A 144,179-nucleotide genomic window follows, 5' to 3' on the forward strand; every position below is an offset into this window, starting at 1 on the left:
GTAATGACCTGCTGCATGAATGGACAGACACCTCCAGGAATGGCTGAGGGGCCCAAATAGGCACCCACAGAAGGGTCTGCCCAATCTCCTTTGAGTTTGTGAGTATAGCAAACGTCCTGTGCTACTGTTACTGTTGAGTGTCTTTACATTGGCCTCAGAATGATTTCAACATAAAGTTTACGAAGCACTTGCACTTGCCTTTTCCCCAGAACAGTGTGCAGCGGGCGGCTCAGGCAGGGGACCCAGCCACGCAGGTCAGGAGTGAGGGCTCCTCCTCTTTTGGATCGCCCAGCCCTCACTCGGACGTTACTTGCCCTCTGCCGCTGACCCTCTCCTCCCCTTGCTTGGCATCTAGAGACAGGAACCGTCTGCTGACTTGAGACGCAGAGCATGGTATCCTCGGAAGTCTCACCACCTTTCTCTTCCCCACAGTGGACTGGTTTCCTGTCTTCCGAGACCTGGTCAACATTGGCCTGAAGGCTTTTGCCTTCTGCGTGGCCACCTCATTGACCCTGCTGACCGTGGCTGCTGGCTGGCTCTTCTACCGGCCCCTGTGGGCCCTCTTCATTGGCTGCCTGGCCTTCGTGCCCATTATTATTGCTCGGACGCGGGTGTCAGCCAAAAAGCTGGAGTGAAACAGGCCCTGGCCCCCACCCGACCTCTGTGTGAGCTTCAGGATCCAGGTCACCTCCCCCCACTCCTCTGACCCTGCTCCACATCAGAGCACAGTTCACATTGGTTTGGATTCTGTGCCTGCTCCACTCTTCAGTGAGCCAGACTTGGCAGTGTGCACTTCGTCAGGTTTGGTGTTGTCTGCTATTGTTCCTCCACCCCTTTTGCCAGTGAGCAGCTTTGATGGGCAGAAGGCAGCTCCTGTCTGGCAGCATGACAAATGTCCTCCTGCTTGTTTCCCCTCTTCTCTTGGGACTGTGGGTGTGGCTGGTACACATGCTTCATTTAGCTGATGTCTGCATATTGCAAGGAGGTGACACTCGGAGACCTGCTGCCTTATCCCTTACTGCCTCTCGTCCTTGGAGTTGAGTGCCAGGGCTTCGCCACAACCACTAGCTGCACCCTTGGTACTAAAGGGCCACCTTTATCAGCTGTCTCTGATAAGTATTGGATTGCCAACAGACTAAGGCCATACCCTGCAAAGCAGGGGCACCATAAACTATTTGTGGACAGACCTGATTTGGTACTTCAAAAAGAGAAACTCCGCCTGACCTTTGGTGGCACAGGGGATAAAGCGTTGATCTGGAACACTGAGGTCACTGGTTGGAAACCCCGGGCTTGCCTGGTCAAGGCACATATGGGAGTTGATGCTTCCTGCTCCCCCCCCTTCTCTCTCTCTCCTCTTCCTCTCTAAAATGAATTTTAAAAAATCTAAAAAAATAATTTAAAAAATAAAGCATACCTTTAAAAAAAAAAATCCTCTGGAGATGTCATGAGGGAATTCAGACATTTGTTGGGCTTTTATACCCTCTATGGGTTGGCAGAATCTTTCAGTGTATAGGCTCTCCAGAGGCCCTGCATTTCCTTTTTTTTTTCTTTCTTTTTTTTTTTTTTTTATATTTTTCTGAAGCTGGAAACGGGGAGAGAGAGTCAGACAGACTCCCGCATGCGCCCGACCGGGATCCACCCGGAACGCCCACCAGGGGCGACGCTTTGCCCACCAGGGGGCGATGCTCTGCAGCGACCAGAGCCACTCCAGCGCCCGGGGCAGAGGCCAAGGAGCCATCCCCAGCGCCCGGGCCATCTTTGCTCCAATGGAGCCTTGGCTGCGGGAGGGGAAGAGAGAGACAGAGAGGAAGGAGGGGGTAGGGGTGGAGAAGCAAATGGGCGCTTCTATGTGCCCTGGCCGGGAATCGAACCCGGGTCCCCCGCACGCCAGGCCGAGGCTCTACCGCTGAGCCAGCTGGCCAGGGCCCCCTGCATTTTCTTTGCTTCACTTCATGTATGCTCTTCTACAGTAAGAGGGTGTTGTTTGAAATAAGATTTAAAAAGCAAAACAGAAAACCTGAATGATTAACATTTCAGACTTACAGAAAAAGAGAGCCTTTAACCTGTCAGTAGAAGTTAATTCCAGGGCACAGGAAGGTGTTAAATGGGGCTGCCTTTCTTGGTTAAAAAATATTAAAAGTTACCGCTGTCAGTATTCTGGGTCACTTGGAAGCTTTAAGATGCTTCTGAAACAAGTGTTAGCACAAGGATTTGTTTTCCCTCTGGGAGGAGTTGGGGAATCTCTACAGAGTAAAGCATTTCCTTTTATCCTCTGGCATCAGGCACTACCTATGTACTTGAAGATAGTTTTGCGTTTTTAGTCAGTTAGTAAAGGAGAAGCTTTTAAGCTTGATTCTGCGCTCCTTCATAGTGATTTCCAGTCAAAAATCAAGATTTAGAGGCCTCAGGCCTGCCGTAGATCTGAGCGCTCTTGTCTGGTCTCATTCCTTTCATCACGGGAGTACTTCTGACATCAGCAGCGGGGCCTCCAGTGGCTGCTTCTGTGATTTGTTTTCTCTGCTAAGTGCCCGCCACTTTGCTCCTTCAAAATAAAATCTATCCATATTTAATTCACATATTTTCTAAGTTTCCCAACTATTCCCACACCCTTTGAAAGAGAAAGTATGTTGTAACCTTGATGTCCTAAAAGATTCTTTGTTTATCTTTTATCTTTTCACTACATGTACTTGGAAACTGTTCTGCCTTGTCGGGAGTGGTTGCTTTAGCGAGTATTTGGTAGCTGAGTAAGGGGTCAAAACTTCTGAAACTAGTGACCTAATATCTCTCCCATTGTCCTGGTGTATCTGCTACAAATGGAGATTCGTCGTGGCCTCACACGATTTATCTGGAGTTAAAGACTGAAATAGTATTCACTGCTGTTCACCATGAGCAATTTGACTCTAAATCCTCAAAGAACACTTTTGGAAAATACAGTGTAGCTAGATGGCAGCTACATACCAAAGCCTTGGGATTCCGTCTGTGTAGTTTTTCCTAGTACATATTTTAAATTACTGACAATTTCGTGTTAAGAGCAAAATGTTAAATATTTGACAACTTTGAAAAATCACCATGAAATTTGTACTATCTTTGTATTTTTGATAGAAAGTCAAAATAAAAATTTAAATATCTTTTATAGGACCTTGCCATTATCCCTCTTGTTTTTATTGTATTCTTTCTGAAATGCCTATCTTAAAGAATTCAGCCATAAAATTTAGTAAAAACCATATGAATTTAAGACTCAGTTCTAAGTTGTTAGTGGTTACTACAGAGTTTAATTTTTTTAAAAAGGGCAACACAATATTTCTAGCACTTAGAAGGCTTAAATAGCAAAGGCTACTTTGTTTTGGACAGCCTTAAAGTGAATGACTCACATTCCACCCATCTTTAGAATGTGCCAGAAGAAAGACGAGGGATGGAGCCAGTCTAATACAGTACAAAAGGCACCATTGGCTTTGAGTTGGCACAGACCTGAATAAGTCCCAGGTCTGCCAATGATTGGCTGTGTGATGTTGAGAAAATCAATGCTCTCTGAGCCTCAGTTTCCTCATCTGTAAAATGGGGACAGTGCCATTCTACCACGTTTGCTTGAGGACTAACTGGGAAAAAGCCCATGAAATGCCAAACACAGATGACACATTAACTTTTCATTCTTTTTGCCTCCTGTTCTGAAGAAATGGAAATGGACTGCTGCTCATTGTCCACTCTGGAGTTAGCAATTTGAATAGTTCTTTTTATTTGTTACAAGATTTGAAGCCAGCCTGACCAGGCGGTGATGCAGTGGATAGAGCATTGGACTGGGATGAAGAGGACCCAGGCTCGAGACCCTGAGGTCGCCAGATTGAGCATGGGCTCATCTGGTTTGAGCAAAAAGCTCACCAGCTTGAACCCAAGGTTGCTGGCTCCAGCAAGGGGGTTACTTGGTCTGCTGAAGGCCCACAGTCAAGGCACATATGAGAAAGCAATCAATGAACAACTAAGGTGTCGCAACGCGCAATGAAAAACTAATGATTGATGCTTCTCATCTCTCTCCGTTCCTGTCTGTCCCTGTCTATCCCTCTCTCTCTCTGAAAAAGAAAAAAAAAAAAAGATTTGAAGCCAGTGAATGATTAACTTTACAAAACCTATTCTTATATTTCTCAAAACCAAGATTTTATTTGACTTCCATAATACCGCTTAGGAGCCTGACCTGTGGTGGCGCAGTGGATAAAGCGTTGACCTGGAAATGCTGAGGTCGCCGGTTCGAAACCCTGGGCTTGCCTGGTCAAGGCACATATGGGAGTTGATGCTTCCTGCTCCTCCCCCCTTCTCTCTCTCTCTCTTTCTCTCTCTCTCCTCTCTCTCTCTCCCTCTCTCTCTCCTTTCTAAAATGAATAAAACACACACACACACACACACACACACACACACACACACACACACACACACACACACAAATACCTCTTAGGCCTGACCTGTGGTGGCGCAGTGGATGAAGCGTCAACCTGGAATGCTGAGGTTGCCGGTTCAAAACCCTGGGCTTGCCTGGTCAAGGCACGTATGGGAGTTGATGCTTCCTGCTCCTCCCTCCCCTTCTCTCTCCTCTCTAAAAATTAATAAAAGTTAAAAAAATTAAAAACAAAACAAAACAAAATACCTCTTAGGAGCTGACACCTGCCTGAAAAACATGTTATTTCTGCAGAGACAGGGTGATGCTCGATTGAATTCCCAGAAAACAAGTTACTTACATGTCAGAGAAAGGGCTCTGGTGCAGGAAGTGTGAGGCTCTGCAGTTTCCATGGCAACCCCAGTTTGTTTTTCAACAGAGCCTTCCACCCAGGCTTTTCTGTATGAGTCACACTTCAAATGTTTTGTTTCCCTTGGATAAAGCTGATTCAAATTTTTTTTGTGTGTGTGACAGAGACAGAGACAGAGGAACAAATAGGGACAGAGAGGAAGGGAGAGAGATGAGAAGCATCAATTCTTCATTGCGACACCTCTGTTGTTCATTGATTGCTTTCTCATATGTGCCTTGACTGGGGGGCTACAGCAGCCTGAGTGACTCCTTGCTCAAGCCAGCGATCTTGGGCTCAAGCTGGTGAGCCTTCCTCAAACCAGATGAGCCTGTGCTCAAGCCAGTGACCTTGGGGTTTCAAACCTGGGCCCTCCACGTCCCAGTCCAATGCTCTATCCACTGCACCACCGCCTGATCAGGTACTGATTTGAATTTGTAATGGCTCCTTTCAAAAATTAAATATCTCCACTGACCTGTGGTGGTGAAGTAGATAAAGCATCGACCTGGAATGCTGAGGTGGTGAGTTCGAAACCCCAGGCTTGCCAGGTTGTTGGGCAAACAAGTGCATTAGGCTTACTCACTTGTACTTTGCCTGATTGGTGCTTGAGCACGGGGCAGCACCATGTGTGTCTAGTCTATGTAAGGCTGCAGGTGCTTGCCCTCAAGGCAGCAGATTGTAGATTGCAGATTGCCTGCTGCCATTGGGAGGGACCATTTTGCTATTGTTTGCCGGAGAAAGCTCCCCCCCATCTGATTTGCTAGGCAGTCTTGAGAGAAAGAGGGAAACCCTTTTCCCTGCTTGCTTTCTTGTCTGCCATTGCAAGGCTTGAATAAACAGAATAGCTCACCAACCTCCAGCTCCACAGTTCCTTTACTGTCTGCTCAAATCCAATGGGAATTTGCATGGCCATGGCACCCGGCCTCACATCTGGCGCAGCGAGCAGGGTTCAAATTAGATTGGTATGGAGCTGCCAACACCCTGGAAAGGGTGAGGAAGAGAAGCGGTTGTTGCTCTCCAGTGTATGGTTCCCCATGGCTGTCCTTTTAGGGGTCATGGGCCGGGTGTTTTTTACAGCACTGCAAGGGGAAACTAAGAGCTCTGTGTGAGAGGCTGCCTGCCCAAGGTTGAGAGCTCCAGGATGAGCACACTGAGCAGCAGCAATGGCATGAGCTGAAACGATCATTGGAGAAAGATCTGCAGGTCTAAGAACAGGTCAGGTTACAGGCCAAGAACCAGTGAAGGCTTGAACTGGAGCAAGCGCTGGAGAAGGAGGCTGACTGGGTTTGAGAGCTGCTGTGTGAGATGCAGGCTAAGAACCAACAGCACCTGGAACTGGAATGGTCTCTGGAGAATTACAGGTTTGCAAGTTGCAATTTGCCCTAGAAGCTGAATGTTGGCAGCAACAGCTGTTGGAGAAACAACTGCGGGTTCAAGAGCTTGAGTCTCAGCTTCAGGCTGAAAGCTGGCAGCCACTGGAGCCGAAATGGTCATCGAAGAAGGAGCATTCATGCCAGCAGAGTGGCTCTGAGCCAGCAGAGCAGACATTTCCGACTCTTCTGAGAAGACTCAGGCTGAAGCTGCTGTCTGCACACTCAGAGCCTGGCCAGTGGTTGCTCAGAAGGTAAAAACCCAGCAGCCAAGAATCCCTCAGGGGCAGCCACAGCCCCCTCCACAGGTAGTCGAGTGCTCTGTTGTCCAGCCCTACACCCAGGCAGAGCTGATGGAGTTGGGGGCACAATTCAGGCAGAAACCCACTGAGCCCCTAGCAACCTGGTTGCTGTGGTTGAGGGAAATAGGAGTGGATGACTGACATCATGCTCCCCAGGAACAGAGAAGGAGAAAGTGGCCGCCACTACCACGCACTCCTCCTTAGGGTAGCATCTTCAGAACTGCCACGGCAACCCAGGAAACCATACCCTATTAGAATGGGTGATGGCTGCCATTTATACAGTCTAGCAGAATGCTGGAAACTTGCCAGGAGCAGTGAGTCGGTGGCAATGCTATAGTGACCTAGTAAAGGTCCTTTGGGAACTATGTATGAAGAATGCTGCTTTCAACCCAAGATCCTGTGAGCCAGATGAGGAAGTGTTTGTGGCAGGGATGAGGGATCTTATTTTCTGCAATGCCCCATCAGCCCTTTTGGGGTCACTAGTGGCTAGTTTGAGCCCCTATGTGGGCAATCATCAATACAGTTACACAGATGGTAGTGTAGTCAAGTACCAAAAAGCTGCAAAATTAATATTGATATTTTAGGAGGAAAGGTCATGCTTTCTGGTCCCGTCCTTCCTTTGGGGAGGGGAGGGAGAATGTACAAGTTTCTGTCTTGCAAGGCCAATGGGTCATTTAGTTTTAACTATAGAGTAAAGGTTATCTAAGGAACTTCTTTTCTTTTACAATAAGAGACAGAATTTACATACCACCCTACATTGATTTTGGTTCTTTCTTCATTCCTGGAATCCTGAGAATAACATATCTCTAGGCAAAGGAGAGGAGATAGACACTGAAAGATTTGTAAATATCTTCGTGTTACCTTGAAAGTTTTAACGTTTCTATGGATTCCCTAAACAAATGTTATAAGCTTGTGCCATGACATGCTCCTCCCACTCTGTATGTGATCAAGGGTATATAACCAGCCTCTGAGATGTATTTGGCGTGCATGATTTGGGTCTGCAATGCCCTATGTTAGTCATATGCAGCCGGCATATTAAATAAATCTCCTCCTTTAATAAAACCCTTCAAAATTCATCTAGACTTGGTGTCTCTACGTAAACCCATGGAATTGAGGTACAGGTACTTTACAACAGTAGCAGATTTGGGGGATCTGGGGCCAGCATGGGATTGTAAGGCTGTGTGGGCTGCTGCCTGTGCTGCCCCCCACCCCCCAACTAACAAGAGAAACAAGCCTGTAAATCGGGTTGTCAACCTTTTTATACCTACCGCCCACTTTTGTATCTCTGTTAGTAGTAAAATTTTCTAACTGCCCACCGGTTCCACAGTAATGGTGATTTATAAAGTAGGGAAGTAACTTTACTTTATAAAATATATAAAGCAGAGTTACAGCAAGTTAAAGCATATAATAATAATTACTTACCAAGTACTTTATGTCAGATTTTCACTAAGTTTGGCAGAATAAATCTTTATAAAACAACTTACTATAGTTAAATCTATCTTTTTATTTATACTTTGGTTGCTCCACTATCGCCCACCATGAAAGCTGGAACACCCACTAGTGGGTGGTAGGGACCAGGTTGACTATCACTGCTGTAAAGGCTACCTGAGATGTGGGTAGATTCGATTGAGGTTGGGGCAGATAGGGAGAAACTGGATGGCAAGTCTAATAAAGTTCTTTTGGAGCTTTGGCAGCAGCTTAAACAAGAACAGAGGTTCCAGCCGCCGAGACAAAAGGCCCCAGCAGCTACCAGTAAAGTTGTTGGTGCACAGGCATAGGTGTGTTGTTGTTTTTTTGTTTTTGTTTTTTGCAGCAACAGATAAGAAAACTATCAAGGGGGCACAGGCCTTGAATGTATTTGACCCCGCCAGGCCCTGTAAGCGTGCTGAGGAGTTTGGATGGGGCTTGTGGCAACAGAGCGCTATGGCAAGACACTGAGGTCCATTAATAGAGCTGAATGTCTAGTCTCCTGTAATGAACCTTTACCTTGGTGATTTGCACAGACAGTTGGGCTGTCTATCATGGACTCATCACTGAGCAGTGAAATGGATTCTTGGACTGCAACCAGAGGGGGGCACTCACTCTCTTGTTGGGTGGACATGCCGCTTTGGACAGTATGAGACCCCGATTGGGGGGGAGAGGCAGCTCCGGTGGAGGCGCTTCTGCACTGGGAAGCTGCTCTCATCCAGTTGCGGAGACACAGCAAGGACACATTATGGTTTCCATGGACACAGCCAAGGACTATACAGACCCTCCCACCTACCATGGGGTAAGGGACTAGATGGGCCTCCAGTTAGTGCCTTGGGTAGAGTGCTCAGGGAGACATTATGAAGGGCACCTTTGTAATTATTGTCTAACTTGTGCTGTTGCTGTAGTCTGTTTATGTAATGTACCTCACTCCTTGCACAAGGACCATTGCGGAAGATACCTGTCGTGTAGACTGTGAAGTTGGGCAAACAAGTATGTTAGGCGTGCTCGCTTGTACTTTGTCTGATTGGTGCATGAGCACGGGGCAGCACCATGTGTGTATAGTGTATGTAAGGTGCTTGCCCTCAAGGCGGCAGACTAGATTGTGGATTGCCTGCCACCATTGGGAGGGCCATTTTTGCTATAGTTTGCAGACGGAGTTTTTTTCCCCCAGTCTGTTTTGCTAGGCAGTCCTGAGACAAGGAAGCGGTTTTGCCTGCCTGCTTGCTTGTCCGCTGTTGCAGGACTGATAAACAGAATGGCTCACCATCCTCCAGCTCCACTGTTCCTTTACTGTCTGCCTGAATCCAATGGGAACCTGCTTGGCCATGACCATGGCCACTGGGCCTTACATGGGTCAAGGAACATATGAGAAGCAACTACTGTATATACTTATGAGCTGATGCTTCCCACTTTTCCTCCCTGCCTTTCTCTCTAAAATCAATAAAAATCTTTCAAAATTGATTTTTAGAGAGAGTAGAGAGAAAAAGGGGGGCAGAGAAGCAGGAAGCATCAACTCATAGTTGCTTCTCGCATATGTTTTGACTGGGCAAGCTCGGAGTTTCGAACCAAAGACGTCAGCACTCAGCACTCTAGGTTGACGCTTTATCCACTGTTGTCACCACAGGTCAGGCAATAAATAAAATCTTTAAAAAATATATCTCCTTGCTTAAACATAAAGAGAAAAAACAATTCCACATGTGTAGTAAATTCCGAGCCTATATGAAAACAAAATCTTATCTTTAGTCTCTATGTGCACAAATGTCATTGTAAAATCTTAAAGAAATGCAGAGCTGAGTCTTTTTACATAAATGCTTTATTTTTTTCTCAAAATGTTATGTAATTTCTCTTGAATATCTACAGTGCAAAGAACTTTATAAAATTTATCCTATAATGAATAAATTCAAATTTAACACTGATCTACTTTTACTAGTATTTCTTTAATTCTGAGTTCGTGTTTTCCCTTTTTGTTCTTCCTGATTTTGGCCCTTTATTCTAGTCTTCTGCCATGATGAAATGTAACTTTGAAAAGTAGATCCCAACAATACCATGATCTGAGATGACCTGTACTCCCCACACTAGAAAGAAGCAGCTGACAGTATTAGTAAACCTGACGGAGGGAAAATACGGGGCCTGCAAAGCAGGCCCAAAGTCCGTAAGAGAGGCGAAAACAAGTGTCTGCCAGAAGAAGAAAGGACTGGTGTATTCCTAATACACCATCATCTGAAAACTTCCCAGTGGTTAGGTGCACGAGGGTCTCCAGGGAAGTGTTCTGTGGCTCAAGGCATAGGGTGTGGGAGCAAAAAGCTCTGAAGGCCCTATGCTGAGTGACTGACAACGACTAGGGCCAGATCGGACCTGCAGCACCACCACCTCAATCTGACCCTCTGTCCCCTGGCTCCTTGTCTGCAACAAATGCTGGTTGTATGCCTTCTCAGGGCACCACCTCAGGGCCTGGGCTACCCTGCAGCAAGCAGGTACAGGCCCTCAGGGCAGAGCCTATCATGAAGTGGCCACTCACATCACAGCCTCTCAAATGGGAACAGGTGGGAAGCCGCCGCCTTCTCCCTCCTGGTTTTCTTAGGGCCCTTCGGCTTCTGCTTTTCTTCAGCCTCTCGGTTTTGAGGCCAGGAAGCAGCAAGGATCCTGGCCGCTTCCGCTTGAGAGCTGGTTCCTTCCTCTTCATCAGAAGAGAGTCCACCTCCTGCTGCGAGGGGAGCTACTACCTCACTCTGGAGAGGTGGGGACAGTGGAGGGGAAACATAGGCCACACGTCAGTGACCAGCTAGATATGCGGAAGCATCATCTCAAGGCAGTAAAGCTCTCAACAGCCTGCCTGGAGCTGGGAGGCTCTGGGAGGACAAGGGCACTGCGTGAAGCCCAGGGAAAAGTAAGGCCCATCTTCCTGTGTCTTTCTCAGACTAGGGACCCATCCAAGCAAGTACACTGTACTGGTAAGTTATGAACTAAGAGAATGCCAAGGTGTGTAGGCAGAAAACTCTCAAGGAGTAGAAAATCAAATCTATGAGATCACTGTGACCAGTGCTTTGCATGGATTACTTCATCTCTGAACAGAAGTGCCCTGTGCTCTGAGGAGGCATGCCCCAAGCCTGGGCCGGCTGGGGCAGGGCACTAGGTGCAGGGGGCGAGAGCACAGTGGTGGGAAGGAACTGGTCAGACATGAAGCCAGATGAAGGGGCCACTGAAGGGATTTAAGGGAGGAGCATGACAAGAATATTTTTTAAAGGCAAATAGGCCGCATATGGGACTGGAGAGGCGTGGTCACAGCTACTCCCAGAGCATGTTTTCGCTGTCTCTGGGGCCTGCATGTCAAATTCCTACCTGTATTCATAGACTGGCCTGCCATGTGGCAGGTGCAGTGAGGGTATTCTTGGTCTGAGGGATGACTGCAGGCACTGGGAGCCCACAGAGCTAAGAGTGGTGGGTCAAACACAGACAGGACCATGTCTTTTCCTGTGTGGGTTTAGCATTAGAGCAGGCACCTATCACTTGGGCAGACAGGAGCAGAAAAGGGGATGTTGGAGCAAGGCCAGGCCAGAAGAGGCAGCTGAGGCTGACTCCAGGGACACCTTCCCCAACTAGGTGAGGACACAGGGTCTGGGAGACACATATCTGTGGCACTCATAACATAAAACTGACCAATCTATGATTTCATGTCTGAGCAGAATGTGGGCCAGTGAGTTCTCAGCACTTCGCAGGCTGCCTTCTTTACAAAGGACCCATACTGACCTTGGTCCCATAGCGACGCTTCAGCCTCTCCCTGATGAGCAGCCCTTTAACCAGCAGCTTCCAGTTCCCTAGAGCCCGCTTCTCTCTTTTCTGCAGCAAAATAAAACAGGTAGCCATAAGATGTTAAGTACTGTACTTTTCAGGAAAAATAACAGGATGGTAACTGTGAACATTACATGTGTATTTCCTTAGGGCACCTGCCTGCCCTGTGTGCTTGCTTCCCCTGCCATTCTGCCTCCCACCTCAAGCCCCACCCAGGCCAGCCCGGGGCAGGCTGCTCACTCACCTCCTGCTCCTTCTTTTCAATAAGTGCCTGCTCATTTTCCCAGGCGGCCAGAAGCACGTCTTTGTATTCCTCGCAGACTATGTACCCATCAGTTCTGTGGGATGCAACATGGGTGGTCTTCCTTGAGCCTGATTGCTACTCTGGCCTCTCCTCCCGTTGGGAAGGACAGCAGGCCACTGCTAAGCACTGAGGGATTTCCTGGATCAGCTGGTCTGCAATTCTGGCCAAAGCTGCTAACAGACACCACTCGTGCAGAAGAAAAGCCTGTGGACTCTGACACTGCTTCTTCCCCAGGCCCAGCCTAAGAGCGGGGATGAGAGCCCCCACTGCATACAGGACAGAGGTCACCAACCAGGAAGGATGCTGATCCCACTAGGTCACCTGTGACCAACCCCAGAAAACAGTGTTTTAATCTTACATTATTAGGATGCTGGTTTCACTGCCTCTGGATAGAAGCCAGAGTAAAAGTGTCAAAGTGGAAAAGTAAAATATAAAGGGTTAAGGCTAATTTTGCAAATTCAGTTAAACTTGGAAAATAAGAGCTGCTGGGCTTCAACCCCCACAAACCCCGTATTAATTTCCCACCCCCTTCACTGGGACCTCCCCACTCCTCCTTCCAGCATCCATGGAAGGCCCCTGACGCACACTGGATGGGAGTAGCCTTTATGGAAATCGAAGCCGGTGATGGCCTGGACACAGTCGATGCCCAGCTTACGAGCCACGCGGTGCAGGTTGGGCAGATTCAGTTGGACACAGCCTACAGGCATCATGCTGGGCAAGAAGAGGTACACGTTCCCAAATTCATTCCGGGGGACCTGCAGAGGGTGGCATGCCAAGTCTGACCAGGTGCAGAATGAAGCGGCCTGGTCCTGACCCCACCGAGTGCTGCCCTTACCTTGCCGTCCACAGCTACAGGTGGCTGGTACTCCTCTGTCTGCCACTTGCCAAATAGGCCCAGGTCATTTTGGTCCTGCAGCTGGGGCTCAGCAAGGCGGGCTCTCCGGACCCGGTTGGAATAGCCTTTCACCATCTACACCAGAGGGAACAGCCAGTTTACAACAAAGGCTACCACTTCCTCAGTGCTTACTGTATAGTAGGCACTGTGCTCAGAGCTTTGCACCTGTTACAAAACAAACAACAAACAAACCTGAGATGGGTGTGCTATTACCCAGTACTATTACCGCTAGTACCACCAGCTAACATCTTAGAGTGCTCACTGTCTAGGCACTGTTCTCAATGTCCTATATGTATCAATATTTACTATTTTCAGACCGCAATTGATCATGGCTAACTGAAACAGCAGAAAGCAAAGCCACCGATAAGAGGGGGTTTACTATATTTTGTCCTATACTTTCATCACTGACAGGGAAATTGGAACTCAGAAATGATGTCACTTAAGATCCCATGGCCGGGTAAGTGACTGAGCTAGGATTTAGCCCCAGAAAACTAACGGTGCCATGTACCCTGGTAGGCACTGGCAGTTTGGAATGACAAGCACGCTCCCCTACAGATGTCTAGTGGCCAACACCAAAATTTTCACTGGAAAGTGAAAGGGTGAAAGGAGTGGAGACCTGACCAGAAGGGAAGGTTGTGTAACTTCTCTAAGGAGTGAGCTAAGGGTTGGCTCCTGAGCCTGGCTCACCTCTAGGGCAGGGTTGGCAAACCTTTTCTGTTTATATACGGCTTCTGTTGCATAGTCTTTATTCCTGTCTTTTTACAATTGATAAAAAAAACATAAAAGCCATCCCGAGAGTAATGGCTCCACCAAAACAGGACCCAGGCTGGATGTGATCTGTGAGCTATAGACATTAATGATTGCTATTCTAGTGGTTGTTTCTGCCATGGTCTCTGGACACACCACCTGTCACCCTGTGGAGACAGTCCCTTTCTTTTTTCCCCCTTCTTTTCCAAGCAAGAGGAGGGTAGACAGACTCCTTACATGCACCCCGACAGAGATCCACCCAGCAATCCCCATCTGGGCCAATGCCCTGCCCATCTGGGCCATACTTGCAACTGAGCTACTGTTTTAGCACCTGAGGTAGAAGCTCCATGGAGCCATCCTTGGTGTCCAGGGCTGATGTGCTTGAACCAATAGAGCCATGACTGTGGGAGTAGAAGAGAGGGAGAGGGAGGGGGAAGGGGTGGAGAAGCAAACGGTCACTTATCCTGTGTGCCCTGACTGGGAATCGAACCTGGGACATCCACATGCCGGGCTGACACTCTCCCACTGAGCCAACCGGCCAGGGCCAACAATCCCTTTCTGAGGAAGCCATTCATCAGTGCTACTGAGATGCAATGAGCATCTGTTACAGACCACACCATGACACCAGTCATTAGGGGCAGAGAAGGAGCAGTCCCTGTTCTTAAGCAGCACAGGATCCTGTGGGGAGAAGACTACAATTCACTGTGAAGAGTACAGGGTGGATGGAGCCCAGAGGCAGGATCCCTTGCCCATCCCTGAGGGAGATGTTAAGACAGGCAGAATGGACCCCATTTCTGCTAAGTCTGAAAGGACAAAAAAGGGATTGGTCAGGTGAAAGGGCTGGAGAGAATGGGACCACGAGTATCTGGAGACTGTGGAAGCCACCTGGCACGCAGGAGATGTGGCCGGAGAGGACACGGGCACCAGAGTACCACAGGTTGTGTGCCATATGAAAGATGCAGAACTCTAGGTGGGGAGAAGGTGGGCTACCCAGGAGGTGTCACATGTGACTCTGTATTTCAGAAAGACCCCTGTGATAGTGGTACTGAAAATGAACTGAAGCGTAAAGGTGACTGTGATTCAAACAAGATAAAGCAGAAGTTGGAACTGGAATAGTAGGTGGATCTGAGATTTGGGATAATGCTAGAGCTGTGCTAATATGATAGCCACCAGACATCTGAAAAATGCCTAGTTGCAGCTGAGACATATTGGAAGTAAAATACTGGATTTTGAAGCCTTAATAAGAAAACAAAAAAAGTAAAATAATATCTCATTAACATTCCAAAATATTACATACTGAAATGACAGTATTTCAAATATATTTGAAAGTATTTAAGGCCCTGGCCAGTTGGCTCAGTGGTAGAGCATCGGCCTGGCGTGTAGATGTCCCAGGTTTGATTCTCGGTCGGTCAGGGCACACAGAAGAAGCAACCATCTGCTCTTCCGCCCCTCTCTTCTTCTCCTCTCTATCTCCTGCAGCCATGGCTTGATTGGTTCTTGGTTCAAGCACATCTGCCTAGCTGCTGAGGATGGCTCTGTGAGCTCTGCCTCAGGTGCTAAAAATAGTTCAGTTGCCTAGCAACAGAGCAATGCCCTAGATGGGCAGAGCATTGTCCCACTGGAGGCATGCTGGGTGGATCCTGGTCAGGGCGCATATGGGAGTCTGTCTCTCTGCCTCCCCTGCTCTCACTTAATTAAAAAGAAAAAATTTAAGTATGTTAAAATTCTACCTGTTTCGCCTGACCAGGCAGTGGCTCAGTGGGTAGTGTCAGACTGGGATGTGGAGGACCCAGGTTCAAGACCTCGAGGTCGCCAGCTTGAGCGCAGGCTCATCTGGTTTGAGCAAAGCTCACCAGCTTGGACCCAAGGTTGCAGGCTCGAGCAAGGGTTACTCGGTCTGCTGTAGCCCCATAATCAAGGCACATCTGAGAGCGCAATCAATGAACAACTAAGGTGCTGCAATAAAAAACTAATGATTGATTTTTTTTTTTTTTGACAGAGAGAGAGAGAGTCAAAGAGAGGGATAGACAGGGACAGACAGACAGGAACGGAGAGATGAGAAGCATCAATCATTAGTTTTTCGTTGCGCGTTGCAACACCTTAGTTGTTCATTGTATATCGAGGTAGTGCCCACATGTGGTATTTTGTGGAAGAGCCATACTCAAGGGGCCAAAGAGCTGCATGTGGCGCGTGAGCCGCAGTTTGCTGACCAGGGTCCTAGTTGAACAGGGCCATGTGTCCTGTGACAAGCCTTTGTGGTACGGTGCTGAATTCATATTTCTTGTGGCAGCACAGTGGGAGGTAATTAACACTGAGGTAGAGGCAGGGCCTGGGATTGCTGTCTTGGGTGCTGCCATTTTCTGAGCTGTAAGGCCTTGGACAAGTAATTTCTTCTTTCTGAGCTCCCATTTTCTCATACATAAAATGGGCACCATAATGCTAACTCCTACATCTGCTGAGACTCAGTAGAGAATGTATACATGCAAAATGCGTGGTAAGTCACCCAGTGGAAGGACACTGAGGACCGGTGAATGTCTATAGAAAGCAGGGCTTTGCCCTGTTCAAACAACTCTGTAACACAGTTCTGATCTACACAGCCTTTGAGCACACATCAAGAGTCTGAGACCTTTTTAAAAATTTTATTAGATTTCTTGCATGCTCTGGAGGAGCCATCTCTTACCATTTCCAAAAGTTAGACATCATTTAAATGCTTTTCTCCTCTAATCCTTCTCAAGCCAGAAAAGTCAAACCTGGGTTCCTATCCTGGACATATATTCAGCATCCCTTAGTGGCCCCACTCTTCCGTCCTCGGTCCTGAGCCACCCCACTGCCCTCAGGGCATGCCCAGCTCAGGTTACCTTGTAAGGCACTTCGCCAAGCCTCACCACTCTTCCTTGTTTCAGCCACGTGTCCCTGGAGTGCAGGACATGCACGCAATCTCTACCGAAACCAACAGAGGGAGACAAAGGACAAATTCAGTTCACACTCTGCCAGATGGAACACAGAATGGAGCAGAACCCTGAAGACCCAGGTGCTCATATGACCTCCCAGAAGGGAGAATGCAGCCATGATACTCTTCTCAGGCTCTGCCTCATGCCTTGGAGCAGGCTCTGCTCCTGCGGAACTTGGGCTTCCTGTCTTTGTGGCTGTTTGAGTCACTCCCAAACCCTAACCTAAATGGAGTTATTGTGTCTGTCTTAGGCTCCATGCCATACTCTCACCTCTCCTCCCACAGTGAGCCCCTTTGCTGCCATTGGGGGAGAGGTAGAAGTCACAGCAGTGCAGGCACATTTCTTCACTACCAAGCAAGTGCCCGCCGGGGTGTGGTCTGCTGCTAAATACCATGGGGTGAGGGCAGAATATCGAGAGAAGGGGTGGTGAACCCAAAAGAAGACCACATGGAAATAATAATTACGTTAGTAAATTACCATGAAATTAAGACTCATGCACACGGAATGGTCAAATAATTCCTGGCAGCCTGTGATTATGGGGAGAAATCTCCTGGTGTCACTCTCCTTCTAGAGCTAAGAGCTATACTCCAGCCCTACAATTCTACTTTCCAGCAAGTTTCAACTGCTTTCCTCGCTGAGCCTTACAGGGCATGCCCACCTTTTTGTTAGTTTGTAGCCCTAAACCCTGCCCAGAGGGCAGGGCTCCACTGAGCATGGACACTAAACTTCCTTCTAGTACAGAAGTTGGGCTCTTCACCTACCTGCCAGCCTGAGGTTGGTGTCCAGTGCAGTACAATGGCCATGAGGGAACCCACCTCTGTGCCACCTCCTAGTGCAGTGACCATGTACAAGTCACCTTTCCTTCCTAAGCCGCAGAGCCCTCCTCTACAATCAGGGATAATGCGCTCTCTCCTTTCTGCCTCACACGGTTGCTGGGAGGCCCAGACTCTTCCTAGGTGCTGGAGCAGTACTTCTCTGTCCACAGCCCCCGACAGCTGAGAGCTCCGGCCACACTCCCACTGAAGACTGCACATTTGATTGCCCAAGAGTATTATGTCATGGCCATGGCCTTCAGGTAGGACTGGAGATCCTCAAAGAAAGCAGCAGAGAAGTGGGTACACACACTTCTTAGAGTAAATCTCAACTGCTAATCACTTCACACCAATTAGGATGGCTATTATCAGAAAAGCCGAGAACAAGTGTTGGTTAAGAATGTAGAGAAATCAAAACCCTTGTGCTCTGCTCGTAGAAAGGTAAAATGGTGCAGCTGCTGTCGACAATAGTACATCAGCTCTACAAAAAGTTCAATGTCGAATTACCATGTGATCCAGAAGTTCCACTTCTGGGGCATATACCCCCAAGAACTGGAAGCAGGGTCCAAAGAGATTTATACTCCCATGTTCACAGCCACATTATTCACAACAGCCAAAAGGAAAAGCAGTACAAGTGCCCATCCATGGATGCCAATCACAAAAGGACAAATACTGTATGAGTCCACTTAGATGAGGTCTCTATGAGAGTCAAATTCACACGAAGTAGATGGTGTTTGCCCAGGGATGGGGAGAGGGTTTTGGAGAATCAGTGTTTAACAGACAGAGTTTCAGTTGGGGAAGATGAAAAAGTTCTGGAGATGATAGGGGTTGATAGTAGCTCAACAATGTCAATGTACTTAATGATACTCAACTGTATACTTAGAAATCATTAAATAATAAATTTTGTTATGTATATTCTACATTAAAAAGCAATGTTCAGCCCTGGCCGGTTGGCTCAGCGGTAGAGCGTAGGCCTAGCGTGCGGAGGACCCGGGTTCGATTCCCGGCCAGGGCACACAGGAGAAGCGCCCATTTGCTTCTCCACCCCTCCGCCGCGCTTTACTCTCTGTCTCTCTCTTCCCCTCCTGCAGCCAAGGCTCCATTGGAGCAAAGATGGCCCGGGCGCTGGGGATGGCTCTGTGGCCTCTGCCTCAGGCGCTAGAGTGGCTCTGGTCGCAACATGGCGACGCCCAGGATGGGCAGATTATCGCCCCCTGGTGGGCAGAGCGTCGCCCCATAGTGGGCGTGCCAGGTGGATCCCGTCGCCCCATGGTGGGTGTGCCAGGTGGATCCCGGTCGGGCGCATGCGGGAGTCTGTCTGACTGTCTCTCCTCGTTTCCAGCTTCAGAAAAATGAAAAAAAAAAAAAAAAAAAAGCAATGTTCACTTCTAATGCTTTCTATGACTGACATGATCCCTGTGAGCCATACTGAAACTCTTCCCACCAGACTCTGTTTCCCAACCACTTGACGAAGCCTGTGCCACCTTCTCTACCAAGGCGGTGTGGGCTCTAGAAGCTAAGATTGTAGGTAGCTGAGGCACCCGACCAGGCATGACACTTCCTGACATAAACCAGGAAGCTCCAACATGGACCCTTCCTACAGGATGCTCTGCCAGTCTGGTCTATTGCTCTGTTGCTTGGTAACTGAGCTATTTCAGTGCCTGAGGCGAGGCCATGGAACCATCCTCAGTACCAGGGGCCAACTTAGCTCGAACTATTTGAGCTATGGCTGTAGGAGGGGCAGGGAGGAAGAGAGGAAGAGAGGGGGGCAGAGAGAGAGAGGGGGAGAGAGGGAGAGGGAGAGAGAGAGAGAAAGAGAGAGAGAAGAAGGAAGGGTGGAGAAGCAGATGGGCACTTCTCCTGTGTGCTCTGAATGGGAATTGAACCCAGGACTTCCACACGCTGGGCCGATGCTCTACCACTGAGCCAATCAGCCAGGGCTCTACCCATTTCTTGGTAACATACTCTATTTTTTGGTCTTGTATTTCAATGTATCACCACAATCCATTTCCAAAACTTTTTATCTTCCCAAACAGAAGCTCTGTATACATTAAAACATCCACTTTAATTTTTATTAACAAATCCTTTAAAAAAAAACACTTTTATTTAAGATATTGCCATATTGCTTCTTTTTTAAAGATTTTATTAATTCATTTTAGAGAGAAGGGGGGAGAGCAGAAAGCATCAATTCCCATGTGCCTTGACCAGGCAAGACCTGGGTTTTGAACTGGCAACCTCAGCGTACCAGGTCAAGGCTTTATCCACTGTACCACCACAGGTCAGGCTCTTTAAAAAAAAAAAAAATGTTTTTAAGCCCTGGCTGGTTGGCTCAGCGGTAGAGCACTGGCCTGGTGTGTGGAAGTCCCAGGTTCAATTACTGGCCAGGGCACATAGGAGAAGCGCCCATCTGCTTCTCCACCTTTCCTCCTCTCCTTTCTCTCTCTCTCTCTCTCTTCCCCTCCTGCAGCCAAAGCTCCATTGGAGCAAAGTTGGCTTGGGTGCTGAGGATGGCTACAGAGCCTCCGCCTCAGGCACTAGAATTGCTCCAATTGCCTCCTAATGAGCATGCCGGGTGGATCCTGGTCGGAGGCATGTGGGAGTCTGCCTGTCTGCCTCCCTGCTTCTCACTTCAGAAAAATACAAAAAAAAAAAATTTAAAAATTTTAAAAATTATATTTGGAAAGTGTGTTTATATGGCTCTATATAAACATTACTTGTCCTACTTTACATTTTTCCCCTTTAACTTCCCTCCCCCACTTATCATTCAGTCCTTGCTGTTTTATTTTCCAAGCTTTAATCTTTTCTACATATCCCCCCCACAATACTACACACAAACACTATAAAGCACATCCCATTGGACAAATGAGATGAATGACATCACCAGCCCCTTGCCCTAGAAGAAGGGTGATAATCGCATGGCCATCAGGAAGCTCACCAGGCCCCAGGCCGCCTCCTATACCTGGAGTAGACAGCTTCTCCACGACAGTACCCAATGATCGCAGCTGTCTCAGGATAGATGGCCTCGTATTTCAGGAGATGCCTCTTCAGGGCATACAGAGGGTGGTTCTTATATGTGCCAATGACAGTGGGCAAAGGCTGGTCCAGGTGCTTTGCCTGAAACTGCAAAGGCCAGAGAAACAATGTTGAGCATGTAGTTTAGAAGTGGGGTTTGAGGTGGGTAATCCTCAGATTAACTTGATCTGATAACACTGTGGAGCAGAGGTTTCAGGAGCACCCATGACAGTAACATTGTCTTTATAGCTTTGGTGTTAAGTAGATTTCAGATAAATCAAAAGCTGTGAAAAATCAAGTAATTCTGTGGCTTGTGGCAACACTGCAGTTATCTAACCTATTCCTTAGCTAGCCCTAGCAGATGAATGTCCACTCTTTTAAGGAGCTTCAAGGAAGAAAGCAGTTTTCTTCAGGAAAGAGGTCTTATCTCAAAGGGACATCACTATTCTGCAATGTGAGTTTCCTTGACTGCTCTTCCAGGAAACCAAAAGGAGCTGTTCATACCTTATGACTTTTTCTCATTCCACTATAAATATATATATATATATATATATATATATATATATATATTTTTTTTTTTTTTTTTTAGAGAGAGAGGGACAGTCAGAGGCAGACAGACAGGAAGGGAGAGAGATGAGAAGCCTCAATTTTTTGTTGCGGCATCTTAACTGTTTCATTGATTGCTTTCTCAAATGGGCCTTGACCGGGGGCTGCAGCTGAGCCAGTGACTTTGGGCTTCAAGCCAGCAACCCTGTACTCAAGCCAGTGACTTTGGGGTTTTGAACCTGGGTCCTCTGTGTCCCAGGGCAACACTCTATCCACTGCACCACTGCCTGGTCAGGCTCAGTCCACTATAATTAACATATGTTCCCTTAGCATGTCTTTAAGAAATCTGATTTTACCGTGGACAAGTCCACTGGTGTAATTCATATCCTAAGCTGTCTCTTAGAAGCTCTTGAAAAACTCCCACTATGTTATGTTAGTAAGGACTGGCAATGTGGTATAGCCAGAAGTGGGGTAGACTCTCCATATGGTTAGCTGCCAATACAAAGACTTTAGTTAGGTTAGTCACAATACCATCTGCACAAGTCCCATTTACTCTGCCATTTTTCAGTAAAATGAACCAGGAATACCCTCAAAGGAAACTCTCAATGCAGGATAAACTGCACTTTTACAGAGAATGCTATATATAAACCTGTGCTTCACCCATCCTGGTGAACTGGAAATAATTCTTTGGCAAATCTGGTTCCTGGGTGCAAATGCAGAGCTCCGCCCAACACAACTGCTATGCACAAACAGCTCAGGCCCTCCTCCTAAAACCAAGTGACACGCTATGTTGTTTTAGTTTCAAAGTCAGCTTCCCAGTATGCCTTATGCCTTCTCAGCAGACTGTAGGTAGGTAGGTCCTCATCCTGAGTCCCTTCCTTTCCAGATGAGTGGATGGTTGGTTATGTATGTTTGTGTGTGTACAATCAGAAAGAGGGGGGGCGAAAATCATTAATGAGATTTTACTCAGTATGACTTAAATGACTTCCATAAATTATTGTAAAGCTCCAAATTTATAACTGGGCAATAGCTAAAAGTATACAGCCTTCAGAGCTAGACAGACCAGGGATTCAATTCCAAGTCACTTAATCTCTTGGACCCTACATTCTTAATTGATAAAATTAGAGAAATAATAATCCCAGCTTTATAGTATTATATAGATAAAGAGATAAATACTAAAAATACCCAACACAGGGCTGGACATACACCAAGTATGCAAATATGAGAATAATTTTAAGAACTTGACTAAGTCTTGGAGCCCATGCAGCTAAGGTCTTACCTCCAAGTCTTCTTTCTTTTCCCTATCCACAAATGGGCTCTGGTAGGGTCTCAAGGTTTCAGCCCACCATTTGGCATCAATTCGGCACTTGCGGGTGGCTGTCATCCAGGCTGGGTCATACCTCTGGGTGACATCCCGGACCCAGCCATGATTGTCAATGCCCACAATGTAGGTCATGGGCTTGGTGGCAAATATGTAACATGTCATAGCCTGGTCCACCACACCATGCACGCAGTCCACACACACCCACTTTTCCTCCCTCTCACAGAACACCTCTAGCCACTGGTCTGTACCAGCTGCTTTCCTTCTTTCTGGCCCCTCACCATCACTGGACATCTTCTTGCCTTTCTTACTCTTACTGCTAGAAGAGCTTGTGGATGCTGCTGGAAAGCCAGGATGTTTAGGATGGCTTCCATGTTGGGTCCTGGAGTCACTTTTGGACGCTGCTTTTGTCCTCTGAGGAGCTAAGGCCTTCCTCTGCCTTGAAGGGCCAGGCTCCGAATCCTCATCAGATGGATGATGGGCTTCCCCACTGGAGAGCTCAAAGTCAGAGCCACTGCTGTCCTTGGCGCTCCCACTCTCCTCTTTATAAGACACTCTGGAGGTCACCCGTCGCTCCCGGCCACGCACATGTTTCTGGGTTTCCCCCTCCTGCTCTTCCACCTCACTCTCTTCTTCTCCACTGGAGGGCTCTTTCCACTTCTTCCTGAAGGCAGCTGCCTTGCTCCTTTTCCCTTTGGCACTTGGACTCCTAGTGCCCTTAGAAGAGGTGCCCTCTTTTCTGGTTCCTCTGTTGGCCTTTGGTTTGGTTTGCTTTTCTGAAACTTGGCTGGAAGTTTCTGAGGAGCCTCCAGGACCCTCTGTGGATCTCTCTTTAGGCTTCTTTCCCTTAAACAGAATAGAAATTTTGTTTTTTCTTTTTCTCTAATGATAGGATAGAGATCCTGTAATCTAACAGGGCTAAGTCATTGGCCAGAGACTATCATACAGAAGATGTCCCCAGCTCAGACAGTGAGCAACTAGCTACCTACCCTTTTGGGTTGTAGGAAAATACATGCTAAAATCTATAGCATCTTAGATAAGGTCACAATATAATTCTCTTTACTCTGAAGTCTGGCAGAGGGAAAGTACACAGGATGTAGAGAGAGCACAGACAAACCTAGACAAAATAGTTTCCTATGTTATGTGAATTAGGTAAATTGCATAATCTCTAAGCCTTGGTTTCCTCAGCAATGATAATACCACCTTGCACATAATGCACTTTGCAAACAAATACTGGTGGACTTACTGAAGTTATAGTATTAAGAATACCTTGCACATAATGCATTTGCAAACAAATACTGGTGGACTTACTAAAGTTATAGTATTAAGAATATAGATATTGTTAAAATTTCTGGATCATCAAGTTTCAGATAATGTCAATATCCTGGTGAATACATCCTTCAGCCTCCTTCTTAGATGACTGCAGAACCGAGAGCCCTTCACCCATCATCACTTCACATTGCTGATGAGGAAAACAGCTACCACTCTACTGTTGTTGTTTTTTTTGTATTTTTTTTCTGAAGTTGGAAATGGGGAGGCAGTCAGACTCCCGCATGTGCCCGACCAGGATGCCCACCAGGGGGCGATGCTCTGCCCATCTGGGGCGTTGCTCTGTTGCGACCAGAGCCATTCTAGTGCCTGAGGCAAAGGCCATGGGGCCATCCTTAGCGCCTGGGCCAACTTTGCTCCCATGGAGCCTTGGCTGCGGGAGGGGAAGAGAGAGACAGAGAGGAAGGAGAGGGGGAGGGGTGGAGAAGCAGATGGGCACTTCTCCTGTGTGCCCTGGCCTGGAATCGAACCCGGGACTCCTGCACGCCAGGCCGACGCTCTACCACTGAGCCAACTGGACAGGGCCCATCTACTGTTTTACAGAAACTAAAGCACTGAGGAGCCAAGATCTCTCATAGGCCCTTTTGCACATTCAAAGATCATGTTGTAGATAACCCACTCGTGTATCCAATCTTGCCAACACAGGGTTATGTGTAAGGCAGGCTTAAGGGAACCCATGCTCCATGAATATCACCCCTTAAAAATAGTCTAATGACCAGTTTCTTAAGTTTCATAATTTTTCACTTCTCCCTGACCAATTTCCCTTTTCTCTGAAAGCCCCAAGAACCTCACCTTGGCTGCTGCTAACTTCAGAGGAATTGGCTGTAGAGACAAGACCAGTCGGGTTGAGAGATGCAGGGCCCGGAGAATCAGTAAAAATATCTATAATGAAAAAGGTAACATTTATCCTCAGAAAAGAAAAGAAGACTTAAGGACTTAATTAATTAAATGTTGTTGTGGTGCTTGTTTAGAACAGAGAAAAATTAGAAACAATCCAACTGTCTAACAATAGGAATCTGGAACCCTTGACACAATTGAAAAATATGCAGCAGTGACCCGGGCCAGGTGGGTCACTGAATAAAGCGTTGATCCAGCATGCCAGAGGTCATGGGTTAAAATCCTGGTCAGGGCAAGTATGAGAAACAATTAATGAGTGAACAACTAAATGAAACAAGTAAGTGAAACAATAAATTGTTGCTTCTCTCTCTCTCTCTTTTGCCCTGTGACCCCCCTTCCTTCCCCCCTCAAATCAATGGGGAAAAAAAAAGATGCAGCAGAGATCTTTGTAGAAAAATAGGAAAATGTTCACCTTACTACACATTAAAAAAAAGAGAAGTTTATTTCTAAATGTGTCATATTCATTTTTTTAAGAAAAAATTATAAATATGTATGTGTATTTGGAAAAGAACAGATATATTGGTTATGGCTGTTTACATGTGGGTTTTTTTTCAGCTTATTTTTCTGTACTCAACACAGGTTATGTTTGTGATTAAAATAAAATAACAAAATATCACTTTGAGAAAAAAAATACAGAAAACACCATTATCATCAGATAACCAAAGTCTATTATTCCCTGTACTCCACTTTCTTTACAATGAAACTTTCCTTCCTTCCCTTCCCTCCTTCCTTCCCTGCCTCCCTTTTGTGAAAGAGAGAGACAGAGAAAGGAAGGAGTGACAGACAGGAAGGGAGAGAGATGAGAAGTATCGACTAGTAGTTGTGTCACCTTAGTTGTTCATTGATTGCTTTCTCATATGTGTCTTGACTGGGGTGGGGTGGGGCTCCACCTGAGCCAGTGACCTCTTGCTCAAGCCAGCTACCATGGGGTCATGTCTATAATCCCACGTTCAAGCCGGCAAACCCAGGCTCAAGCCAGATGAGCTCATGCTCAAACCATTGACCTTGGGGTTTCGAACCTGGGTCCTCAGTGTCCCAGGTTGATACTGTCTACTGCGTCACTACCTGGTCAGGCACAATGAAACTTTCAACTGGCTGCAGTTCTAAACATTCTGTTAACTTGTAAGGATTGGAGCCTCCTCCAGGGAATTAACCTTCAAAACAGCACCAGTGATAAAGCATCTGAGCAGGATCTTCCTACACAGATCTTGGTCCCAATGTTTCTCATGACTTACTGTAAAATATCCCACTGAGAAAGCCAGGTTTTCTGTGAAAAGCCACATTATGTTGAAAAATAAAGTTAATTCTCCCTTGTTTCTTCTGGAGTTAAAAAAGGGAGAAATATCACAGAAACCCAAATTGAGGGACATACTACAACACTCCCAAGCAGTACTACTGAAAGTAATAAAAGACAAGGGAAGTCTGAGAAACTGTGACAGATTGGAAGAGACTAAGGCAGTGGTTCTCAACCTGTGGGTCGTGACCCTGGTGGGGGTCGAACGACCAAAACACATCGGAAAATACATATTTCCGATGGCTTTAGCCGCTGAGAAGCCAGGCTACCAGCTGCAGCAGCGCTATTCAGCTTGAACGCAGGCCGTTATGGACGTGCGTTCCAAACTGAATGCCTGTGGTCATGCGCAGACGTGATTGCATCATCAGTCCGGGGCCTAAGGGGCGGGTGAAGCTGGCGAGGGGGGGGGGGGGGGGGAGAATGCTCCACAGTCCATAGCAGCACATTATGTGTGTCCCGCGCTTGCTGACGTCATTAGTGGGCGGGTGCAGCAAGCGCCGGAGGACAGAAGCCTAGGAGGCGGAGAGCCAAGAGAGCCTGCGAGACAGCCTGCTGGTGTATTGAAATCAAAAGGAGGCTGCGGGGGATTGTGTGGTAACCCGAGATTCTCGGGAGCTCTCTTCCACAAAATCCGCCGCACTCCCAATAAAATCAATAGGAGGAGGATTCAATGCCTGAAACCGCTGATTTCAGCAGTTTCCTCATTCAGAATATGGGGAGATATGGGAGATAATTATACATTGGGGAACAGTGTGAACTACATCTTATAGTGGTCTCTTATAGTATAAGACCGATGTAGTTCACACTGTGTAAATGTATGGTGCTTTGTGTAAGTGTAAGCTGCTTTGTGTACTGTGTAATGTGTAACCGCCACCCCCAATAGACTGAAAGAGGCCTCACACTGAGGAATCTGCTGTGCGGATTCTGCAGTGTAAAAGATCTGCCTCCTATAGAAGTCTATTGGGGGTGGCGGATTCCACCTTTGGAATTTTTCTGCTCTAGGAAAAGTTCTAGTGTGGAAGAAACTAAGCAACATGCTCTATATTTGAGCGGAATCTGCTGCGGCCTCCCACTGACTTGAATAGGAGAGGAAGAAATGTGTCAGAACTGCATTTCTGCCGTACAGGGGATCTCTCTCTTCTGCGGAATCCACGGGTCTCCCATTGAAGTAAATGAGATGTGGATTTCACCGCAGAAACCGCTGCTTTATAGTGTGAAAGAGCCCTGAAAGATACCATACTGTGCAGAAACTGCAGTGTATCCTATGACGTAGTTCACACTGTTCTATATAGAAAACTTGCCACTAATCTGGAAAAAAACAGATCCATTAGTTAAGCAGCTATTTACGGAATGGTAGCCCCAGTACACTAGGTAAGGAGGTCCATTAGTAATAAATATTTCTCAATATATAATTAAATATTGTTTTTGTGATTAATCACTGTTTAAATTATGTTTGATTTGTAGCAATGAGAATACATAATGCATATCAGGTATTTATATTCCAAATCATAACTGTAGCAAAATTACAGTTATGAAGTAGCCACCAAAATTATTTTTTTGGTTTGGGGTCACTGCAACATGAGGAACTGTAATTGCGGGGTCACGGCATTAGAAAGGTTGAGAACCACTGGACTAAGGAGACATGACAACTAAATGCAACATAGTATCTTAGGTTGGATCCTGGAACAGAAAAAGGGCATTAGTGGAAAACCTTGAAAATCCAAATAATATCTCATAGTTTATTTATTTATTTATTTTTTAAAAATGTTTTATCTTTTTCTTTTTTTTTTTTAATTTTTTTATTTATTCACATTAGAAGAGAGAGAGAGAGAAGGGGGAGGAGCAGGAAGCATCAACTCCCATATGTGCCTTGACCAGGCAAGCCTAGGGTTTTGAACCGGCGACCTCAGTATTCCAGGTCGACGCTTAATCCACTGTGCCACCACAGGTCAAGCCAATATCTCATAGTTTAGTTGACAGCATCATTCATTCATTGGTATATTTATTATTGTACCAATACTAATTTCTTAGTTTCTTATGGTACAGCATGGCATAGGAGCACCACTGTAAAAATCTAGATAACTGAGTACCCACCTAGTATTTAACTGAGTATTTACTGAAGTATTCAGCTAGCTGAGTGACTTCTCTAAACCAGATTTCTTCATATATAATAATCCCTGCCTCACCTTCCTCACAGGATCATAAATAAGATCATGTATGTGAAGGTACTCTGCCAGGAATCCAGTACTATGCAAACATACAGGTCATCACCTTTGACAAGTAGTAAGTATGTCAATGACTGTTGCCAAGGAAAAAAAATTAAATTATAAAGCCATATAATTCCTATACTAAAAATTAAATAACCAGATGAAAAAGACAAATCCTAAAAATATAGAAACTGTCAAAACTGACTCAAGAAGAAAACAGAAAATCTGAATAAACATTTAACAAAAAATTGAAACAGAAATAAAAAACCTCCTCACAAAAAATGTCTAGGACCAGGTGAATTGTACCAAATATTGTTTTTTTTTGTTTGTTTTTTTTCATTTTTCTGAAGCTGGAAACAGGGAGAGACAGTCAGACAGACTCCCGCATGTGCCCGACCGGGGTCCACCCAGCACGCCCACTATGGGGCGATGCTCTGCCCACCAGGGGGCGATGCTCTGCCCATCCTGGGCGTCGCCATGTTGTGACCAGAGCCACTCTAGCGCCTGAGGCAGAGGCCACAGAGCCATCCCCAGCGCCTGGGCCATCTTTGCTCCAATGGAGCCTTGGCTGCGGGAGGGGAAGAGAGAGACAGAGAGGAAAGCGCGGCGGAGGGGTGGAGAAGCAAATGGGCGCTTCTCCTGTGTGCCCTGGCCGGGAATCGAACCCGGGTCCTCCGCACGCTAGGCCGACGCTCTACCGCTGAGCCAACCGGCCAGGGCTGTACCAAATATTTAAAGAAGAATTAACAACAAGCCATCTCAAACCTCTAAAAAATAGAAGAGCAAAAACTTCCTAACTTATTCTAGGAGGCCTACATTACCCTGATATGGAAGCCAGACTAATAACACAAGAAAACTACAGACCAACATCCCTTATGAATATAGATGCTGAAGTCCTCAACAAAATACTAGCAAACCAAATCTAACAGCACATTAAAAATTATACACCATAACCAAGTGGGATTTATTCTCAGGAATGCAAAGGTTTTTCATAATAAGAAAATCAATTAATGCAATGCATTATATTAATAGAATGAAGAAAGAAAAACCATACAAACAACTCAATTGACACAGAAAAAGCATGTGATAGCATCCAACACACTTGCATGATAATAATACCCAGAAACCTAGAACTAGAAAGAAACTTCAACATGATAAAGAAAATTTATAAAAACCCACAGATAGCAAGATATTCAGTGGTGACTGACTGAAAGCCTTCCCTACCCCCAAGACTGAGAATAAGACAAGGATGCTTGCTTTTACTAATGCTATTCGGAATTGTACTGGAAGTTGTAACCAGAGCAATTGGGCAAGGAAAAGAAACAAAAGGCATCCAAGCTGGAAAAGAAGTAAAATTCTCTATTTATAGATGGCAAGACCTTACACATAGAAAATCTCAAAAAATGCACAAGGAAGCTATGTAGCTAATACATGAATTGAGCAAGTTTTAGGGTAAAAGATCAACACAAAAACCTGACCAGTGGTGGCACAGTGGATAGAACATTGATCTGGGATGCAGAGGAACCAGGTTCAAAACCTCAGGTTCGCTGGCTTGAGCACAGGCTCATCTAGCTTTGAGTGTGGGATTGCTGGCTTCAGCCCAAAGGTCACTTGCTTCAGCAAGGGGTCACTAGCTGGCTGGAACCCCACCACTCCTGTCAAGGCATGTATGAGAAGCAAACAATGAACAACTGAAGTGCTGCAATGACGAGCTGATGCTTCTCATCTTTCTCCCTAGCTTAAAGAAAAAAAAAGAAAAAGGAAAAAAAAAAGATCAACAGAAAAAAATCAGCTGCATTCCTATTCACCGGCAATGACAATCTAAAAAGGAAATTGAGACAACAATACCATTTATAATACCATAAAAAATTACCCAGGAAGCCTGACCAGGCAGTGGTGCAGTAGATAGAGTGTCGGCCTGGGACACAGAAGACTGAGGTTCGAAACCCCAAGGTCACTGGCTTCAGGGTGGAATCACAGATATGACCACAGGGTCACTGGCTTGAACAAAAGGTCACTGGCTCGACGGGAGCTCCTTGGTCAAGGCACACATGAAAAAGTAATCAATGAACAACTAAGATGCCACAACAAAGAAATGATGCTTCTCATCTCTCCCTACTGTTTGTTCCTATCTGTCCTTCTCACTATCTCTGTCTCTCTAAATACAAACAATAAAAACCTAGGAAAAATTTAACCAAGGAGGTGATAGACATGTACACTGAAAACTACAAAACAGCCTGGCCAGGCAGCTCAGTTTAGAACATTGTCCCAATATGCCAAGGTTGCAGGTTTGATCCGTGATCAGGGCACATACAAGAATCAATCAATGAATGCACAAGTAAGTGGAACAACAAACTGATGTTTCTCTTTCTCTCTAAAAATCAATCAATAAAGTAATTTAAAAATACATATATTAAAAAAAAAACCTGGCCCTGGCTGGTTGGCTCAGTGGTAGAGCATCAGCCTGCTGTGTGGAAATAAGTCTTATGTTTGATTCCTGGTCAGGGCTCACAGGAGAAGCGCCCATCTGCTTCTCCACCCCTCCCCCTCTCCTTCTCTCTATCTCTCTCTTCCCCTCCCGCAGCCAAGGCTCCATTGGAGCAGGGTTGGCCCGGGTGCTGAGGATGACTCCATGGCCTCCACCTCAGGCACTAGAGTGGCTCTGGTCGCAACAGAGCAAAGCCCCAGATGGGCAGAGCATTGCCCCCTGGTGGGCATGCCAGGTGGATCCTGGTTGGGCGCATGTGGGAGTCTGACTGCCTCCCCGCTTCTAACTTTGGGGGGGGGGGGGCAAACTGTACAAAATATAGCTTGAAGAAATTAGAAACATAAACAAAAGGAAAGAGCCTGACCTGTGGTGGCGCAGTGGGATAAAGCGTCGACCTGGAACACTGAGGTCGCCTGTTCGAAACCCTGGGCTTGCCTGGTCAAGGCACATATGGGAGTTGATGCTTCCTGCTCCTCCCCCTTCTCTCTCTCTCTCTCTCTCTCTCTCAAAAAATCAATAAATAAAAAGACAAAACAAAACAAAAAAAAAACAAAAGGAAAGATATCTATGTTAATGGACTGTCTTTGTGGACATGCTACCCAAATCAATCTACACATTGAACCCTATCAAAATTTCAATGGCCTTTTTTATAGAAATGAAAAAGCAGATCATCAAATTCATGTGAAATTGCAAGGGGCCCTGAATAGTCAAAATAATACTGTAAAGAAACAACAAAGCTTCACTCACAGTTCCTGATTTCAGAACTTACTACAAAGCTATAGTAATCAAAACTGTGTGATACTGGCATAAGGATAGACATGTAGACCAATAAAATAAAATTGATAGGCCAGAAGTTAAACCATACATCTATGGCCAATGGATTTTTTAGAAAAAAATGTTATTTATTCATTTTAAAGAGAGGAGAGAGGGAGAAGGAGAGAAAGGGGCAGGGCGGGGAGGAATAGGAAGCATCAACTGGTAGTTGCTTCCCGTATGTGCTTTGACAGGGCAAGACCAAGGTTTCGAACCAGTGACCTCAGCATTCTAGGTCAATGCTCTATCCACTGTGCCAACATATATCAGGCAGCCAGTGGATTATTTTTAATAGCTATATATTTTATTTATTTAGAGAGAAGAAAAAGAGAGAAAGAGGGAGAGGAGCAGGAAGCATCAACTTGTAGTAGTTCCTTCCTGTATGTGCCTTGACTGGGCAAGCTTGGGGTTTCGAATAGGCAACCTCAGCATTCCATGTCAATGCTCCATCCACTGTGTTACCACAGGTCAGGTGTCAACAGATTTCTAACAAGGGTGCCAAGACACTTCAATTTCCATTGAAAAACTTGTCTCTTCAACTAGTAGTGAAAATAATACAACAAAAGTTGAAAGAACAGTCCTTCAACAAATTGTACTGGGACAACTGAATACTCACATGCAAAAAGAATAAAGTTGAACATCTATCTCACATAACTGACAAACATTAACCTAAAATGAATGAAAGATCTAAATGTAAGTTAAAACTGTAAAACTCTTAGGATATAGGAGGGAATCTTAATTTTTATTTATTTATTTATTTTTACAGGGACAGAGAGAGAGTCAGAGAGAGGGATAGATAGGGACAGACAGGAACGAAGAGAGATGAGAAGCATCAATCATCAGTTTTTCGTTGGGACTCCTTAGTTGTTCATTGATTGCTTTCTCATACGTGCCTTGACCGTGGGCCTTCGGCAGACCTAGTAACCCCTTGCTCGAGCCAGCGACCTTGGGTCCAAGCTGGTGAGCTTTTTTTGGCTCAAGTCAGATGAGCCCGCGCTCAAGCTGGCAACCTCAGGGTCTCGAACCTGGGTCCTTCCACATCCCAGTCTGACGCTCTATTCACTGCGCCACCACCTGGTCAGGCGGAGGGAATCTTTATGACTTTGGATTTGGCAATGGAGTTTTAGATATGACACCAAAAAGAAAAAGAACGAAAAAAATAGAAAAATTAGACTTTGTCAAAATTAAAACTTTTCTACATCAAAGGACTTTATTAAGAAAGTGAAAAGGCAACCTACAGAATGGGAGAAAATATTTGCAAAGCCTGTACCTGACTGGTGTTTAGTACCCAAAATATAGAAAAAACTTTTATAATTCAAAAACAAAAAGACAAAGAACTCAATTAAAATATGGGTAAAAGACTTGGATATTTCTCCAAAGAATATATACAAGTGGCCAATACACACATGAAAATATGCTAACCATCATTAGTTGTCAGAGAAATGAAAGTCAGAACCCAATGAGATACTACTTCATACGGATTAGGATGACTTAAAAAAACAGAAAATAATTATTGGTGAGGATTTGGAGAAGCTGGAATCCTTGGACATTGCTGGTAGGATGTAAAATGGTGCAGCTCCTAATGAAAATATTTGGCAATTCCTCAAAAAGTTTAACATCCTATCACCACATGATCCAGCAACTCTACTCCTAGGTATATACCCAAAAGAACTAAAAACAACTACTCAAATAAATATATGTACATATGTATATAACAGTACTCTTTACAATAGCCAAAAGGTGGAAACAACTGAAATGCCCATCAACTAATGAATGGATAAACAAAATCTGGTCTTTCCATACAAAAGAATGTTATTCAGCCATATAAAAGAATAAAGTACTGATACAATCTCCGAACATAGATGAACCTTAAAAACATGCTTAAGTTAAAGAAACCAGACACAAAAACATCACGTTGTATGATTTTTTCTTACATAAAATATCCAGAATATGTAAATCATTAGACAGAATGCAAAATGATGGTTGCCAGGTACATGAGGGGATGGGAGGAGGTAGAATAAGGAGTAATTGTTTTATAGGTATAGGATTTCCTTTTGGGATAGCAAAAATGTCTTAGAAAAAGAGGTGATTATTTCACAAAACTCTAAATGCATTAAAGAGCAACTGAACTGTTCATTTAAAAAAACCCCAAACTATATATTTTTGCCCTGGCTGGATAGCTCGATTGGCTAGAGCATTGTCCAAAAGTGCAGAGGTTGCCAGTTCAATTCCATCACGACACATACAGGAACAGATTGATGTTCCTGTCTCTCTTCCTCTTTCCCTTCCTCTCTCTCTAAAACCAATATAATAAACATTTAAAATAAAATGTAATAAAATAAACTATATCTTTTTTGCTTTAAAAAACTCAACAAGGCCCTGGCCAGCTGGCTCAGTGGCATTAGCCTGGCATGTGGAAGTCCCAGGTTTGATTCCCAGTCAGGGCACACAGAATCGCCTATTTGCTTCTCTATCCCTCCACTTTTCCCTTCTTTCTCTCTGTGTCTATCTCTTACCCTCTTGTAGCCATAGTTCGATTGCAGCCAGCTGGCCTCGGATGCTGAGGATGGCTACATGGCCTCTGCCTCATGTGCTAAGAAGAGCTTGGTTGCTGAGTAACAGAACAACACTCCAGATGGGCAGAGCATCACCCCCTAGCGGGCTTGCCAGGTGGATCCCAGTTGGGGTGCATGTGGGAGTCTGTCTCTGCCTCCCCTCCTCGGAGTTAAAAAAAAAAACAACACACAAAAAAACCTCAACAACAAAAAAAAGAAATATGTACATAAAACAAAAAACAAAAAAGATATATGTACACAAAACACAGGAACAAAGTATGGGATGACAGTCCAAATATTAATGTTTTCTTCTGGATGGTGGTACTACATTATAATTACTGGCCATGTCAGGTATCTTAGACTCTTGTTAAGCCAAATCAGAAGAAGAGGTAAAGACATCAGTCATTTAGCTTCTAAAGATACAAAAAGTCTGACCTCTTTCCCAAAACAAAACAGGGAATCTGAGACTCAGGCACAGGTGTATGTATTCATAGGAATCTTCTGGGGATAAAACTATGTATCTCTTTATCTTTGTTTTATTCAGACAGAACCTTACCTAAGGGTATTTTCAGCGTTTGATAAAGCCTGTCTACACCAGGCCTCCTTCTGGTAGATACAACTCTCCTCACTGCATGGCTGCCTGTTGATGCCATCACCCAAACTGGAAGGTATGAAAACACTTTCTCAAGGATTTCAGCAGCCAATGTGAAATAACATTTTCTTGGAACTTCTAAATACATTTTCTGAATAGTTAGTTAAAATGATTTTGGTCAAAGCAGCTAGCCAAAAATTCAGTCCTTTAACATACCAGGATACCAAGTAATAGAAAGAAGATGCAGGTCTTCAACTCATACAGTGGTCCCACCCATGATTCCAATGCCTGCCAACTGAATGACCCTAAGAAAGGGACTTAGCCTCTTTTAGCTTCAATTACTATTTTTTTTTTTTTTTTTACAGAGGCAGAGATAGACAGGGACAGACAGACAGGAATGGAGAGAGATGAGAAGCATCAATCATTAGTTCCTCGTTGTGCGCTGCGACTTCTCAGTTGTTCATTGATTGCTTTCCCATATGTGCCCTGACCGCGGGCCCTCAGCAGACCGAGTAACCCCCTACTGGAGCCAGTGACCTTGGGTCCAAGCTGGTGAGCTTTTTGCTCAAGCCAGATGAGCCCGCACTCAAGCTGGCGACCTTGGGTCTCGAACCTGGGTCCCTCCGCATCCCAGTCCGACGCTCCATCCACTGCGCCACCACCTGGTCAGGCTCAATTACTATTTTTTAATTTAATTTTATTTCTTTAGTGAGAGTGAGCAGGGGGGAGGGAGATGAGAATCATCAACTCGTAGTTGCATCACTTAAGTTGTTCATTGATTGCTTCTCATAAGTGCTTGAACTAGAAGGCTCAAGCCAAGCCAGTGACCTTGGGTTCAAGCCAGCGACCTTGGGCTTCAAGTCAGTAACCTTTGGGCTCAAGCTGCTGACCTCAGGGTTTTGAACCAGCGACATTAGCGTCCCAGGTCGATGCTTGGTCCACTGTGTCACCACTGGTCAGGTGACTATTTTTTATTTTGAGGACTAAGGAAATACATGTAAAACACCTGGAATAATATCTGACACATGACTGCCACCATCATTTGCTAACAGCTGTAATAGAGCTGCCAGAAAGAATCACTCACGTGGACCAATTCTTCATCATCTCGTGCAGAGTAAATAGCAAATCTCCTTTCCAATGTAGTCCGCAGGCTGTCTTGCTCACTGATGGAGAGGTCAGAGTTAACTGTAAATGTTCTGATGAACCTAGAGAGAAGCCAGGCATTCCCTTGCGTGAGAGGTCAGGGCAAAGAGGAACTCTGTTCCTCACAGCCAAGAAAATCAGAGGGGAGTCTAGGAAGGGAATGTGAGCCTCACCTACCTTTGTTCTACTCTTCCCATTCTGTGTGGCCAATTCCTGCTCAACACTATAGATTCAGACTTTACCTCCCTCAAGAGCCTCCCCAGGCCCCTGGGCTGAGATAAGTGCTCTTTGTGTCTGCAGTCCCCAGAACACTTCCTCCAGAGCAATGGTCACCCTATTCTAATTACTCGGGGTAATTAGATATGTCACCCCGACCAACCTGGGAGCTCTTCCAGGACAGAGATCACGCCTAACATTTCCCTATCTTCAATGCCATGCCCACTGCCTGGCATAAAGATCACTTTAAGGGATATCTGTGGAAGCGACCTGTACCCAATCTCTGAGAGATACACAAATCCTTCACTAAGGCTGTGAAGCACAGGCCACCAGCTACAGGGCCATACCATTTCACCAGGTTTGACAGGTAGTACGTATCGATGTCTTGAGGAGGCACTTTGGTAAAGTGAGTTGGGATGATGGAGAGGCTAATAGCAAGCAGATCGGGCTGGTTGCAGATGCTATTTCGATAGAAACCATTTGCTAGCAGGCACAGAAGGTGAACCTGAGAAGAAAGGAAAAAAGAAAGACATGGAAGGAAGGCTGAAACCTAAAGGGATTTTTGCTGCCAAATCAAAAGACATTCTGTGGGCAGGAAATATTTGTTGCCATTTCTACACACAAAAAAGTAAAAATACTAACATTAGCCATTTCCCAAGATTTTGTCTTTCACCCCCTATTCTTCTTCTTCTTTTTTGTTTTTGAGAGACAGAGAGTCAGAGAGAGGGACAGACAGACAGGAAGGGAGAGAGATGAGAAGCATCAATACTTCGTTGCAGCTCCTTAGCTGTTCTGTGATTGCTTTCTCCTGTGTGCCTGGGGGGGGGGGGTGTCGCTACAACAGAGCGAGTGATCCCTTGCTCAAGCCAGCAACCATGGGGTCATGTCTATGATCCCATGCTCAAGCCAGCAACATCTCATTCAAGCTGGTGATCCCGTGCTCAAGCTGGCAATCTCAGGGTTTTGAATCTGGATCCCCTGCGTCTTAATCTGACGCTCTATCTACTGAGCCACCGCCTGGCCAGGCTTACCCCCTCTTCTATCTATCTACTACTCATTCCCTCAAACAATCTGTAATCTCAAAGTGTCAAAATACAAACTTTTCTTCTAAGAGACCTTGTCTTTTGGAGATATATACTGAAGGAACTATGGATGAAATACTACAATGAACCTGACCTGTGGTGGTGCAGTAAAGTGTTGACCTGGAACACTGAGGTCACTGGTTCAAAATCCTGGGCTTGCCTGGTCAAGGCACATATGGGAGTTGATGCTTCTTGCTTCTCCCCCTTTTCTTTCCCCTCATCTAAAATGAATAAAATCTTAAAAAGAAAGAAAGAAAGAAAGAAAAGAAAAGAAAAGAAAAGAAAAGAAAAGAAAAGAAAGGAAAGGAAAAGAAAGGAAAAGAAAAATGCTACAATGTCTGGGAAATGCTACTCAGGAGGGGCAAGAGAAACAGTGAGTGGGGAGAAAGAATAGCAAGACTGTTCACAGGCTAGTAACTCTCAAAGCTGGGAGATAGCATGGGGCTACTGCATGGCTTTCTGCACTAACCTGAGTTCTTGAACCCAAATTACTCAGTGTCAGACCCCATATCTGTCACACATCTGACCTCCAACCCTACCCTTCCTTAACCTATTGAAATGATCATGTGATTGTCTTCCCCTTCTCTCTCACACAGCTTTGCATTATTTTCACTTCAAAATTAGCTTGCCTTCCTTCCTTCCTTCCCACTTACTGCCTCCCTATTTTAATCAACAACACTGCCTTTCTCCCCTCACTTAAGCTTACAATCTTGGTCTCTTCCTTTCATCTCCAACACCAAGAAGTAGAAGAAACAGAGCTATCTCATTTACACCTCAAGGCTGCTAAGGTGGGCATCACTCCAGTTCTTGTCTCATCTCCTCCTGTCTTTGCTACGTACACATTTCACCTCTAGATTTCTGTGGCTGCTGCAGAGTCTCTCTTCCATCCATCCCATCATACCTTCTCTGGCTCTCTGCTGCTGATCAGAGAAAAAATCAAAATCCTCCTTCCTTCACTTTCATCTCGTCTCCAACACACACATCCCCCAAGATGCAGGCAATTCAGTTGTCTCACCACCCTTTCTGTAATTCAGCCAGAGCAACATTCCTAGACTCTGTCTTCTCCATCTCAACATGCTGTCCTTTCTCCCAAACCCAAGTCCAGTTCTTTCTCCTAAATAAAGCCTTCCTCAGCTACTCAAACCTACCCTGATCTCTTCCTTTCTTTAAGTCTTGAGTTTCTCTGTTTTGAGGTCTTTCTTGTTCCATTTGTGAGATCAGTAACCCCTTATTGGTAGGAAATAAACTTTATTAAAGTCTCTCTCCCCACAATGCCAAGAACCTTGCTAGGTACATAATATGCTTTCAATAACTACCAGCTGAAGTAAAAAGCCAGCAACTTTAGCTGAGGTCGGAGTTAATGTTACTGAATAGTTGAAAGAAGGAATGGAGTGTCTGTTCTTTTTCTGAAGCTGGAAACAGGGAGAGACAGTCAGACAGGTTCCCGCATGCGCCCGACGGGGATCCACCCGGCACGCCCACCAGGGGGCGATGCTCTGCCCATCCTGGGCGTCGCCATGTTGTGACCAGAGCCACTCTAGCGCCTGAGGCAGAAACACAGAGCCATCCCCAGCGCCCAGGCCATCCTTGCTCCAATGGAGCCTTGGCTGCAGGAGGGGAAGAGAGAGACAGAGAGGAAGGCGCGACAGAGGGGTGGAGAAACAAATGGGCGCCTCTCCTGTGTGCCCTGGCCAGGAATCGAACCCGGGTCCTCCGCAAGCTAGGCCGACGCTCTACCGCTGAGCCAACCGGCCAGGGCCTTGGAGCGTCTGTTCTTTAGCTGCTGCTCCATGCCAGGCATTGTGCTATGTACTTTACATGTGATAGATATTTGCTTAATCCTCACAACCACCCTCTGAGGAAGACATTATTATTAACTTCCCTTTCAAAAACGAAGAAACTAAGCTTTAGAGAGAATAAGAGACTTGCCAAGGTCACAAAGTGAGCAGGAGAGCCAGAAATAAGACCTAGGTTTCATTGACTGAGAACCTTAATTCTTTCCACCATAGCACGCGCCTCAGTGAAGAAGACTGCTGTCCTTTCCCTTCATTCCCTGCTCTTACCTTGTGTGTGTCCTCCTGAACTTCTTTACTGAAACGCTTCATCAGCCTCCGAAGATTTATCTCAAACTCCATTTGTATTTTTTCACTGCAATGCATATTGAAAAATTAAAAAATGAACTGGGAAACTGAAACCTGGCTCCATTCCCCCAGTCAATTCCTTTTACTTGAAATGGCACATGAATTGATCTCCTTGTTTTCCTGCACAAGGCTGTGCTACACAAGTAAAGTTTTTAGATGCTCCCTACTTTTTGCATACTTTTCTGCTCCTTCTCACCTACAAATCTTAGCTCAGGACATTCTCTACCCAGACTACCCTCCTCTCAACCTGCACCAAATTATGCCTCAGGAACATGAGTTAAAGCTCACCTCATCCAGGAAGTCTTCTCTGACTGCCTGACCTTCCAAGTACCAATTCCCTTCTTAGCAAACACCTCTTTTATGTTCAGTTAATGCATTTTCATTTGTGTAACACTGTTCTGGTGTGAAATCTCTTCCATGTCTGTGTCCTGTGCATCTTTAAGAAAACTTGATGCTTCTTGAATGACTTTTATGATCTTTCTTCTGCATGGCTAATAATGTGTCCATCACAGTCAAGCACATTACTCAATAAACGACCAGGTGCTGTGCTCCATATTCCCAAGCCAGAAGCTACAGAGGTACTGGGGATATTGGGACGAAGTGGGGGCTCCCTACCACAGCGGGACACTGCTTCAAGTCCTGCAGAGTGATGTGTGGAAAAGCATGACTTGCCAAGTTAGCCTGACAGGGATTTAGATCTTGGCTTATTTATTGACTGGCTGAGTGGCTCCTGAAATTATATTTAACATCTTCTCATTCACATACTATTCTAAAGATTAAGTAAGATGATGGACTACCTTGGCACACAGAAGTTGTTCAATACATGAGTTTTCTCCCCACATCTCTTGCCTCAGGCAGGACATGAAGGTTTTCTCATTCAAGTCCTAAAGGCAAATCCAGGGTTTTCTCACCCAAGGCTACTGACCGCTTTGATACTCAACCCTGGTCTTCAATTTGTTTCTCAAAAGTTTTCATTAAGTAGCAGCTATTCCAAAGACATGTGACAGGGACCTAGAAGCAAGTGTCTGTCTAATCTTACCTTCTTTCTCTCGCTTTCACCTGCTCCGGGGTTTCAATCTCTATCTCCACCGGTTTCATAGGCAGAACGGATTGAAAGAAGGCTGCGTTTTCTTCCACATCGCCTGGCACAGGCTCACTAAGCTCTATCAACAGTAATTTTTAAAAATCAAAAATAATAATTACAATAATAGCTATTGCACATTCGAGGTTCTGGTGGGAAGGAGGAAGAGAGGAACAAATACAAGGTGGATAACTAATAGAGACAGCTACTCCTTCCATGCTTTGAATACCAAAAAAAAAAAAAAAAAAAAAAAAAAAAAAGCTAGGCACTGTGCGATTTTACATTTATTTGTCTCCTTTAACCCACACAAAACCCCAGAGAAGTAGTCCTGGTAATAGAAGAGGAGGAAATTAAGGTATAACAATATTGAGTTGAATTACATAAAATGCTCTGCTATTAAGAAGCTGATGCTTGCCTGACCAGGCGGTGAGGCAGTGGATAGAGCATCGGACTGGGATGCAGAGGACCCAGGTTGGAGACCCCGAGGTCACCAGCTCGAGCGCGAGCGAGCTCATCTGGTTTGAGTAAAAGCTCACCAGCTTGAACTCAAGGTCACTAGCTTGAGCAAGGGGTAACTCGGTCTGCTGTAGCCCCATGGTCAAGGCACATATGAGAAAGCAGTCAATGAACAACTAAAGTGTCACAAAGAAAAACTAATGATTGATGCTTCTCATTTCTCTGTTCCTGTCTGTCTGTCCCTATCTATCCTTCTCTCTGACTCTCTTTGTCTCTGTAAAAAAAAAAAAAAAAAAAAAGCTAAGAAGCTGATGCTTGTTCGTGTTTTAGTACTTATTTTTTTTAAAGCCAAATAGAACAATTTCTATCTTTTTTTTGTTTTTTGTTTTTGTATTTTTCCTAAGTGAGAAGAGAGAAGAGAGGGGGAGGCAGAGTGACTCTCACAAGCACCCAACCAGGATTCACCTGGCATGCCAGGGGCAATGCTTGGCCCCTCTGGGGCGTTGCTCTGCTGCAACTGGAGCGGTTCTAGTGCCTAAGGCGGAGGCCATGGAGCCATCCTCAACGTCCAGGCCAACTTTGCTCCAATGGAGCCCTGGCTGTTGGAGGGGAAGAGAGAGAGGGAGAGAGGGAGGGAGAGAGAGAGAGAGAGAGAGAGAGAGAGAGAGAGAGAGAGAGAGAGAAAGGAGAGGGGGAGGGGTGGAGAAGCAGATGGGTGCATTTCCTGTGTGCCCTGGCTGGGAATTGAACCCAGGACTTCCACACGCCGGGCCAATGCTCTACTGCTGAGCCAATCAGACAGGGCCCAATTTCTATCTTTTATTAGTACAAAACACTTAGTACATAAGCACAATTTGCTTTTATGGTCGATGCGCCACCACAGGTCAGGCCATGAAATAAACTGAATTTGTTGAACTGTATCTGTGAACTTAATTAGCAAAGAGTTCTTTTTAGAAAGCTTTGGGCCTAGACGCAATAATGCCCGTTTAACAATAAACACACCTAATGCGAAAATTTTGGTTTCTATAAACCATTTCCCACTAAAATGAACTAGGGCTTCTTGGAAAAAAAGGGTTGATTTCAGGTCAGTAGTGAGGAAAGTATCAAGTGAGGCCAGAACACCTTGTGCCAGAAAACATAAATGTTCTCAAGAACTAATGAGACAATGTCAAAAAGACATGGTAGGGTAACTAGGTTAACAGGGCTTCTACTAGTCAAATATGGGACAATATTTTTTTTTTATTCATTTTAAAGAGGAGAGAGAGGGAGGAGAGAGAGACAGAGAGAAGGGGGGGAGGAGCTGGAAGCATCAACTCCCATATGTGCCTTGACCAGGCAAGCCCAGGGTTTCGAACCGGCGACCTCAGCATTTCCAGGTCGACGCTTTATCCACTGCGCCACCACAGGTCAGGCTATGGGACAATATTAAGGTCAAAAAGTATAATAACTGGTAATTATGTAATTTCTAAAAATATTTCTAAATCCATAGTGATACTCAGATTAAATGACTAAATATAATTCATGAAAGGGAGGTAAGATTAGATACTTGCTAAATAAATACAATTCCTTTGCAGATTACTCAGCTAATAAATGTAGATAAAATAAAAGAATCAGATTATTACCATTTTGCTATCCTTAGTATAACAATTTTTGATCCAGTCAAAATCACTATGCATGCTAAAAACCATTAGGTAAAAAATTATTAGGGGACAAGATATTCACCCAGAATCAGAGTGCTGCTCCAGAGACAGCTAATTACAAAGGGAGAATATACCTGTACATTGGCACAACTGGGCAGTACCACCGTACATGATCAAACTTAGCATCACCAGTAAGACAACCTGACATTAGGTGTCTCTTAATGGATGTGATAACAAGTAAAAAACATCACCTATGAAGTAGTCTTGCAAAAAAAAAAAAAAAAGTTTAACCTAAATTCAATCAAATCTTTGGATTTAATTTACAATTTATAAGAAACACATGGAATACTGAAACAAGTGTAACACCCCCATGAGATGTCAGACGGAACCAGAACCTGAGACACTGTATAAAACAAGAGACCAGTGCTAAAAACAAAACAAAACAGAACAAAAAAATGGTGGTTGGGGGGTACTATTCTAGAATAAGACTAAAGAGCCAACCAATACAAGGTTTACACACTGAATAGCTCCTGGCCTAGAAAAAAAAACTATAAAAATATTTTTATAATAATTAGGAATTTATTGTTCATTTTCTTAGGCGTAATAATGGTATTTTATAATGTAGGAAATGCATGGTGCAATATTTAGAAGTGTCAGAAAGTCTGTGACTTACTTTTAAATGTTTCCACAAAGCATATTTACTGAAAGATACATTTAATATGGTAAATGTTAAAGTTAGTGAATCTAGATGAAGAATATATGTACTACATTCTCATTTTCTTGTAGGTTTGAACACACTCAAAATAGACAGCTGGGAAAAAGTCATGCTAAGCAGCAGGTTCAGAGATGATAACATTAGCTGCTACTGATTCTAAGTATGATGCAAGAGGCCCATTATTTTGGTGACACACCTACGCCCCCCAACAATCCCAGAGCCTAAACTGTGCATTCCTTATAGTAAGCATTCAGTGTTTACTGAATGTTAAAAATGAAACAAACAAACAAACAAAAAACTGGCTTAGATAGCAGGAGTTACTTGCTTACGCAGCTATATAAGTGGCAAAGCTAGGCTCTAATCCCAGGTCTGTCTATTTGTTTATCATTCCTTCGCTCATTCATTCATATTAAGTGAGAGGTGGGGAGGCAGAGACAGACTCCTGCATGCACTCCGACTGGGATTCACCCAGCAAGCCCCCTACTGGGTAATGCTCTGCCTATCAGGGACCACTGCTACGTTGCTCTGCAATCAAGTTATTTTATGCCTTAGGCAAGGCCACAGAGCCAATCTTCAGCGCCAGCGGTCAACTTGCTTTAACCAATCAAGCCTTGACTGTGGAAGGGGAAGAGAAAGAGAGAAAGAGAGAGAGAAGGAGGAGTGGAGAAGAAGATGGTTGCTTCTCCTGTGTGCCCTGACTGGGAATTGAACCTGGGACTTCCACACGCTGGGCTGATGCTCTAAGTCTCTCGTAAAGCCTCTGCTCTTTCTGGAGTGATATTGCCTCTCTATTCCACTGACAACCATGACAACCAGCAAAGGAAGAGAATATACAATCTGCTCTATTAACCTGGTGTTGAATTTTTCCTTATATCAAAAGCAAGTCCCTACTGCAACCTTATCTTTGGTCTTATTAGTTTCAAAAGAAGACAACAGGACTACAATCAGTGACATGACTTCAAACAGAATCAAACAGAAAAAATAAGATCAGATAGTTCTAAAAACAAAGAAAGATGCTTTACCTTCTACCTCTTCCCAATCGTCTTCACTTTCCTCCTCCTCGTCTCCTTCATGGCTGTCTTTGTCCATGGCAGCCTCTCTCTTTGGATGGTGTGCCTTCTTGCAGGCCTTCGTAAAGTCCCTGTGTAAAGACCAATGGAAGGAACGCACAGAAGATGCAAACATCCTAGTTCTTCATTTAAACTAAGTGGAATTTTAAGGACTCTTTTCTATTTACTGAAATTCTGTTGCAATTACTTAATGATTGTTTGTGAGCTGTGAGCCTCATTTCCTCCATCAGCGTAAGTCTCAAGTTCTCATTGAGAAGTGCTGTGATCATTAGTGTAATACCAGATGTGCCGTCAAAACAGAACAAACACTATAAACCTATAGCCTAGAGCTATGTGAAGGAAAATATAGCTATGTTTGGAAATGGGACAGAAAAAGCTAGAAGGAACCACAATAATAAAGTGAGTTCCAGAAGTAAAAGCTGTGACATCTGTCTAGATACACGATTGGACACCAGAAAGAGAAGGAAATTTGCACTTGCTAATCCTACCATGGGTCCCCTCAGAAGGTTTCCCATCTGACCGGACGGTGGCGCGGAGGTCGAGCATCAGACTGGGACGCGGAGGACCCAGGTTCGAAACCCCGAGGTTGCCAGCTTGAGTCACTAGCTTGAGCCAAAGGTTGCTGTCTTGAGCAAGGGGTCACTCGCACTGCTGTAGCACCCCCCCACCTCATCAAGGCACATATGAGAAAGCAATCAGTGAGCAACTAAGATGCCATAACGAAGAACTGATACTTCTCATTTCTCTCCCTTCTGTCTGTCTGTCCCTATCTGACTCTCTTTCTGTAAAAAATTAAAAAAAGGCGGTTTCCTCTACTCTTTCCTCTCTTAGGAAATAAGACATGGAGACTGAAGATAAAGTCTAAACTCAAGATAAGTGGGAATGTGACTATATAGTTATGTCATAAATAACAATATAAACCTTGACACCTGGCTAGTTAAGTAGATAACTACAAAGTAGCTAGCTACGTATCAGCTCAAGACTAAATGTCTGCTATTGTGTAATGCAGATCTTCCTTGACTTATGATGGGTTACTTCCCAAGAAACCCATCCTAAATTGAAGATATCTTAAGTCTGCAAATGACTTCTGATCTGCATCTTCAAGGTGGAAGAAAGCATTTCAGGTGGAAGGAGACTATGAGCATAACTCAGAGGTTGCAAAGTATGAGGATATGTCGAGTGAAGGACGAGAAGTCCAGCTGGGCAGGAGCAGAGTGTGCTTGAGGAGAGTAGTAGGAGAAAAAACTAGGATGGCAGGTGAGTATTTTTTATATGTAATATCTTCCATTTTTAAATTTTTTGTGGGGTTATATTTTATTGAACTTATTGGAGTGATATCAGTTAATAAATTTACAGGTTTCAGGTGTACAATTGTATAATATGTCATCTATATATTGTATTTAGTGTTCTCCATCCCCTACATGTAATACCTTTGTGTAGTAGAAAGAATACAGAACCAGGAGTCAAAAGACCTAGGTCTCATACTGTTTTTTTTTTTCACTATATAGTTGTGTAGCATGAATAAATCATTTTCTGGCCCTGGCCGGTTAGCTCAGTGGCAGAGCATCGGCCTGGCGTGCAGGAGTCCCGGGTTTGATTCCTGGCCAGGGCACACAGGAGAAGCGCCCATCTGCTTCTCCACCCCTCCCCCTCTCCTTCCTCTCTGTCTCTCTCTCTCCCTCCCACAGCCAAGGCTCCATTGGAGCAAAAGTTTGCCCGGGCACTGAGGATGGCTCTGTGGCCTCTGCCTCAGACGCTAGAATGGCTCTGATTGTGGCAGAGCAACGCCCCGGATGGGCAGAGCATCGCCCCCTGGTACAGGCGTGCCCGGTGGATCTCGGTCAGGCGCACGCGGGAGTCTGTCTGACTGCCTCCCCGTTTCCAACTTCAGAAAAATGAAAAAAAATAATAATAATTTTCTGTAAGCTGTCACTGTCCTTATCTGAAAAGTTTGGGAAGTAAAGTATATAATGCTAAGATTCTTTCTAGCTCTTACTAGTAGTCTGAGCTCTATCTAGAAGAGTTTAAAGATCCAATCTTTTCCATGGATTCTAGTGACAAGCAAAAAAGCAGGTTTATTTACTCACACTTCCTTGATAGAAACAATTAAGACCTCTTACCTGAAATCTTCCCCATCAATGAAGGCTTCATCCTTGATAACCTTGAGGTTCTTAGATTTAACAGTCACCTTAGCCACTTTCTTTTTTGCAGGACCATCTGCTTGTCCTACAGGATCATTGCTGCCCCTCTTCCTCTGTCCTTGTGAGTCTTTTGAGAGCAGACTCTTCTTTGGGGGCTTCTCATCTTCAAAGTCATCTAGATGACCACATGGAACAGGTAAGGAACAATAGGAAAGATAGATGCAGCACGATCATGAAAATTCCTCTTATGAAACCTCCCTCCAAACCACTTCTCCATCACCAGCTCTCCATGCTATGTTTGGTCAACAATTAGCTTTCCGCCTCTTCTCACTCTCACCTTCAGTCCAGTCTGTATTTTGTGCTCACAGTAAAAACCACCTTTTTTTCTTCTTCTTAATTTTATAGAGAGTCAGAGAGAGGGACAGATAGGGATAGACAGAAAGGAAGGGAGAGAGATGAGAAGCATCAAAAAAAATTTTTTTGCCTGACCTGTGGTGGCGCAGTGGGATAAAGCGTCGACCTGGAACACTGAGGTCGCCGGTTCGAAACCTTGGGTTTGCCTGGTCAAGGCACATATGGGAGTTGATGCTTCCTGCTCCTCCCCCTTCTCTCTCTCTCTGTCTCTCTCTCTCTTCTCTCTCTAAAAAATCAATAAATAAAATATTAAAAAAAAAATTTTTTTTTTCATCGCGGCATTTAGTTGCTCAATGACTGCCTTCTCATACGTGCCTTGACAGCAGACTTGTATGTACTACAGCAGACTGAGTAACCCCTTGCTCAAGCCAGCGACCTTGGGTCCAAGCTGGTGAGCTTTTTGCTCAAACCAGATGAGCCCGCGCTCAAGCTGGCAACATCGGGGTCTTGAACCTGGGTCCTCCGTGTCCCAGTCTGACACTGTATCCATTGCGCCTCCATCTGGTCAAGCAAATAAACTATCTTTTTTCATAGGCATTTTATTCTATTTCTCCTATGACTACAGAGAGGCCATCATATGACTGAAAACAAAATCTAACTTCCAATTCTTAAATTTCTGATAATATCTAGCAAGAAAAACACATCAATCCATTGATTAACCCCTTGCTTATTTACTATTTGCCAAGACTATTTTAGGGTTAATCCACTCCTATTAAGTGAAATATTTTGAGTTCATAAACACAACTGAGTTTTACCAGAATCTTATTTCCATTAATTTGTATTTCTGCCATCTTTAAAAATCAAACACTGCTCAAAACACATTTTATGAAACTTTCCCAATCTAACCCAAATGGCACTTAGTATACCATCCATCTCAGCAAGCTTAAGGTTTTAAAAGATAGTAGTAATTATCTGTACTTTCTTAAATTAATTTTTATTAAAGTATAAAAACTGCACAAGTTGTTGGTTTTAAATAAATTATGGCATCTGAAACTATGGCCTGTCTATTAACAAATATATTAACATGTTAATTTTTTTTTGTAGGTCAATGCAGATTTATTTTCACAAAGAGGTAAGACAAAAATAAATCATAAACATGTTAATTTTTAATGAGTAAATTTATAAATAACTTGGCAGGAGAATTTTATCTATTTTGCAAATCTATTCATGAAAATAATCTTGATTCTGAAATAAACCATTTTCTTTGTCTTTGCATGACTCTGCTTCAATTAATTTTGGAAAACAAAAACACTCTAGCCAGTATTCAGGTTCCAAAGGAGCTGCAGTAGTAACCTAAACCAGTGGTTTTCAAACTTTTTGAAGTTGGGGCACATTTAAAATCCTACAAATAATTCTAGGCGCACTATATACAAATTTCTGAGAAATATGTTATAATAATTAAGTCAAATATTAAAGAAAAAAATATAAAGTACAAGCATGCTTTTATGGTAATTAAACAAAATAAATACGACAAAATTAAATTTATTCTGACACTGAAAAACATTTTTATGTTATATTTTTGTTATGCTTTTTAGAATTTGTAAAAGGGGTTAAAAATAAAAAAACAACAAAATATACACACATACATACATTCTTAGTAAGATTTAGTAAATTCGACATGACCTGGCGCAAATGTGTTAAGTTTTTTCATTCTTGTGTTTATGAGAAACATGAGCCTGATGTGTCCTAGTGATTTCTTCCATGTTTGGGCATATATTTGAAAGGCAAATTCTCATTTCCTCGTCAATACATTGAAGAATTCCTCTCTTTTTACTCTTAATGGTGTTGAGGGTAGAAAATCCTAATTCACATAAATAGGATGTTGAAAATTGTAGTAAAATGTTCAAAGCTTTTTTAGATATTGCCACATATTCTTCTTTTATAGAAACGCAAAAGGCTTCAAGAGACAATTCCTTATGTTTAATCATCAATCCAAAACCCCCACCATACATATCATCTTAACTTTACACCAAACAAAGGATAGAAGAAATTTGCCTTCAGTCTTTCTGGGGAACATGGGGGGTAGTATAAACAATCCAGCACCACAGTTTAACAGCCTTTTGCAACCTAATCAGGCAAGTGACGTGGGCGGGGGGTTGGGCAGACTGTCAGTTTACAGCCAATTCCCCACGCCTCTGTTCCCAAAAATCTAAACTCCAAAACCCCTGTTGGTCTTTTGGTCCCCAACAGGCACATATTTCTCTGGAATTCCATAGGGCGCACCTGGAAATCTTCCAAGGCGCACCAGTACGATCTGGTGCACACTTTGAGAACCACTGACCTAAACTAGCAAATAAATTTATTCCTCTCAGTTATGGTTTGTCCTGCCGACTCTCTTGGGGTATTTATTTTCCCCCAAGAATATACTTTTGCATGGGAAAAAGACTTTCCTCTATAATCTAAATAAACTCATAATGTAATTTTAATAAATTTCACATTATAGGGGCATTTATTTTAATACTAGATAAAGTCTCTGATTCAGTTTTGTTTCTTTTAAATCAGGGGTAGTCGCCCTAGCCGGTTGGCTCAGTGGTAGAGCGTCGGCCTGGCGTGCAGGAGTCCCGGGTTCGATTCCCGGCCAGGGCACACAGGAGAAGCACCCATCTGCTTCTCCACCCCTCCCCCTCTCCTTCCTCTCTGTCTCTCTCTTCCCTTCCCGCAGCCAAGGCTCCATTGGAGCAAAGTTGGACCAGGTGCTGAGGATGGCTCTATGGCTTCTGCCTCAGGCACTAGAATGGCTCTGGTTGCAACAGAGCAACGCCCCAGATGGGCAGAGCATCGCCCCCGGTGGGCATGCCGGGTAGATCCTGGTTGGGCCATGTGGGAGTCTGTCTGACTGCCTCCCCGTTTCCAATTTCAGAAAAATACAAAAAAATACACACACACAAAAAAATTAAATCAAGGGTAGTCAACCTTTTTATACCTACCACCCACTTTTGTATCTCTGTTAGTAGTAAAATTTTCTAACCACCCACTGGTTCCCAGTAATGGTGATTTATAAAGTAGGGAAGTAACTTTACTTTATAAAATTTATAAAGCAGAGTTACAGCAAGTTAAAGCATATAATAATAATTAGTTACCAAGTACTTTATGTCAGATTTTCGCTAAGTTTGGCAGAATAAATCTTTATAAAACAACTTACTATAGTTAAATCTCTTTTTATTTATAATTTGGTTGCTCCGCTATCGCCCGCCATGAAAGCTAGAACGCCCACTAGTGGGCGGTAGGGATCAGTTTTAATGTTTTATAGAAGTAATTTATGCATTCCCATGGTTTAAATGGAAACACAAAATATTTCAAAATTAGTTATTTAGAATCTAGAAAGATTTCTTATTCCAAGTCCAGAAGTTGATTAAAGGTTTATGACTTGACACTTTGACTAGAGTGCCCTTAAAACCGGACTTCTGTATCTCACAATGGTCTTTAGCCCTCTATTAATAAGCAAAGGAGCAAAAGACTTCACTTTCGCTGATCTAAAAATGTAGGTGGAAGGATACTTCAGAGGCACCATTTCTTTCTCACCAAACTTATTTGGTTGGTTAAAAGGCACAGCTGTTTATTTTTGGGCTTTGAAGAGCTAGGTAGAAGAGTTAATGCGGATCCTGGCTGGAAAGCTCAGTTGGTTAGTGTTGTCCCAATATGCAAAGGCTGGGCTCAATTGCTGGTCAGGTCACATACAGGAAGCGACCAATGAATACATAAATACAGTACGTGGAACAAATTGATGTTCCCCTCCCTCTACAAAATTAATAAATGAAAAATCCAAATGTCCAACCATGAACTAATCATTAATTCCATTACAGTCATACAACGTAATATAATTAGTCATCTTTTAAGACAAAGCAAAATGATCTAAGATAAAATGTTAAGCACCCAAAGTTGTTTTTATAGTTGGCTTCTACTATAAAAAACAACACAGACTAGAAGGAAATCTACCATTATCTAGTGGTGGTTATTTCTGCCTGGAATAAATATAGATTTTTTTCTTTGCAGTTTTTTTTGGGGGGGAGTCTACAGGCTATTTACAGACTCTCCATGATCTTGCAGGCGTCCCCAAACTACGGCCCGTGGGCCGCAATGCGGCCCCCTGAGGCCATTTATCCAGCCCCCACTGCACTTCTGGAAGGGGCACCTCTTTCATTGGTGGTCAGTGAGAGGACCACTGTATTTGGTAGCCCTCCAATGGTCTGAGGGACAGTGAACTGGCCCCCTGTGTAAAACGTTTGGAGACCCCTGAAGGGCAATCATATGGATAACCAACCTCCTTCAATGTGGTTATTTCAACAGGGCAGAAATTACCTCTGTGGTTTGTGCTTGACCATCTATTGAGATTTAGTAACACCTGCTTAAACCTGCCAGTGGCATCTCATAGCACTTCAAATAAAATACAAACTCCTTAGCTTGGTCTCCAAACTAAGGGTTGTGCTCACTTCTCTCACCTCAATTCCTGCCACTCACCCTGGCACTCACTGTTCCAGCCAACTGGCAAGCTCATTCCCTCCTAAAGTCTTTAAATGCTCCCTCTGCCTGGATCTCTTTCCCCCCAGAACTTCCTATGAGTGGCTCCTTCATGACATTCAGTAACTGGCTCAAAATATCACACCCTCAGAGGCCTTCCCTGACCATTGATTCTGACTTAGCTGCTTCTTCCCTAGACTCACGTCAGTTTTATGAGAGTAACCTGCTTTACTTTCTTCATAGCTCTTATCACCATATGAATTTATTTTTAACTTTTTATTGTCTGTTTACCTATCCCTCCCTAAAGATCATACGAATTAAGAGCAAGAACCTTGCCTGTTTTGTTTATTACTATAATTTCATTGCATGCCCTGAGGTACTGTTAAAACATACACTATTGTGCCTGACCAGTGGTGGAGCAGTGGATAGAGCATTGACCTGAGATGCTGAGCTCCCAGGCTTGAAACTCCGGAGGTCCCAGCTTGAGCAAGGAGTCACTGGCTTGGCTGGAACCCTTCACCCTCATCAAGGCATGTATGAGAAGCAATTAATGAACAACTAAAGTGCTAAAACTATGAGTTGATGAGTCTCATCTCTCTCCCTTCCTGTCTCTCTATCTTGCTTTAAAACAAAAACAAAAAACCCTACACTACTGCGCTGTTAAAAACATTCACCAAATTAGTGTCACCTGCAACTCAAACCACAAATGTTCCTCCTCCAACTACAGGAAAGACTCTAGCTCTTGGGATCCTGAAAGCTGTTTTGGGAACTTATTGCTAGCTCCCCTGCTAGCAGAGTTTGAGTTAAGCATGGGTGCACCCTTACTCACATTCAGACTAAATTGATATGAGGTAGCTCAACTGACTACCTAACATGGAGCATGCCGGGAACTTTATATGTCACCTCAAAAAAAAAATAACAAACACCCTGCAAAGGTAATATTACATTTCAAAGACCAGGTTCAGAAAGGCTAAATTATTACCAAAGTAACTTACCCAAGTGCATACAGTGACTAAGTGTTAGAGCTATACCAGGCTGGTACCCAGGTAGTGTTTAGCTGGAAGGAAATGCTACCCAAGCAGGTGGCAACTCCATCAGATTAATTTTTTTTTCCTTTTTCCTTTTTTTAAGTGAGAGGAGGGGAGATAGTGAGACAGACTCCTGCATGCGCTCCTACTGAGATCCACCTGACATGCTCCAATCAACCAAGCCATCTTTAGTGCATCAGCTATTTCTAGTGCCTGAGGCTGACGGACCAATCGAGCCATCCTCAACACTGGGGCGATTCTTGAACCAATCAAGCCACTGGCTGCGGGAGAGGAAGAGAAGAGAGGGGGAGAGAGGGGGAGAGAGGGGGAGAAGGAGGGGAAGAGAAGCAGATAGTCATCTCTCTCGTGTGCCCTGACCAGGAACTGAACCTGGGATATATCATACATATACCAGGCTGACGCTCTATCCACTGAACCAACCGGCCAGGGCAGATTAAAACTTTTAATTGTTGAATCGCCACATATTCAGAATCCATTCTCTCTGATTAGAATACCAACACCTTTTCACAGTCTCTTGCTGAAATATTACCAATTTTTTAAAAATTTATTTATTTATTCATTTTAGAGAAAGAGAGAGAGAGAAGGGGGGCAGGAGCAGAAGGCATCAACTCCCATATGTGCCCTGAGAGAGAGATAGAGAAGGGGGAGGAGCAGGAAGCATCAACTCCCATATGTGCCCTGACGGGGCAAGCCCAGGGTTTTGAACCAGCGACCTCAGTGTTCCATGTCGATGCTTGATCCACTGCGCCACCACAGGTTAGGCAAATATTACCCATTTTTAAAGATTTTATTTATTCATTATATAGAGAGAGAGAGAGTGAGAGAAGTGGGGAGGAGCAGGAAGCATCAACTCCCATATGTGCCTTGACTGGGCAAGCCCAGGGTTTTGAACTGGCAACCTCAGCGTTTCCAGGTTGATGCTTTATCCACTGCGCCACCACAGGTCAGGCTATTACCCATTTTTAAAGTTACATATCAAACAACTCCTTCAGAGAACATTTTCCAGTATCTTCAGACAATCTTGACTATTCCGTCAGAAACCACAAAGCCCTGTACTTTCTGCAATGATATTGTACTCTGTTTTGGATATATATATATATATATATATATATATATTTTTTTTTTTACAGAGACAGAGAGAGAGTCAGAGAGAGGGATAGATAGGGACAAACAGACAGGAACAAAGAGAGATGAGAAGCATCAATCATTAGTTTTTCACTGCAACACCTTATTTGTTCATTGATTGCTTTCTCATATGTGCCTTGACCTTGGGGCTACAGCAGACCGAGTAACCCCTTGTTTGAGCCAACGACCTTGGGTCCAAGCTGGTGAGCTTTGCTCAAACCAGATGAGCCCGTGCTCAAGCTGGTAACCTTGGGGGTCTCAAACTTGGGTCCTCTGCATCCCAGTCCGACACTCTATCCACTGCGCCACCGCCTGGTCAGGCTGTTTTGGACATATTTTGTAAATGTCAACACTACTATACTGTCAGCTCCTCCAAGAAATCTCAATCTTCCTTGTCACCTAGTTCTTGTATACCACACAGTTGGTACTTAGAAAATAATCAAATATTACTTAAATGAGTAAATGAATTAAATGAAACTCATAGTATTAAGTGTGAAGTAAATCACCTTTTAAGTTTAGAAATTGTTAGCATTTGATTATTTCCTAGTAGATGAAGAACTTTATACAGAATCAGAAAAGTGTTGAATCTAGTGTCAAAGGAGCTTCTGCTGGTTACCCAGTCTAACCTATTACCCAGTTATTTCAGGAATCCCTCTACAGCAGTGATTTTCAACCTTTTTCATCTTATGGCATACATAAACCAATTGCTAAAATTCTGTGGCACACCAAAAAAAATATTTTTTACCAATCTGACAAAAAAAAAAAGTATACATAATTTTTTTTTGTGTTTTTTTTTTTCTTTTTAGAGACAGAGAGTCAGAGAGAGGGACAGACAGACAGGAACAGAGAGATGAGAAGCATCAATCATCAGTTTTTCATTGCGCATTGCGACACCCCAGTTGTTCATTAATTGCCCTCTCATATGTGCCTTGACCGCGGGCCCTCAGCAGACCAAGTAACCCCTTGCTCGAGCCAGCGACCCTGGGTCTAAGCTGTTGAGCCTTTGCTCAAACCAGATGAGCCTGCGCTCATGCTGGCGACCCTGGGGTCTCGAACCTGGGTCCTCGGCATCCCAGTCTGACGCTCTATCCACTGCGCCACAACCCGGCCAGGCCGTATACATAATTTTGATTCATTCACACTGGATGGCTATTGTTTGGCTGTTGTCATTTTTTTTTTTTTTTTTTGACAATCTAAGGCCCTGGCCAGCAAACTGCGGCTTGCGAGCCACATGCAATTCTTTGGGCCCTTGAGTGTGGCTCTTCTACTAAATATCACGTGTGGGTGTTACCTCAATAAGGAATGTACCTACCTATATAGTTTAAGTTTAAAAAATTTGGCTCTCAAAAGAAGTTTCAATCGTTGTACTGTTGCTATTTGGCTCTGTTGACTAATGAGTTTGCCGACCACTGATCTAAGGGAAGAGTTCAGTGCCCCTGACTAAACAGCCAGGTATTACATGTTTTAAAAATTCTTGCAGCACACTAGATGAAAATCGCTGCTCTACAGCATGCATTTTGCAATTATTAAAAATATTTTATTGGCCTGACCAGGCTGTGGCACAGAGGAAAGAGCATTGGCCTGGGATGCTGAGGACCCAGGTTCAAAACCCCGAGGTTGCTGGCTTGAGTGTGGATCACCAGCTTGAGCCCAAAGGTCAATGGCTTGATCAAGGGGTTTTTGGCTCAGCTGGAGCCCACTGGTTAAAGTACATATGAGAAAGCAATCAATGAACAACTAAGGTGCTACAACAAAGAATTGATGCTTCTCATCTCTCTCCCTTTCTGTCTGTCTGTCCCTTTCTCTTTCTCACTAAAGAAAAAAAGAAATATACGTGTGTGTGTATGTATATATATGTATGACATATATATATATAATTATATATATAAAGATATATAATTGAGCACTTGGTATATGTGGAGGAGACAAGAGAGGATACAGCAAAAAACAAGATGCTTTCACCTGACCAGGCGGTGGCGTAGTGGCTAGAGAGTCAGACTGGGACGCAGAGGACCCAGGTTCGAGAACCCGAGGTGGCCAACTTGAGCGCGGGCTCATCTGCTTTGAGCAAGGCTCACCAGCTTGAACCCAAGGTCGCTGGCTCGAGCAAGGGGTCACTCGGTCTGCTGTAGCCCCCGGGTCAAGGCACATATGAGAAATCAACCAATGAACAACTAAGGAACCGCAATGAAGAATTGATGTTTCTCATCTCTCTCCCTTCCTGTCTGTCTGTCCCTATCTGTCCCTCTCTGATTCTCTCTGTCTCTGACACACAAAAAAACAAAAACAAAACAAGATGCTTTCATGAAACTTAAATTCTAGTAAGATGTGCAATCAAAAAAGAAGCATATAAACTAACAAGATTATTACAGATTGTGACAGAGATTGTGAGGGCCTCCATGATAGGGAATAACCAGTGAAGGCTGCTTTAGGGCACTCAGGAAGTGTTTGAGTTGAGACCTGAAGGAATAGAAGAATCAGCCATGGCAAAAGCCATGGATGAACATTACAAGCAGGAGAAATATCCAAGACAAAGGTTCAAGATAAAAATAACATGGTATGTTTGAAACAGAAAGGAGGCCAGTACATATCTGTCAAAGAAAACAATGTTCTGTTGAAGACAACAGGAGAGACAGCAACTGCCAAATCACATAGGATCTTGTAGGCCATAATGCAGAATTTAGATTTTATGCTAACAGCTATGGGAAGCCACAGAGAATTTGAAATAGGAGCACGGTGTGATGTGATTTTTTTTAAAAATTATTTTTATTTATTCATTTTAGAGAAGAGAGACACAGAGAAAGAGAAGGGAGGGAGGAACAGGAAACATCAACTCCCATATGTGCCTTGACCAGGCAAGCCCAGGGTTTTGAACTGGCGACCTCAGCATTCCAGGTCAATGCTTGATCCACTACGCCACCACAGGTCAGGCGAGTGTGATGTGATTTTTTTAAAGATCACTTAGGCTGCTGGTTGAACTATTTCAGGAGGTCGAGAGGAAGTAGGGAGACCAGTCAAGGGGAAACTGCAGTTGTTCAAATGAAAAGTGATGGCTTGAGAAGGGTCTGTGGCCATGTAAATAAATAGAAGTGGAGAAATTTGAGATATAGTTCTGAGGTTGAACTGACAAGACTTGCTGATGGATTGAATGTTTGCATTTAAGAAACAGGAGGTAGCCCTGGCCGGATGGCTCAGTGGTAGAGCGTCAGCCTGGCGTGCAGGAGTCCTGGGTTCGATTCCCAGCCAGGGCACACAGGAGAAGCGCCCATCTGCTTCTCCACCCCTCCCCCTCTCCTTCCTCTCTGTCTCTCTCTTTCCCTCCCGCAGCCAAGGCTCTATCAAAGCAAAGTTGGCCCCGGCATTGAGGATGGCTCCATGGCCTCTGCCTCAGGCGCTAGAGTGGCTCTGGTTGCAACAGAGCGACGCCCCAGATGGGCAGAGCATCGCCCCCTGGTGGGCGTGCCGGATGGATCCCGGTCAGCGCATGCGGGAGTCTGTCTGCCTCCCCGTTTCCAACTTCAGAAAAATACCAAAAAAGAAAAATAAAAAAAGAAAAAGAAAAAGGAGGTGTTTCTTTTAACTAGTGGGTGAAGGGATCATTTTCTGCGATGGGAAAAAGTGGGGAAGAGACAAATTGAAAGGGGAAAACCAAGAGTTTTGCTTTGCACATGACACCATAAGAAGCCTCTCTGACATCCAGGTGAATTTAGGCTGGATCCAAATCTGGAGCTCTGGGGTGAAATTTGTTTGTTATTATTTTCGGAGTTAGCACACTACAGTACTCTATATCTTGGTCCACCGTCGTCTGCGGACACAAAATAGCTGTAATGCCTTACTCCTATTCAGCTCTTAACATCTACCAGGAGGTTGGGTTTGATCCCGTGGACAACACCAAGCAAGAAAGCGGCTATGCAGGGGAGCTCGTGGTTAAGATTCAGGGGAACCACTCAGGGTGCAACACTCCTCAAGTGACAACAAAGGCAAAGCGACGTCAGAGAGGACGGGGCAGCCGCACAACTGCCCACCTTCGGCAACGTTGTCTCCTCAGCGAAGATGGGCGCGGAGCAGTCTCCACTCCCACCTTCAGAAGGCCGGCCCCACATCCCGCACCTGGTCCTGCTTCTGTATCTCTTTCAGCATCTCTCCCTAGCCCAGCTTGGCCTCGCTCTCACCTGCCTCCTTCGCACTCCGGGCCGTGCTCTCGCCCTTGGCCTTCTGGCTGCGTGGTTCGCGTCCCCGAGGGTTTCTGCCGGCCGCCCGCTTCCGAGCCATCTTGCCCGGGCAAGAACCGCTCGCTTCGTGAGTGACGCACCTACCCGAGGGAGGCTGCCCAAGCTGGTGCTGCTCTCCAAGGCGGGAGGAGGCATAACCACGCCCCTGCTCCGTCTATAGACCAAGCCCACGCTGTAAGAGGAACCTCCGCCCCAAAATAACCAATGCAAACTGCAGGAGGCAATAATGGGCAAAACAGATCTCTTTTTACTTCCGGGGCATTGCGTTCGTACGGTTCCGGAGCCTGGACAGGCTGGCGTGATATCGCGAGAGGCGGGAAAGGGCGCAGAGTTTGAAAGATGGCGGACGACGTGGACCAGGTAAGTGTCTTCTGAGGAGTTGGCTCCAGAGCGGCTTTCCTCCTCCCAGCCCTGGCCCTTTTGGGCTTTTCGTACCAGGGCTGCTTTCTTCAAACTCATAGGAAGGTAGCCTATCATGCCGCCTTTTTCCGGGTCCTCACGGCCTGGAATGTTTGCCTCAGGCCCTGAAGTCTTTTCTTGTTAGAAGTCCGCCGGAAAACTAGTTATGCCGGCCGCTGGTCATTTCCTTCCTCGGAGTCTCATCTTTATCCAAAGGATGGGAGTAATTATTCTTACCTGGTTCACGGAGCTGTTTAAATTCTGTTAGCGTGGTAATAATGTGAGCGCAACAATTATTACTCATTTAACAAATACTTAACATCAGATTTGTATGGTTAGACACCATGCTAAAGCACCAGGGACACGGCATTGACGTAGATAATCGTGGTCCCACTTGGAGCTTGTACTGTGGAGGACGACAGATACAAAGTAAACAAATATGCCCTGGTCGGGTGGCTCCGTGGATAAAGCGCCCACCCGGTGGGCCAGAGGCCCTGGGTTCTACCCCGTGTCAGGACACGTACCAGAAGCAGTCAACACGTACACAACTAAATGGAACAACTAAGTGAAACAAGGAGTTGACGTTTCTTTCTGTCTTTCCCTCCCCCTCTCTTTGTCTCCCTCAATGGGAAAATTAAAAAGTAAACAAATGTTTTCGCTATATAGGAACTGTGATGTGGTATGAAGGCAACAAGCAAGGAACTGTGGTGAATAGTAGAACTGCTAGCCCTAGGCTTTCTCGCCTACTCTTCCTTCTTTCCCAAGTATGCTTCGGGTATCCTGGGTATCAGGCCACAACTTCTACTGAAATCTCACCTCATCAAAGGGGATATTTTTGGCTTCCTACATAAAATAGTACTCTCTCCAGTCTATTTTTTACTTCATAGCATGTTATTTGTTCATGTTAAGTACAAGCTTTGATTAATGTCTTATCTCCTGCCCCTACCTCCACCCCCCCATGTGAATTTTCTAAGAGCAGGAGTTTTATTTACTGCTCTGTCCTCTGGGTTTAGAACATTGCTGGAAAACTCATTTATTGAGTGAATGGATTGGATAATCAGGGAGACCTCTTTGAAATGGAAATATTTAAAACTATGGGATGAAAAGGGTGGACAGTGGGCATTCCATCCTGAGACTAAAGGAGCAGTAGGCCTCTGTCATGTGTATATTCTTACAGTGTTGTAATTATTACATGCCTCTCTTGACTAGAATGAGCTTTTTGATGGCAGGGACTGACGTCTGTATCATTGTAATCTACTTGGTTAGTTGGTCCTTAAAAAATACCCATTGAACTAGGGATGGGGACCAGTTGAGCTCAGAATTTTTTTCTCCCTGTTACTAGTCTTGTGTACTCACTGAAAAAGCTCTCCTTGAATAATTTGATCAACTCTACTGGCTTCAGCCATCCCTTACACATGGATGACCCCAAGTCATGTGGGCTCTGATCTCTCCCTGAGACGTGTTTCCAATGGTTCTTTAATAGAAACAGTGACAACCATTTATAAATACTTTCTGTTTGCCAGATACTATTTAAAAAGAGTAGCTAATTTAATCCTTATAAGAATCATGAAGGGAAATTGTGGCTTCCTCATTTTATAGACAAACTGAGATGGCATAATTTTTCATCTGTGTCAGAGTGGAGTTGAACTCACTGCTTTACACTGGAGCCAGTGCTATCAGTCAGTATTCTGTACTGCCTGCTAAATGTTTTTTTTGTTTGTTTGTTTGTTTTTTACAGAGACAGAGTCAGAGAGAGGGATAGATAGGGACAGACAGACAGGAACGGAGAGAGATGAGAAGCATCAATCATCAGTTTTTCGTTGTGACACCTTAGTTGTTCATTAATTGCTTTCTCATATGTGCGTTGACTGTGGGCCTTCAGCAGACCAAGTAATCCCTGGCTTAAGCCAACAACCTTGGGTCCAAGCTGGTGAGTTTTGCTCAAACCAGATGAGCCCGTGCTCAAGCTGGCAACCTTGGGGTCTCGAACCTGGGTCCTCCGCCTCCCAGTTCGACGCTCTATCCACTGCGCCACCACCTGGTCAGGCTAAATGTATTTTTTTTATTGGCCATGTGGCACCCTAAAGTTAGCCTGCCCTGTACTGAACAGTCTTCCATAAAAACTCACCTCTACTTAGCATTCTGATTAATGTGTAGTAGTCATTAAGTGAATGTTTTTCAAATTACTAAATGATATTTGAAATAAAGCTAACATTCCTGAAAGTGACTGCTTATATCCTGACATTGGGTCAGGCAGTTTGGATTTTGAGAGAACAAAGTACAGTAATGATTATGTTGCTGTATAACTCCTTCCTGTGTATGTGTATTTCAGCTTTCATTTGTATAGCACTTTATGCTAGGTACTGTTCTAAGCCTTCATATATATCATTTAAGTCTCACAGCAACAGTATTAGGTAGACACTATTCTAATCCACATTTTACAAATTATGAGACTAAGATAAAGAGGAGTTGTGTTATTTGCCCACAGTCACACAGCAAGTATTGATTTGAGCACTACATTCTCTTTAGTAACTATATTACTAAGCTTGTTTCTTTCATCAGCAACAAACTACCAACACCGTAGAAGAGCCCTTGGATCTTATCAGGCTCAGCCTGGATGAGCGAATTTATGTGAAAATGAGAAATGACAGAGAGCTTCGAGGTAGATTACATGTAAGTAAATTTATGAAATTACCTTGAAATCAGATGATTTCCTTGTCATTCCTCCCTATTGTCACCCCCTTGAAATGTAAAAACTGTCCACTGTGGAAGAGCATTTTGAATGTAGGGGAGAACGAGGTAGAAGGTCACTCATCTTTCTAAAAGTCAAATATAATTGTATTTTATTCATATTAGTAACTAACTTTTTTCTCTTAACAGAAATGATTGTTTCATTTCATTCATTTTTACCTTCTGCTTATTTGCAAATAACATTTCTCCATTCTTAAAAGTTCTTTAAATTATTGTCATATACATGAATTTGTGTTTTCTTGTGAAAAAATTAAACAGCACAGAAATACATAGTGTAAAAGGTGAAATCCCATTTCTTCTATTGGTAATCACTGTTAAAAATTGGGTCTATAGTCTTTCAGATTTTTTTTGTATATTTACCTGTATATATTTATATATATGTCCATATGCATATATTTGTACTATATAAACCGTCTCTAAAAAAATAAATGAGATCTTGCTATAAATATTTTTGAGCACCTATTTTGCTTGATCTTTCTTGAAAATCATTGATCATGAGTGCATATAAATTCTTTATTTTTTTTGGCCTGACCTGTGGTGGTGCAGTGGGATAAAGCGTCAACCTGGAACACTGAGGTCGCCGGTTCCAAACCTTGGGCTTGCCTGGTCAAGGCACATATGGGAGTTGATGCTTCCTGCTCCTCCCCCTTCTCTCTCTCTCTGTCTCTCTCTCTCACTCCTCTCTCTCTAAAAAAATCAATAAATAAAATATTAAAATAAATAAATAAATTCTTTATTTTTTTTAGTGTTTTAACATTTTTAAAATTAGTTTTAATGGGATGACATTGATAAATCAGGGTACGTATGTTCAGAGAAAACATCTCCAGATTATTTTGACATTTGATTATGTTGCATACCCCTCACCCAAAGTCAAATTGTCTTCTGTCACCTTCTATCTGGTTTTCTTTGTGCCCCCTCCCCGTAACCATCACACTCTAAATCCTTTATTGTTTTTAATGACTAGATGGAACTTTAAAAAATTTTTCAATTACAGTTGTCATACTAATATTATAAACTAATATTAATAAGTTAATGTTATATTAGTTTCAGGTGTACACCCCAGTTATTAGACATTATATAACTTACTAAGTGGTCATCCTGATAAATCTAGTAACCAACTGGCACCAAAAATAGTTATTAGAATATTATTGACTGTATTCCTCATGTTATACTTTACATCCCCATGACTATTCTGTAACTACCAATTTGTACTTCTTGATCTCCTCACCTTGTTCCTCCATCCCCCAACCCCCACTCCTATCTGGCAACTGCGGAAATGTTCTCTATATCTATGAGTCTGTTTCTGTTCTGCTTCTTTGTTTCAGTTTTTTAGATTCATTTGTTGATAGATATGTATTTATTGCCATTTCATTGTTGATATTTATCTTTTAAAAACAAATTTTTTATACCTTATACTTTATTTTATATTAATGAAATGATCATCACAATTGCAAGTAAATGACAATTCAGTACATTTGGTTGGATAATATAAAATATTTACATATTCACAAGCACACAGATTCTTTACCAGTATCAAGCAGTTTAGTCTGTGTAGTCAGTGTCTTCTGGAATTCCAAAATTTTTATCAATTTTATTTTCATTGAACCCAAATTTTTTTTTGGCCCAGGATTTTATTGCATATATGTTATCAGTTCGTCTGTTAGCAGCTTCTTTGGCTACTTTATATGCTTGGCATCACATTCTTTGTATTTTTCTACTTCGGCCTTTGACTGTTCCGTTTAGTCTTAAAGTGAAGAAAGCTCTTTTGCTAGCCTGGTTTGATCTTCCTTTTCTTTTTTAAAATTCATTTTAGAGAGAGGGGACAGAGAGAGCAAGAGAGAGAGAAGGCGGGGGAAGAGCAGGTCAGGCCAAATCTTTTTTTTTTAATTTTAGAGAAGAGCAAGCGAAAGCAGAGGGATGGAGCAGGAAGCATCAGCTCCTCATCGCTCTTCTGTTTTATGTCAGCCAAATTTAGCTTTCTTGATACTTTTCTACAGGTTTGCTTGCTTTTGGTATCCCTCAGATAACGGAAACTCTAGAACCTCCAACTTATGTTTCCTTGCATGAAGAGCTTTACTTGGAAAAGCCTAATAATAATTAGATGTTCCAGTCCTCTCACAGTCAACCATTCCATCATCAACTAAACTTTAAAGGATTTTTACTGATGCAGCAGTAATTTCTTTCTCTTTGGGAGCAATCTTCTCCATGTCTTAATTGAAATATTTATACATCTTTCGTCTCAAAAAACTTTTTCATTATGCACTCATTCCTTTTTTTCTTTGACATGGTGCGAGCAGCATGTCTTCCCTCTTTTTCTTTTTCTTAAAGAACACCCTTTAACATTTCATAATACCTAAAGGTAAAGAATCTGCTATTCTTGGAAAGGCGGTAGGAACCTAGGGAGATTGTGGTCTTAATATATAGCGAGCCTTGAGAGAAGAGAAACCCCAAGAAGTGAGGAATAGTGGTAACTTTGCCAAGAAAACAGAATTGAGCTTAATCATGTGGACAGTCGGTGGCACATGGAGAGAAACCCTGGGACAGACTTATGCCCTAACTCTTGGAAGCTTCTTCAGTTCCCTATATAGATTCGATTGACTGCACTGAACGGCCCCCATCCTTTTGTTTGTTTTCTGACCCTGATCTATAGATTTTTGCTCTTGTTAATGTGCTGTGCCTTGCCAGTTCCCCATGTGGCTGATTGGCTACTTTTATTTTGATGTGAGCTGGTAAGTCATTTAACACTTTGTTAAAAGTAAGCTTAAGTGGGTTCTGAATAAGGCCCCTGGAGGTTCACCAGGTTCACCTTTTAGTAGAATGCATGAAGTTTGGAGCTTGGATTGAGGACATCTCTGAATATCTGAGTTTCAGTATTTATTGATTGAGCCCATGGGTGCCAAACATAGTTCTTGCTAGGTTATAAATGTGCAGGGTGTTGCTTTATTACATTACCTTATGGTGTTTAGGACAGGGAGGATTGAATGATAGTGTCTTGTATCTTTAGAAGACAGTAATGCCATCATCTTAGCAATTAAATTTTTTTCTTTACTGTATCTTTCTTGTCACACTGTTATAGATGGAATTGAAGAAAGTCTACTGAAAAGTGATGGATTTGCAATTGTTCATGATTCATTATTTATTATTATAATTGATGTAAGTGCCTTAAATAATAAGTAGGGTGAATACTTTAAAATAATTTCAGTTATTTTGAGTAAATTCATTTTTGGCCATTTAAACAGATCTGTATTTTTATCAGGTCATCTCAGTTATTGTTGGAAATGATGTTCAAAAAAATGGTGTATTTACACAGGAAGGTTATTTTTTATTTGTGTATAATAGTTTTTGGTACAGGCAGTTATGAATGAGATAGGTTCTGTAGGTTTGAAAATGTTTAGGTATTTATATGTACATAAAGGTAATAATAAATACTGTATTAAGACAAACATTTGTCTAAGTTGCATTTAATAGGTAAATGTACCTGTTTCAAATTGCGTACAAATTCAACTAAAGAACAAACCTACAGAACCTATAACTCAGGGACTGCCAGTATAAGTATTGTGTGTTAATTGTATTTGAGCAATTTGCATATTGTAAGCCCTGTTAATTATTTCTTAACTTATTGAATTTCTTGGTCCCCTACCCTCCCACTTCAGGCTTATGATCAACACTTAAATATGATATTGGGAGATGTGGAAGAAACTGTGACTACTATAGAAATTGATGAAGAAACATATGAAGAAATATATAAAGTAAGTCATACAATTCTATTCATTGATTTAAAATGCCAATTGTTCTTAATATCCAACAGCTTAAAACATATTTATGGAAAGCCTGTTATTTATTTATTTATTTTTTTACAGAGACAGAAAGAGTCAGAGAGAGGGACAGACAGGGATGGAGAGAGATGAGAAGCATCAATCATTAGTTTTTCGTTGCGACACCTTAGTTGTTCATTGATTGCTTTCTCATATGTGCCTTGACCATGGGCCTTCAGCAGACTGAGTAACCCCTTGCTCGAGCCAGCAACCTTGGGTCCAGGCTGGTGAGCTTTGCTCAAACCAGATGAGTCCGCACTCTAGCTGGGGGTCTCGGGGTCTTGAACCTGGATCCTCCGCATCCCAGTCCGATGCTCTATCCACTGCGCCACCGCCTGGTCAGGCGGAAAGCCTGTTATGTTTTGACATCTACTCAAGGATTCAGTAGAGTGTTATAACAATTAAAAGCAAAGTCTTTGGGGTCAGACAGACCTGGTTTCCAGTACTGGCTTGGCCACATCCTACCTGGGGTATATTGGGCAAGTGAATGGACTTTGCAGACTTAATTTCCTCATTGGTCAGTAGGAATACTACCACTTCCCTCATATAGTTACCAGGATTCAATGAGCTATGACAGTGTAAGATACCTATGTATGATGATATAACAGTAATACTGGGTAATGTTCTTTGTTTAATGTGGATTTGATCTGTCAATACTTAATAGAAACTAAAATGGAGAAATTAGGGCCTGACCTGTGGTGGCGCAGTGAATAAAGCGTCGACCTGGAAATGCTGAAGTCGCCGCTTCGAAACCCTGGGCTAGCCTGGTCAAGGCACATATGGGAGTTGATGCTTCCAGTTCCTCCCCCCTTCTCTCTCTGTCTCTCTCCTCTCTCTCTCTCTCTCTCTTTCTCCCTCTCCTCTCTAAAATGAATAAATTAAAAAAAATAAAATAAAATGGAGAAATTAAAAAATTTATTAACTCATTAAAAATAATGATTTATGTTAACATAAATAACATTTTTATGAACAATAACTATTTTCTAAAACAAAATGTTTAGTGACAAATGTCTTTGTGTCATATTTTTTTTACCTCTGTTGTGTGGCTGAATTAATGACATCTAGCTTATCACATCTTTTTTTTCCTTCATTTAATGTGTTGTAAAATGTTATAATTGAAAAAATCTGACCTCACACAGATAGATAGTTGGAAAAGGGTTGTATATATTTTTTGGATACTCTACTTACTCACCTTTGATGCTACAGCCAAACTCAAGAGTGATGGTTTTGCCTGATCAGGTGGTGGCGCAGTGGATAGAGCGTCGGACTGGGATGTGGAGGACCCAGGTTCGAAACCCCGAGGTCGCCAGCTTGAGCGTGGGCTCATCTGGTTTGAGCAAAACTCACCAGCTTGAACCCAAGGTCGCTGGCTTAAGTAAGGGGTTACTTGGTCTGCTGTAGCCCCCCAGTCAAGGCACATATGAGAAAGCAATCAATGAACAACTAAGGTGCTACAACAAAGAATTGATGCTTCTTATCTCCCTCCGTTCCTGTCTCTCTGTCCCTATCTGTCCCTCTCTCTGTCTCTGTCTCTGTCACAAAAAAAAGAGTGGTGGTTTTTTAAAGATTGATTGCAGTGTAGAATCTGAAACCCTGTCAATGAGCTTTTCATTCTCTTGTTAATGCAAATTCATTGGTCTACCTTGCACTTGGAATGGATCTTTTACATATGCATGATTTTATAACATCAAGCACCTGGTTATTTGGAAAATTTTAGTTCACTGAGTTACATACATCTTCCAAATGTTGACACATTTCATTCTTCAAATATAAAAAGGAAAGTCTCATTTGTTGTTAAATCTTTTAAGTATTGGGAAGCCGATCTCTGGCCCTCTCAGAGCATAGTGGTTTAAACCTGGGTTCAAATCTTGACTCCTTTGCTTACAGCTTTAGAGTTGTACCAAAATACCTACCTGTCTGTTTCCTTGTCTGTAAAGGTGGGGGTGGTAGGCCTGACCTGTGGTGGTGCAGTAGATAGAGCATTGACCTAGAATGCTGAGGTCACCGGTTCAAAACCCTGGGCTTGTCTGGTCAAGATACATATGGGAGTTGATGCTTCCTGCTCCTCCCCCCTTCTCTCCCTCTCTCTCTCTCTCTCTCACTCTTTCTTTCTCTCTCTCTCTTTCTTCTCCTCCTCCTTCTTCTCTTTCTACTCCTTCTCCTTCTCCTCCTCCTTCTCCTCCTCCTCCTCCTTCTCCTTCTTCTTCTCCTTCTCCTCCTTCTCCTTCTCCTTCTCCTTCTCCTTCTCCTTCTCCTTCTCCTTCTCCTTCTCCTTCTCCTTCTCCTTCTCCTTCTCCTTCTCCTTCTCCTTCTCCTTCTCCTTCTCCTTCTCCTTCTCCTTCTCCTTCTCCTTCTCCTTCTCCTTCTCCTTCTCCTTCTCCTTCTCCTCCTCCTCCTCCTCCTCCTCCTCCTCCTCCTCCTCCTCCTCCTCCTCCTCCTCCTCCTCCTCCTCCTCCTTCTCCTTCTCCTTCTCCTTCTCCTTCTCCTTCTCCTCCTCCCCCTCCTGCTGCTTCTTCATTTCTCTCTTTCTATCCTCTAAAATGAATAAATAAAGTCTTTTTTTAAAAAGGGAAAGAAAGAAAAATATCCAAAATTAAAGTGGGGATGGTAATAGGACCCACTTAATACATTTATTGAGGATTCACTGAGAGATTACTTGAAGAGCCTTCAGTTTAGCAACAGGTACATAGTCAGTGTTTAAATGTTAGGCTTTGCTGTTTTTGTAGTTCTACTTTATGGCTTCATCCTCTCTTCAAGCACTCCTGACTCATTTGATAATTTTCTTTTTCTCTCTGAACATGGGCTTTTTTTTTTTTTTTTTTTATCTGTATTTTTTTCCCCCTCAGAGATGTTATTTAGTAATTATTGTTATAAGCTGTGAGTCTATTCCAGTGATCAGTACAGCATAAAAGTTTGGGCTCTTAATAGATCTGGGTGGTAATCCTGGCTACTAGTAATGAGTTATGTGACCCTGGGCAAATTATAGAAACTTTCTAAGCCTCAGAGACCTCATATGTAAATGCCAATACCTGTGCTTGTAATAGGATGTACTGAATTTGGTGCATAGAAAGCTGGTGGCATGTTGTGATAGGTGGCCATGATTATGGATAAATCTGTCTTCAGTTTCGTTTCTTTTCTGAGCTCACACTCATTTCCAACATTTTTATTGCAAAATTTTTCACTTTGAATGGTATCTCAAACCTAGTACATCTAAAACTAATCTCTTGGTTTCCTTCACTTTCAGAAATTCCCTATTTCTGTTTATGATTTTCTCACTTAGACCAGCGATTTTCAACCAGTATGCTGCAAGAATTTTTAGAGCATGCAATGCTTGACTGTTTAGTCAGGGACACTGACCTTTTTTCCCTTAGATTGTCAAATAAAAAAATGATAACAACCAACACAATAGCCATCTGTTGTGAATGAATCAAAATTATACCTTTTTTATTTTTTTGTCAGATTGGCAAAAAATATATTTTTTGGTGTGCCACAGAGTTTAATTTATGCGTGCCATGACATGAAAAGATTGAAAATTGCTGATTTAGACTATAAATCCCAGAATTTCCCTTTCACTCCCACTGATCAGTAATTAATTCAGTTGATTCTTCCCTCATATTACTTTGTCATTGCTATAACCCTAGCTCAGGCACTTTTCTTCACGTCCATCTCCATTCCAGCCCTGCATGACTGACTGCCAAAGTAATTGTCTTCGAACATGGCATTCATTTGTCATAGTCATGCTTAGAGACTTTAAAGGCTTTCTATAGCCTAGAGAGCAAAGCACAAGTACAAGCTAGGTTAAGATTCTTGATAATGTGGTGGTTAATTCTGCAGTCTCCATTCTGATGACTCTAGCCAAGTTGGTCTTCTCACTGACTTCAGAGTATGCCCTCTATAGTTCTGCTTCTGTCTTTTCCCAGAATGTTTTACGTGGCTGGAGTGTCTTGTCTCTTTCGTAATAAAGCCTGTTTCAAGAACCAGCTCATCTCTACCTCTTTTGTGACCTTTTCTCTGACCATTTTGACCTTTTTACCTCCTTGGATCATTTCTTCATTTGGATGAATCTAACACTTGGCACTTAGAACTGATCATACTCACTTTTTCATTTGTGTGTTTCTTTTCGTCTTGTGAACTACTTGACAGCAGAAAAGAGGACATTTATTCTGTTCCTCATAGTGCCTTGTTATCTATCTATAGGCGATAAGTATTATATATGGTCAGGTTGTTTGAGGAGTATGGAATAGGGGAAGGAGTAGAGATAATAAAGTGTAGTCTTGTTAGAGAGGCAAGGTGCATACTACTGTATTGTTTTAAAATTAACTGGGAAGTAGAAATAGCATGAATAGATGAAAAGAATTACAACATTCTAAGAATTCATTTTAATTCAGTTTCAATTTCTGGTATATAACTTGCTAACCAGTTTTATTAGGCTGTTAACATTTTGTCTTTGTATTAATTTTATTTGAGGGTGTTAGTATGGCTTTTTGCCAAGATTTGACAGCATTATGGTTTGTAACAGTAAGTCTGTTAGCCTCTCTTGAATCTGCTTCCTCAACTGAAAATTGAGAGGATTGACAATGAGTTCTTTGATTCCAATCATATGTAAAAATCTCTAGTTCTGAGTTCTGTGCTAAATGTTAGGGGAAAACATATGCACAAATTGAATTTTGAGGGAATACTTTGTAACAGAACAAAAAAGAAATTAAGGTAGAGAGAAAACATTGACTTTTTTAGGAGGAGAATAGAGGGGGGTGGGGAAAGGAAATGAGTATGTCTTGAATAACTGCTGTGTGCCAAAGCCTTGTGTGTTTCATCACATGTAGTCTCTCAGTAACACTGAGGTCAGTGGTACTCCCATTTTCTAGCTGAGGAAACCAAGTTCAGCTAGGAAAAACTGTGGTAGGGACTTCAAACCTGGGCCTAAATGGCTTTCAAAGCCTGTAAGGGCCTGGAACTCAGAGAAATTGGTGAAGGAATTGGTGGACAGTGAAATCTTGAAGTTGGTAGGATAGCACTAAGTTCTTCTGGATAGCCCAGCACTACCTGAGCTAATGTGGATAGACTGAACACAGAGATTATCACATAAATCTCTAGGATCTGGTAGGCCATGCTTGGTTCTTGTCACTGTGGGCTTTAAAGAATATTCACTAGATATGAGAGAAAGTGTTCTTTCATAACGTGAACTTGGTGGGAGAAGATGGAGAACTAACCTTTGATGAATGCCTGCTGTGTGTCAGGTACTGTGTTATCCATTTTATATATGTCATATTCTAACAACCCAGTGAAATAGGCCTGGGTTAAAGCTAATATGCATTGCTGTCTCTATGACAGTGTATAGTATTTTCCAAATTTATATAACTTTAGTACTTTTTGCCTTAATATGTGTTGCTATGTAACAAATTACCTCAAGTTTATTGTCTTAAAAGCACACATAGCCCTGGCCAGTTGGCTTAGTGGTAGAGTGTCGGCCTGGCGTGCAGGAGTCCTGGGTTCGGTTCCCGGCCAGGGCACACAGGAAAAGCACTCATCTGCTTCTCCACCCCTCCTCCTCTCCTTCCTCTCTGTCTCTCTCTTCCCCTCCCACAGCCAAGGCTCCATTGGAGCAGAGTTGGCCCGGGCGCTGAGGATGGCTCTGTGGCCTCTGCCTCAGGCACTAGAATGGCTCTGGTTGCAATAGAGCGACGCCCCAGATGGGCAGAGCATCACCCCCTGGTGGGCATGCTGGGTGGATCCCGGTCGGTTGTATGGCGGGAGTCTGTCTGACTGCCTCCCTGTTTCCAACTTCAGAAAAATACCAAAAAAAACCCCACACACATAATCATTCATTAGCTTACAGTTTCTGTGGGTCAGGTGTCTAGGCACAGCTTAACTAGGTCCTCTGCTGCAGGGTCTCTCACAAGCTGCCCGAAGGTTGGGGTCTCACTTGAAGTCTCAACTTGGGAGGATCTGCTTCTAAGCTCCCTTTTATGGTTGTTGGCAGGATTCAGTTCCATGAAGGTGGTTGGACAAAGAGCCTCAGTTCTTTGTCATATGGTCCTCTATCACCTGGCAGCTTGCTTTATTGAACCCAGCAAGAGAGTTGACTAGTAAAATGGAAGTTACTATCTATCATGATAGTGACATCTGATAGCCTTTGCAGCATTCAGTTAGTTAGAAGCAAGGCACAAGTTTCACCCTCACTCAGAGGGAGGGGATTTCACAAGGGCATAAACACCAGGGGGCAACCATGGAAGCTGCTTACCTTGGAAAATGCTGCCATGTTCATTTTTGTTCACTGGAATTGTCATAGTTTAGAAGCATGTTTTCTTTTTTAGTTGAACTGATGTTTACAAATGATATCTTAAATCTGATGAAAATATTCAATAGAATATACAGTTTTATACTCTGCTTTTTTCATGTAACATTAACCTAAACATTTCACCATGGAAATAGACTCTTCATAAATGTTTTCATGCTCTTCTCTTGAATTCTGCTTGTGAGAGAAATTAATCCTCAGCTGCGTTGTCTATTCTTCTTCTTTTTTTTTTTTTGAAGCTGGAAACGGGGAGAGACACAGACTCCCGCATGCGCCCGACCGGGATCCACCCGGCACACCCACCAGGGGCGACGCTCTGCCCCTTCGAGGCATCGCTCTGCAGTGACCAGAGCCACTCTAGCTCCTGGGGCAGAGGCCAAGGAGCCATCCCCAGCGCCTGGGCCATCTTTGCTCCAATGGAGCCTTGGCTGCGGGAGGGGAAGAGAGAGACAGAGAGGAAGGGAGGGGTGGAGAAGCAAATGGGCGCTTCTCCTATGTGCCCTGGCCGGGAATCGAACCCGGGTTCCCTGCACGCCACGCCGATGCTCTACCGCTGAGCCAACCGGCAAGGGCCGCGTTGTCTATTCTTAGAGAGGGGATTCGTGCTGCTCACTCCAGATTTGTACTGAGCTGTCAGTGAGCTCTACCTCTCTTATCCCTATTCTAATCAGCTTGTAGTGGGGTTCTTCCTGAAACTGTTTGAAGGTGTTGTGTGTTAGTGCACATGTGCAGATCTCTGGTTGTAGTGTCTGTAGCATTCTCAGAGCAGTCACTGACCTCTAAAGATTCATGACTGCTGCCTTTGAGGGCTGGCTGCTGCAGCAGAGGCCGTTCAGCTGTGCACACTGCTGAGTACACATGGTCTCTCCTGCTCCCAGAGCTGCAGCTGCAGAAGGGAAGCAAAGTTTATTTAATGAAATTTTTTTTTACATTGCTATAATTTATTAGATAAAATACTATTTTATTTAGAAATTAAATTTAATGGGTAACATTAATCAATAAGAGCACATGGATTTCAGGTAAACATTTCAGTGGCATTTGAACTGTTGATTGTGTTGTATACCCATCACCCAAATTCAAATCATTTTGTGTCACCTTATATTTGTCCCTCTTTACTCCTCTCCACCTCCCCACTTCATTTTTATTCTTAGGTAAAATATTAAAAATGAAATCTTTGGATGACAAATGCTTTCTCATTCCAACTATAAAGAAGTAAATTCTTCTCTAGACAGTGTAGTATCATGTCATTTTCCATATAAAAGGTCTATTTTCTTGTATAAACAATCTTTGTAGGATTTTATCGACCTGCCTTTCAATCTAGCTATCCCACTTTTAGGAATATACCCCAAGAACACCATAGCACGGTTTGAAAAGGAGAAATGCACCCCCATGTTTATAGCAGCATTGTTCACAATAGCGAAGATCTGGAAGCAGCCCAAGTGTCCATCAGTGGACGAGTGGGTTAAAAAGCTTTGGTACATATATACTATGGAATACTACTCAGCCATAAGAAATGATGACGTCGGATCATTTACAACATGGATGGACCTTGATAACATTATACTGAGTGAAATAAGTAAATCAGAAAAAACTAAGAACTATATGATTCCATACATAGATGGGACATAAAAACGAGACTCAGAGACATGGACAAGAGTGTGATGGTTACGGGAGGTGGGGGGTGAAGAAGAGGGAGGGGGTGGGGAAGGGGAGGGGCACAAAGAAAACCAGATAGAAGGTGATGGAAGACAATTTGACTTTGGGTGAGGGGTATGCAACATAATCAAATGTCAAAATAATTTGGAGATGTTTTCTCTGAACATGTGTACCCTGATTTATCAATGTCACTCCATTAAAACTAAAAAAAAAAGGCCCTGGCCGGTTGGCTCAGTGGTGGAGCGTCGGCCTGGCGTGCAGAAGTCCCAGGTTCAATTCCTGGCCAGGGCACACAGGAGAGGCGCCCGTCTACTTCTCCACCCCTCCCCCTCTCCTTCCTCTCTGTCTCTCTCTTCCCCTCCCGCAGCCGGGGATCCATTGGAGCGGGGTTTGCCCGGGCGCTGAGGATGGCTCTGTGGCCTCTGCCTCAGGCGCTAGAGTAGCTCTGATTGCGGCAGAGCGACGCCCCAGATGGGCAGAGCATCATCCCCTGGTGGGCGTGTCGGGTGGATCCCGGTCGGGAGCATGCGGGAGTCTGTCTGACTGCCTCCCTATTTCCAACTTCAGAAAAATACAAAAAAAAAAAAAAACTAAACTAAAAAAAATATATAAAAGGCAAAATTATAATTGAAAAAAGGAATATAACTAATAATTTTTTCTTTGTAAGATTTTAAATGTAAATGTGATAGTTTCTTGTAGTGTGCAAGTGTGTATTAACTAGATAGTTAGAAAAGATGGTGTTATTATGGGGAATACCTATAGTCAGTTCCATTCAACATCATGGAGAACTGCTACTTTCAGTATTTCTCTCCAAGACAGGAAATCAGACTAAATGGTTCCTCAGTTTGACCCATTTTATTTTTCTCTCTTTCCTCTGTTGAACTCACTAATGAATATCAACATTACCAAAACAGAGAAACTCACAGACCATGTAGGTGTTTTTCCATAACTTAATGACTTCTGAATAATTAACTTGAGTACCGACTTGTTAATGGGAAGGTTGATAGTAGTCAGTCTTATCTTTTGACTTTCAGCCCTCCATAATTAGTGTGTCTGTCTGTAAACTGCTCAAGAGTTACTTGGCCCATCATACTTTTCAACCAACCATCACATTTACCACCTTTCACCAAACCCCTCATGTTTTGTTTTGTTTTTAATAAATAAATCTTTATTTTAATGGGGTAACATCAAATCAGGGTACATATATTCAAAGAAAACATGTCCAGGTTATCTTGTCATTCAATTATATTGCATACACATCACCCAAAGTCAGATTGTCCTCCGTCACCTTCTATCTAGTTTTCTTTGTGCCCCTCCCCCACCCTCTCCCCTTCTCCCTCCTTCCTTCCCCCCGCCCCCCGTAACCACCACACTCTTGTCCATGTCTCTTAGTCTCGTTTTTATGTCCCACCAATGTATGGAATCCTGCAGTTCTTGTTTTTTTCTGATTTACTTATTTCACTCCATATAATGTTATCAAGATCCTACCATTTTGTTGTAAGTGATCCGATGTCATCATTTCTTATGGCTGAATAGTATACCATGGTGTATATGTGCCACATCTTTATCCAGTCTTCTTTTTTTTTTTTTACAGCGATTAAAGCCTTTAAACAAACTCTTGGCCAATACAGCAAAAGTCCATAAAAGAGTAGTGTCCTTAACATGTTCACCAAATCCAAGTTGGCCCCATCACCATGCCAAATCCCTGAAAAAATGCAACTGAACCCCAGTTCAGTCTGTTATGAGCTGTCACAAGGAGCAGGAGTCCAGGAAAAGTCCACATCTAGGAAAAGTCCACATGGCACTGGAATTGTTGTCACAATTCTATACTTTGCAGCTCATGTCCAAGTCCCAATGACCGCTGCTTCTAGCTGGTAATGATTCAGGTAGACTGGAAAAGCCATCTGCAGCATGTGTGGATATGGAGCCTATGTTCTCCTCTGCCTGGAGAGATGAGACCAGGTTGCTTTTCCCTGGAGCTCTGCGACTGTGGCTTGGTAAAGAGAACCAGTCTCGGTGTGGCTTCTTCAGTGTTTCTTGGTTGAAGAGTCCTCTTAGTTTAGTCCAAAGTTGGTTTTTCCAGATGATAGTTCTTTTTTTTTACTTTTTTTTTTTTTCCTTTTTCTTTTTCTGAAGCTGGAAACGGGGAGAGACAGTCAGACAGACTCCCGCATGCGCCCGACCGGGATCCACCCGGCACGCCCACCAGGGGCGATGCTCTGCCCCTCCGGGGCGTCGCTCTGTCGCGACCAGAGCTACTCCAGCGCCTGGGGCAGAGGCCAAGGAGCCATCCCCAGCGCCCGGGCCATCTCTGCTCCAATGGAGCCTCGCTGCAGGAGGGGAAGAGAGAGACAGAGAGGAAGGAGAGGGGGAGGGGTGGAGAAGCAAATGGGCGCTTCTCCTGTGTGCCCTGACTGGGAATCGATCCCGGGACTTCTGCACACCAGGCCGACGCTCTACCACTGAGCCAACCGGCCAGGGCCCAGATGATAGTTCTTAAAATTAGTTTGTAATCCACTTTGGTTCTGGGAGGTGGATGTTGGTACGTCCACCTACTCTAGCGCCATCTTGTCTTCCGCCAACCCCTCATGTTTTGACTCACCAGTTTTTCCTGGAGATGTTGCCCTTTTGGGACTGAATGATTTTGCTCCCTCTGCTTACAAGCACCCTCCCTCACCTTACAGACCTTTACCTGTAGGCCATCTAGGCAGCATCAGATATTTCTTTTAGAGCTTTCTGTAGACAAGCACTGTCCAGTAGGACTGTACAACACTGAAAATGTTCTAAATCTCCAGTGTTCAGTGTAGTAGCCACGAGCCATATGTGGCTATTTATTTAGCACTTGAAATATGTACTGGCATGACTAAGAAACTGGATATTTCATTTTAATTTAGCCACCTGTCCAAATTTCGTGTTGGACAGAGCAACTCGAGACCAACTCCCTCATGGAAATAATTCTCCCTTTACAAACTTTCCCATTCAGAAGTAAATCTTCTCTTTGTAATCCCATATTGTAAACATATATCTCTAATACTTAACACATATCATATTTTGTTTCTTACCCACTTTAAAGTTGCTTCTATTTCAGTTTAACTTTTTGCATAGATAATAGATTCACACAATTTAAAAGTGCCTGTGGCTAACGCTTAACCAGCCCAGCTATCCTGACCAACCCAGCTATTGGTGGTGCCCAGGGAAGATGCTCAAACCAGCAACTGCCTGTAGAGGGGAAGAGGTAGAGAAGGGGGGAGGGAGAGAAGGGGGAGAGGGAGTGGGAGAGAAGCAAATAGTCACTTCTCCTGTGTGCCCTCTCCAGTAATTGAATCCAGGACTTCCATACGCCAGGCCGATGCTTTATCCACTAAGCCAGCTGGCCATGGCCAATCTTTTCTATTTGAAACTAATTGATTCAGTCTGTGACTAGAGCTAAAGTCCACTCATGTAAACATGTATGTGTGTGTGTGTGTGTGTGTGTGTGTGTGTGTATATATGTATGTATATTAAATTCTTGGTGAAATTTATCACTATTACTACAAAATGCACTACATCTTTCTGATAACTGATTTTCATATAATTCTTTTCTTATCTAGAAAATGTTAGTTTGTACCCTGAACTCCTTTTTATTTCAAGAATTACTTGTTTATAGCCTAGACTCCTGGATGGGTGATAAAAGCAGATAGCTCATGGGGAGGTGGAGTAACTCACACTAGGGTGGTTGAAAGTTTACCCTTATGGACATGCTGGATAGACTGGTAACAAATACCCACCCCACTCCTACACCAAGTAATAGCTTAGCACAAGTGCAATTTCTTTGGTTTTTAATTTTTTTGGAAGTTACTAGTGCTGTGTTTTATTGAACTTATTGGGGTGACATTGGTTTACAAAATACTTCAGGTGTACAACTCAACCAAACATTGCATACTGCATCATGTATCTATCGCCCCAAGCAAAGTCTCCTTCCATCTCCATTTTCCCCTCCTTTGGCCACTTCCACCCCGACCCCCCCCCCCCCAGTCTATCACCACACTGTTTTCTGTGTATGTGTTACATGTTTTCTTGCCAATCCCTTCACTTTTCATCCAACCCCCCAACCCCCTGTCCTCTGACAGCTGTCAGTTTGTTCCATGTATCCATTCCACTGAAGTTTGTTTTAGGCAAGTTTGCCCCACATAGTTGTTTAGGAACCGGACTCCTTCCATCTTGTAACTCTACCATCCCCTAAGTCTTTATTGTAGCTCTGCCATCCCCTAAGTCTTTATCATCATTCACAGCTGCTGGTAGCAAAAAGAAATGGAGGCGTGTTCATGAGTGGTTTTATGAACCAGGTCTTGAAGTATCACGTGTATCTTCTCACATTCTTTAGGCTAAAATTCAGTGATATGATCATACCCAACTGCAAGGGAGCCTGGGAAATATACTTTAATTGTATACCCAAGAAGGAAAGAAAAAGGAATTTTTATGAACAGCTAGCAATATCTGATATAGTCTGCCTCTCTGACAACCAAATATCTCTGTATAGCTGTGAGAAAAGGATTATTTTTTAATTAATTTTAATGAGGTGACATTGATAAATCAGGGTACATATGTTCAGAGAAAACATCTCTAGGTTATTTTGACATTTGATTATGCTGCATTCCCATCACCCAAAGTCCAATTGTCTTCCTTTACCATCTAAATGGTTTTCTTTGTGCCCCTCCCCTCCCCCAACCCCATCCCTCTCCCCCCCCCCCCCACCCTGTAACCCCTACACTCTTGTTCATGTCTCTGAGTCTCATTTTTATGTGCCACCTATGTATGGAATCATATAGTTCTTGGTTTTTTCTGATTTACGTATTTCGCTCAGTATAATGGTATCAAAGTCCATCCATGTTGTTGTAAATGATCTGATGTCATAATTTCTTATGGCTGAATAATATTCTATAGTATATATGTACCAAAGCTTTTTAATCTACTCGTCCACTCACGGACACTTGGGCTGTTTCCAGATCTTCGCTACTGTGAACAATAAACATGGAAGTGCATTTCTTCTTTTCAAACAGTGCTATGGTGTTCTTGGGGTATATTCCTAACAGTGGTATAGCTGGGTCAAAAGGCAGTTCGATTTTTGATTTTTTGAGGAATCTCGGTACTGTTTTCCACAGTGGCTGCACCAGTTTGCATTCCCACCAGCAGTGCAGGAGGGTTCCCTTTTCTCCACATCCTCGCCAGCACTTATTCTGTGTTGTTGTGTTGATGAGCACCATTCTGACTAGTGTGAGGTGATATCTCATTGTGGTTTTAATTTGCATTTCTCTAATGATTAGTGATGTTGAGCATTTTTTCTTTTTTTTTTTTCTTTTCATTTTTCTGAAGCTGGAAACAGGGAGAGACAGTCAGACAGACTCCCACATGCGCCCGACCGGGATCCACCCGGCACGCCCGCCAGGGGCGGTGCTCTGCCCCCCAGGGGGGGGTGCTCTGCCCATCCTGGGCGTCGCCATATTGCGACCAGAGCCACTCTAGTGCCTGAGGCAGAGGCCACAGAGCCATGCCCAGCGCCCGGGCCATCTTTGCTCCAATGGAGCCTTGGCTGCGGGAGGGGAAGAGAGAGACAGAGAGGAAAGCGCGGCGGAGGGGTGGAGAAGCAAATGGGCGCTTCTCCTATGTGCCCTGGCCGGGAATCGAACCCGGGTCCTCCGCACGCTAGGCCGACGCTCTACCGCTGAGAGCATTTTTTCATATGCTTATTGACCATCTGTATGTCCTCTTTGGAGATGTGTCTATTCATTTCTTTCGCCCATTTTTGATTAGATTGTTTGTCTTCCTGGTATTGAGTTTTACAAGTTCTTTATAAATTTTGGTTATTAATCCCTTATCAGACGTATTGTCAAATACAGTGTGTCTGTAAAGTCATGGTGCACTTTTGACCAGTCACAGGAAAGCAACAAAAGACAATAGAAATGTGAAATCTGCACAAAATAAAAGGAAAACTCTCCCAGTTTCATACCTATTCAGTACAGCTCGATGTGGGCTCACGAACAGATTTTTTAGGGCTCTTTAGGTAGCTATCCCGTATAGCCTCTAGCAGGGGTCCCCAAACTTTTTACACAGGGAGCCAGTTCACTGTCCCTCAGACTGTTGGAGGGCCACCACATACAGTGCTCCTCTCACTGACCACCAATGAAAGAGATGCCCCTTCCAGAAGTGCGGTGGGGGGCCGGATAAATGGCCTCAGGGGGCCGCAGTTTGGGGACGCCTGCTCGTCACTGCCTGATGGCCTACCAGACCGGGGTTTCTCCACCAAACTGCGGGTTTCCTTCAACTGCTTATCCCACCGAGTAATGTTATTCCTATGTGGTGGTGCTTTGTTATAAAAGCGCCGATATTCACGTTGCACTTTGGTCACGGATTTGAATTTAGCGAGCCACAGAACACACTGAACTTTCTTCTCTACCGTCCACATCTCGACTGGCATGGCCATGGGCTGCTCCGCTGTATACACGGTGTTACGTCATCATCTGTGCATGTGTACATGCTGCCACATCATCCTACAGTAGTGGTTCTCAACCTGTGGGTTGCAACCCCGGCGGGGGTCGAATGACCAAAACACAGGGGTCGCCTAAAGCCATCATCGGAAAATACATATTTATTGTACAATACATTTTTAAATAAAATATGTATTTCTGATGGCGGCTTTAGGCGACCCCTGTGTTTTGGTCGTTCGACCCCCGCCGGGGTCGCGACCCACAGGTTGAGAACCGCTGTCCTACAGAAACTGGGAGGGTTTTCCTTTTATTTGGTGCAGATTTCACATTTCTATCGTCTTTTTTTTTTTTTTTTTTTGTATTTTTCTGAAGCTGGAAACGGGGAGGCAGTCAGACAGACTCCCGCATGCGCCTGACCGGGATCCACCCGGCAGGCCCACCAGGGGGCGATGCTCTGCCCATCCGGGGCGTCGCTTCTGTTGCAACCAGAGCCACTCTAGCACCTGAGGCAGAGGCCATGGAGCCATCCCCAGCGCCCAGGCCACCCTTGCTCCAATGGAGCCCTGGCTGCAGGAGGGGAAGAGAGAGACAGAAAGGAAGAAGAGGGGGAGGGGTGGAGAAGCAGATGGGCGCTTCTCCTGTGTGCCCTGGCCGGGAATCGAACCCCGGACTCCTGCACGCCAGGCCGACACTCTACCACTGAGCCAACTGGCCAGGGCCTACATTTCTATCGTCTTGTGTTGCTTTCCTGTGACCGGTCAAAAGTGCACCATGACTTTACGGACACACTGTATATTCTCCCATTGTGTAGTTTGTCTTTTTATTCTTTTCTTATTGTCTTTAGCTATGCAAAAGCTTTTTAGTTTGCTATAGTCCCATTTGTTTATCCTGTCTTTTATTTTACTTGCCCATGGAGATAAATCAGCAAATATATTGCTGCGAGAGATGTCAGAGAGCTTACTGTCTGTTTTCTTCTAAGATGCTTATGGTTTTACGGCTTACATTTAAGTCTTTTATCCATTTTGAGTTTATTTTTGTGAATGGTGTAAGTTGGTGGTCTAGTATCATTTTTTTGCAGGTAGCAGTCCAATTTTCCCAACACCATTTGTTGAAGAGGCTGTCTTTACTCCAATGTATGCTCCTTTGTCAAATATCAGTTGTCTGTAAAAGTGTGGGTTTATTTCTGGGTTCTCAGTTCTGTTCCATTGATCTATATGCCTGTTCTTATGCCAGTACCAGGCTGTTTTGAGTACAATGGCCTTGTAGTATAACTTGATATCCGGAAGTGTGATGCCTCCCACTTTATTCTTCCTTTTCAAGATTGCTGAGGCTATTTGTGTTCTCTTTTGGTTCCATACAAATATTTGGAATATTTGTTCTATATCTTTGAAGTACGTCATTGGTATTTTAATCGGTATTGCATTGAATTTATAAATTGCTTTGGGTAATATAGACATTTTAATGATGTTTATTCTTCCTAACCATGAACACGATATATGCTTCCACTTCTTTGTATCTTCCCTGATTTCTTTTATCAATGTTTTATAATTTTCCGAGTACAAGTCTTTAATCTCCCTGGTTAAATTTATTCCTAGGTACTTTATTTTTTTGGTTGCAATGGTGAAGGGGATTGCTTCCTTAATTTCTCTTTCTGATAGTTCATTGTTAGTGTATAAAAATGCCTCTGATTTCTGAGTATTGATTTTTTTTTTTTTTTTTTTTGTATTTTTCTGAAGCTGGAAATGGGGAGAGACAGTGAGACAGACTCCCGCATGCGCCCGACGGGGATCCACCTGGCACGCCCACCAGGGGCGTCGCTCTGCCCACCAGGGGGAGATGCTCTGCCCCTCCAGGGCGTCGCTCTGCCGTGACCAGAGCCACTCTAGCGCCTGGAGCAGAGGCCAAGGAGCCATTTCCAGCGCCGGGGCCATCTTTGCTCCAATGGAGCCTTGGCTGCGGGAGGGGAAGAGAGAGACAGAGAGGAAGGGGGGGGGTGGAGAAGCAGATGGGTGCCTCTCCTATGTGCCCTGGCCGGAAATTGAACCTGGGTCCCCTGCACGCCAGGCCGATGCTCTACCGCTGAGCCAACCGGCCAGGGCCTGAGTATTGGTTTTATATCCTGCCACCTTGCTGAATTTATTTATCAGGTCCAGTAGTTTTTTGACGGAGACTTTAGGGTTTTCTATATACAATATATCATCTGCAAATAATGATAGTTTTGCTTCTTTTCCAATTTGGATGCCTTTTAATTCTTTTTCTTGTCTGATTGCTGTGGCTAGGACTTCCAGAACTATGTTGAATAAGAGTGGTGAAAGGGGGCACCCCTGTCTTGTTCCTGGTCTTAAGGGGATTGCTTCTAATTTTTGCCCATTGAGTATGATGTTGGCTGTGGGTTTGTGATAGATGGCCTTTATCATGTTGAGGTATGTTCCCTGTATTCCCACTTTGCTGAGACTTTTGATCATGAATGGGTGCTGGATTTTATCAAATGCTTTTTCTGCATCTATTGAAATTATCATATGGTTTTTCTCCTTCCTTTTGTTTATGTGATGAATCACATTGATTGATTTGTGAATATTGTACCAGCCTTGCCTTCCAAGAATAAATCCCACTTGATCATGGTGTATGATTTTTATCATATATTGCTAGATCCAGTTTGCTAATATTTTATTGAGGATTTTAGCATCTAAATTCATCAGGGAGGCCTGACCTGTGGTGGCGCAGTGGATAAAGCATCGACTTGGAAATGCTGAGGTCGCCGGTTCAAAACCCTGGGCTTGCCTGGTCAAGGTACATATGGGAGTTGATGCTTCCAGCTCCTCCCCCTTCTCTCTCTCTGTCTCTCCCTCTCCTCTCTAAAATGAATAAATTAAAAAGAAAAAAATTTAAATTCATCAGGGATATTGGCCTATAATTTTCTTTCTTTGTGTTGTCTTTGCCTGGTTTTTGAATCAGAATTATACTTGCCTCATAAAAGGAGCTTGGAAGTCTTCTTTCCTCTTGAAATTTTTTTTGTTTTTTTACAGAGACAGAGACAGTCAGAGAGAGGGATGGACAGGGACAGACAGACAGGAACGGAGAGATGAGAAGCATCAATCATTAGTTTTTCGTTGTGCATTGCGACACCTTAGTTGTTCATTGATTGCTTTCTCATGCGGGCCTTGACCGCGGGCCTTCAGCAGACCGAGTAACTCCTTGCTTGAGCCAGGGACCTTGGGTCCAAGCTGGTGAGCTTTTTGCTCAAACCAGATGAGCCCACGCTCAAGCTGGCGACCTCGGGGCCTCGAACCTGGGTCCTTGGCATCCCTGTCCGAAGCTCTATCCACTGTGCCACCGTCTGGTCAGGCTCCTCTTGAATTTTTTGAAATAGCTTGAGAAGGATAGGAGTTAGTTCTTCTTTGAATATTTGGTAGAATTCACTTGTGAAGCTATCAGGCCCGGGACTTTTCTTTTTTGGGAGTTTTTTGATAACTGTTTCAATCTCATTTGTTCATCTAGGTTGTCTAGTTTTTTGGTGTACATTTTTTCATAGTATTTTCTTACAATATTTTGTATTTCTCTTGTGTCAGTTGTTATTTCTCCACTCTCGTTTCTAATTTTATTTATTTGAGTCCTCTCACTTTTTTTTTTTTGGTGAGTCTGGTTAAAGGTTCATCGATCTTATTTACCTTTTCAAAGAACCAGCTCTTGGTTTCATTGATCCTCTGTATTGTTTCCTTAACCTCTGTCATTTATTTCTGCTCTGATCTTTATTATTTCCTTCCTTCTTCTAGCTCTGGGCTTTACTTGCTGTTCTTTTTCTAGTTTTTTTAGATGCAGGGTCAAGTTGTTTATTTGAGCTTTTTCTAGCTTCTTAAGGTATGCCTGTAATGCTATGAACTTCCCTCTCAGGACTGCTTTTGCTGTGTCCCATAAATTTTGAGTTGATGTATGCTCGTTATCGTTCGTTTCTAGGAATTTTTTATTTCTTTGATCTCATTGTTAACCTATTCATTATTTAATAACATGCTATTTAGTTTTCAAGTGTTTGAGTATTTTTCAGTTTTTTTGTTGTGGTTGATTTCTAGTTTCGTGCCATTGTGATCAGAGAAAGTGCTTGATATGATTTCAATCTTCTTAAATTTGTTGAGACTACTTTTGTGCCCTAACATGTGGTCTATCCTAGAGAATGTACCATGAGCACTTGAAAAGAATGTATATTCTGCTGCTTTAAGGTGAAAGGTTCTGAAGATATCTATTAAATCGAGTTGATCTGTACAGGGGTCTCAAACTCGTTGGGCCGCATGCGGCCCGCCCACCAATTTTGTGCAGCCCACAGACTGGCCCGCAGACTAATCCACGAAGTTTGATTAGTCTGCGGGCCGCACAAAATTGGTGGGCGGGCCGCGAGTTTGAGACCCCTGATCTAGTATGTCCTTTAAGTCTGCTGTTTCTTTGTTAATTTTCTTTCTTGAGGATCTATCTAGTGATGTTAGTGGGGTATTGAAATCCCCTACTATTATAGTATTGCTGTTGATCTCGCCCTTTAAGTCCATCAAAGTCTGCTTTATAGATTTAGGTGCTCCTATATTAGGTGCGTAGATTTATAACGGTTATATCTTCCTGTTGGATTGCTCCCTTTATCATTATGTAGTGACATTTTTTATCTCTTATTATAGCCTTTGTTTTAAAGTCCATTTTGTCTGATATAAGTATTGCTACCCCAGCTTTTTTTTCATTTCCATTTGCGTGAAATATTTTTTTCCATCCTTTTATCTTCAGTCTATGTGCATCTTTTGTTTTAAGGTGTGTCTCTTGTAGACAGCATATGTATGGGTCCTGTTTTCTTTTTTTTGTTGTTTGTTTGGGGTTTTTTTTTTTTTTTTTTTTTTTTTTTACAGAGACAGAGTCAGAGATAGGGATAGATAGGGACAGACAGACAGGAACAGACAGAGATGAGAAGCATCAATCATCAGTTTTTCGTTGTGACACCTTAGTTGTTCATTGATTGCTTTCTCATATGTGTCTTGACCACGGGCCTTCAGCAGACTGAGTAACCCTTTGCTCCAGCCAGCGACTTTGGGTCCAAACTGGTGAGCTTTTGCTCAAACCAGATGAGCCCACACTCAAGCTGGTGACTTCAGGGTCTCGAACCTGGGTCCTCCGCATCCCAGTCCGATGCTCTATCCACTGCATCACCACCTAGTCAGGCGGGTCCTGTTTTCTTTTTTTTTTTTTTTTGTATTTTTCTGAAGCTAGAAATGGGGAGAGACAGTCAGACAGACTCCCATATGCGCCCAACAGGGATCCACCCGGCACGCCCACCAGGGGGTGACGCTCTGCCCACCCGGGGGTGATGCTCTGCCCCTCCGGGGCGTCGCTCTGTTGCAACCAGAGCCACTCTAGTGCCTGGGGCAGAGGCCAAGGAGCCATCCCCAGCGCCCGGACCATCTTTGCTCCAATGGAGCCTCGGCTGCGGGAGGGGAAGAGAGAGACAGAGAGGAAGGAGAGAGGGAGGGGTAGAAAAGCAGATGGGTGCTTCTCCTGTGTGCCCTGATCAGGAATCGAACTCGGGACTTCTGCATGCCAGGCCGACGCTCTACCACTGAACCAACCGGCCAGGGCCTCAGTCCTGTTTTCTTATTCATGCAGCTACCCTATGTTTTTTGATTGGATCATTTAATCCATTTACATTTAAAATTATTGATATGTAATTGTTTATTGCCATTTTATTTTTTAAAACTGTATTTCTCTTTTGCTATATTCTTTTTCTCCTTTGATCTGTTTACAACAGGCCTCTTAGCATTTCTTGCAGCATTGGTTTGGTTGTAGTGAATTCCTTGAGTTTTTGTTTTCTCTGGAAAGCTTTTTATTTCTCTTTCAATTTTAAACGATAGCCTTGCTGGATAAAGTAGTCTTGGTTGTAGGCTCTTGTTCTGCATTACTTTGAATATTCCTTGCCATTCCCTTCTGGCCTCAAGTGTTTCTGTTGAGAAGTCGGAAGTCATCCTTAAGGGGGCTCCTTTGTAGGTGAGTCTATTTTTCTCTAGCAGCTTTTAATATTTTCTTTATCACTTAGCTTTGGTATTTTAATTATTTTTTATTTATTTATTTATTTATTTTTGTATTTTTCCGAAGCTGGAAACAGGGAGAGATAGTCAGACAGACTCCCGCATGCGCCCGACTGGGATCCACCCGGCACGCCCACCAGGGGCTACGCTCTGCCCCTCTGGGGTGTCGCCCTGCCGCGACCATAGCCACTCTAGCGCCTGGGGCAGAGGCCAAGGAGCCATCCCCAGCGCCCGGGCCATCTTTGCTCCAATGGAGCCCTGGCTGCGGGAGGGGAAGAGAGAGACAGAGAGGAAGGAGGGGGGGGTGGAGAAGCAAATGGGCGCTTCTCCTATGTGCCCTGGCCGGGAATCGAACCCGGGACCCCTTGCACGCCAGGCCGACGCTCTACCGCTGAGCCAACCGGCCAGGCCTGGTAATTTAATTATGATGTGTCGGTGTAGATTTCTTTGGGTTTCTCTTTAATGGAGTTCTCTGTGCTTCTTGAACTTTTGAGACATTTTCCTGCCTTAATTGAGGGAAGTTTTCAGCTATGATATGTTTGAACCAAGTCTTTATCCCTTGTTCTTTCTTTTCTTCTTCAGGAACCTCTATGATGCCGATGTTATTTCTCTTCATGTTGTCACAGAGCTCTCTTAGAGTTTCCTCAGACTTTTTGAGTCTCTTTTCTTTTTTCTGCTCTGCTTCCATGCCTTCATTTATCTTGTCCTCTAACTCGCCAATTCGATTCTCAACTTCATTCATCCTGCTTTTAATTCCTTCCATTGTGTTCTTCATTTCTGATACTGTATTTGTCATTTCTGACTGATTCTTTTTTATTATTTCAATGTCCTTTTTTATATTTGCTTTCTCTTTATTTAGGTTTTCGTAATGACCATATATTGTTGTTCTAATATCTTTGAGCATCCTAACAGTCGTTATTTTAAACTCTGCATCTGGTAATTTGGTTATATCTGACTCATTCAGGTCCTTTTCTGGGGATTTTTCTTGATTCATTTGTGTTGCATTTCTCTGCCTTCTCATATTTTCTGTGTAAAAGAAGGTTTTGGCCACTGGATTCCACTGGGTGTGGCCTCTGTATTCCCTAGGTGTGGTCTGTCTGCAGGCCCGCCACTCCCTCTGCTGTTGCTGCCTAGGGTGTTGCTGATGCCTGCCCACTGGGGCTGTTGCTGTAGTTTCCACCTCTCCTTCACGGGAGTGGCTGTGATCAAGTGCTTGGGTGTACAAGCCTGGATGGCCTTGGCCTTCGCCCCACCCCCGCGGGTGGCATTATGCTCAGCCCTGAGGACAGGGGTGAGCACCTTTGCTCAGCTGTGGGTCTCCGCCTGATTCTGGGCTTTCACCCCGTCCTTGCAGGAGGAGCCTACTCGTGAGAGGGCTGCAAGCCTCGGCTCCACAGGCCAGGCGGGACTGCGTGCCCCCACTCAGTAGTGGGACTCCATCTGTTCTGGGGTTTTGGCTCCCAAGTCAGGCCATAAGCCTCCGGTCCGTGGATGGGGCAAGGCTGTGCTCCTGTGCCCTTGCTCAAGGGCGGGTCTCCACCCCTTCTGGGGCTCCTGCCCTTCCCCTGCAGGCTGGATTGCAGGCGGCCCGCAGCTGGCCTTGACCACTTTTGCACGTCCCCTCCTCCCCAGCTGGGCAAGACTGAGCTCACACCTGGGCCTCAGGGGTGGCCAGCCAGCTTCCGCCCTTGCCGACAGAACCGTGTTTCTGCATCTGGCTGCCACTGGCCCTCCGGCGAGCCCTCAGCCGTGTGGGTGTGGGCACTGCAGCTCAGACCCTAACACTCACTACTGTAGTCCCAAAAGCTCCCTCCTTCTAAGGGACTCTGCTCTGAGTACCGCGGGAGAGCTTGTTTGGCTGGTGTCCTGCTTCCCTTTGCTGGTATTGCTGTTTCCAGGGGAAATATTCACTTTAGATTTGGGAGTGACTCGTCCCAGGGGTTAGGGTGCCTGTCTCTCAAAATGTTTCTCCCCGTGCCTCCTAGATTATACTCTCTTCCTGCTACTCCGGTCCTCTCCTCTCTTCCCATCCCCTGGAGCCCCAGGTGAGTGGTTGTGAGAGAGGTTTTCTCCACGGTCCCTTTAAGAAGAATCCTGGGTCTGAGAAATCAGTCTTTCTCACAAACAGTATCCTGTCTTGTTTCTAGCTAAATACTATCCCTACGCCTCTTCTAGGCTCTGGGCTGCATGCTGGGGCTTTGTTCTTGGGACTCAGGACCCTCCCCTCTCTGTTAAACTCACTTCCTACCACGCGAGTTTCTCCCGGCTGCCGTTTGCTCCAGGGAGCTGGGCAGCCCTCTCTGCATTTCTGCTTTTCCTACCAGTCTCAGTGTGGTTCTTCAGTGTTCCTTGGTTGAAGAGTCCTCTTAGTTTAGTCCAAAGTTGGTTTTTCCAGATGATGGTTCTTAAAATTAGTTTGTAATCCACTGTGGTTCTGGGAGGTGGAAGTTGGTACGTCTGCCTACTCCATCGCCATCTTGTCTTCTCGAGCAAAGAATTTAAAAAAAATTATTTCCATGGAAAAATGATCATGGATTACCTTTCCAGTTCTCTTACCCTAGAAACCTGATAAAAGTGGAATGTCAGCTGTTTTCCTAGGAAATACTACTTATGGGAAGTATATCCCTGGTTAGTAAACTATGTGAAGTGGGAGAACTCTATGAGCTTGTATTGGCCTCTTGCTTTGGGCTTCCCTGAGTTCTGAGTTGATACTTGTAATGGCACATGTCCCTCCTTTGTGAATGTGAAGCTACATTTGTAGGACTGGGATAAGAGATACTGCTTTCTTCTTCTTTTTTTTTTTTTTAATTTCTTTTTATTTTATTTATTCATTTTTAGAGAGGAGAGAGGCAGAGAGGGAAAGAAAGGAGAGAGAGACAGAGAGAAGGGGGGAGGAGCTGGAAGCATCAACTCCCATATGTGCCTTGACCAGGCAAGCCCAGGGTTTCGAACCGGCGACCTCAGCATTTCCAGGTCGATGCTTTATCCACTGCGCCACCACAGGTCAGGCAAATTTTTATTTATTTATTCATTTTTAGAGAGGAGAGAGAGAGGGAGAGAGAGAGAGACAGAGAGAGAAGAGAGAGACAGAAGGAGGGAGGAGCTGGAAGCATCAACTCCCATATATGTCTTAACCAGGCAAGCCCAGGGTTTTGAACCGGCGACTTCAGCATTTCCAGGTCGACGCTTTATCCACTGCACCACCACAGGTCAGGAGATACTGCTTTCTATATGGAGCTTTGGGTAGTTAAGCCAGGGTGGCTCCTGCGCCCACCTGGTAATTGAGCTATCATTTAGGTAGCTAGAGAAGAGTCCTTGGAATATTATAACAGCTCCCACTGAGTATGCTACCTGGCTGGCATACTGTGTTTCCTTCTGTGAAGCTGTGTACTGGTATTAGTGTGGCTGTATTGAGTTTTGTGAATATGATCGTCTAGTTGCTATAAAGACCAACAAGGGTGGGTATTGCACAACCTTACTTCTCACACACAGAACACACTTACCTCTACCCTAAAAGAGACAAGGAAGACATCAGCTCAGAGTCTGGGATCTCCACTGATTTGCAGTATTCTCTCAGATTACATGTCACTTGTACAGATTGTTATAAGCTATAAAGGATGAATTAATTGCTATTACCCCTCTCACATCCACTGAAGCAGAGCAGGGACAGGATATCCACCACAAAAACTCCCTTTCAATAAAGGAAAGAATGGGAACATACAGCTGTTACTGGTCCTTAGCTTTGAAAATCCCCTGGGAAGGCATGTCTGTTCCCTGTCCCAGAAGTAGAAGAAATCCCTTGGTTAGGTCCAGTATGTCTCATGCAATGTTTGAACGTGTATAATACTAAAACATTTTTTTGTTTATCTAGGATTCAAATTAATTGGGTGACCGGTTTTTTTATTTGCTAAATCAGGCAACCCTAAATGGGAGATGCAGTTTTCATAGGCAACTTCTTGCTTTTGCTGGACGATTCAAATAGTCAAAGGCTTTATTGTAGCTAGGCTGTGGTTTCTTTGGCTCTGCAACTTCTTTAAAAGTTAAGACTTCAGCCTGATCTGTGGTGGCGCAATGGGTAAAATGTTGACCTGGAATGCTGAGGTTACCGGTTCAAAACCCTGGGCTTGCCTGGTCAAGGCACATATGGGAGTTGATGCTTTCTGCTCCTCCCCCTCTTCTCTCTCTCTCTCTCTCTCTCTCTCTCTCTCTCTCTCTCTCTCTCTCTTCTCTCTAAAATGAATAAATAAAATCTTTAAAAAATAAAGTTAAGACTTCAGCCCTGGCCAGGTAGCTTAGTTGGTTAGAGCATCATCTCCATATGCCAAGGTTGTGGGTTCACTCCCCAGTCAGGACACATATAAGCATCAACCAATGGATGCATAAATAAGTAGAACAACAAGTCAGTATTTTTCTCTTTGCCCCCCTTCTTCTCTCTAAGTAAATAAACAAATATTTTTAAAAAATAGGACTTCATATTTCTGATCTGATTGCTTCCAATCAGTTTTTTTTCTTTTACAGAGACAGAGAGAGAGTCAGAGAAAGGGATAGATAGGGACAGACAGACAGGAACGGAGAGAGATTTGAAGCATCAATCATTAGTTTTTCATTGCGACACCTTAGTTGTTCATTGATTGCTTTCTCATATGTGCCTTGACTGGGGGCTATAGCAGACTGAGTAACCCCTTGCTCAAGCCAGCAACCTTGGGTCCAAGCTGGTGAGCTTTGCTCAAACCAGATGAGCCCACACTCAAGCTGGCGACCTCGAGGTCTCGAACCTGGGTCCTCCGCATCTCAGTCCGTCGTTCTATCCACTGCACCACCGCCTGGTCAGGCCCTTCCAATCAATCTGTGGCCAGTATCCCTAGTCAATGTTCTTTCCAAGACATAGCTTGTTGATACCTTTCTTTATTTACTTCCTCACCTGTATTTATTTCTCTCAAATTCGTGTTCCACTACCTTGGAGGCCATTTACTAGATTGAGTTGTGGTGGGAAGGCAGTACTCTTAATCTGATCTTTGCTTTGGGTCTAGTTTGTGTAACAGACATTTACTGGGCTTTGTTCCTCAAAGCTTTTTTTCCTGCTTATGTTTACAGTTTGGGATCTAAAAACAGTTGGCTTTTCTAAACCTTTGAATCCTATGTCTTGTAATCTTCACTTGAAAACCAGGTAGTTTTTTCCTGAATTCATCTCTCTCTCATATTCCTTGCTGAGTGCATCAGGTTAACAGCACTATCTACCAACATTTGACTTTCCAGTCTCTTCCCCCAGAACCTATAGTTTTGGGAGGCCTTTGAGCTACTTTCTAAGTCATTGCAGGCAGTTTACCATGTGTTTGCCAAGGTGTAAGAGGATTTCCAACATTCTGTATCTGTTTCATTACTGCCTAAGGATTGACACCTAAGCTAACCCCAGGTATTCATTTTATATGTATGATTGCAGTAGCAACATGCAATGGCTCAGCACAATAGAATTTTATTTCTCCCCACATAATTGTCCTGGGTGGGGTTTCAGGTCTGCACAATAATAGCTTTCTTCCAAATGTTCAGTCAGAGGCCCAGACTTCTTCTTTCTTAGGATTCTGCCAACCTGTGGGATCTCTAGGAGTGGGAGTATGACCATAGAGTGAAATTCATGGGGGGTTTATGAGTCAGTCACTTCTGTTGACTTTTTTTTTTATCGCTAAATTATTTTTTTATTAATTTTTAGAGAGAGAAACATCGATTTGTAGTTCTACTCATTGATGCATTCATTCATTGATTCTTGTATATGCTGATTGGGGATCAAACCCATAACCTAGGCATGTCAAGACGATGCTTTTTTTTTTTTTTTAAAGACTATTTATTCTTTTGAGAGAGAAGGGGAGGGGAGGAGGAGGAATCATCAGCTCCCATATGTGCTTTGACCAGGCAGGCCCAGGGTTTCAAACTGGCAACCTCAGCACTCCAGGATGATGCTTTAACCTACTAAACTACTGGGCCAGGGCCCTGTTTGCTTCCCATTGGTTAAAACTCAGGCTCATGGCTTTATGTGGTTGCAAGGGAGCATGAGAAATAGAGTTTAGTTGTGTGCCAGGGAATGGATTTTGATGGATAACTCCAGTCTCCCCTAGTTACTGATATCCAGGAAAAGTAAACTGCTAATAGATTAGTTCGTTGTGCTACATATTTATATAAACATGTTCTGTTCTTTTTTTTCTCTTCCAGTCAACGAAAAGGAATATTCCAATGCTCTTTGTCCGGGGAGATGGTGTTGTGCTAGTTGCCCCTCCATTGAGAGTTGGCTAAAACCAAGAATTTATCCTGTATGGAGATTTGGAGACTTTGTATGATTATGTCTTTAAATGTAGAAGATATTCCACGAGAAATCTGCATAAATTTTGATATTACAAAATAACTAAGGATTCTTCCACTCCTGAAATGTGTTGATTTGCACATAACTCACAGATTCTTAAGCCAAATGGCACTTTTATTTTTCTTTAATCCTTGCAATAAATATGACCACCAAGATGCAGCCCTCTTTTTTTAGGAGTTGATTTGCTTTTTTTTTTCATATGATTTCTGATTTTTAAAATTTAAATTAAATTTGATATTTCCTTTTGATTTTTTTTAATGCAGTCTCCTGTCTTGTGAATTTAAAGTAAGCACGTCTCACATTAACTGAATCTGCTGTACACATATATGTAGTACATTAGGTTGAATACTGTCAGTATGCGTCTTTCCCTCGAGTCTTCTGGGGAAGCAGGTGTTTAAACCAATAATTAAAGGACAGTGAAATTATAGTGCTGTTAGAATAATGCATATTTAGGCCGCCTGCACAGGAGCACAGAGAGTATACCCAAATCAGAAGGTGAGTGGGTTGGGGGAGGTGCTGTCATTGTAAACATTCACATTGCAGTGAAGGATGAAGCATGATTTCTTTTTTTTTTTTTTTTTTTTTTTTTGGATTACTTATCTTTTTATAGTGACAGAGAGAGAGACAGGAACAGACAGACAGGAACGAAGAGAGATAAGCATCAATCATCAGTTTTTCGTTGCGACACCTTAATTGTTCATTGATTGCTTTCTCATATGTGCCTTGACTGTGGGCCTTCAGCAGACCAAGTAACCCCTTGCTTGAGGTGAGCCTTGCTCAAACCAGATGAGCCCGCGCTCAAGCTGATGACTTCGGGTCTCGAACCTGGGTCCAACGCTCTATCCACTGCGCCACTGCCTGGTCAGGCTGGATTACTTATCTTTTAATTATTGACTTGCAAGAGTTTTTTTTTAATATAATTGAAGCATGATTTCTTTACTTCTGTCTGCCTGATTTAAGCTTCAGTGGTTACATACCCGTGTGGTTCAGGTTGGTCATATTTCCAATGCTACACGTATTTTATAACTCAAACCATTTTCCATTTTTGGATCATAGGCCATTAATGATGAGAGGGTTGAAACAACCTATCTCAGTGGCACAAAAAGTGGCTAAAAGCAAAGCTATTTTTATTTTTAGTTTCAGTCAGTTAGCACTTAATGCTTGAAACATAGAAGGGTAAGTATGTGTGTTATAATCTCTCACAATTAAGACAGACAGGGCTTAGAGCCAGACATCATTAAATAGGTTGTACCATTTTGAAATATAGAGAATTTGATATGTGGATAATTTGTAAATATGTTGAATGTGTGTCAATTTATTATCAGGCACAATATATATTTTTTAATTTATTTATTTTAGAAAGGATAGAGAAGGGGGGAAGAGCAGGAAGCATCAACTCCCTCACATGCCTTGATCAGGCAAGCCCAGGGATTCGAACCAGCGACCTCAGCATTCTAGGTTGACTCTTTATTGCACCACCACAGGACAGGCAACATGCACAATATTTTAAGCCATGTGCAAGAAAGATGCTTTCCGTAGACATCGTGTAGAGGGGTTTCATTTTCATTATTTATTGTACCTTCTCCGCAAGTTAATGGAGAAGGTAAAAACAAGTATGGGTGAGCTGATGGTATATATTTAACATGAGAAGATAGGAGAGAACCTTCTTCACTTCTGCTATCCCCATACTTTTTCCTTAGGCTTTAGCAGCCCCAGAAGGTGACCTGTTTAGAACAACCTGTTCACTATTGAGACAGTGAGACTTGAGGTTCTTGATAGTAAGTGGCCAATCCTTTGGATCACCCTTTCTGAGTAGGACTCTTGCCTTGATGATGATACACAATAATAATTACCATCATTTGTTGAACAAAGTACACCAGGCAAAAGCAATTTGCATACATATGCCTATTTAATCCTTACAACAACTCTACTACAGAAGTGTTAGAAGAAACTGAAGCTCTGGCCACGCAGCTAGTGCAGGGCAGTGGGATGTGAATCTGTCAGACTCCTATCGGCGTGAGTGGTGCAGGTGTGCTGTGGGGACCCTGGCCCTGGGCAGTATTGTGGCTCCTGATGTCCTCCGCAGCATGTCCTTACTTGTCAGCTGGCCCTCTTGCTCTGCCACACCCTCCTGTTCTCTCCAGCATTGAATTTATTGTTGGTGGCTTCTGATAGCCATGCTTGGACACTTGTTCTCCAGTCTTGGTCATCTTTCTCCTTTTTCTCCTTTTTCTCCTAGAATTGATAGATTACACTAGAACTTTTGGCTGTGAGGACTGTTGTTTACACACATTTATTTATTTTAAGATTTTATATATTGATTTTAGAGAAAGGATAGAAAGAAAAAGGCAGGGGAAGGAGCAGGAAGTATCAGCTCGTAGTAGTTGCTTCCCATATGTGCCTTGACCAGGCAAGCCTGGGGTTTTGGCAACCTCAGCGTTCCAGATCAATGCTTTATCCACTGCGCCAGCACAGGCCGGGCACATATATTTCTTAAACCCATGAATTTTAAAATTTAGCAGTTGCCTTCATGTGCATATAAACCTCAACTGTAACAAACAAATATCCACTTACCTCTTTGCTCCTAAGATACAGGGAGAGGCAATAAATGATTAACTGCAGGAAAACCATCGTGTGTTACCAGATAGGAGGCAGAGTGCATTTCTGTGAGCCTTTTTGGAGCGCAGGCAACCTGCCTGGAGGGTTGGAGCTGGGACTCAGTCCACAACAGGGCCAGCTCAAGCAGCATCCTGCCACAACCCTCCACATCAAGGATTCCTCTGCAGGTCTGTAGCAGTCCTGTCTTCAGAAGTTAAGCAGTTAGAGGGTCTCTGGGACCAGGCTTTGGACTTGGAGGCTGCACAGTTCTGAGCCCTGGCTAGCAGGACAGCCTGTGGTCATTGGATCTGGTGGTTTCTGCAACATGATGTCACATAATACAAAGAGGAGCCACCTGACCATCTTTCCTTTTCCTCTCAAGCAAACGCCATACCTGGAACTCTGTCTTGGTTTCCTGAAAGATACTGCTATGAATCGTCATTGCCTCACAAAGAAGGCTAGACAGACAAAATGTAGGACCACACATGATCTTTTTTATTTTTTTTATTTTTTTATTTTTCTGAAGCTGGAAACGGGGAGAGACAGACAGACTCCCGCATGCGCCCGACTGGGATCCACCCGGCATGCCCACCAGGGGGCGACGCTCTGCCCCTCCGGGGCGTCGCTCTGTCGCGACCAGAGCCACTCCAGCGCCTGGAGCAGAGGCCAAGGAGCCATCCCCAGCGCCCGGGCCATCTTTGCTCCAATGGAGCCTTGGCTGCGGGAGGGGAAGAGAGAGAGAGGAAGGAGAGGGGGAGGGGTGGAGAAGCAGATGGGCGCTTCTGCTGTGTGCCCTGGCCAGGAATTGAACCCGGGACTTCTGCACGCCAGGCTGATGCTCTACCACTGAGCCAACCGGCCAGGGCCTCTTCTTTTTTTTTTTTTTTTAAGTGAGATACGGGAGGCAAAGGCCTGTCCTGTATGCACCCTGACTGGGATCCACCCAGCAAGATTCCTATCAGGCCATGCTCTGCCCATCTGGGCCACTGTTCTGTTGCTCAGCAACTGAGCTATTTTAGCACCTGAGATGGGGCCATGGAGCCATCCTCAGTGCCCAGGAACAACTGCTCAAACCATTTGAGCCATGGCTGCAGAAGGGAAAGAGAACTAGAGAGAAAGGGGATGGAGAAGCAGATGGTTGCTTCTCTGTGCTCTGACCAGGAATGGAACCTGGGACTTCCACATGCTGGACTGACTCTCTATCACTGAGCCAAATGGCCAGGGTCACACATTGATCATTGAGATCAAATGTGCCCAAATTGAAACTCAAGTAATTTGAGCATCCCAAGACAATTTTCTCAAATTTTAAATAGTGACTTTTTTGAAGATCTTCCCAAATGAAGCCCTTCTGCACAAGAAGAAACTGGTTTCGCACACCTTTTATTACATATAATACTTATACTGCCCACACTGCTTTCAGTCTGCAGTTAGAAGGGGAGGAATGTTATGTGAGTACTTATCTGTGAGCAGTACTCACCTGCTTTGGACCAGGAAAGTAACTGAAAGTTCCAGGAGTCCTTCTGGCAGGATCATGAGGCTCAACTGTTGTTTCTGCCACTTAGCTCTGCTGACCTGTGTGGGTTTCATCTTGGGCAAGACCTACCTGGTAGCAGATTTCATAACTTACCTGCTTGCCAACTACCGTGGTCTCATTATCTTCGATTGGTTCACGTGCCAGTTCATGTCTTGGCCATGTAATATAGGACTCTGATTGGCCAGGCCTACGCCACATGCCCATTTTGGAAATAAGAGCAAAATTATTTCCATTGAGCTCTAAGGTCTGAGTTTGGAGAGGCGTAGTTCTGCAAAGGGAAGCAGAGGGGATAAAGGGTGGGAGCTGGAGGCAAAGTGCCTATTATGTAAGGCAAACTTGTCCTCTAAGTTATAGAAAAATAAATCCCTTTGGTATTTGATTATTAGTAAGAAGTTTCTTAGAACACATCTCATAGTGGAGACGCTGATTTAAGGTCATTGCTCTAATCTAGTAGGAGGCCCTGGAGCACCCTGAGGGGGAATCTGTGGATGGAGGAAGATTTGCCTGATGGTAGCTGGAGTCCTTTGAGAATAGGAGTAGGAGTCTAGGTGGGGGACCTGCAGCACAGGAGGGTGTTAGGATGAGAGTAGGTGTTGGGTTCTTGGAGCTCTGCAGAGGGCAGGATACTGGAATGATGTAACAACTCTACCAGACAAGTTGTTGCTTATAAGCAGGTACAGTATTCACAACCCCTGTCATGGGGCCTGGCCAAGAGTTTGTCCTCAGTAAATGCTCAATGACAGAATAATTAAGCCATGAGAAAATCAGCAACAACACTGTGGATGGAAGGGGCAAATGGTACTTTTTTCTTAGCTTTATTGAGGTATAACTGACAAAATTGTAAGATATTTAAAGTACACATTATGGTAATCTAATATATATTGTGAAATGACTCCCACCATCTAGTTCAGCATTTTTCAATAGGTGTTCTGCAAGAATTTTTAAAACACTCAGCACCTGACTAGTCAGGGGCACTGACCTCTTTTCCCTTAGGTTGTCAAATAAAAAATAACAATAGCCAACACAATAATAGCTCTCCGGTTTGAATGAACCAAAATTATACCTTTTTTTTGTCAGATCGGCAAAAAATATTTTTTGATGTGCTGCAGATATTTAGTAAGTAATGTGTGCCAGGAGATGAAAAGGGATGAAAATTGTTGGTCTAGTCTAGAGGAAGTTGTTTTTTCTTGGCGCATATCCCACTCACTGGGCTGTGGGGCCCTGGGCTCTAGGTGTTGGCATGACCCCAGAGTTAGTTGCTTTTGAACTGGAAACTGACTTAGATTTTGGAAATGTGGAGACAGATAACCTGGCTTCAAGTCTCACTCTGCCATGTATCAGCTGGGCAAATTACTGCCATAAGGTCAAGTGTAAGGGAGCCTCGGAAGTGCCTGGACTGTTACGGCACATCTTGAACACTAGGTTCAGAAGCCACAGAGTAGCTTGACCAAGCAGTGGCGCAGTGGATAGAGCATTGGACTAGGATGCAGAGGACCCAGGTTCGAAACCCCAAGGTCACAGGCTTGAAGCCCAAGGTTGCTGGCTTGAACAAGGGGTCACTTGCTCTGCTGTAGCCCCCCTCCCAAGGCACATATGAGAAAGCAACCCATGAACAACTAAGATGCTGCAGCTAAGAGTTGATGCTTCTCATCTCACTCCCTTACTGTTGGTCGCTATCTATCCCTCTCTCTGACAAAAAAAAAAAGAAGAAGAAGAAGGAAATCTTACCTTTTGGGACAACATGATGGACCTGGAAAGTCTTATGTTAAGTGAAATGAGCCAGTCAGAGAAAGACAAATGCCATATGATATCACTTATATGTGAAATCTAATGGACAAGGGGTTTTCCTTGTATATACCAGCTGCTATTTGGATCACATAAAAGCTGGTACTTCATGTTCATAGAATAATGGCTATTCTCCTCCCCTCAGTTGGGTCTCAGGGGAAGAGCACAGAATTGGAAAACAAACACTTAAGACTCAGCTCTCTTACCCTTTCTAGGACTCAATTCTTCACTTGAAGTGTAGGGCTGTGTTTTACCGCTAAGGAGCTTGTGCTAATAATCCCTGTTTTCAAAAGTGTACCTAAACTTGTGTGTCCTAATAGTTACCACCAGGTGGTGCTGTGCTCTTTGCTTTTCTACTTCAACTTTTCTTGGTTTGTAGTCGACATATGTACACTGCTCACAAAAATTAGGGGATCAGGGATCTAGTATGATACTTTCAGCCTTTTGTATAGTGCATTTTTACCAATGAAATAAAAGTTGGTTTTGCATCTCATTTGCGCCATCGAACAACTTTCCTTCACTTGTCGTTTGCTTTTCTGATGTTGTTTAATTAAAAAAAAAAATCAAATGCTTTTTTTATCGCTTCATATTCATTTTGAAATATTCCCTAATTTTTGTGAGCAGTATATATCATATTAATGTTGGCCAACAAAGTCTTTGTCATTTATTTCCTTAAATCCAAACAGTTTGTGAAACTCCAACCCCAAAATATCTATTGCTGGCAGGAGGAAAGAAAGAAAGAAAACATAATGTTTTGTTTGGGCCTCAGGGAGCAAGTTGTAAGATAAAATGCCCTTCTAATTATGCCCATATCCTGTTGAACTAAAATGAGATTGTCAACAAGGCCACATGATGGCTTTGGTCAGCACTCTGTCCTGTGCACGTAGTTGACTGGTGGTTGGATAGGGCTTTGTCAGGGTTTGAGGCCAGATTCCACTATCCCATTGAGCAGATCCCTTTACTTGCTCATGACATCAGTGTACAATGTCCTTTCAGCTTAAACATAGTGTGTTGGGGAGGAAAAGCCTGGGATCATTCTGTTACTGATGAAAAAAGTCTAAATTTAGAGTTTTTCAAAAACTCATGGTTATAATATGTAAAAGCCAATGATTTTATTTGCTACGTAAAGAATAGAGACTTGGGCTCTGGCTGGTTGGCTTAGTGGTAGAGCGTCAGCCTGGGGTCCAGGAGTCCCAGGTTTGATTCCCGGCCAGGGCACACAAGAGAGGTGCCTATCTGCTTCTCCACCCCTCCCCCTTTCCTTCCTCTCTGTCTCTTCCCCTCCCACAGCCAAGGCTCCATTGGAGCAAAGTTGGCCCGGGTGCTGAGTATGGCTCCATGGCCTCTGTCTCAGGCATCAGAATGGTTCTGGTTGCAACGGAGCAACACCCCAGATGGGCAGAGCATTGCCCCCTGGTGGGCATGCCAGGTGGATCCTGGTCGGGCTCATGCGGGAGTCTGTCTGACTGCCTCCCCGTTTCCAACTTAAGAAAAATACAAAAAAAAAAAAAAAAATTAAAAAAAAAAAGAATAGAGACTTGAAGTCAAGAAGCCTCACATTCATATCCCAGCACCAGGGCTTACCTTTTGAATACTAAACAGCCTCTCTGATCCTGTTTCCTCCTCTGTAAATTGAGAATAGTGGCAGTGCCCATCTCATGAAGAAAGGCTGACGATTAAATGGCATCCTAAGGCAGGGGTCCCCAAACTATGGCCCCCGCAGGCCGCATGCGGCCCCCTGAGGCCATTTATCCGGCCCGCCACACTTCCAGAAGGGGCACCTCTTTCATTGGTGGTCAGTGAGAGGAGCATAGTTCCCATTGAAATACTGGTCAGTTTGTTGATTTAATTTTACTTGTTCTTTATTTTAAATATTGTATTTGTTCCCGTTTTGTTTTTTTACTTTAAAATAAGATATGGGCAGTGTGCATAGGGGTTTGTTCATAGTTTTTTTTATAGTCTGGCCCTCCAACGGTCTGAGGGACAGTGAACTGGCCCCCTGTGTAAAAAGTTTGGGGACCCCTGTCCTAAGGGATCTAGCTGAGGGTCTGTTGTACAGGAGGAGCTCATTATCTCTTTGTTTCCCTTAATTAAACAAGCAGCTCCACATAACGGCCTCTGTTGTTGATCCATAGTATGAAAGGTCACTTGTACAATAAATATTCATTTGTCTTTATGACAAGATCAAAGTTGTTCTATATGAGTTCATAGCTTCTGCCTTGCCGAGTCAACTACAACATTAAAAAAATAATAATCTCATTGATCTCTTATTGCACTGTTTTTCTTTGACTTTTCCGATCTGAGGACTGCTAGGAACTGGGTCAGATAAAAGCTTGTCAGGATAAGGGTTTAGAAATCAGATGAGGAGCCCCAGGGGTTTCCCCTTTGCAGAGCTTCAACCCTTGCCCTCCTTGGTTCTTGGCAATGTTTTTCTTAGTTCAACTTTAGGGTACAAGAGTAATGAGTGGAACCAGATCAGTGAACAAGGTCACTCAACAACATCACAAGATGATGACATCACTGTCAGCTCCTGCCCAGGAAAAACCCAGGGCTCAAATAACTGGAGAGAAAGGGAAGGTCATCTTCACGGCAGATTGACAAATGGTTGCAAGCTGCCATCAAATATCAGGCCTGGGAGTGTTGCTAAAAATGACCCAGGTGCCACACCTGCCTCTGTTCATTTTGCCCTGGGCAGCCTTGTGGCCCTCGCATGCTCAGAGCAGCAGAATATCTCTAATGAGGTTTTTCTTTTCCATTTCCTAGAAGAAAGGTTACCAACTGCCAGAATGAAAATAGAATGTGGATCGTGTCACAGGAATCCTGTCCAATCCAAGCACACTCATGTTGTGCAATGGCCTTGAGGGGATAGAGCAGATAAGCAAAATCTCAAAGTTATTATCACTTTGTTGGAATTGACATTGCAGAAGGCCTCTAGTTGGCCTCTCTCTCCAGGCTAGTTATATTTCTGCAGTAGTACCTGCCAAGTGAATCATGTTTTTAGTGCCCAAGAGAGATTCTGTTACTTAGGTGAACCTGATGCAAAAATCCCTCAAATAAGTTATTCTTTTGTTAAAGTGAGTGGTTGTCCCCAACTTTATTCATTTTTCAAGTTTCTTGGTCGGCAAACTGCAGCTCGATAGCCACATGCAGCTCTTTGGCCCCTTGAGTGTGGCTCTTCCACGAAGGGTACTCCACCTTAATTAAGTTAATAACAACGTACCTACATATATAGTTTAAGTTTAAAACATTTGGCTCCCAAAAGAAATTTCAATCATTGTACTGTAGATATTTGGCTCTGTTGACTAATGAGTTTGCTGACCACTGTACCTAGTTCATGGTTTTATACTTTTTTTTTTCTTGGCACAAATTCTTTATTATTTTTTAAAAATTTTATTTAGAAAATTAAATTTAACAGGGTGATATTGATCAATAAAAGTACATAGGTTTCAGGTAAACATTTCTATAGCATTTGAACTGTTAATTATGTTGTATACCCATTACCCAAAGTTAATTTTTTTTTTTTTTTTTACAGAGACAGAGAGTGAGTCAGAGAGAGGGATAGACAGACAGGAATGGAGAGAGATGAGAAGCATCAATCATTAGTTTTTCATTGCGCGTTGCAACACCTTAGTTGTTCATTGATTGCTTTTTCATATGTGCCTTGACCGCGGGGCCTTCATCAGACCGAGTAACCCCTTGCTGGAGTCAGCGATCTTGGGTTCAAGCTGGTGGGCTTTTTGCTCAAACCAGATGAGCCCGCGCTCTAGCTGGCGACCTCGGGGTCTCGAACCTGGGTCCTCTGCATCCCAGTCCAACGCTCTATCCATTGCGCCACCGCCTGGTCAAGCTAAAATTATTTTTTGTCACCACATATTTGTAATTCTTTATTATTCTTATTGGTATGATATAGTTTTCCATATGATAGTAAAATAACCATAGTAACATTCCTGAGGAACAAATAAAATTTAACAAATTAAAGAATTTTGTGCTGTGCAGGTTTGTCATTCACATACATAATGAATATTTTTTCTAAACTTTTTAAAGACTTTTATTTATTCATTTTAGAGAGGAAAGAGAGAGAGAGGAGCAGGAATCATCAACTCCCATATGTGCCTTTACCAGACAAGCCCAGGGTTTTGAACCGGCGACCTCAGCATTCCAGGTCGACACTTTATCCACTGTGCCACCATAGGTCAGGCCATGATGAATATTTTTAAAAATTGTAGTAAAACCATAAAATATACCATCTTAACCACTTTAAGTGTACAGTTTAGTAGTGTTAAGTATACCCATTGTTGTGCAATATACATTAAGTGTTCTTAAAGCACTCTTGGATGTTTTTAACAATAATTAGAGAGGCCTCTTTTTACCAAGTCCTTCTCACATGACATAATACTTTATTACTATGACAAAACTTACTTTTCAAAGATTTCAAGCTTTGGTAAGTATTTCTAAACAAAATCCATACCTAAAACCTGGGGAGCACTTAGAGTTGTGAAGTTATTTCATCTTTTATTTGTCACGATTCAAACTCATTTGGGTAGGAAGTGCCTGGATGAGCAGGAGAAGAGCTGGCCTTGACACTGCGGGATGAGGACCATGGTTAAGGCATTCAGGCCATGTCATCCTTGCTTCAAGCCTCCAGTGGTTTCCCGTCAACCAGAGCAACCTCTACACACCTGACCCATCTCGTTCCCTCTTGGTCCCAGCCCTGCCACTTCTCTGACCTCACTTCCTTCTGCCCAGAGACATTTGCCTCTTTGCTAGCCCTAGAAAGTGTCAAGCTTATGCCCTCTTACAGCCCTTTATATTTCATTCCTACTGCTTCCTAAAACAATCTTTACAACTTGCGCTGAGCAATAGAACCACTAACAGAGTTCATAACATTCTCAATGTTCAGGCCACATTTTAAATCAATTAAATCATCATCTCTAGTGCCTTAAGGATCAGTCAGTATTTAAAACAAACAACCAAAAAGAAAAACTCCCCAAGAATCCCAATGTGTTTGAGAACCAATGTCCTATGTGGTCCCAGATCAGCAATAAAAGCATCACCTAGGAACTTTTAGAAATGCACATTCTCAGTCCCCACTTTCTGAATCAGAAACTTTGAGAGAAAACCCTGGGCCTGACCGGTGGTGGCACAATGGATACAGTGTTGACCTGGGATATTGAGTTTGTCCGTTCAAATCCCTAAGGTTGCCTGCTTGACTGCAGGCTCGCCTGTGAGGTTGCTAGCTTGAGTTCGGGATCATTGACATGATTCCAGCATCACTGGCTTGAGTCCAAAGGTTGCAGGCTTGAAGCCCCAGGTTGCTGGCTTGAGTAAGAGGTCACTGGTTTTGCTTGAACCCTTAGTTAAGGTACATACAAGAAGCAATCAATGAACAACTAAAGGGAAGCAACTATGAGTTTATGCTTCTCACTCTCCTCCCTCTCTCTCCCTTCCTGTCTTTCTTAAAAACAACAGCAACAACAACAATAATAAGAAAGAAAGAAAGAAAAGAAAACTCCAGAGCATGTATTTTAACACACCTCCAGGTGATTCCAGTGCATGCCTAAGTTTGAGAGCTATCACCCTATGTCCTTGGTGCTCAAGGTATGGCCTGTGGGCCAGCAGGGTCAGCACAGACACTTGTTAGAAAAGCAGGCTCTGGGACACCATCCCAGCAGACAATTCTGACCAACTGAATCGGAATCTGCACTTTAATAATATCCCCAGTGACTCATATCACATTAAAATTTGAGAAGCTTTTTTAGCTCTGTCCTTTGAGAGACCCTAGAAGCAAGAATACATTGATAGCAGGACCCCACCTGGCATCTAGACCTTGGATTCTAAAGGAAGCTGGCTTATTGGAGAAAAGGCTGATTCCAGGGCTAGAGCAGGCAAAGTGTAAGATAAGCCTGAAACAGGCCCTGGCCGGTTGGCTCAGTGGTAGAGCGTCGGTCTGGTGTGTGGATGTCCTGGGTTGTTCATTCCCGTTCAGGGCACACAGGAGAAGCGATCATCTGCTTCTTCACCCCTCCGCATCTCCCCTTCTCTCTCTTCCCCTCCTGCAGCTATGGCTTCATTGGCCTGAGCGAGTTGGCCTCAGGCACTGAGGATGGTTCCATGGCCCATGGCCTCCACCTCAGGTGCTAAAAAAAAAAAAAAAAGGGTCCGGTTACAATGTAGCAATGGCTCCAGATGGGCAGAGCTTAGCCCTATAGTGGGCTTGCTGGGTAGATCTCCGTCCAGGCACATGTGGGAGTCTGTCTTTCTGCCTCCCCTCCTCTCACTGAAAAAACAAAACAAAACAAAACTGAAGAATGATGGGGATATGTCAAAAAAGACAGGCCAATTTAAAGGCTGGCCAAATCTAAAACAGCTCTAAAAGTTGTGGATTATAACCTTTGTAAGTAAGGTAAAAACCAATGATTTCATAGTGCTATAAAGAAATAAGTGATTATATAAATTAATGAAAGAGAAGGAAAAAAGCCCTGGCCAACTGGCTCAGTGGTAGAGCTTTGGCCCAGTGTGAAGATGTCTCAGGTTTGATTCCTAGTCAGGGCATACAGGAAAAGTGACCATCTGCTTCTTCACCCCTTCCCCTCTCTCCCTTCTCTCTATCTTTCTCTTCTCCTCCTGCAGCCATGGCTTGGCTGGAGCAAGTTGGCCCCTAGGTTCTGAGGATGGCTCCACAGCCTCATCTCAGGTGCTAAAATAGCTTAGTTGCCAAGTAACAGAGCAATGGCCCCAGATGGGCAAAGCATTGCCCCCTAGGGAGCTTTCTGGGTGGATCCTGTTGGCGTACATGCGGTAGTCTATCTCTCTGCCTCCCTATTCTCACTTAAGGAAAATTTTAAAAATTAAAAAAAAAGAAAAGGAAAAAAGCTACCTTGTAGTAAAATGCAAACTAGTAAGCATAGAAGAAAAGATGGAGTAAGAAAGTCATCCATGGATGCTAAAACTAATGGGTGAAAGTTAGATAAACAGAATATTTCCATTTTAAAAGTACCTCCCAACAAAGGACTTACTAAGTTACAGAAGGGAAATAGTAACTTTATAGTGGAGAAACCTGATAGAGACCACCTTCACCCAACAAAGTTAACATCCCCCAGGTGCTTTCTGCCATGACGCATGAGAAGGACACATTATTTCTGTGGCATTCCTGCCAAAAAAGCATTACTGGAATCCACTCCTCAGGAAACATCAGGAAACCCAAACAGAGGAATGTTCCATGAAATAACTGGCATGTGCTCTTAAGAAATATCAAGGTCAAGAGAGACAAAGAGCAGCTAAGGGATTGTTCCAGATTAAAGAAGACTAAAAGAGACATGAGGTCTAAATGCAGTGTGTGATGTTGGACCTGGAAAAATATATGAAAATTTAAAAAGTCTATTTGGAGCCATTTTTTAAATACGGACTGTGGTTGTATAAGAAAATGTTCTTATTTTAGGAAATACACATGGAAGCGTAGCATAATGGGGCAGTATGTTTGCACTATATATGCTCAGATGGTTCTGAGAAAAGTATGGGTATATGAGTTTATGTATATCACAAATATATATATATATATATATATATATATATATATATATATATGGAGAGAGAGAGAGAGAGAGAGAGAGAGTAGGGCAAGACATAAACAATTGATGAATCTAGAAGGTAAGAGTTCCTTGTACTATTGTTGAACTTTTTAATTTTTTTACATTTAGAGAGGGGAGGGGAGGCAGACAGGCTCCTGCATGCGCCCCGACTGGGATTTACCTGGCAAGCCCACTAGGAGGCGATGCTCTGCCCATCTGGGGCCCTTGCTGTGTTGCAAACTGAGCCATTTTTTAGCGCCTGAGGTGGAGGCCATGGAGCTATCCTCAGGGCCTGGGGCAGCTCGCTCTAATTGAGCATTGGCTGCAAGAGTGGAGGAGAAGAGAGAAGTGAGAGGGGGAGGTGTGGAGAAGCAGATGGGTGCATCTCCTGTGTGCCCTGATCAGCAATCGAACCTGGGACATCCACATGCTGGGCTGATGCTCTACCACTGAACCAACTGGCCAGGGCCTTGGAACTTTTTTATAAGTTTGTATATAAAAATAAGTCATGCCCCTGCCCTCAAAAAAAGACCTATGAGAACAAACACTAAAATAAATCAAGGAAGAAGCTGTGTTCCAGAGCTTCGTGCTAACGTGTTGAATGTGGCTCCCCATCCATCACTCACTCTGCTCCCGTCACTTCCGCAGAGAGGCTTCAGCTGGCCACGCCATAACATATCTCCCCCACTACCACCGCCCGGCCTTCTTTTTTTCTTTTTTTTCTTTTTTTTTCATTTTTCTGAAGCTGGAAACAGGGAGAGACAGTCAGACAGACTCCCGCATGCGCCCGACCGGGATCCACCCGGCACGCCCACCATGGGGCGGCGCTCTGCCCACCAGGGGGCGATGCTCTGCCCATCCTGGGGGTCGCCATATTGCGACCAGAGCCACTCTAGCGCCCGGGGCAGAGGCCGAGGAGCCATCCCCAGCGCCCGGGCCATCCTTGCTCCAATGGAGCCTTGGCTGCGGGAGGGGAAGAGAGAGACAGAGAGGAAAGCGCGGCGGAGGGGTGGAGAAGCAAATGGGCGCTTCTCCTGTGTGCCCTGGCCGGGAATCGAACCCGGGTCCTCCGCACGCTAGGCCGACGCTCTACCGCTGAGCCAACCGGCCAGGGCCGCCCGGCCTTCTCTATCCAAGTTGCTGGCTTTCTTACTCTCAAAGCACTTTGTTAGCTTGTAAAATTATTCTTGTTTATATATTTGTCTATTTCTTTTCTATCTCCTCCCACTAGAATGTAAACTTCATTAACTAGAGATATATATTTTTTACCTTGATATATTAACTTCATTAACTAGAGTTATTTTTTTTTTCTGCCCCTAGTACAACACCTAACATCTAGGAGGTACTTCCAGTGTATATGTTAAATGAATGAACGAACAAACAAACAGCTCTACGTATCTGAGTCTCAGTTTTCTCATCTGCAGGACAAGGGACTCTACAGTGTAACACCCAGACTCCTTCCCAGCCCTGACACTGACAGGAAAAGTCTGGCAATGTCAGAGCTACTGTTTGGTGAGCATCTAAAATGTCTGAGGCTTTGATTTGTAATCTCTCATTTAATCTTCACAATGATCCTGGAATACTGGTGATGGTACCATTATTTCATTTATTCACTTAGTAGATATATACTGAGTGCCTGTTCTACTAGGCACTAAAGAAAACACTAATTAACACAACAGACACAGCCCTAATCCCCATGGAGCTTGCCAGGTTAGCAAGAGTTGGCTGAGAAAACCAAGACTCAGAAAGGTTGCTCAATTTGCTGAAGTTGCACAGCAAGTACATGGCAGACCTGGGAAGCTAACAGTCCCAGTCCAAGGCCCATGCTCTTCCACTGTTGTTGACTGGCTGCCTCAACAGAAGGCAGCTGCTGTGAGTTGGCCCACTCCTCAGGTGGCTTCGTCAGAGCTGTCATACCACCTATGTCCTATGACCTTGACACTAATCCTCACTGTCCCTCTTTCCTCAGCAGAGAAACACAATGTTCTATATTTCAGCCATTTTTTATTATGTTTTGATTATTCCATGGCCTCTTGGTCCCATTTACTTCAGATAAGCAAGAGGCTGTTCTATTTCATAGGGCAAAGGTCAAGTTCAATTCAGCCTGAAAAATAATCTAAGTTGGAGATTCAATCAATAACCTTGCCAGAAAAATAACTGAAAAAGCAAAAACTAAGAAACAAAAAGAAAACTCACTTTAAAAATGTTTAATAAAGAGACTGAGCATGAAGAATTAAAACAATGTAAGGGAGTGGAAAAACTTCCTAAAAGATGTTGAATTTTTCTTCAGTTCATTGGTCCTTTCCCTCCTTGAAAGCTCTCTCTGCCAATTAATCACTCAACTTTTTACCAGGCCCTGTTTCCCTATTTATAATTTTCAGCCTCAAGAATCTCTCTGTAAGGACCACAGTTAATCCCTGGATAGAAAGACAAACATTTATCTTAGAGGATCAATTTCTATGCTGGGAGGTCTTAGATTCCTGGGATTTAGTGCATGTCTTTGCTCTTGATTTGTTGGGTGACCTTGGCTTTTCTGTGCCTTGGTTTCTGAGGCTACACAAGGAAAACAATGTTACCCCCTGAGTTATGTCCTGAAATTGCTCTGGGATTTCTGTTGAAAATTAGAAGAGGGTATTTGGCCAAGGATATGATTTATCTATGCCCATAAAATGCTGCTTCTCCTCTGGGAGCTAGATAATTATGTTTAGAATTGTAAATATATTCTCGTGGGCATCTAAAGTAGATTCCTCACAGGAATGTCTAGTGGGTGGGTGAATGAAAGACACATTAACAGTTTTGTTATTCTAGAGAAAAAATGTCATAGCTATACTTTTTTTTTGTGGGCTCAAAGTTCAGAGTTGGGGAGCAGGGTAGACAAGAAAATAGTATTATTTTTTGCAATCAACAATTCACAGATGGCTTACCCATGAGAGAAGCTTTCTGCTGCTGTTAAATGATGTTTTTTCCAGTGAGCCAAGCTGCTAAATGGCAACTGGGTGAATGATGTAATGACTTACCTTTGTAGTTAGTGAGTTCCCTGCCATTGGAAGTAAGTAAGAATAGGTTGATTGAACCCTCAGTGGAGGGTGCGATAAAGAAAGTTCAAGCACCAGAAGAAGGCTTTAACTTCATTCCCCTCCAAAGGTAAGTAGGGTATTGTATTAGAGGACACACGATAAGTATGTAAGTACATACCTTTCAAAGGAAGAGTTGCATGGACTATGGACTCTGAAGCTTAAGAGAAATTTGGAGCAACCACTGAGATCCTTCTGGGTATGGCTTTCAGCTACAGAAGCCTCATTAGAGAGGCAGGAGAAACCCCAGCATCAAAGATCCAGAGAAAGTGAGCACAGCTTATTCAGGCATTTATTTTAGAGTAAATAACAACCACAATAATAAAAGCTGCCAATTATCAATAATCTACTATGTGAAGTTGTGATGTGTGGTTTGCCTCACTTACCACTACAGTTTTTAAGATAGGTGCTGTATGCCTATTTCACAGGTGCAGAAACTGAGACTTCCAGAGAGATTTTCTAAATGATTTTCCTTGCAAAATGGCAGAGCCAGTAGTCAAACTCAAGTCTGTCTGATGAGAGATCCATGTTCTTTCAATTTTCTTATTTAAAGGGATCATTAACCCCATTTTTGCAGATAGAAAAACTATGCTCAGAAAGTGGAGGTAGCCTGACCTGTGGTGGTGCAGTGGATAGAGTGTCAAACTGGAACACTGAGGCCGCTGGTTCAAAACCCTGGGCTTGCCCGGTCAACGCACACAGGACAAGCAAGCAATGAACAACTAAAATGAAGCAACTATGAACTGATACTTCTCGCTCCCCCTTTTCTCTCTCTCTCTCCGTAAAAATCAATAAATAAAATCTTAAAAAAAATAGAGAGAAAGAAAAAGAAAGAAAGAAAAGAGAGAGAGACAGAGAGAGAGAGACGGAGGAAGGAAGAAAGAAGGAAGAAGGAAGAAGAAAGAAAGAAAGAAAGAAAGAAAGGAGGAAATCCAAAAGACCAGAGCAGTAGGAGCTGAATTTCCGACAGGAAAGCTGGCTCCCTGTGTGAGAATGTGGATTAGCAGGCAGAGTTCTGGGGTCAAGGAGTCAGCAGTCGAGCAGATACCTAACCTTGTAAACCTGGGAAAGGTGGGGGCTCAGGTAAGGGGCAGGGAACAAAGATGGGGATTATCTGAGGAGGTAAGCCATTGCTCTCTGTTGCCCCTGCTCATCCTGCACCTACTTTAATGGTCTGTGGTGTGAAGCCTCCCTGAATCTATCTGAACTCCCTTCTCCCCCTCTGGCTGCAAGAGCCATAATCCTGCCTGCTGTTTCTAGAAGCCACTTAGTCATCAGTCCCTGGGCTTAATATTCTACATGCAAAATCTGATATTTAGCTTTCCCAACAATCCCGTGACCAGCAGCTAATAAGGCTCAGAGGTTAAATGACTTGCACATGCTCAGGCAGCTGATAAGTAACAGAGCCAGAATGGCAGCTGTTGGGCAGATAAAATAAATTATGCTCATTTTGTTAAAGATGGTGCTGCCCAAGTGGAAGCCCGTCTTCTAGGTGATATTAAGGTGTGTTCGAGGCGAGCTGTGGGCAGGCAAGATGGTTGTAGCTGGGGCTTGGTTTTAGGACTAAGCCTTTCCCACCCTTTTTGATGTGGGGTGGTGCAATCCCATCATGCCTCAGATAGCGACTTTGTATTAGAGACTTCCCTATTTTGTATATTGGATTAAAGGTTATGAATCTACATTATAAAATGCAGGCAGCACGGGAGCTTGCTCTCTTGGTTCCTGAGATTTGCATTAGAGAGCAGAGAAAGGCCACGTGGAGGAGGCCAGGAGAAGCAGCCAAGATGGTGGAGTGCTGAGTGAGAAGCCAGTTTGTGCAGGGAGAAGGAAGGAGATGGGGAACAGTGGTGAATAAGTCTGGTGAGCTAGAAACCTTTGATTCTAGGAAACTCAGATAAGTCAGTATCTTTGTGAGCACTGAATGAGTGGGATTTGGAGCCCAGTGTGTGTTTTTACTTGCCCGCCAGGTGCAAGCTAGGATTAAAGATGATGGCCCACCAGTTTTTGGCTCCATTGTTTCTTTACCGACTGTCCGAATCCAATGCGAACCTGCATGGGCCAGGCTGCTGTGATAGTGGCCGTGGATACTGGATTTACAGCAGCTCTGTCCATGATAGAAATTTCTGACTTCCTCACTCACTGCTGTATTTCCAGCACTTGACATACAATGGCTACCCAATACATCTTCACTGAGTAAATGTCTGATTCTAATGCTATGTCTGTTGGACCCCACCCTGACTCTTGAAAACCCGCATGATGGGGAAATTCAATTTTGAATAAATATAGACTTAGAGGACTTCAGTCAAGAATGAATCCATGAAGTTATTGTCTATGGGTACTTTTTATACTCAACAAAATATGACAATAAAGAAACTTCCCTAAATGTCGATTGCTTTGTGCACATTTTAAAAATTATCAGTAATGAGGGCTGCTGGAATTTCCTCCTGGGCAGGTTCAACGAGATGCTCATTAGTTTGTTTTCCTTTTTTGCTTTCTAGCAGACAACATGCACACACACAGGCATTTGTTTTTGTTCTTTCCAGAAGTTCAAAGCCATTTTGATTTTACAACTCAGAGTCTCTAAGTCTCTTTCTTCAACCCATGAATTTCTGAGTTCATATTCAACCCAGACTCTGGTGGTACAGAAAGGGTAGTATGTGTGTCCTCGAATCGCCAAAAAGAAAACTCATAGTAAGGTAAGCTTATAATAATATAGCTCCCTCTGTTGTCCAGCATGGTCCAAGTTCATTGACTGTTCTATAAATTAGAATTAGATCATTACCATTTATTCCCACTCATCAACTCTCATTTTCAGCAACTGAAATTTTATAAATGACAACTGAGCTCCATCTAATCTTTACTGACCATAATAGTTTTTACCTTTCATGATTCTGTAGTTTAGCATCTTACAGAGCTCTAAATCAAAATAATGAATATTGAATTAAAACTTCTTGGAGTTGAAAGGGCTCCTACAGATTCCCTAATCTAACTTATCCCAAATTCTGTTTCACAGAGCAATTCCCCCCAACACAGTGTAGCAAGAGATGTTTCCTTTGTCAAATAAGTTTGGAAGCTGCTGTGTGCTTTATCTCCCTGTCTGGGAGTCACAATGCACAAGTGAGCTGACTGAAGTTTCCAAAAAAGTCCTTAAGTAAATATACTTTTAACTTTAACTTCTGAAAAATTACTTACTGGAAGACACTTTGGGAAATATCATTCTAGTCAAATACCCCAACCCACACCTACTAATTTTTACAGATGTGAAAATTGAGATTCAGAGAAGGGGAAAAGTGACCTGATGTGCAGAGTTAATGGCAGAGCGAGGCCTGGAACCCCCACATTTCTTAACTCCTAGGTTCATTGTTCTTATCAGCTACAACGCCCAGGTGAGATTGGCAAATGTTTGAAACAGAGATAGCCAGGTAATAAAGTGTAGACTGACCCAGGTTTCACTGTACAAAATAAGCTGATTCTAAAGCTTATTGTTTTGAAAAAGATAACTATGGCACAAGATAACTTTGACTCCATCCCAGGTGACTTTTCTCCATTTGGGAGTATAGGATCCTAACATGGCTACTTTACCTCTTACCCAGCTGTAGATGACTTCTTACAGAGTAAATCTGGAGTAGTTGGAAGATGGGGAAGGACCAGTGATCAGAGGTAAGAAGGCCATCATGTCATCAGCTTTGTTGGAGTGACTGATTATTATTGTTAATAATAATGAGCATAGCCACTGACTGAACGGAGATGAAATATCAATACTTCGGTGGTAACACTGAGCCCTGGAGCCACACCCCTGGCACCATCACGGATTAATTGTCTGATATTGGACAAGAAACTTTATCTCCCAGGGCCCCTGTTTGCCACGGTGAAAAGGGATAAAAATAGCACCTATATTTTCCTGGCACTGCACTCCAAAAGGATTTCATGTCATGATTTCTTCATAGTGAACACTGGGTAACAAACACATAGTTCTTGTCCTAGAAGGAGGTTTTCCAAAGGACACAGAGGCTCACCTGGCAGTATCTTCTAGACTCTGGGGAGTTTGAGCAGATATCCCGGGGGGTAACTGGGATATGTGTCCATATACAGCAGTAAGTGGAGAAGGGGGCTAGTAATTTAGGCAAAGATAAGTGAAGAGAGTTCAATCCACACAAAAGATAAAGGGCATATTAAAAAAAAATTTTCCCATTGATTTGAGAGAGACAGAGAGAGAGAGAGAGAGAAAGAAAGAGTAGCATCAACTCCTTGTTCCACTTAATTGTTTCATTTAGTTGTGAACTCATTGGTTCTTCTTGTATGTGTCCTGACTAGGGATTGAATCCACGACTTTGGCATGCTGGGATGATACTTTGTCCACTGAGCCACCTGACCAGGGCCAACAGTGTAATTTTTAATGATAATTGAAGCAAAGGGAAGTTATGAAAGACAAATAGATTATATCAACTGGGAATTTTTCATTGGATTGACCCCCCTCTATTAAAAAGAGCCCCCCTCCAAATTCCAGGTGGCTTAGGGAATTTGAGCAGGAAGAGCTGACTGTAGATATGGCTGTATCCAAGAGGTCAGGTGAGAATCACCAGGAATCTCTCTTGCTCTATTCCTTGCTTCTGCTTTACTTGATGTTGACACTGTTCTCAGCCAGGTGCTCCCTTCATGGTGGCAAGATGGCCACAGCAGCACCAAGTAGACCTTCTACAGCTTAGCCATCCTGCCTCATTCCAAAATTTCAACTGAAGTCCCAGGATTCATTATGATGGGCCTGGTCGAGGTCATGTGCCCCTTTCAGTTAGCCAGGTGTAAGTCATTTGCTTCCTCCTGAAATGTAAGAAATGCTGGGACCCTGATTCCTGCCTGTTTCTTTCTGTTTCCTGACCCTTTCTTTGCCTTCAGCTGACCCACTGCTTACCAGGCTTCACAACCACATCTTATTCTGGCTCCAAGTAAGAAATGGCCACATCATCTGGGTCGAGGTTGGGGAAGTGGGGCATTTCTTCTGGATTGACTTGGCCTTTCTGTTGATGTTGGTTTAAAAGTAGATTCAGGAGATGCCAGTTCAGATAGTGTGGTGTGTGATGCTAGGATAGGGATGGCAGAAGAGTTTTCATCTTATGTACTAATTATGATTAAGAGTGGCTGACTTGCAGAGGATGGTAAAGCTGAGTTCAGACCTAGAGGGATAGGAAGCCGATTGATTGATAATATTTGCCAAGAGATCTGCCATGTATTTTCTAAGCCTCATTAAAGAAATAGCATGGATTGTGGAGTGCAACAGCTCTGTTCATGGTCACCTCCACCTCTTAGTCCTGTGATCACAGTTTAGTGTCTTAGCCTTTTAGGCAACAGTTTCCCCCTTTGCATAGTGAGGACATTGATCTTGAAGAGCTTTTAAAAGATTCAGTGGAGAATCTTTCAGAAGCTACTATTGGCCTGTTACAATGTTGGAAAGGCCTCTTAGAAGCAAATTAAGATGCCAACATAAGGGTGATATTCTGCAAGTTTGGGGTGCTATATATTTTTTTAATTTTTATTTTTAATTTAATGTGTTGTCATGCATCACTCTAGGGTGCTATACTTTTTAATACAGTAAAAGTCACATAACATAAAATTAATCAATTTTGGCCTTTTAAAAGTTATAGTTCAGTGACTTTTGTACATTGATAATATTGTATGACTATCACTACTATCTAATGTCAGAACATTTTCATAGCCACAGAAAGACACCTTATAACCATTCAACAGTCAATCCTTATTCCTCCCTCAACTCTCCCAAGAGCTAATTTGTTTTCTGTCTCCACAGATTCACCTATTCTGGATATTTCATATGAATGGAATACAAGATGTGCCTTGCTTCTTTCACTTAGCATAATGTTTTCAAGGTTCATCAATGCTGAAGTATGAATAAATATTTTATTCCTTTTTATTGCCAAATAGTATACTATTATATGAATGTATAACACTTTTATCTCTTCACCCATTATGAATATTGGGGGTTGTTTCAGCATTTGGGCTATTGTGAATAGTGTTCTTATGATATTCTTGTGGAAGTTTTTGTTTGAACATCTATTTTCAATGCTTTTGGGTATATTTCTAAGAATGGAAATGTTGGCTCATATGGTAACTCTTTAACTCTATGTTTAACTTTTAGAGGTACAGCTAAAATCTTTCCCAGCAGCTGTACCATTTTATATTCGTACCAGTGATGTCTAATGAGTTCCAATTTCTTGATGTCTTCATCAACACTTGTTATTTTTCATTAAAAAAAAATCATAGCCATTTGCCTGACCAGGCAGTGGTGCAGTGGATAGAGCGTTGGACTGGGATGCAGAGGACCCAGGTTCGAGACCCCAAGGTCGCCAGCTTGAACATGGGCTCATCTGCTTTGAGCAAAGCTCACCAGCTTGGACCCAAGATCTCTGGCTTGAGCAAGGGGTTACTCGGTCTGCTCTAGCCCCGCTGGTCAAGGCACATATGAGAAAGCAATCAATGAACAACTAAGGTGTCGCAACAAAAACTAATGTTGATGCTTTGCATCTCTCTCTCTGTTCCTGTCTGTCTGTCCCTATCTATCCCTCTCTCTATCTCTGTAAATAAATAAATAAATAAATAAATAAATAAAAATAAAATCAGACCTTTAAAAAAAATCATAGCCATTTAAGTAGGTGTAAAGTATTACCCTTTAAAAAAATTTTTATTTTTATTTTTTATTTTTTAGTGAGAGAGACAGGGACAGACAGAGAGAAGGACAGATGACAGATAGGGACAGACTGGCAGGAAGGGAAAGAGATGAGAAGCATCAACTCTTCGTTGTAGCACCTTAGTTGTTTATTGACTGCTTTTTCATATGTGCCTTGACCAGGAGCTTCAGCAGAGCAAGTAACCCCTTGCTCAAGCTAGTGACCTTGGGCTCAAGCCAGTGACCATGGGATCATGTCTATGATCCCATGCTCCATCCGGCAACCTCAGGGAATCAAACCTGGGTCCTTTGTTTCCCAATTTGGTGCTCTATCCACTGTGCCACTGCCTGGTCAGGTTGAAGTAGTATCTTATTGTGTTTTTTTTTTTTTTTAGATTTTTTTATTTATTCATTTTTAGAGAGGAGAGAGAGAGAGAGAGAGAGAGAGAGAGAGAGAGAGAAGGGGGAGGAGCAGGAAGCATCAACTCTCATATGTGCCTTGACCAGGTAAGCCCAGGGTTTCGAACTGACAACCTCAGCGTTCCAGGTTGACGCTTTATCCACTGCGCCACCACAGGTCAGGCTTATTGTGGTTTTGATTAGCATTTTTCTAACAACAAATGATGATGAACATCTTTTCATATATATTACCCATTTCTATATCTTTTTTGGAGAAATGCCTAATCAAATTCTTTGCCTTTTTTTTTTGTACTTTTTTTTTTTCTGAAGTGAGAAGCAAGAAGGCAGAGAGACAGATTCCTACATGTGCCTGATGGAGATCCACCCAGCATGCGCACCAGGGGGTGATGCTCTGCCCATCTAGGGCATTGCTTCTTTGCAACTAGAGCCATTCTAGTGTCTGAGGCAGATGCAATGGAGCCATCCTCAGCTCCCGGGCCAACTTTTGCTGCAATGGAGCCTTGGCTGCGGGAGGAAAAGAAAAAGATACAGAGAAAGGAGAGGGGAAGGGTGGAGGGCAGATGGGTGCTTCTCCTGTGTGCCCTGGCTAGGAGTTGAACTTGGGACTTCCACATGCCAGGCTGACACTCTACCGCTGAGCCAACTTGCCATTGCGTTGCCTATTTTTTAATTGGGCTGGGTTTTTTTTTTGGGTTTTTTTTTGTATTTTTCTGAAGTTGGAAACAGGGAGGTAGTCAGACAGACTCCCACATGCGCCTGACCAGGATCTACCCAGCATGCCCACCAGGGGGCGATGCTCTGCCCATCTGGGGCGTTGCTCTGTTATAACCAGGACCATTCTAGCACCTGAGGCAGAGGTCATGGAGCCATCCTCAGCGCCCTGGCCAACTTTGCTCCAATGGAGCCTTGGCTGCAGGAGGGGAAGAGAGAGACAGAGAGGAAGGAGAGGGGGAGGGGTGGAGAAGCAGATGGGCACCTCTCCTGTGTGCCCTGGCTGGGAATCGAACCTGGGACTCCTGCACGCCAGGCCAACGCTCTACCACTGAGCCAACAGGCCAGGGCTAATTGGGCTGTTTTGATGTTGTTGTTATTGAATTGTAGGAATTATTTTTATATCCTAGATATCAATCCCTTATCAGATACATGGTTTGCAAATATTTTCTCCTGTTCTGTAGATTGCCTTTTCACTTTCTTGATAGTATCCTTTGTTACATAAAAGTTTTAACTTTGGCCTAGCGTGCGGAGGACCTGGGTTCGATTCCCGGCCAGGGCACACAGGAGAAGTGCCCATTTGCTTCTCCACCCCTCCGCTGCGCTTTCCTCTCTGTCTCTCTCTTCCCCTCCCGCAGCCAAGGCTCCATTGGAGCAAAGATGGCCCGGGCGCTGGGGATGGCTCTGTGGCCTCTGCCTCAGGCACTAGAGTGGCTCTGGTCGCAACATGGCGACGCCCAGGATGGGCAGAGCACTGCCCCCTGGTGGGCAGAGCGTTGCCCCATGGTGGGCGTGCCAGGTGGATCCCGGTTGGGCGCATGCGGGAGTCTGTCTGACTGTCTCTCCCTGTTTCCAGCTTCAGAAAAATGAAAAAAAAAAAAAAGTTTTAACTTTGATCAAGTTAAAGTTATCTATTTTTCTTTTGTTGCTTGTGCTTTGATACCATATCTAAGAATTTATTACCAATGTAAAGTTTTGAAAATAACCCCTATATTTATTATTATAGTTATAGCTCTTATGTTTAGGTCAGTGATCCATTTTGAGCTAATTTTTTAATATAGTATGAGTTAAAGATCTAACTTTATTCTATTGCACGTGGTTATCTATCTGTCTGTTGTTGCTTATATAAAAGTCTATTTTTTCCAAATGGTCTTGGAACCCTTGTTGAAAGTCAGTTGAGAGAACACCTCCAAGTGCCATAGGGAGAGGCCTCAAGCTCCATGAAGACAGACGTTTCTTAGTTCAGGACAGTGCCCTATGTCTCTTCAGTTGTCTGTTGGCTTTATTCTAGAAAGAATCTGTATGACCATGAAGAAAGGAACACTTGGAAAGTCAACACTGATATATAAGATGATATTTATTGTGGTTACAAAATATCCATCATGGGAGATTCCAAGATGGCAACAGAGTAGGGCAGTGGTTCTCAAAGTGTGTGCCAGGATGCACTGGTGCACTCTAGAAGATTTCCAGGTGCACCCTATGGTATTCCAGAGAAATAAGTGCCTGTTGGGGACCAAAAATCCAATAGGGTTTTTGGAGTTTAGATTTTTGAGGGACAGAGGTATGGGGAATTGGCTGTAAGCTGACAGTCTGCCCAAACCCCCACTTCACTTGCCTGATTAAGTTGCAAAAGGCTGTTAAGCTGTGGTGCTGGATTGTTTACACTACCCCCCTGTTCCCTGGAAAAACTGGAGGCAAGTTTCTTCTATCCTTTGGTGTAAAGTTAAGATGATATGTATGGTGGGGGTTTTCTGCACTCAACACAATTAAGAGTAAAAAGAGAGAAATTCTTCAATGTATTGATGAGGAAATGAGAGTTTGCCTTTCAAATATATGCCCAAACATTGAAGAAATCACTAGGACACATCAGTGATTATAAACACAAGGAAGAAAAAACTTAACACATTCATGCCAGGACCTGCCAAATTGACTAAATCTTACTAAGAATGTATCTATATATATAAAAAGATAACATTTTTGTCATTTTTTAAATTTTTTAACCCTTTTTTACAAATTCTAAAAAGCATAACTCAAAAATATAACATAAAAATGTTTTTTAATGTCAGAATAAATTTAATTTTGTCATATTTATTTTGTTTAATTACCATAAAAGGACCCTTGGACTTTATATATGTATTTTTAAATATTTGACTTAATTATGATAACATATTTCTCAGAAATTTGTATATAGTATGCCTACAATTATTTGTAGGATTTTAAGTGCTCCCTGACTTCAAAAAGTTTGAGAACCACTGGAGTAGGGGGATGTTCCAACTGCCACCTCCCAGGACCAAATTGGATTACAACTTAATTTAAGAACAATTATTTTGAAAAACCAACTTTGGACTAAATGAAGAGGAGTCTGTAACCAAGGATCACAGAAGAGGCCACACTGAGATGGTTAGGAAGGGCAGAGACACGGAAAGGGGTGCCCTGCTCCCTGGAGTGAGCAGGGCAGAGGGTCCGGAGGGACTCTTACTGTGGGGAGGTTCACCCTGAGAGGGGAGGGTCCTAAGCCTCAGGCCAGGCACTCCAGCCTAGAGCCTCAGAGCCTAGAAGAGGACCCAAACAACATTTGGTAGTGAAAAAGCTAAAGTTTCTGTCTGAGAGAAAGAGATGGGAGCTCTAGGAGAAGCAGGCTCCATCTTAAAGTGCCAGTGCAGAAAGTCTCATTAACAGCCACTTACCTGGGGCTCCAGCAGAAGGAGGGCTGAGAGGACTAGAGTTGCAGGAGGAGAATGTGAAGTTGGTGGCCAAGGGATAGACACCGTGGGGGACAGCTACTGGAACCCCTGTGCTGAGTCATTCTTTAGTACTGAAGTTGCCATCTTTCTTGAGTGAAGCAGTCCCTCTAAGCAGCATCAGCCTTGGGAAAAGCAACTGCTCTACCCTTGGGAGTCTCCCCTCCTCCACTCTATGGAGACCTAGCCATTCTGAGAAGTCAGCCAGGAAATCAGTGACTCAGTTTTCTGGTGTTAAGGCCAGAAATTTCTCTCACACTCCCTTGAGACTGTGACTGGTGCTACTGCCTTATGGGAAACTCAGTAGAAACTGTCCAGACTGTGGGCACACCAGATCTCTGGGTCTCAGAGGCCATATCTACTGGACTCCTGGGCCATACCCTACTGAGGTCTGTGCAAAAAGTCTGGACAGACTGACACCAGGGGCCGAAGGGCAGAGCCACACCCACCACCCTTCCTAATCCCTGAATTACCCCATGCTCTAGACTCTTCCAGAGGTTTTTTTTTTTTTTTTTTTTCTTTTTCCGAAGCTGGAAACGGGGAGAGACAGTCAGACAGACTCCCGCATGCGCCGACCGGGATCCACCCGGCACGCCCACCAGGGGCAACGCTCTGCCCACCAGGGGGCGATGCTCTGCCCCTCTGGGGTGTCGCTCTGCCGTGACCAGAGCCACTCTAGCGCCTGGGGCAGAGGCCAAGGAGCCATCCCCAGTGCCCGGGCCATCCCTGCTCCAATGGAGCCTTGACTGCGGGAGGGGAAGAGAGAGACAGAGAGGAAGGGGGGGGGTGGAGAAGTAAATGGGCGCTTCTCCTATGTGCCCTGGCCGGGAATCGAACCCGGGTCCCCCGCACGCCAGGCCGACGCTCTACCGCTGAGCCAACTGGCCAGGGCTCCAGAGGTTTTTTTAAGTGGCCAAACTTAATAAGCAGCCAGCAGACAGAGGCTGAGGAGGTGGGTCTCAGGGAACCTCGGCCTTTTGTGGACCTCCCCTGAGGCCCAGTGCAGGTAAAAGCTAGCTTAGGAGTGTGGCTTGATATTTCTATGTGTGTATACCTGGGCCCAGCAGAGGGAGCTACAAACTCTGCATTGCTTATAGCTCCAAGAAGATTGCTGAGGGCCAGTCATGGGTAGTGTCCCCCATTGGTCTGCACTGGGTTCCCTCCAGGGAGACCCAGTGCTGGCACATCCAGTGGCCAGCTGCTGAGAGAATCAGTTCAGGAGCTAATGACCCTTGCTAGTGGTGTATCCTAAGGAAGGGTTTCTCACACCTGGCTCAGCTGAGGCGAGTTCTGCTTTCTGTGATCAGCACTGGCACAGTGGCTCATGTGCATTGGAAAGAGTAAAACTTCATAGTCAGCTGGCCTGGGTCTGGATATTCTGCCCTGCCGGGCTAGGTTCCACAGGGGGAAGGGAGAAAGGCTTGAAGCATAGACATTTAAAGTGTGGGTCCCAGCAAGCCTATTGTTGGATCTGGTAGAGTGGCTTAGGCACTTTCTGGGAGTGCACAGTCAGCCCCAGGAGAGGACTCTCTCAGTCTTCCTCCCTGAGACCAGGGTCTCACCAGCTGGAAGAACTTCTGCAGAAGGGACTGTCAGCCCCACTCAATCTGAACCTGCTGCTCACCTTTCTGAGGAGAAATAAAATTTGAGTATCTAACAGTGGCTGAAGGATTAGGCTCTGGAATAGGAGCCACTTCCAGGTACTGAGTTCCTGACTAAGAGACTCCTGAAGTAAGGCGTCCCACTAACATTGTATTCCCAACCTCAGCTGCCCTAACCCACCAACCTTGGAACTTGTAGAGGGGTTGGTTGGGTGAGGCCAGTCTGAGACCACATTATAGTCTTTCTACAGAGAACTCTGTAGGAAGACCAGGAAGCTGCAAGAGGAGGTGGAGCACCTGAAAAGTGGAGGCAAATCTTATAGAGCTTGAGGCTTTTACAGAGCTGCTGTCATCTATAAGCAGGAGGAAGCTGATCCTTATACACAGGTTGGCTCCTCCCACACTATGCAAGTATAGGAAATGCAGACACAAATAGTGAATAGAGCAATAGTTCTAGACTGGTAGCCCATGGCAGGTTACAAACAACGGGTGACGCCAACCCATGAAGACCTAGAACCAACACAACCAGTAGTGGGTGGAAGACAACACCAACCCTAGGCTCAGTTAACTACACAAGCAGCATGCACAAAGAAAGAGTCCAGCAGGCACCAGACAGTGTGGAGAATAAATACACTCAACAGGACAGACATTGCACAGTGTGTAATAATACACATGATCAAGGTTGACCTTTAGAGGCAGCCAGCCTAAAGGGATAACTGCACCCACCTAAGGACCAACTGCATACAATACTCACATACAACAGGAGGGAAAATACTACCCTCAAGAAGCATTCCTAGAGCAAGGAAATGGAGGCCTGGAGGTCAGTCAGTACCACCTAGCCCATCTTCCTCATAAAGATACCACAACAAATTTCAAAATCAGTCAGCGCTACCTAATACACAGACAAAATGGGCAGACAAAGAAATATGACCCAAATGAATCAACAAGAGAAATCCCCAGGAAAAGAACTAAATCAAATGGAAGTTACCAAACTATCAGAGGCAGAGTTTAAAATAATGATTTTTAGAATTCTCAAAGATCTTAGAGCAACAATGATGGTTACAATGTGAACTTAAAGAGATTGCAAGCATCGGCCCTGGCCGGTTGGCTCAGTGGTGGAGCGTTGGCCTGACGTGCGGGGGACCCGGGTTCGATTCCCGGCCAGGGCACATAGGAGAAACGCCCATTTGCTTCTCCACCCCCCCCTTCCTCACTGTCTGTCTCTTCCCCTCCCGCAGCCGAGGCTCCATTGGAGCAAAGATGGTCCTGGCTCTGGGGATGGCTCCTTGGCCTCTGCCCCAGGCGCTAGAGTGGCTCTGGTCACGGCAGAGCGATGCCCTGGAGGGGCAGAGCATCGTCCCCTGGTGGGCAGAGCCTCGCCCCTGGTGGGCATGCCGGGTGGATCCCGGTCGGGTGCATGCGGGAGTCTGACTGTCTCTCCCCGTTTCCAGCTTCAGAAAAATACAAAAAAAAAAAAAAAAGAGAGAGATTGCAAGCATCAAAAAGGACATTGAAATCATAAAAACGGGAGAGAGTCTGACTGTCTCTCCCCGTTTCCAGCTTCAGAAAAAAAAAAAAAAAAGAGATTGCAAGTATCAAAAAGGACATTGAAATCATAAAAAAGGACCAGTCAGAAATGACAAATACAATATCAGAAATGAAGACTGCACTAGAAGGAGTCAACACCAGGCTGGATGAAGCAGAGAATCAAATCGGCAATTTAGAGGACAAGATAAACAAAAGTATAGAAGTAGAGCAGCAAAAAGAAAGGAGGCTCAAAAAGACTGAGGGAACTCTAAGAGACCTTTGTAACAACATGAAGAGAAACAACACCATATCATAGGGGTTCCTGAAGGAGAAGAGAATGAACAAGGTATAGAGAACCTGTTTGAAGACATCTTGGCTGAAAATTTCCCTAAATTGATGAAGGAAAAAATTACACTAGTTCAAGAAGCACAGAGAGTTCCATTAAAGAGGAATCCATGGAGGCCCACACCTAGACACATCATAATTAAAATGCCAAAGTTAAAAGACTAAGAAAGAATACTAAAAGCTGCAAGAGAAAAGCAGTTAATTACCTACAGAGGAGCCCCCATAAGGCCGACATCTGACTTCTCAACAGAAACATTTGAGGCCAGAAGGGACTGGCAAGAAATATCCAAAGTGATGCAAAACAAGAACCTACAACTAAGACTACTTTATCCAGTGAGGCTATCATTAAAAATTGAAGGAGAAATAAAAAGCTTCCCAGACAAAAAAAGACTAAAGGAATTCATTACAACCAAACCAGTATTGCAAGAAATGTTAAGGGGCCTGCTATAAAAAGAGCAAAGGAAAAAGGAAATTGAGAGAAAGAGGACGGTAGATTTAAAGAATAAAATGGCAATAAGTACATATCAGTAATAACCTTAAATGTAAATGGATTAAATGCTCCAATAAAAAGACATAGGTTAGCTGCATGGATAAGAAAACAGGACTCAAACATATGATTTCTGTAAGAGACCCACCTCAGAACAAAACATACACATAAACTGAAAATAAAGGATGAAAAAAAGTATTTCATGCAAATGGGAATGAAAAAATAGCTGGAGTAGCAATACTCATATCTGACAAAATAGCCTTTAAAACAAAAGCTATAGTAAGACATAAAGAAGGTCACTATATAATAATAAATGGAGCAATCCAGAAGGAGGATATTACCATTGTAAATATTTATGCACCCAGTGTAGGAGCACCTAAATATATAAAGCAGACTTTGATGGACATAAAGGGTGAGATTGACAGCAATACTATAGTAGTAGGGGATTTTAATACCCCACTAACATCTATGGATAGATCCTCCAGACAGAAAATTAACAAAGAAACAGCAGCCTTAAAAGACACACTAGATCAACTGGATTTAATTGATATCTTTAGAATCTGTCACCCCAAAGAGGCAGAATATACATTCTTTTCAAGTGCTCATGGTGCATTCTCTAGGATAGACCACATGTTAGGACACAAAACAAGTCTCAATAATTTAAGAAGATTTAAATAATATCAAGCATCTTCTCTGATCACAATGGCATGAAACTAGAAATCAACGACAATAGAAAAACTGAAAAACATTCCAACACTTGGAGGCTAAATAGCATGTTATTAAATAACGAATGGGTTAACAATGAGATCAAGGAAGAAATAAAAAATGTCTTTGAAACAAATGAAAATGAACATACAATAACCCCAAATCTATGGGACACGGCAAAAGCAGTCCTGAGAGAGAACTTAATAACATTACTGGCATTCCTTAAGAAGCAAGAAAAAGCTCAAATAAACAACCTAACTTTGCACCTAAAAGAACTAGAGAAAGAACAACAAATAAAGTCCAGAGGAAGTAGAAGGAATGAAATAATAAAGATCAGAGCAGAAATCAATGGCATAGAGGCTAAAACAAAAACAAAGGATCAATGAAACCAAGAGCTAGTTCTTTGAACAGGTAAACAAGATTAATGAACTTTAACCAGACTTCTCAAGAAAAAAAGAGAGTGGACCCAAATAAGTAAAATTAGAAATGAAAGTAGAGAAGTAACAACTAAAGCCGCGGAAATACAAAGGATTGTAAGAAAATATGATGAGAATCTATATGCCAAAATATTGGACAACCTAGACGAAATAGATAAATTCCTAGAAACATATAATCTTTCAAAACTCAATCTGGAAGAATCAGAAATCCTAAATAGACTGATTACAACAAATGAAATTGCAACAGTTATCAAAAAACTCACAGCAGCCTGACCTGTGGTGGCGCAGTGGGATAAAGTGTCAACCTGGAACACTGAGGTTGCTGGTTTGAAACCTTGGGCTTGCCCGGTCAAGGCACATATGGGAGTTGACGCTTCCTGCTCCTCCCCTTTCTTTCTCTCTCTCTCTCTCCCCCCCCTCTAAAAATCAATAAAAAAAATATTTGCTTTGTAATATTAAAAAAAAAAACTCACAGCAAACAAAAGTCCTGGACTGGATGGCTTCACAGGCGAATTTTACCAAACATTCAAAGAAGAACTAACACCTATCCTTCTCATACTATTTCAAAAAATTCAAGAAGGAGGAAGACTTTCAAGTTCATTTTATGAGGCAAATTATCCTTATTCCAAAACCAGGTAAAGACAGTACAAAGAGAGAAAACTGTAGGCCAATATCCCTGATGACCATAGATGCTAAAATTCTCAACAAAAATTAGCAAACCGGATCTAGCAGTACATCAAAAAGATCATATGTCATGATCAAGTGGGATTTTTTTCCTGGGAGGCAAGACTGGTACAATATTTTCAAATCAATCAATGTGATTCAGCACCTAAACAAAATGAAAAATAAAACCCATATGATTATATCAATAGATGCAGAAAAAACATTTGATAAAATCCAGCACCCATTTATGATCAAAACTCTCAGCAAAGTGGGAATATAGGGAACATACCTCAACATAATAAAGGCTATGTATCAAAAACCCACAGCCAACATCATACCCAATGGGCAAAAATTAAAAACAATCCCCCTAAGATCAGGAACAAGACAGGGGTGCCCCCTTTCACCACTTTTATTCAACATAGTTCTGGAAGTCCTAGCCACACCAGTCAGACAAGAAGAAGAAATAAAGGGCATCCAAATTGGAAAAGAAGTAAAACTATCATTATTGCTGATGACATGATACTGTACATAGAGAACCCTAAAGTCTCAGTCAAAAAACTACTAGACCTGATTAATGAATTGAGCAAGGTGACAGGATATAAAATTAATATTCAGAAATTAGTGGCATTTTTATACACCAACAATAAACTGTCAGAAAAAGAAATTAAGGAAACAATCCGCTTTACTATAGCAACAACAACAACAATAAAATAATAAAGTACCTAAGAATAAATTTAACCAAGGAGGTAAAAGACTTGTACTTGGAAAATTATAAGACATTGAAAAAAGAAATCAAGAAATATATAAACAAGTGGAAACACATACCGTATTCATGGATAGAAAGAATAAACATCATTAAAATGTCTCTACTACCCAAAGCAATCTATAGATTCAATGCAATTCCTATTAAAATACCAATGACATACTTCAAAGATATAGAACAAATATTTCAAAAATTTATATGGAACCAAAAAAAGAACCCAAATAGCCTCAGCATTTTGAAAATGAAGAATAAAGTAATTGGTGTCACAATTCCTGAAATCAAATTATATTACAAGGCCATTGTAATCAAAACAGCTTGGTACTGGGATAAGAACAGGCATACAGATCAATGGAACAGAACAGAGAACCCAGAAATAAACCCACGCTTTTATTGTCAATTGATATTTGACAAAGGAGAAAAGGGTGTACAATGGAGTAAAGACAGTCTCTTTAATAAATGGTTTTGGGAAAATTGGATAGGTACATGCAAAAAAATGAAACTAGATCACCAACTTATACCATTCACAAAAATAAACTCAAAATGGATAAAAGACTTAAAGGTAAGTCATAAAACCATAAACATCTTAGAAGAAAACATAGGCAGTAAACTCTCTAATATCTCTCATAGCAATATTTTTGCCAATATATCTCCACAGGCAAATAAAATAAAGGACAAAAGAAACAAATGGGACTATATCAAACTAAAAAGCTTTTGCACAGCAAAAGACATCATTAACAAAATAAAAAGACAACTCACACAATGGGAGAACATATTTGCCAATATGTCTGATAATGGGTTAATAATCAAAATGTATAAAGAACTTCTAAAACTCAACACCAGAAAGGTAAACAACCCAATTAAAATATGGGCAAAAGCCCCCAAAAAACTGGAATAGAAACTTCTCCAAAAAGTAAATACAGAAGGCCAATAGGCAGATGAAAAAATGTTAAATGTCACTAATCATCAGATAAATGCAAATTAAAACCACAATGAGATATTACCTTACATCAGTCAGAATGGCGCTTATTAACAAATCAACACAAAAGTGCTGGGGAGGGTGCAGAGAAAAGGGAACCCTCCTGCACTGCTGGTGGGAATGCAGACTTATTCAGCCACTGTAAAAAACAATATGGAGATTCCTCAAAAAATTAAAAATAAAACTGCTTTTGACCCAGCTATCTCACTTTTAGGAATATATGCCAAGAATCCCAAAACACTGATTCAAAAGAAGAAATGCACTCCCATGTTTATTGCAGCCTTGTTTACAATAGCCAAGATCTAGAAACAGCCCAAGTGTTCGTTAGCGAACAAGTGAATAGATAAGCTGTAGTACATAAACCCAATAAAATACTATGCAGCTGTGAAAAAGAAGGAAACCTTACCTTTTGCGATGGCATGGATGGACCTAGAGATTATTATGCTAAGTAAAATAAGCTAGGCAGAGAAAAAAAATATCATATGATCTCACTAATATGTGGAATCTAGTGAACAAGATGAACTGAGGAACAGAATAGAGGCAGAGGTGGGTCACAGGGAGCAGAGGGACAACTGTCAGAGGGAAGGGGGATGAGGGGACAGGATCAGAAAAGGTGAAGGGATTAGTAAAATTATATATACATAATACACAGATACAGATAACAGGATAGCAGATCCCAGAGGGAAGGTGGGGGAGGGAGTTAATGGGAGGGACACAAAGAGGGTGTCATGGGGGTACATGGTTGGGAGGTGAGGGTGTTACATGGAGTGGGACACTTGAATTCGTGTAAACACAATAAATTAAAATTAATAATAAAAAAGGATAGTTGACCATTGACGTATGAATTTATTTCTAGACTCTAAATTCTATTCCATTGTTCTTTTTTTTGTGTGTGTGTGACAGAAACAGAGAGAGTTAGAGAGAGGGACAGACAGGGACAAACAGGGAGGGAGATGAAAAGCATCAATTCTTCGTTGTAGTACCCTAGTTTCTCATTGATTGCTTTCTCATATGTGCCTTGACCCGGGGGCTAAAGCAGACTGAGTGACCCCTTGCTCAAGCCAGCGACCTTGGGCTCAAGCTGATGAGCTGTGCTCAAACCAGATGAGCCAGCACTGAAGCCAGCGACCTCGGGGTTTTGAACCTGGGTCCTCTAAGTCCCAGTCCAACGCTCTAACCACTGCACCACCGCCTGGTCAGACTTCCATTGTTCTTTAGGTCTATTCTTTTTTTTTTTTTTTTGTATTTTTCCGAAGCTGGAAACGGGGAGAGACAGTCAGACAGACTCCCGCATGCGCCCGACCGGGATCCACCCGGCACGCCCACCAGGGGGCCATGCTCTGCCCACCAGGGGGTGATGCTCTGCCCCTCTGGGGCATCGCTCTGTTGCGACCAGAGGCACTCTAGAGCCTGGGGCAGAGGCCAAGGAGCCATCCCCAGCGCCCGGGCCATCTTTGCTCCAATGGAGCCTCGCTGCGGGAGGGGAAGAGAGAAACAGAGAGGAAGGAGAGGGGAAGGAGTGGAGAAGCAGATGGGCGCTTCTCCTGTGTGCCCTGGCCTGGAATCGAACCTGGGACTTCTGCACGCCAGGCCGACGCTCTACCACTGAGCCAACCGGCCAGGGCCTAAGTCTATTCTTATGCCAATAGCCTACTGTCTTGATTACTGTGGCACTGTAGTAACTTTTGTAGTGTTAGTCTGCCAACTTTGTACTTTTTTTCAAGATTGTTTGGCTTTGTAATTACATATGAATTTTGGGATCAGCTCAATTATTTTTGCAAAATAAGCAGTTGCCATTTTAATAGAGTGTGCACTGAGTCTGTTGATCAGTTTGGGGATTATTGCTATTTTGGATGATTTTTTTCTTTTTTGTTTTCTTGACTAATTGCCCTGAATAGAACTTTTAACACAATGTTGAATAGAAGTGATGAGAACAGACATTTTTGTGTTGTTCAGGATCTTAGAAAGAAAGCATTTGGTCTTTCACATTAAGTATGATGTTAACTATTGGTTTTTCAGATGCCCTTTATTCTATCGAGAAAAATTCCTTCTATTTCTACATTGTTAAGCACTTTTTTTTAAATCAGGAAAGGGTGTTGAATTTTGTCAAATCTTTTTTGAGATGATAACAAGGTCTTTGTTTTTATTTTTGTTGTTTTTTTATTTTGGTTTGCTCTATTAATATGGTGTATTGCATTAATTAATTTTTATATGTTGAACCACCCTTGCTTTTTTGGGATGCATTCAACTTGGTTTCAGTGCATAATCTGCTTACTATGCTGCTAGAATCTATTTGCTAGCATTTTGTTGAGAGTTCTTTTTTGCATCTGGTCTTCAGTTTTCTTAGATGTTGTGAGTCTCATAGTCTTTGGAAGAGTTGAAAAGGATTGATTTTAATTCTTTTTTAAATGCTTGGTAGAATTTATCAATGAAGCCATCTGGACCTGTACTTTTCTTTGGAACTTTGGTTACTGATTTAATCTCTTTATTTATTATAGATCTGCTAAAAGTTTCTCCTTCTTCTAGAATCAATTTTGATAGTTTCTAGGAATGTGTTCATTAGGTTATCTGATTTATTGGCATGCAATTATTCATAGTATTCTCTTATAATATTTTTAATTTCTGTAAGCTCTTTAGTAATGTCCCCACTTTCATTCCTGCTTTTGGCAGTCTGGCTCCACAATCCAGACTTTTAACCACCTTGCTATGTTGTCTATCATTTCTGCTTTTGGTAATTTGGGTTTTCTCCTCTCTCTCTTTTTTTATTAAGTGAGAGGCTGGGAGACAGAGACAGACTCGAGCATGCGCCCCAACCGGGATCCACTTGGCAAGTCCCCTACCAGATGATGCTCTGCCCATCTGGGCCACTGCTCTGTTGCTTGGCAACCAAGCTATTTTTAGCACTAAAGGCAAGGCCATGGAGCCATCCTCAGCACCTGGGGCCAATTTTGCTCAAACCATTTGAGCCATGGCTGTGGGAGGAGAAGAGAGGATGGGGAGGGGGGAGGTTTGTAGAAGCAGGTGACGCTTCTCCTGTGTGCCCTGACCATGAATTAAACCTGGGACTTCCTCACTCCAGACTGATTCTCTACCACTGAGCCAACTGGCCAGGATCTTCTCTCTCTTTTCTTAGTTTGTTGATAATTTTTTATTTCTTCAAAGAACCAACTTTTGATTTTATTATCTCTATTGTTTGTTATCTTTATTTTATTTACCTCTGCTTTTGTTCTTAATTATTATGTTCTTCATTTGCTTGTTTTGGTTTCTATTCTTCTTATGTTTCCTTAAGGTAAAAAGCTATATTTGAGATCTTTTTTGTTCTTTAATGTAGCACTTACAGTTATAAATTTCTCTCTGAGCATTGCTTTCACTGCATCTCGTAAGTTTTGGTTCTTAAGCCATTGGCTGTTTAAGAGCATGTTGTTTAACCTCCAGATATTTGTGAATTTTTCAGTTTTTTTTTCTGTTATTAATTTCTAACTTTATTCAATTGTGGTAAAAGAATATACGTTGTATGATCTCAATCTCTTAAAATTTATTGGTATTGAATGTCAATGGTAATTTAAATTAAAAAAAATTATTGAGACTTGTTTTGTGGCCTAACCCAGTGTTTTTTAACCTCTGGTCCATGGAGTGTTCACCAGAAAGTTTGTGCTGGTCAGCAAAATAGTTAACTACCCTGATATTGTATGAAGATTATAGACCCAATGATCTTAGATGAATTAGATGAATTTGCTTATACTCAGGGTGATTTCTGCCTTAGCAATTCCTGAAATAATTCTATTTTCACTGGTCCCAAGTGTTAAAAGGATGAAAATCACTGACCTAACATATGGTCTTTCTTGGAGGATGTTATTTATGTTTTCTCTAGTTGTTCTATTCATTATTGAAAGTGAAGTGTTGAAATCTCCAAGAATTATTACTCCCTTTGTCAGTTTCTGCTTCATATATTTTGGTGTTCTGTTCTTAGGTGCTTATGTATTTATAATTGTTATATCTTCTTGACAGATTGACTCTTTTATCATTATATAATATCCTTATTTGTCTTTTTTTTTTTAATTTTTTTTATTTATTCATTTTTAGAGAGGAGAGAGAGAGGGAGAGAGAGAAACAGATAGAGAGAAGGGGGGAGGAGCTAGAAGCATCAACTCCCATATGTGCCTTGACCAGGCAAGCCCAGGGTTTCGAACCGGCGACCTCAGCATTTCCAGGTAGACGCTTTATCCACTGCACCACCACAGGTCAGGCCCTTATTTGTCTTTTACTACAATTTATATCTGAAAGTCTATTTTGTCTGAAATTAGTATAGTTACTCCAACTCTCTTTTGTATTTTTTTTTTTTCTGAAGCTGGAAATGGGGAGAGACAGTCAGACAGACTCCTGCATGCGCCAGACCGGGATCCACCCGGCACGCCCACCAAGGGTGACGCTCTGCTCACCAGGGGGCGACGCTCTGCCCCTCCGAGCGTCGCTCTGCTGCGACCAGAGCCACTCCAGCGCCTGGGGCAGAGGCCAAGGAGCCATCCCCAGCGCCCGGGCCATCTTTGCTCCAATGGAGCCTTGGCTGCTGGAGGGGAAGAGAGAGACAGAGAGGAAGGAAGGAGGGGGGGTGGAGAAGCAAATGGGCGCCTCTCCTATGTGCCCTGGCCGGGAATCGAACCCAGGTCCCCCGCACGCCAGGCCGACGCTCTACCGCTGAGCCAACCGGCCAGGGCCTCCAATTCTCTTTTGGTTACTGTTTATGTGGAACATTTTTTCCATTCTTTTACTTTTGACCTATCTGTATCTTTGGATCTAAAATGGGTCTCTTGTAGACAGCATATAGTTTGATCATTTAAGAAAATCCATTCTGCCTATGTCTGTCTTTTAATTATAGAGTTTAGACCATTTATGTTTAAATTTTTTTTTTTTTCATTTTTCCAAAGCTGGAAACGGGGAGGCAGTCAGACAGACTCCCGCATGCGCCCGACCGGGATCCACCCAGCATGCCCACCAGGGGGCGATATTCTGCCCCTCTGGGGCGTCGTTCCGCTGCATCCAGAGCCATTCTAGCACCTGAGGCAGAGGCCACAGAGCTATCCCCAGCGCCCGGGCCATCTTTGCTCCAATGGAGCCTCGGCCGTGGGAGGGGAAGAGAGAGACAGAGAGGAAGGAGAGGGGGAGGGGTGGAGAAGCAGATGGGCGCTTCTCCTGTGTGCCCTGGCCAGGAATCAAACCCAGAACTCCTGCACGCCAGGCTGATGCTCTACCGCTGAGCCAACCGGCCAGGGCCTAGACCATTTATGTTTAATGTAATAACTGATGAGAAAGGATTTACTTCATTTTGCTATTTTTTTAATATATGTCTTACATTATTTATATTCCTCAATTTCCCTTCTTTTATACATTATTTTGTGTTAGATATTTTTTAGTGTATCATTTTGATTCCCTTTTTTTATTTAACTAAATGTTTTATTGGCTTAGTGATTGCCTGGGAATTACATTAACACACTATTTTAAAACAATCTATCAATAGTTCAAGTTAATGCCAACTAATTTCAATATTATACTAAACATTGCTCCTATATAGCTCTGCCCTCCATAATAACTTATATTGCTATTGTCACAAATTATATTTTTATACATTTTGTACCTATCAATATGCATGTAAACATTGTTTTATGTAGTTATCATTTAAGATATATAGGAAAAAAAGAGGAGTTGCAAATCACAAATGCCTTAGTACTGACTTTTATATTTACCTTTGTAATTACCTTTATTTCTTCATGTGGATTCAAGTTGCTATTTAGTGTTCTTTCATTTCAGCCTGAAGTAGCTTCTTTAGCATTTCTTATAGGGTTGGTCTACCAGCAATTAACTCTCTTTTTGTTTATCTGAGAAAGATTTATTTTCTTTTTCATTTTTGGAGGATAGTTTTCCTGGATATAGAATTCTTGGTTAACTGTTTTATTCTTTTAGTACTTGGAATATGTCATTCCACTACCTTCTGGCCTTCATGATTTCTGTAAAGAAATTAGCTGTTAATCTTATTGAGGCTTCCTTGTTATGTGATAAGTCCTTTCTCTCTTGCTGCTTTGAGGATTCTGCCTTTAGCTTTTAATAGTTTGATTTAGTGTGTTTCACTGAGGATCTTAAGATTCATTGAGGGTCTTGGATGTATATATTTATGCATTTTATCAAATTTACAAAATTTTTGTCCATTATTTTTTTAAGAGAGAGAGAGAGAGGAGGGGAGAAAGATGAGAAGCATCAGCTTATAGTTGCAGCACTCTTAGTTGTTCATTGATTGCTTCTCATACATGGCTTGACCAGGCTGGGGTGAAGGCTGCTCAAGGCAAGCCAGTGACTCCTTGCTCAAGCCAGTGACCTTAGGCTCAAGTCAATGACCTTGGGCTTCAAGCCAGTGACATTTGGGTTCAAGCCAGTGATCATGGGATCATTTTGATAAACCCATGCTGAAGACAGTGACCTCATGCTCAAGCTGGTGAGCCCATGTTCAAGCTGGAGGCCTTGAGGTTTCAAACTTGGGACTTCAGCATCCCAGATTGATGCTGTATCTACTGTACCACCACCAGTCAGGCTGGCCATTATTATTTTAAATATTCTTTTTGTTCCCTTTTCTGCTCTGTTTCTGGGACTCCCATTTTGTAGATGTTGGTGTGCTTGATGCTGTGCCACACCTGTGTTAGGCTCTGTTCATTTTTAAAAAATCATTGTGTTTTTCTGCTCTTCAGGCTGGGAATCTCAATTGACCTATCTTCAAGTTTGCTAATGTTTTCTTCTGCCTGCTCAAAGAAGCTGTTTATTTACTCTAATGAATTTTTTATTTTATTGTACTTTTCAACTTCAAAAATTTTCTTCCTTCTTTTTTATAATTTCTATGTATATATTCTCTATAAGTTGACATATTCTCATGGTTAACTGGTTTAGCTCTTTAAGCACATTTTAAATAGTTTCTTTATAGTGTGTGTGTGTGTTTTTATTTATTTATTTTTTTAGTAAATCTAATGTCTTGGTTTCCTCAGGATATATTTATTATTTTTTCCCTTTGTATGGGCCATATTTTCTTACTTCTTTGCACAACACATTTTTTTGTTGTTGTTGAAAACTGGACTTTTTATTGTGACAGAGACAGAGAGAGAAACAGAGAGAGACAGAGAGAGGGGCAGATAAGAACAGACTGGCAGGAAGGGAAAGAGATGAGAAGCATTAATTCTTTGTTTTGGCACCTTAGTTGTTCAGTGATTGCTTTCTCATATGTGCCTTTTACCCAGAAGTACAGCAGAGCAAGTGACCCCTTGCTCAAACCAGCAACCTTGGGCTCAAGCCAGTGACCTTACGCTTCAAGCTAGTGACTTTGGGCTCAAGCCAGTGACCATGGGGTCATGTCTACAATCCTACACGCATGCCAGCAACTTTGTGCTCAAGCCAGTGAGCCCATTGTGAAGCCAGTGAGCCCGTTGTCAAGCCGGTGAGCCCATGCTCAATCCAGTGAGCCCGCGCTCACACCTGCGACCTTGGGGTTTTGAACCTGGGTCCTCTGCATCCCAGTTCAATGCTCTATCCATGGCACCATAGCCTGGTCATGTTCATGTGAAAACTGGACATTTTGAGTATAATAGGGCAACTCTGGAAATTATATTTCCTCCTTTTTCAGGATATATTGTTGCTGCTTGTTGTAGATGTTTATGTGCTTGGTTCTCTCTTCTGAATTAATTTTGTAAAATATATATTTGTTATGTATAGCCACTGAAGTCTCTGTTCTATTAGCCTAGGGTTCAGCTAGTGATTTGACAGAGATTTAAGTGACTATATATAATACAGAATACAGATTTGTATTCTTTTCCTAGAACAACAACAAAATCTCTCAATGTATGCAGATGAACTCTATGTGTGTATTGGGCCATGTCTTCAGTTTTCAGCCTGGCATTTCACAACGATGCCTTAGTCTTCACTTCCTGTTTGTGGAGAACCTCCAAGTCAGGTGGAGATGTGAGCTTAGGTCCTTCTCAGGTCTTTCCTGAGCATACACCCAGGCCACATGCAGGTGGTTTTCAACTGACATTCCCAGCAATCTGTGGGAGCTTTTTAAAAACCTTATTACACAAAGCATTTCAATCTCCAATCTTCCTTCTCAACTTTTCTTCCTTTTTGATTTTTCCTATAGTTGCACCAACTATTATTCCTTGCCTTAAGTGACAGTAGCAATTATTGTTTGACCAGTACACAGAGAGCAGGGGCTCAGACCTCCCAGGGATGAAGGTCCAGTAATCCCACCAGACTAGCAACATAAGTATGCAGGAGTGCTGGTCATGGTTAAGATCTTTCTGGAATGACTAGTGATACAAGGAGATGATGAACATGAATTATGATATTGGAACCACTTGCAAAAGAGGGACCTGTAGCTTGTCCCATAAATACTTTGCTTGTCTTCTTTGTAAAAAATGTAACTGGCAGTCACCTAGAAGACTCAGTATCCAGAGGGAGAGGGCTTAATATAGGGCATCAGTAGGCCTCCCATACCTCCCTAGGTCTTATCATTTTAGTGCAAGCTGCCCTGATTTCGATCTGCCAGCACCTGCATTTTTTACCCAAGAGCTTTCCCCAGCTGATGGAGCCCGCACAAGCATGGCAGTCTAGAGGTACTAGAGTATAAATGCCTTAACCCCAATAACAGCCCTCAACCACTTCTTCCCTTGGGTAGGAAATCACCAGAGATATCAGGATATCATTGTATGTATGCTGGCTCCCAATGGAATTAAACTTCAGTTGCCCACACTGGTAACTTGTGTGATAGCACCTGCTTAATTGGCTTCTTCTTTCTGTATCTCAGTTCCTATTGTCCTGAAAGTGCTTCCTGGCATGAAATAAACTACTTGCACTCCAGTGTTTGGCTTGAGATCTGCTTCTTGATATCTCAGGCTAAGACACACTGTGTCCTCTTTTTCTCAACATAGCTTAGCGTCTTGCATCTGACTGGTTTTCTGCCCTCTGAAGCATAAAAAAGTGGGCATGTTAGTGGATACATGGTTTGCTCATTGACTGGTTGACCATTGTACTTGGAATGAAAAACAAAACCCTGAAGTCTCTTTAACACAGACTACAGGACCTGTGCAAAATCTCCCTCCAGCCTCCCTCCAGTCTCCCCTTAGGCTCCTGTGCCCTCATGCACTGGACCCAGCCCACAGCCTTCTTCTAATTTTAAAATATGCTATGCCTTGTTGCATCTCAGAACCTTTGAACATGTTCTTCCACCTGCAAATCTCTTCCCATTATTCATTATTTGGTGAATTATCATTCATCCTTTAGATTTTAGCTTTCAAGTCATTTCTTTAGGAAGGCCTTCTCCAAGTCCCCTAAAACATCTCCCTTCATTATTTTCTTTTTTAAATTTTATTTATTTATTTATTTATTTATTTATTTATTTTTTATTTATAGAAAGAGGGATAGACAGGGACAGACAGACAGACAGACAGGAAGGGAGAGAGATGAGAAGCATCAATCATCAGTTTTTCATTGTGACACCTTAGCTGTTCATTGATTGCTTTCTCATATGTACCTTGACCGTGGGCCTTCAGCAGACCTAGTAACCCCTTGCTCAAGCCAGCGACCTTGGGTCCAAACTGGTGAGCTTTTTGCTCAAGCCAGATGAGCCTGCGCTCAAGCTGGCGACCTCGGGGTCTCGAACCTGGGTCCTTCCACATTCCAGTCCAACGCTCTATCTACTGCGCCACCGCCTGGTCAGGCCTTTGATTATTTTCTTTAAGACAGCATTTAACTTTTCATTTTCTGCTTATAGTAAGATATCTTGGTATATTTATTGGTGTGTTTATCTAATTATTATCTTTCAGTTAAACCACACAGAAATGTTAAGATGGGTCCTGATCTTCAAAGCAGATGGATGGCAATGGTGAGGCTCTGAGTGTTCAGAGGGAGGGAGGAGGCCTTGCCAGGAGCACAGAGAGCTCTGTGGCCAGGACTTCACTCCTAGTGATGGGAATGTGGGGTTAAGGAAGGACGGCATTTCCAGGAACTTTGAAAGCTGTCTTCTCTCTTGACCCTGTAATCTTCTGTAGCTAGTCTTTGTTTCTCTGCTTCTTTTGACAGCAGAAGTCTTCAAAAGAATTGTCCTCACTTACTGTTTCCAGCTGCTCTCCTCCCTGTCTCAAAATCAGGGTTTTGCACCCATTACTGAAACTGTCCATTAAAACAAGCAGTGATGTTCAAGTTGCTAAATTGGTTAATGGTCATTACTCATTCTTTCTTAATTAATGAGTAGCAATGGATACTGCTATTGACTCCCTTCTTTTGTGTATGTGTGTGTGTGACAGAGACAGAGAGACAGAGAGAGAGACAGATAGAAAGACAGAAAGGGAGAGAGATGAGAAGCATCAATTCTTCATTGTGGCTCCTTAGTTGTTCATTGATTACTTTCTCATATGTGCCTTGACTGGGAGGCTACAGCAGAGCGAGTGACCCCTTGCTCAAACCAGTGACCCCGCGCTCAAGCTGGTGAGCCCTCACTCAAGTCAGATGAGCCTGTGCTCAAGCCAGCGACCTTGGGGTTTTGAACCTGCGTCCTTTGAGTCCCAGTCCAACACTCTATCTACTGCGCCACCATCTGGTCAGACTATCCCCTTCTTCTTGAAGCATACTCTTCCCTTCCAAAACATCACTCTTCTTCAACCACATTCATCCCCTTAATAATCATGTCCTGTATCATGTAGAAGTTTTTTTTTTTAAAGAATCCTTATCTTTTAAAGATTTTATTTATTGACTTTATTTTTCAAGAGTAGGGAGAAGAGAGAAGAAGTGAGAAGCATTCATATGTGCCTTGACTGGGCAAGCCCAGGGTTTTGAACCAGTAACCCCAGCTTTCCAGGGCAATGCTCTATCCACTGCACCACCACAGATCAGGCTTGTGTAGAAGGTTTTAAATGTGTTTCATAGGTTGACAACTCCCAGATCAATATCACAAGCTTGGGCCTTCTCTGTGAATTCTATATTCTACATTCAGCTGCCTTCTTGCCATCTCCACTTGGATAATTGTAGATATGTCAAACTCAAAATGTCCCAAACCAAACTCTCAATTCTCTCTTCACCCTATCTTGCACCTCCTGCTACTTTCCCCACCTCAGTAAATGGCAACTCCACCTGTCCACTAGCTCAGGCCAAAAACCTTGGGGTCCCCTTTGACTCCTTCCTATATCCAATCCATCAGCATTGTAAGAATTGGTTTCTCTCTTTCTTCCCTGGCCTTTCTATAGTCCTCTCTCAACCCTACAGCACGAATGACCTTTTAAAAGGGGAGCCCAGCCCTGGCCGGTTGGCTCAGCGGTAGAGCGTCGGCCTAGCGTGCGGAGGACCCGGGTTCGATTCCCGGCCAGGGCACACAGGAGAAGCGCCCATTTGCTTCTCTACCCCTCCGCCGCGCTTTCCTCTCTGTCTCTCTCTTCCCCTCCCGCAGCCAAGGCTCCATTGGAGCAAAGATGGCCTGGGCGCTGGGGATGGCTCTGTGGCCTCTGCCTCAGGCGCTAGAGTGGCTCTGGTCGCAACATGGCGATGCCCAGGATGGGCAAAGCATCGCCCCCTGGTGGGCAGAGCGTCGCCCCTGGTGGGCGTGCCGGGTGGATCCCGGTCGGGCGCATGCGGGAGTCTGTCTGACTGTCTCTCCCTGTTTCCAGCTTCAGAAAAATGAAAAAAAATAATAAAAAAATAATAAAAAAAAATAAAAGGGGAGCCCAGCCTGGTCTGTGGTGGCACAGTGGATACAGTGTCAAGTTGGAATGCTAAGGCTGCCCATTTGAAACTCTGGGCTTGCCCAGTCAAGGCACATACGACAAGCAAGCAATGAACAACTAAAGTGAAGCAACTGTAAGTCAGCACTTATTGCTTTGTGTCCCTCTCTCTCCTCTCTGTAAAATCAATCAATAATTTTTTTTAAAGGTGATCCTGGTCATGTCAGTTTTTGGCTTAAAAAACTCCAGTGACTATTATCTACTCAGAATAAATCTAAAGTCCCAACAGCAGTGCACAAAGCCCTGCATGCTCCAACTGCTTTTCTCTTTCCTCATCTCCTGCCCCTCTTTTTCTGTCTCCATTGGCTCCAGCAACACTGGCTTCCCTGATGTTCCTTAAATATACCACTCTTATTCCTGCCTCAGGGCCTTTGCACTGTTTTTATCCTGCCTGCAGTACTCCCCACAGATATCCCCAAGGCTTGCTCCTTTATTTCCTTAGGTTTCAGCTCAAATGCCAGCTACTCTGCAGTCTTTCCTTGACACCCTATGTCAACAGCAATTACATGTCCTCAGAACTTGTCCTTAATCTGCTTTATTTTTTTCAGAGCACCTGTCACCATCTAACATTTTCTATATTCAATATTATGTTTTCTCTATATTCTATGTATCCTATATCCTCTACACTTTTTTATTGATTATACTTTATTGTGTTTACATAGAGTCAAGTGTCCCACCCACCAAATACATCACTTCACCCTCGTGTTTCCCTCCACCTCCCCCTTACCCCCTTCCTCCCAACGTCCTCCTCCCTTCCCTCCAGGATTAGCTTTTCTACTTTCTATAACATTATGTTATGTATATATAATTTCAACAATCTCTTTCCCTTCTCTGATCCCATCCTCTCATATCCTTTCCCTCTGGTCCCTTTGATCCCACCTCTGCCTCTATTCCATTCCTCAGTTCACATTGTTCATTGGATTCCTCAAATGAGTGGGTCATATGATATTTTTCTTTCTCTGCCTGGCTTCTTTCACTTAGCATAATAGTCTCCAGGTCCATCCATGTTGTCGCAATAGGTAAGATTTCCTTTTTTCCTTTTCTTTTCTTTTTTTTTTTTTTTTTTTTTTTTGTATTTTTCTGAGGCTGGAAATGGGGAGAGACAGTCAGACAGACTCCCGCATGCGCCTGACCGGGATCCACCTGGCACGCCCACCAGGGGCGACGCTCTGCCCACCAGGGGGCGATGCTCTGCCCCTCCGGGGCGTCGCTCTGTTGCGTCCAGAGGCACTCTAGCGCCTGGGGCAGAGGCCAAGGAGCCATCCCCAGCGCCCGGGCCATCTTTGCTCCAATGGAGCCTTGGCTGCGGGAGGGAAGAGAGAGACAGAGAGGAAGGAGAGGGGAAGGGGTGGAGAAGCAGATGGGCGCTTCTCCTGTGTGCCCTGGCCGGGAATCGAACCTGGGACTTCTGCACGCCGGGCCGACGCTCTACCACTGAGCCAACCGGCCAGGGCCAGATTTCCTTTTCTTCATGGCCGTGTAGTATTTCATTGTGTATATGTACCATTGCTTTTTAATCCACTCATCCACTGATGGACACTTGGGCTGTTTCCAGATCTTGGCTATTGTAAACAATGCTGCAATAAACATGGAGGTACATTTCTTCTTTTAAATCAATGATTTGGTATTCTTAGGATATATTCCTAAAAGTGGGATGGCTAGGTCAAAAGGCAGTTCCATTTTTAACTTTTTGAGTTATCTCCATACTGTTCTCCACAGTGGCTGCACCAGTCTGCATTCTACCAGCAGTACAGGAGGGTTCCCTTTTCTCCACATCCTCGCCAGCACTTATTATCTGTTGTTTTGTTAATGAGCGCCATTCTGACTGGTGTAAGGTGGTATCTCATTGTGGTTTTATTTACATTTCTCTAATGATTAGTGATGTTGAACATTTTTTCATCTGCCTATTGACCATCTGTATGTCCTCTTTGGAGAAGTGTCTATTCATTTCTTTTGCCCATTTTCGATAGGATTGTTTATCTTCCTGGTGTTGAGTTTTACAAGTTCTTTATAAATTTTGGTTATTAACCCCATATTAGATGTATTGTCGAATATGTTCTCCCATTGTGTAGTTTGTCTTTTTATTTTGTTCATATTGTCTTTAGCTGTGCAAATCTTTTTAGTTTGATGTAGTCCCATTTGTTCATCCTGTTGTTTATTTCATTTGCCTGTGGAGATAAATCAGCAAATATAATGCTGCGAGAGATGTCGGAGAGCTTACTGTCTGTTTTCTTCCAAGATGATTATGGTTTCATGACTTACATTTAAGTCTTTTATCCATTTTGAGTTTATTTTTGTGAATGGTATAAGTTGGTGGTCTAGTTTCATTTTTTTTTTTGCAGGTAGCTGTTCAAATTTCCCAACACTATTTTTATTTTTATTTTTTTACAGAGACAGAGAAAGAGATTCAGAGAGAGGGATAGACAGGGACAGACAGACAGGAATAGAGAGAGATGAGAAGCAGCAATCATTAGTTTTTCGTTGTGTGTTGCAACACCTTAGTTGTTCAATGATGCTTTCTCATATGTGCCTTGACCGTGGGCCTTCAGCAGACCGAGTAAAGCTGGTGAGCTTTTGCTCACACCAGATGAGCCCGTGCTCAAGCTGGCAACCTCAGGGTCTCGAACCTGGGTCTTCTGCATCCCAGTCCAATGCTCTATCCACTGTGCCACCGCCTGGTCAGGCCCAATACCATTTGTTAAAGAGACTGTCTTTACTCCATTGTATGCTCTTACCTTCTTTGTCAAATATCAATTGTCCATAAAGGTGTGGATTTATTTCTGAGTTCTCTGTTCTATTCTATTGATCTATATGCCTGCTTTTATGCCAGTACCAAGCTGTTTTGAGTACAATGGCCTTGGAGTATAACTTGATATCAGGAACTGTGATACCTCCCACTTTATTTTTCTTTTTCAAGATTGCTGAGGCTATTCATGTTCTTTTTAGGTTCCATATAAATTTTTGGAATATTTGTTCTGTATCTTTAAAGTATGTCATTGGTATGTTAATAGAATTGCATTGAATTTATAAATTGCTTTGAATAATATAGACATTTTAATGATGTTTATTCTTCCTATCCATGAACATGGTATATGCTTCCACTTGTTTGTATTTTCCTTGATTTCTTTTATCAGTGTTTTATAATTTTCTGAGTACAAGTCTTTAACCTCCTTGGTTAAATTTACTCCTAGGTACTTAATCATTGTTGCAATAGTGAAGGGAATTGTTTTCTTAATTTCCCTTTCAGAGAGATTATTGTTGGTGTATAAAAATGCCTCTGATTTCTGAGTATTAATTTTATATCCTGCCTCCTTGCTGAACTCATTTATCAGGTCCAGTAGTTTTTTGACTGAGACGTTAGGGTTTTCTATGTACAGTATCATATCATCAGCAAATAATGATAGTTTTACTTCCTCTTTTCCAATTTGGATGCCTTTTATTTCTTTTTCTTGTCTGATTGCTGTGGCTAGGACTTCCAGAACGATGTTGAAAAAGAGTGGTGAAAGGGGGCACCCTGCCTTGTTCCTGAACTTAAGGGGATTGCTTTTAATTTTTGTCCATTGAGTATGATGTTGCCTGTGGGTTTGTCATAGATGGCCATTATTATGTTGAAGTATGTTCCCTGAGGTATGCTCCCACTTTGCTGAGAGTTTTGATCATGAATGGGTGCTGGATTTTATCAAATGCTTTTTCTGCATCTATTAATATTATCATGTGATTTTTCTCCTTCCTTTTGTTTATATGATGAATCACATTGATTGATTTGTGAATATTGTACCAGCCTTGCCTCCCTAGAATAAATCCCATTTGATCATAATGTATGATTTTTTTCATGTATTACTGGATTCAATTTGCTAATATTTTGTTGAGAATTTTAGCATCTAAATTCATCAGGGATATTGGCCTATAGTTTTCTTTCTTTGTATTATCTTTGCCTGATTTTGGAATGAGGATTATGCTTGTCTCATAAAAGGAGCTTGGAAGTCTTCTCTCCTCTTGAATTTTTTGAAATAGCTTGAGAAGGATAGGAGTTAGTTCTTTTTTTAATATTTGGTAGAATTCACCTGTGAAACTATCTAGTGCAGGGTTTTTGTTTGTTGGGAGTTTTTTGATAACTGTTTCAATCTCATTTGTTGTAATCGGTCTGTTTAGGTTTTCTGATTCTTTCTGATTGTTTTTTGAAGGATTATATGTTTCAAAGAATTTGTCCATTTCACCTAGGTTGTCTAATTTTTTGGCATACATTTCTTTATAGTATTTTCTTACGATCCTTTGTATTTCTGCTGTGTCAGTTGTTACTTCTCCATTCTCATTTCTAATTTTACTTATTTGAGTCCTCTCTCTGTTTTTCTTGGTGAGTCTGGATAAGGTTCACCAATCTTGTTTACCTTTTCAAAGAACCAGCTCTTGGTTTCATTGATCCTCTCTATTGTTTTTTAGCCTCTATGTCATTTATTCCTGCTCTGATCTTTATTATTTCCTTCCTTCTACTTCCTCTGGGCTTTACTTGCTGTTCTTTTTCTGGTTCTTTTAGATGAAGGGTTAAGTTGTTTATTTGAGCTTTTTCTTGCTTCTTAAGGTATGCCTGTAATGTTATGAACTTCCCTTTAAGGACTGCTTTTGCTGTGTCCCATAAATTTTGAGTTGTTGTATGTTCATTTTCATTTGTTTCAAGGAAATTTTTTATTTCTTCCTTGATCTCATTGTTAACCCATTGTTATTTAATAACATGCTATTTAGTTTCCAAGTGTTGGAATGTTTTTCAGTTTTTCTATTGTAGTTTATTTCTAGTTTCATGCCATTGTGATCAGAGAAGATGCTTGATATAATTTCAATCTTTATAAATTTATTGAGACTGTTTGTGTCCTAACATGTGGTCTATCCTAGAGAATGTACCATGAGCACTTGAAAAGAATGTATATTCTCCTGCTTTAGGGTGAAAGGTTCTGAAGATATCTATTAAATCCAGTTGATCTAGTGTATTCTTTTAGGCTCCTGTTTCCTTGTTAATTTTCTTTCTTGAGGATGTATCCAGTGATGTTAATGGGGTATTGAAATATTCTACTATTATAGTATTGCTGTTGATTTCACTCTTTATGTCCATCAAAATCTACTTTATATATTTAGGTGCTCCTATATTAGGCACATAGGTATTTATAATGCTTATATCTTCTGGTTTGATAGCTCCCTTTATCATTATGTAGTGACCTTCTTTATCCTTTATTATAGCCATTGTTTTTGTTTTTTTTTTAAGCTAGTTTTTTTTTTTTAATTTTTATTTATTCATTTTAGAGAGGAGAGGGAGAGACAGAGAGAGAGAGAGAGAGAGAGGGAGAGAGGGAGAGAGAAGGGGGGAGGAGCTGGAAGCATCAACTCCCATATGTGCCTTGATCAGGCAAGCCCAGGGTTTTGAACCGGCGACCTCAGCATTTCCAGGTCGACGCTTTATCCACTGCGCCACCACAGGTCAGGCCTATAGCCATTGTTTTAAAGTCTATTTTGTCAGGTATAAGTATTGCTACCCCAGCTTTTCTTTCATTTCCATTTGCATGAAATATTTTTTCCATCCCTTTACTTTCAATCTATGTGTATCTTTTGTTTTGAGATGGGTCTCTTGTAGACAGCATATGTACGGGTCCTGTTTTCTTATCCACACAGCCACCCTATCTATGTATTTCGATTGAAGCATTTAATCCATTTACATTTAAAGTTATTATTGATATGTAGTTGTTTATTGCCATTTTATTCTTTAAACCTACATTCCTTTTTTACTAGATTCCCTCGTTCCTTGTTCTGTTTACAACAGGCCCCTTAACGTTTCTTGCAGCATTGGGTAGGTTGTAATAAATTTCTTGAGTTTTTTTTTGTGTGTGTGTGTGTCTGGGAAGCTTTTTATTTCTTCTTCAATTTTAAATGATAGTCTTGCTGGATAAAGAAGTCTTGGTTGTAGGCTCTTGTTCTGCATTGCTTTGAATATTTCTTGCCATTTTTTTCTGGCATCAAGTGTTTCTGTTGAAGAGTCAGATGTCATCCTTATGGGGGCTTCTTTGTAGGTGATTGACTACTTTTCTCTTGCACCTTTTTGTATTCTTTTTTTATCTCTTAGATTTGGTATTTTAATTATGATGTATCTTGGTTTAGGTCTCTTTGGGTTCCTCTTTAGTAGGATTCTCTGTGCTTTTTAAACTTGTGTGACTTTTTCCTTCATCAATTTAGAGAAGTTTTTAGCTTTGATTTCTTCAATCATGTTCTCAATCCCTTGCTCTTTCTCTTCTCCTTCAGGAACCCCTATTATGCGAATGTTGTTTCTCTTCATGTTGTCACAGAGCTTTCTTAGAGTTTCCTCAGACATTTTGATCCTCTTTTTTCTTTGCTGTTCTGCTTCTGTGCTTTTGCTTATCTTTTCCTCTATATCACTGATTCAGTCCTCTGCTTACCCAGCCTGCTTTTAATTCCTTCTAGTGTAGTCTTCACTTCTGATATTGTGTTTGTCATTTCTGTCTGATTCTTTTTTATGATTTCAGTGTCCTTTTTGATGCTTGTTATCCCTTTGTTTAGGTGC

The 144,179-nt window shown here is 43.1% G+C and overlaps 3 protein-coding genes, 2 long non-coding RNA genes and 1 pseudogene across 6 annotated transcripts in view; 3 read left to right on the forward strand and 3 right to left on the reverse strand.

Annotated features, from left to right (window-relative positions):
- TMEM43 (transmembrane protein 43) overlaps positions 1-1,396 on the forward strand; it is a 17,104-nt gene extending 15,708 nt beyond the window's left edge. The window contains exon 12 of the mRNA XM_066350790.1: positions 433-1,396. Within this exon, the coding sequence (XP_066206887.1) occupies positions 433-635 (203 nt within the window). The 3' untranslated portion in view covers positions 636-1,396. The remainder of the gene's footprint in view (positions 1-432) is intronic.
- On the reverse strand, positions 849-3,949 carry LOC136382005 (uncharacterized). The gene is made up of 2 exons (XR_010747180.1): positions 1,950-3,949; positions 849-1,547 (listed from the first exon to the last, which is right to left on the reverse strand). It is a non-coding gene; the product is annotated as an uncharacterized lncRNA (long non-coding RNA).
- Positions 3,950-10,156: 6,207 nt separating this feature from the next.
- XPC (XPC complex subunit, DNA damage recognition and repair factor) lies at positions 10,157-57,662 on the reverse strand. 2 transcript variants are annotated; one of them, XM_066350432.1, is made up of 16 exons: positions 57,367-57,662; positions 46,128-46,323; positions 43,960-44,078; positions 40,085-40,208; positions 38,968-39,052; positions 36,170-36,327; positions 35,548-35,668; positions 24,410-24,499; positions 22,247-23,134; positions 20,369-20,529; positions 16,505-16,586; positions 12,840-12,974; positions 12,590-12,759; positions 11,945-12,038; positions 11,659-11,748; positions 10,157-10,640 (listed from the first exon to the last, which is right to left on the reverse strand). In XM_066350432.1, the coding sequence occupies exons 1-16, from the start codon at positions 57,464-57,466 to the stop codon at positions 10,431-10,433; spliced, it is 2,823 nt and encodes a 940-aa protein (XP_066206529.1). In that variant the 5' UTR covers positions 57,467-57,662; the 3' UTR covers positions 10,157-10,430. The 2 variants fall into 2 exon arrangements, with proteins under 2 accessions (XP_066206529.1, XP_066206530.1); XM_066350433.1 differs by lacking the exons at positions 35,548-35,668; positions 36,170-36,327.
- Positions 57,663-57,700: 38 nt separating this feature from the next.
- LSM3 (LSM3 homolog, U6 small nuclear RNA and mRNA degradation associated) lies at positions 57,701-91,466 on the forward strand. The gene is made up of 4 exons (XM_066350930.1): positions 57,701-57,786; positions 60,388-60,498; positions 64,230-64,325; positions 91,061-91,466. Exons 1-4 carry the CDS (start codon positions 57,766-57,768, stop codon positions 91,139-91,141), a joined length of 309 nt encoding a protein of 102 aa, XP_066207027.1. The 5' UTR covers positions 57,701-57,765; the 3' UTR covers positions 91,142-91,466.
- LOC136382406 (meiotic nuclear division protein 1 homolog) lies at positions 62,119-62,862 on the reverse strand (annotated as a pseudogene).
- Positions 91,467-111,300: 19,834 nt separating the features above from the next.
- On the forward strand, positions 111,301-113,698 carry LOC136382533 (uncharacterized). The gene is made up of 2 exons (XR_010747249.1): positions 111,301-111,427; positions 113,568-113,698. It is a non-coding gene; the product is annotated as an uncharacterized lncRNA (long non-coding RNA).
- The last annotated feature ends 30,481 nt before the right edge of the window (positions 113,699-144,179 follow it).

This window comes from Saccopteryx leptura, chromosome 10 (genome assembly GCF_036850995.1).
Source record: "Saccopteryx leptura isolate mSacLep1 chromosome 10, mSacLep1_pri_phased_curated, whole genome shotgun sequence".
Classification (NCBI taxonomy): Eukaryota; Metazoa; Chordata; class Mammalia; order Chiroptera; family Emballonuridae; genus Saccopteryx; species Saccopteryx leptura.

Excerpts from the sequence above, each read along its gene's own strand:
- XPC (XM_066350432.1), bottom strand. The coding sequence starts at position 57,466 with ATGGCTCGGAAGCGGGCGGCCGGCAGAAACCCTCGGGGACGCGAACCA. Across the intron at positions 12,975-16,504 it reads TTGGCGAAGTGCCTTACAAG|ATGGTGAAAGGCTATTCCAA; the intron begins GTAACCTGAGCT and ends CCTCTGGTGTAG. Across the intron at positions 12,760-12,839 it reads CTGTAGCTGTGGACGGCAAG|GTCCCCCGGAATGAATTTGG; the intron begins GTAAGGGCAGCA and ends CACCCTCTGCAG.
- LSM3 (XM_066350930.1), top strand. The coding sequence starts at position 57,766 with ATGGCGGACGACGTGGACCAG. Across the intron at positions 57,787-60,387 it reads TGGCGGACGACGTGGACCAG|CAACAAACTACCAACACCGT; the intron begins GTAAGTGTCTTC and ends TTCTTTCATCAG. Across the intron at positions 64,326-91,060 it reads CATATGAAGAAATATATAAA|TCAACGAAAAGGAATATTCC; the intron begins GTAAGTCATACA and ends TTTCTCTTCCAG.